General features: G+C 40.0%; 4 protein-coding genes across 7 annotated transcripts; 3 read left to right on the top strand and 1 right to left on the bottom strand.

Annotated features, from left to right (window-relative positions):
- Nucleotides 1-37,194: 37,194 nt before the first annotated feature.
- Nucleotides 37,195-76,930, top strand: plxnb2b (plexin b2b). The gene is made up of 35 exons (XM_053318505.1): nucleotides 37,195-38,325; nucleotides 38,702-38,890; nucleotides 39,031-39,156; nucleotides 40,240-40,340; nucleotides 41,701-41,827; nucleotides 42,402-42,561; nucleotides 43,938-44,049; nucleotides 44,574-44,682; nucleotides 45,051-45,152; nucleotides 45,283-45,378; nucleotides 46,002-46,089; nucleotides 46,481-46,665; nucleotides 48,157-48,305; nucleotides 50,363-50,474; nucleotides 51,165-51,301; nucleotides 51,749-51,931; nucleotides 53,442-53,535; nucleotides 56,121-56,318; nucleotides 57,955-58,134; nucleotides 58,705-58,841; nucleotides 60,992-61,092; nucleotides 61,464-61,693; nucleotides 63,568-63,749; nucleotides 67,408-67,474; nucleotides 67,792-67,938; nucleotides 69,034-69,190; nucleotides 70,104-70,204; nucleotides 72,418-72,502; nucleotides 72,888-73,039; nucleotides 73,817-73,977; nucleotides 75,293-75,440; nucleotides 75,641-75,705; nucleotides 75,850-75,925; nucleotides 76,151-76,225; nucleotides 76,765-76,930. Exons 1-35 carry the CDS (start codon nucleotides 37,195-37,197, stop codon nucleotides 76,867-76,869), a joined length of 5,568 nt encoding a protein of 1,855 aa, XP_053174480.1. The 3' UTR covers nucleotides 76,870-76,930.
- A 5,638-nt stretch (nucleotides 76,931-82,568) lies between these two features.
- Nucleotides 82,569-105,788, top strand: tubgcp6 (tubulin, gamma complex associated protein 6). 3 transcript variants are annotated; one of them, XM_053318790.1, is made up of 25 exons: nucleotides 82,569-82,682; nucleotides 83,237-84,036; nucleotides 84,120-84,283; nucleotides 84,492-84,705; nucleotides 85,592-85,750; nucleotides 86,148-86,269; nucleotides 86,434-86,497; nucleotides 86,599-86,708; nucleotides 86,876-86,967; nucleotides 88,518-88,657; nucleotides 90,557-90,706; nucleotides 91,286-91,367; nucleotides 91,899-91,987; nucleotides 92,304-92,419; nucleotides 94,405-94,543; nucleotides 94,661-94,747; nucleotides 94,856-96,566; nucleotides 96,891-97,052; nucleotides 98,461-98,629; nucleotides 99,405-99,546; nucleotides 100,799-100,993; nucleotides 101,651-101,783; nucleotides 102,794-103,007; nucleotides 103,895-104,088; nucleotides 105,274-105,788. In XM_053318790.1, exons 2-25 carry the CDS (start codon nucleotides 83,257-83,259, stop codon nucleotides 105,363-105,365), a joined length of 5,520 nt encoding a protein of 1,839 aa, XP_053174765.1. In that variant the 5' UTR covers nucleotides 82,569-82,682; nucleotides 83,237-83,256; the 3' UTR covers nucleotides 105,366-105,788. The 3 variants fall into 3 exon arrangements, with proteins under 3 accessions (XP_053174765.1, XP_053174764.1, XP_053174763.1); XM_053318789.1 differs by having other exon boundaries at nucleotides 82,569-82,819; XM_053318788.1 differs by having other exon boundaries at nucleotides 82,569-82,824.
- A 147-nt stretch (nucleotides 105,789-105,935) lies between these two features.
- On the bottom strand, nucleotides 105,936-123,303 carry appl2 (adaptor protein, phosphotyrosine interaction, PH domain and leucine zipper containing 2). 2 transcript variants are annotated; one of them, XM_053319565.1, is made up of 21 exons: nucleotides 123,186-123,303; nucleotides 121,044-121,142; nucleotides 119,271-119,330; nucleotides 118,548-118,619; nucleotides 116,567-116,654; nucleotides 116,225-116,266; nucleotides 116,069-116,127; nucleotides 115,505-115,651; nucleotides 115,173-115,255; nucleotides 114,801-114,965; nucleotides 112,968-113,156; nucleotides 112,833-112,875; nucleotides 112,507-112,563; nucleotides 111,298-111,392; nucleotides 110,445-110,600; nucleotides 110,177-110,229; nucleotides 109,838-110,012; nucleotides 109,327-109,363; nucleotides 109,050-109,205; nucleotides 108,888-108,935; nucleotides 105,936-108,124 (listed from the first exon to the last, which is right to left on the bottom strand). In XM_053319565.1, exons 1-21 carry the CDS (start codon nucleotides 123,240-123,242, stop codon nucleotides 107,993-107,995), a joined length of 2,013 nt encoding a protein of 670 aa, XP_053175540.1. In that variant the 5' UTR covers nucleotides 123,243-123,303; the 3' UTR covers nucleotides 105,936-107,992. The 2 variants fall into 2 exon arrangements, with proteins under 2 accessions (XP_053175540.1, XP_053175541.1); XM_053319566.1 differs by having other exon boundaries at nucleotides 114,801-114,953.
- Nucleotides 123,304-128,623: 5,320 nt separating this feature from the next.
- On the top strand, nucleotides 128,624-137,331 carry LOC128359391 (overexpressed in colon carcinoma 1 protein homolog). The gene is made up of 5 exons (XM_053319884.1): nucleotides 128,624-128,666; nucleotides 134,127-134,151; nucleotides 135,598-135,633; nucleotides 136,426-136,505; nucleotides 137,327-137,331. The coding sequence occupies exons 1-5, from the start codon at nucleotides 128,624-128,626 to the stop codon at nucleotides 137,329-137,331; spliced, it is 189 nt and encodes a 62-aa protein (XP_053175859.1).
- The last annotated feature ends 6,848 nt before the right edge of the window (nucleotides 137,332-144,179 follow it).

The raw sequence follows: 144,179 nt of genomic DNA, 5'->3' as shown, positions 1-144,179 counted from the left end.
GTCCCCAGGCTTTACCCCCTGCTCTGTTTATTTTAATATGAGTCCTGCTTACAGATAATGAGAAAGTGTGATCAAAGACCTGGCCTCTCTGCCTCCCAATAGAGCAGGCATGTTGATATGTTATGAGGTACAAAATCAATTCTAAAGGAATTTGATGCCTCTATGATAGTAAATCATTTTTTAGCCCTTTTTTATGAAAGAACTCAATAAACAGCAGGTGTTGACCTTTTAAAATGAACCTCTCAGATTACGAATGGATCCCAGTCATAAGAATAGGCTTACATTGATATTTGCCACACAGAAAAGCATCAGTACGGGCATACTAATGCTGCTGTACGATTAAGTGCTTTATGAGAGAATTAGTCAACACAATGTTGTTTTGTATAATTACATCCTTATCTGATAGAAGGCATCTTTTAAAGCCAGAGCCACTGTGCTTTAGCCTAGAGGCGTGTGGAATAATGTTAATCATTAAATCGGTTCGCCAGATAACTACTGACGTTAATGGGTTAACCAGACAGAATGATCTGTATTAGTGAATTTTAAAAAGGCAATAAACGCATCACTTGCCATAGTAGAAAAAGATTACGTGATTTCTATCCAGCTGTGTTTTCCCATTTGCCGGTCTAAAACCTCTTCCATTTCAGGCTGCCAGTTTCATAAAGGTGCCTCTCCCAAGTTACCCCACCTACATTGACATAGAGGCAGTCAAAACCTGGCAGCACATGGCCCCAGTCCTGCCCACCCATGCTCATATGAGTCAGGTCAACCGAAATTTCCAAACAATCTGATTTTCTCAGTTGCATTGCATGGGTTCTAGCCATGCACATATTTTGTTTTTTTATGTATTCAGGTTTTGAGATATACACCTCCTAAGATTTCTGCTGCCACCCCAAAACAGTGGTGATGGAGGCAATTTTGCTTGTGGTGCTCACAGCAGTGAAAAATTACATTAAAAAAATTCAATAGGAGCTTGTCTTTCCAGGAACACTGTCTCCATTACTCTGGATAATCCACAGACCTCACTGTGAACAGCTTTCATTTGAACTATTTTCTACCAAAGAAGTAGTCCCTATAGCCCCTTTCAGTTGAGATTTATATCACTAGGGGAGATGGGAGGATTTCTGTATTACCTGTGGTGAAACAGTGATATGTCGCCAACTTAGTACAGCCCTAATTACCTACTTTTTCTTTTGGCAAACTTGCTGGTCATCCTGTCATTTAGTCCCTGTCCAGAGAGACACGATGCATTCTAAAATTGTGATTGAGTTTTCATTCATGGAGCTACTTTTAGCATTCCTGAGTTTTGTCAGCTCAATGCACATTGTGACAGCTTAAAGACCGTGTAAAGTGAATTCAGACATTTTCTTCTAAACACATTAAATAGGTCATGAATGTATTTCTAAAAAAAGGTGGAAAAAGCATTTCAACCATTTAGATTTGAATTGTGGAGCTAGGCTTCACAAACTGTGAAGATGTCTGTGTTCAGGATTAGTGGGCGGGACTGAAAATCAGTGATTGGCATAAACCCGCCCCTGCTGCTGTAGAGGTATAAATACATTCAGCGCACACTACTACTACTACAGTCTACAGTTAGCCAGTTAGCTGAGTTAGCCGCCGACTTAGCAGCCGAGCTAACAGCTGAGTTAGCAGCAGAAAGCTCTCAGACATAGCGTCCATGTTTCGGGTAGATGTGGTGACTTTGATTGGAAGGTGAAACTTGGTAGGAGCCGGGGTTTCAGCGAACTCCATGGGCACTCCCACAGCGTTTGGGAGCAGAGAAAGAGGCTGATTTTTACACAACAAATTTCATATATTTGACGATTTTTGTAATCACTCACATTTGGCAGGGTGGTTAATACACTTTTCTGTGGTATGTCAAACTCAGAACACATATTTATTCTTACTTTACACGGACTTTAAGAACCAGAAAAGGATTTTGCTAACATGTTATATCACTTTTTAATAGCAGTGAACAACTGAATGAACAACTCAAGATACATTTTATAAGACCCAAGCTCATTAAAAAAAAGTTTTTGTAAGGTCATGTTGCAGCAGATTCTATTTTATGATCTACCTTTGTGTAGTCAAACTGATGTTATGTATTGTGAGCTAAAAGAATTTAACACTGTTGCAAATAACAATCCCTTGCATACGCAGAAAGCCTGAACAACATTCAGAATGAGACATTTAAGTAGTTTGGAACCGTCTGTGTTATATAGTAATTAAACAATTACCGTAACAGTTTGCCATTTAGCTAAGATGCTCTCTGACAACCCACCTCGGCCTGTAATATTAATCCTATCCAGGTTTATGAAAAGGCATAAATCACAGAGAAAAAACTATTTACATGACTATACCTCTAAAGTTAAATGAGAAAACATATTTTTTATGATTTGGATAAAAAAACAAACATTTTAACAGTTTTAGTTTGAGGCACGTGGCAGACCACTCACAACCCTGACAGGGTGCATATCCCTCTATCCCAGCCTCTGCCCACCGCTCCATCCTCTCGTCGATCCAGCATTGATCCAGGCTCTTATCTCCACTCTGATCCCTGTGTTATTTCGGGAGCATAGGGATTGCTTAATGATCTATTGACCTGATCTATCGATCTGTACAGTCAACCACAATGGACCATCTACTAAAGAGGAGCCTGTAGGGCACGAACTCCTCTCTTACGCACTCCTACTCAACTCGCTCCCTCCCATCTCTTCTGCAACCAATCTCAGTGCTCTTTGCCTTCCTGTGTATCTCCAGAGAGATTTGGACTTAATGTGCTTCAAGCATATGTCTGTAAAGTGGTCTATGTGTTGATCTATGTATCTAACGGGGCTGTGCCTAAGATGGCTGCTGATGTTAAATCCTGTCCCTGTGTTTTCATTTAACTTAACATTTGCATGTGCATCTGACATGCTGACACTGACTTGTTCAGTCACACATGTCTGCTTTGTTTGAAGCAAGTTTGCCTAATTTGAACTGTGACTTTTATGATCCCTGCAACAGACTTGTTCCTCGATTTAATCAAAAACAAGGAACCAGAATGATTTGAACTTAAAATTGAGCTGCATGATATGGAGACTGATCCAGTTTTGTTTGCCTGTATTTGACATTAAATTTTAGTTGGTTAACCTATGAAAAACAGAAGTTGAAAAGAGCCTATTTATAGAGATCCTGTTTCGTATACAGGTATATGTAGAGTCTAGCAAAAAAAAGAAGACACTTAAACACCCTCAACACATTTGATTGGATCTTGCCCTGTCTCTCGTTTGCAATGTGGCACCTTCAAGCACGACTGCGGTTGTTGTGACATGTTGAGCTTGTCATGGGTGAGATCCTCAGGGATTTGCAAGACACAAATAAATGACTCAACTGTGTTTAGTGCATTTGTAGTGTTTTGCTTGGGATTCTGTGATCGTTTTTGTCACGCTGGCAGTGCAGCATAAGAAAAACAATCACGGTGAGGGTGGTTGGTCAGTTTGCCTGCCTGTCCATGACAGCTTCTGTCCAGATTTCCATTAAATTTGGTATGGATTTTCACAGTCCCAAGAGAATGATTTATAATATTTTTTGTTAACCTTTCATGCAGTGCCACCATCTGGTCTAAATTTCTGTTTAACCACCACTTAAGGTGATGGCAAGACATTTCAAAAAGCTGGGTTTTCTTTAAAATTTGTAGTGGGTGAGCAATTTTATTGTTTTTATTTATATAGTTTTTACACAAGTCTGCGCAAGTTTGTGGTCTAGTGAAACTAGTTTCTTACTGGTGGTGGCATTTATTGTCTGCTACTTATGTTTTTGTTTTATCACTTTGTCTTCCGTGTCCTGCTGTGGTTGAGAAGTGCTCATGGGATTTTGTGTGATGCGGTTCAAAATAAACAGTGAAGGATTGTGGGCAGTCTAAATCGGCTGTTTGGGTTCAATAATCTCACTGTTCTCCTAATTTGTGTGCAAGAAATATTAATATTAATATGCACAATTTATTAATTTGTGTGCTCATTCGTGAGAACAAATTAGCAAATGTTTTACTCCTGTTCTCCAATATAGGACGTATCAGTGGACTAAAAAATGCCTGAAGAATAAAGCGGCTCGTTTTGTCAAGTGGGAAGAAAAGCTATGAAATCCACGGTGAGAATAGTGAAGTGCTCAGTATTTTTGTTATTTTTGTCCATTGCTCCCCTATTTTACAAACATTAGCCTCTCATGTTTTTTTAATATGACCTAAAACTGTTACTGTCATAGCCATTAACAGTAAAAGGAAGGTTTTTGCACCTTTAAACCACAGAACTTCAGGTCATTTCACTGTGATGAACAACATTACTCTGAACAACAGATATTCTAAATTAAATTGAATCCTTAAGGATTATGAATATAACAATATTTCAGAGTTAATAAATGTGTAAACTAAAACCACAGTATATTTTATACACCATCTCTTCCCTGACATTACAGGCACATGCATCATGGTCATGGCAGTCAATGCAGGTCACGAGCAGTGGCATCTGCGGGCATGACCGGGCGTACAGATTCCATGATGTGATTGCAAATAGTGACACACTGTATGTGGCGTTATGAAATTAATGTGGCTGCGATCGATATCGGACAACTTTCAAGCAGCTCAATTTTACACTTGCTGCAGGGAACAGATGGTGCTCACTGATAATGTTGCAGGAGGTGGATCCATGGCAGAGAAGATACAGCGGGAAGACCAGATCATCTGGAGCACAGGAGAGGGGAGAAAAGAGGTTAAGGCGCTGTGTGATACTTATTCGCCTAACCTGCATGGATGAATAATATAATATTATATATAATATAATGAATACTTAATTGCACATCAGCTCCGACTGTCTGTATACACAACACATGACCCCCTCCCAAGCTCCAGATTCATTTAAACACAAACCACACCAGCACAGTTCCAGTGTAAATGATTTCTGTACTCTTGTGCTGTTATCATTAACATCAATGCTTTATGTAGCTGGAGGGCATAAATTTATGTTCACACTGTGTTTTGAAGGAAAACATTCCAGTGGCACTCAAATATTAAAATACACCCACAGGCACACTAATGCCTCAGCAGCAGAGAGTATTACATTGTATTCCTGCTTTCAAGGGCTGAGAGGGGATACCTGTTGAAGAATTTTCGGGGTTGCAGAAACCTGTCTGGTCTATAATTGATAGGCCTTGGCATTGCATTGATAGGGCCAGGTATCTATGTGAAAATGGGCTTCTATCTACACCTCGTAAATCTCTCAGTCATGTCAGGTTGAATCTCCTCAAACTACATATCCTGGGGGAATGGGCGAATGAGACAAGCGCCCCGGTGTTGAAAAGCATGTTATTGGAGCCCATTCCTGCTCTGGGATTCCTTTTGGGCCCCCGTGATTACATTGCTTCGACCAGGCCATGTTTGTGTGCATGCCTGTCACCGTGTGTGTGTGTGTGTGTGTGTGTGTGTGTGTGTGTGTGTGTGTGTGTGTGTGTGTGTGTGTGTGTGTGTGTGTGTGTGTGTGTGTGTGTGTGTGTGTGTGTGTGTATTTCTGACTGTGCTCTACCAAGTTGGTTTGTGTTCACTGTTACTCATATGACTTGCTCAGAGCTGAAAGCAAGGCCGAGTGAGAGATCAGAGTTCTTAAAGCAAGTCTGGGCACATCTGGTTGTGATTGGCAGGAGAAAAAAGGGTCCTTGTGTTCTGAGAACTGGCAGCAAAAGCCTGACCCAACCCAGTATAACCCAGCCCAGTACAGTACAGAACCAGCCAACATGGGGGAAAAAAACACCAACAGCAGGACTGTTTCCTTTCACCCCTCCCTACTTATCCCGACTCTTGGCCAATTCTCATAATCCCACAGCAAAGCCCCTGGCAGTGCTTTTTTTAAAAATATAAAAAACAGTGTTCAGAGCTCTCCCATTGAGAAATGGGAAGGCTATTTCAATACAAGAAAGTAGGGACTGCCATGACACAGGTAGACCCTGAGCCCCCATTACTTTTGGCTGCAAGTCTTGTGTCTGGGATAATAATGCCCTGCGGTGTTAGTGTGTGCCTGAATGTCTGTTTGTTCATCTTGCCAACTTAGTCGAAGTTGGGGGAGGTAAATCTGCTATGGGAAGGCGGTATTCTGAAAGGCAAAACATTCTGAAAGGCTAAAAATTCTTCCATCTGTTTGATTTTCAAGTTTAAGGTGGGGAGGTCTCAACATAGTTTGTGTTTAAAGGATGGCACAGCACAGATTGAATACGACAGAAAAGACCTATCCACCCCCCTTCAACCAAGCGTAACTGAGAACAGTGGCAATTAAAAAGTGATGCCAGCGTTTACAGCGGCTGCCTGAAGCCATTGTTTGCCCTGCCTACTCTCATCGCTCTCATTATTTGGTCCAACGTTTTACCTGTGGCACGTCAATGTGGTCCTGGTTTAGGAGATAGCCTGGTCGGCATCTCCCCGGTGGCTGCAGCTGAAAACGAGCCCTGTCACCTCAGTAAATCCAGCTCTAATTCAAATGGAGCATGTGCATTTAGCCCTCTGAACCTTCAGCCCTCTGCTTGGACACAGAGACAGTTAGACTCCAGCTAAAGCTACAGAGAGAATATCACAGCTTCTGTTATTGTGCCTTTAGTGCTGCAGGGACTATTTGCCATCCTTATTAAGCAGGCTGACTGGTGACTGGGCAACAAGCCTGGGTGTGTGGGTATTCTGTCTGTACGTGACACTGCTCAGTTTGGGAGGTGCATGTGTGTCTGTGTGTGTGGAGGCAGGGAGGCAGGATGCCTGAGGCGGAGCACTGAAGCCAGAGCACTACTGGTGTTTCCACACATGCCACAGATCCAGTGACCCTCACCAGCATAATGACTGTGGGGTTAATTCCCCGGGAGTGGCCTGGCGCTCAGAGGGAAGAGATGAGAAGAAGTGTGCCGAGGAGGGCAATACAGCAGGCCACAGCTATACAATGTGCTGCAGCTCTTATTCTTCCATGTAATACAGAGTGATCTGTTTCTACCCCATCCTTTCTGATGGGATTTTACAAGCTGCCAATAATCCACTGGCATTGCAAGGAGCATCTCTCTCCCTCCCTCTTGCTGTCTCTCTGCCTCTCATTCTCATGGATTTCTAAAGCTAAAAATAATTTCGTCACAAATGGGTAAAAAGCTAAGAGGAAGAGCGCTTGTTTTTCTTTTTTTTCTTATCCCTAAATCATGGCTGAAACATTTGAGGGAGGGTTTGGCAGGCAGGGAGCAAGAAGTGAAATTACACAGTGACAATCTCCTACTCCATCTCTGAGGCACTGTAAGACGAGGCAGAAATGCCCATTTCCCCGCTGCATTAAGTGATTTGCAGGGCAGCATTTGAGTACGATTGTTCAGGAGGAGCACATGAGAAATCATCCATTTGCATGACATTTTCCTTCTCAAGATGGAGAGAGATGTTAAGTGCCGTTACGGTTTCCCTCTAGACACCGTCAGGGAAATTGTTCTCATAAATAATGTTTTCAAATGAAACGGTGTACACAGAAATGTCCCTGAATAATACTTCCAAGGCCTGTTGGCCCTGCTTGTATCTTAGCGTATTTACTTTTCCTAGCTGTAAATCATTAGTGCTGCATGGCTGTGCGAACCCTTTCCATTAGTATTCAAAGGGCGTTGTAATGAGATGGAAAAACTAGGAATTTAAGGCGGCGTGAAAACTCTCCGTTGGATTTGGCCCTTTTGATTTTTAGCAACTCTCTCCAAATCCCAATTCCTATCTTCCACGGCTTCAGTTTGTGTTTTGTATTTGTGTTGTAAATTGATGAGAAGGCTGCCAGTTCGACTGTTATCTGGAGGGAAGGCGAGTGTGTTTGTGCACGTGTAAGTATGTGTGTGTAGAAAGCAATGGGCGCACTCGCCGTTGTTACATAATGATGAGATATTGAGTGTGCGACCTGGTACCACTTTATCTCGCCCTGCACAGATTGCATTCCATAATCTAATGAGACAGATATTCTTTAATGGAAATCCTGGACAGGGTCATGATTGCCATGATAAAACTTAAGGTCACACTTCACATTATACAAGGCTGACTCGCATACATGCGTAATAAGCAAGGTTATTATTGCTATGGAGAACACACGGTAATCATATGTCTCATCATATTTCTTTGCTTATTAAACAAGCTGAAATTGTTGATGCTGACTTTTGCGCAATTGTGGTGCAATGACACAAAGCCTGTCACTTAGTAATTGCCCATAAATCAGTGCATTATGAGTAGGTAGAGGACATTGAGGCCCGGATCAGCTCCAAAAGCGCAAACAAGTAAAATATGCAGAAAGTGGTGCATGTGGCTGCTGTAAAATGAGAGTCTAATTTATTAAAACTGGTCATACAAATTAGGTCAGCTCAATTTCGGGCACTGCCTAGGTTCTACCTCTTGAATATGTGCTTCAAATAATTCAGAAATCAAGTAAACATAGAAAGCAAGCTGTGCTTATACACTGTGCACAACACTGGACGTGCAGAAACAACCTCAGATTAAAAGCATTATTGCCATAAGTGCTGGATATTTGGCTTGGATCTTTGCTAGCTTTGGCACCATGTACGTTTTTCTACTCCCTTTAAAAAAAAAAAAGGAAAAGAAAAGATGAAGCAAATAATTTTTGTTGTCTGTTTTGTGTCTAAAATTCTTTGTCTGCTGGTAATTCTTACATGAACATTCTTCCTACATCAAAAGCATGTGTGGGAAACCTTTCTTTCAGTTTCACTTTTATGTTTCTTGCATTGTTTGACTGAGCAGCTCTGCTACTGCTAAATTTTTGAAGAGGTTTGTTGACAGCAGAATAAAAGTGTCGCTTGCAGAGCAGAGATGAACATGACTGGAGAGCGGAGGCAAACAACATTGTAAGTAAATGTCAGCACAAACTGCTGCATCAGTTGACAATAAATTTCTCCGAACTATCAACAGTGAGACAGAGATGCTGCAACAACACTACCATCAAGTGAAAAAGTCTTCCCGCCAGACGGTGAATCATCTTAATTGACGATCAACAATATAAACAGTCAGCCTTAATTATGCCTGAATGAAAATAGATGGAGACAAACTGTGTAAGCTATACAGTTGGAGAAAGACAAGAATAATGATTGCAGGGGTAGAATTACCATGGAGATTCGCCTTGCATTCCTCTGGCACTTTCACCATTGGTGGGCTGTTTTTGGTTGCTGTCCAACGTGGTCAACACCGAGGAGGAGAGAAAGTTTTGGTTTCAGTATCTTGAGCGAGAAGCCTTGCATAACCTCAATTTTACTCTGTTTCTGTCTTAATCTGACTGGCTCCCTCTCTATTTTCCTCTGCATTTCTCTCTCAGTCCCTGACTCACATATCTGTATTTGCTGGAGGGTTTGTATGCTTCACGCCATAGAGGGAACCCAGCTGCACAGATGTGTTGCCTGGCTTGCAGTTTTTAGCATTTGCCTGAAGCAGCCACCCCTCCAGGACCACCGGCCCTGATGAAGAGCTGTAGAGGCTCCATTTGGCAGCTTCTTATTCGACATGGGGTTTCTGTCCCTAGACATCTCTCACCCCCTCCTACTCCCTCTCTCATCCTGAGTGCTCCTTTGAAACAAGGGAAGCTGCCAGGAGGGGGAATCCATCATCGCTTTGGCCCAGGGCGCTACGTTTAACGTTAGCGCCCAAATGGAAAAACGTGCACAGCACATCAAGAGCAGGGTGATGTAGGGACCTTCTCTTCCCCCCGCCATCCATTCAAAAAGTAGGAGAGGAGTACTCAGCCCACCCTTTCGTTCTGATTATCCATCACCCTGCAGCTTGTTGAAAAATCATTTACTGTACATGAAGGTGATTGACGACACAAAAACGGAGTCTGCGTGCCTGTCTCATCAGTCCACCCCCACAGACATAATACTCTGCCTCAGAGGACAAATGTATACACACACACAAACACATTCCCAACACAATCTCAAATTGTTTCTGGAGAGGTAACACTTAAAGTTCAAAAGAGGCTTGAGGGCTGTTGTAGGCAGAAAACATCACAGTTTTCAATAGTTAACACCCCTGGAGAAATGTTTGTCTTGTCACTCTTTGTCATGGATTTGTTCAAAAACCCTAACAGTGGAAGAGTTGACCTGCTTGGTTCAGTGCAGCAGCATCCATCAAATGAAAAGCAATGAGACCAAAGCCAAAGATAAATGGTCTCTTTTTCCTGTTTTTGTGAAGTGAAAGCCATACTGACCAACACTGTGGACCCAATACTGCGGAGTAATTTAGTCCAAGGCAAAGGAACTGCTGTCTGTTGTAGTGGGGAACCTGAGTGTGCAGCATGTAGTCTAATCTGACCTTGGAAGTGAGTTTTCTGTAACGTTTACTGGTGGTTTTATACTGTAGACTGTTATGGGGATTAAGTAGGAACTTCTGGAGAATCCTTTCTAATCCACCGTTCCTCCTGATCAAAGGGAGCCAGATAGCTCTGAGTTGAACTTACTTTTCTTCCACACTGTTTCTTTTTCCATCACTTTAGATTCTTTCAAATATGCACTTTGCCCCGGCCTTGTCTGATGGCTTAAATATATCGTTCTGAGAAAGACGGTTCTAAGATAGGGCGAGAGAAATTGGACTGGGAATATCTTTTGTGTGGTGGGGGCGCTTTGCCTGCGAGTGTAATTGGTTGGAATGGTGAATTGAAAGAGCCCATGGTCAGGCGTGTGTGGGTTAGAAATGTGCAGGTCAATTGACTTCAAGACTTTCTATATCTGTTCCCTCACTGTGATGATGTCTTCTAAATTGCCCAGAACTATTGTTTTTTCTCTACTCATTAAGCACAGATACCCAATTTGCTATAATTTGCAAAGAATTACCAATTATTCCAGCTAATCTTACTCTCACGACTGGTAATTTGTGGTTGCTGTTTGAGCCTCTACAGATGTGTTTATTAGAATCTGGGATTTGGTCCAATGGTCAAACTTGATGTGAACCAGATTTCATTAACAAGGTATTTGAAAAGCAGTGTTTGGTAAGTGACTTAGTACAAGTACAAATTTGTGTCCTTTTGTTTTTTTACTTAATAGTTAGAGGTAAATATTATACTCCTTTACTTCCCTATATTTATTTGACATATAGCTACAAGTTACTGTTCAGGTTAAAAATGTACAATGTAAGAAAACAACGTGTCACTATTGTGCAACTCTTATATTAACTGTATTTGTGGAGAATGTATCAAGTTAATTTCTGTATTAACTTAGCTCTGTGAGAAAAAGCAACCACTTTGGTACTTGTTTCAACTCAGTACTCGCTCTCCCTGCCCTGAACTCAAGGTCTAACTCGGGCTGCATGAATCACTCACTCAGCCACAAGTTCCACAGTCAGTAACCGTCCATGAATATTAATTTGTCCTTTTTTTAGCAGCTCAAATCAGCCTATTAATTCAAGTATTGAACCATCAAACACCTCTAATCACCAACATTCTCCAAGGGAAATATTTTATGAGATTTATTTATTTGTACTTGTCAGGGCCCAGTGTTATAGGCTGTAATCAGTGGACAAGTGTCGGTTCAACAATTGGGCCTCAGGCTATGGGTGACTGACTCTGAGACTCGACTTGAAAACGTGACTCCAGTAAATGACTCATAAGCACTTGAGTCAATAAAAAGAGTTTTCACCTCCACATTTCTAAACACCAATAATCATCTTACAAACGTTCAGATTTATCTTGTGACCCAGGAGGGACCCGACCCCCCAGGTTGGGAACCTCTGGACTAAACTAACTCTATACAAAGTTGGTGAAACTAGCTCTACCTCAATCAGCTATCTAATAACATAATATGCTGAGTGGGTACTTTTACTTTTCATACTATAAGTGTACTTTGCTGATAATACTTAATTAGAATTTCAAATGCAGAACTAACTTGTAATGCAGTGTTGGTGCTTTTGCTACTAAAGGATCTGAGTACTTCTTCTTCTATCACTGATGATAAGGTTTAATTAAAAAGTCCATGTTTGTTTTCATTTTCTGGAACCACGAACAAAGCCAAACAATAAACAGTCCCAAGGAAAATAAAACAAATCCAAGCCTTTTGAAGTGGTGATATGTTGCTAGCTGGCCTACCATCTGTTTGAGCTGATCAAAAAACAATTGACATATGCATTTTTACTGTGATGTTTTAGTTAGAGGGCCCTCAGTCTCGGCGGATTGCGTAAGCAGAAGGCGCTGTGCTGCAATCAACGTTCTCAAAAAGCTCAGACTTGCTTGATGCAAACTTGGAATGCTCTACTCTGTCACTGCCAGCGAGACAGAAAAACAACAACAGTAGTATCTGTTGTGGATGAGGGAGGCCCCACAGCCCACTCATTGTGATATGCTATCTTAGATGTGATATGACGCTTTATTGAGTCTGTGTGGAAGCTCTCCAGAAAAACAAGACACAAGTCTATGCAGTATTTGGTTAGAAGGACTGGAAGAGAGAGATTAAAAAAAGTAATCTCCGAGAAATGAAGATGCCTTTTTAGTCGTTTTATTTTAAATAAGGATGCCACAGAGGATTTTGAAAGCATTTAAGTGTGAGGTGAATCAGCTGTTGACACCTGGAAAGTAATAAGAGATTCTTTTGAGGGAAATTGTTGAATTTGTGTCACTGCCTGGCTCCTTTGTTTTGATGACTGCCTTTACAGAAATATTGTAAACATAACATTATGTAAATATGTCTCTTCCACCAAAACCATCTTTAGTCTCCCTAGAACAGCTCTAAATACATATTTGATGATATTAACCTAATGGCTAATATTTTACCTTAAAACACTGCCTGCCTTTACAAGTCACAGGAGACAGGAAGTGATTGATATGGATTTTAATTTTCCAGTGCCATCCTCTTAACATGCATTAAAAGTGCTGGAGTGGAATGGTCTATGGAAGCTGTCATTGCCTTTTTCACAGTGATGACAGTGCGTTTGGGTCTGGTGGACAATTTATTTGCCCTATAAGAGAATTTCCTCTTCGCTGTCTGCTCTAGCGGGTCAGCTGGTCAACATATTAAACGATAGTGAAGTAGACCACTGCTGAATATTGATGCAGGGCTTCTTTTTTAAGCATTGTCTGTCTGGAGTGATCAGTTTGAAAGAGAAATCAGGGTCTGTATCCGCTCATCTGTAAAAACCCCTCCTTCTTGAGCTTGAGGCGATTAATTCCACTTGAGTTTTGCCTATAACCTTCAAATTTCTGACCTTAAATTTGTTTGTGTTTTGCTCCTCTGAGGACCATTTGCTGCTTTTACTCTCAGTCATTGAATAACATGAGGAAGCCCCGTACTAAGCCCTGTGGAGATCCCAAAAAATACAACATTCAGTAAGCAAACAAAGTCAGCCTTTTGAAGTGGTGATATGTTCCTTATTCTATCCACAATGCTCCTCTGACATTGATTATTCCTCAGCTTTTGCTTGTCTCTAAATTGAAGTCCAATGAACTTTTCCTCAGTTGTTGTCCAGCAGGAAGTATACTTGTCTGTCTTGGGTTATCACTCCCCCTCAACCCACTTCACCCCTATCCCAGCCTTCACACCCATCCGACTCTGCAGGACAATGACTTGAAACCCCTGGCGGGAGAGGAGCTGTCTGGCTCACTGTCAACTGTCCTCCCCCACGGAGACTTCAGAGTTCAGATGTTAGAAGGGGTGATTGAAAATAAAACCAAACTCAAACAGAGGGATGCTGCTCTTCTTCTGTGCGCACGGGCTGTTAATATAAGTGAGTGTCTGTCATGCATTTTGTTAGCATCAACACTTTTCTTTGGGCAGCCCTGCGGAGAGGGATTGCTGTCGCAGGGAGGAGATAGTTGTCAGGGCTGTGTTCCTGCCCTAAGGATGGAGACTAGCAGGAGCCTTTCTGCCTGCCAGCCTCATTTCTAAAAGATGCAGGAAGGCGTGGGGGGGTGGGGAGGGGGGAGAGTAGTTTCTCAAGCGAACTGGTTCCTGCAGATCCGAGCGGCGAAGTGGAAAAAAGGCACTTTTTATCAAAGCTTCACCTCAGACAGCACTTGGCGACTAGTCATTTTTACAGAGGACCCCGTGGCCTGGCCAGGGAAAAGTGGCCACATCAATGTTCAGGGGGCAGAAGAGTTAACGGGCCAGACAGGAGAAGGGGGGGAAGCGAAGTCCATCAATACCTGAGGAGATGTCTTTGTTAACAGGTGCAACTAAGTGGGACTTTTTTGTCTGATGGGAAACATGTAACATAATCACTCAATGCAAAGATTAAATAACAATTAGGACATTATAGACCAGAATGTAGATACTTCACACCCATCACTCTTTATCTTGCTCTTAAAGAGTAACTAAACACTTTTTGAGTTAGTTAATGATATGTACAATCAGTTGATACATTTGATAGTGTTCATTACAACAAAATGTATTTCCTTTGACAAGGGAATATCCAGTCAATCAGTCTGTCCTCAATAACCTCAAAAACTTCACCTCATTACACCCCTGAGCTATCCTGCCGCCCCTATACAGAAATTTGATTTGAAATCATTTTTTTGAGTCTGCCCAAGCTAAAATGCAATGTAAAAGACTTGTAAGCACTGTAAGATATGCTAGAAACTAACTATTTTGTATGATGTGTCATCCAACCTGGCCATTATCCAAGTAGGATAATGGCATGGTTGCATGGTGTTGTAGAAAAAAGTGACAGAAATAACCGTGTAAAGAATGGAAAAAGAAAGAGAAGAAGGAGAAGTTCAAACCCTGTTGTTTCACCACCACACACCATGTCAATCTTTTTGTGGACAGGGCACAATTTTCTGATTCTTGGTTTGTTAAAGAAACCCCCTCCCTAAATTCTGATACTGGTGCTGGAGTTTAAGATGCTGTTCAACCGTTTGAAAAGCACTTCAGTTTAAACATACTGACATCTTTAATCTTTCTTAGCCTCTATCCCCAGTTTTCTCTAATTGTCTCGGAAACCAGTCTCTCGTCTTGCCTCTTAATTTTACATATTTCTGTCTTGCCGCCCCTTCCTGTCCTGTCTTCATCCCCTGCTTGCATGCTGCTCCTCCCCATTTTTATCTCTTTTCCCTGCCTCATTCCCCCGGGCCCCATCTGTCTGAACTCTGTCCATTTCCGCTGGTGACCTCATAAAGACGAAAGTAAGAGGATTCCACTCTCTACGGTGTCAAACAAAATCATGCTGCAGCCCTATATAGGATAAAGAGCTTAGATATTAAACATATTACGGCTTCAAAAAAAGAAATTACTGTATGTGATGTCCACCCATGTGGTTGTAATCTTTTTCTTGATTTACAGTGTGCTTTCCTCTATAGTGTCAATGTGACTCTCATCTCGAAAACACATCACCATGGAGCCTGTCAGATCATTTATTCAGTCATGCAGAAGTGCAGCATTATAGATAGAATTTTAAAAAACCTTCACATGGATAAATGTGTGTTCTGCAAATGTATGAGTGAGATGGGTTTTTCTGCCGTTTTGTTTTTTTGTTTTTTTTGTTTTGCTTTGTTTTCCGATACAGCAGTTAAATGAAAAACTCAAAGACCAAACCAGTAATCCCTGGCAACAGCCACGCAATCCCCGATTTGTGATGTTGAGCATGCTGCATTGTAAACAAATCCAGACAGCACCAAGGCAGCAAACATTGAAAAGATCTATTAAGCTGTACAAGGTCATTGCCCTTGAGAACACAGAGGTTTTTTTCCCTACTCACACAGACTGACTGTCCATTTAAAAGCAAATGAAATGAATAGAGGAGTAATTTCTGTTTAGTTTGAGAAGGTAAATTTGATAAGGGAGGAGAGTATTAACACAAGTGATTTTTTTCCCCCCTTCCCTCGTTTTATATAAACGTTTCTTTTGGCCAGAGCGCAAGCATTATTCTGGCACTTTCCCTGCTGTCAAGAAGTTATCGTCGCAGCTCTGGATTGGATTTAACTGAAAACAATTCATCTCTGCTACCGTGACCCTTGGGCGAACTGTGTCTGCAGAGAAAAACGCATCTTCACCCAAAGTGCACGGTGCAGATTATTTTCCTCAGCTGTGTCGTTAGGGGTTCGGTTTGATTTGTTTTGTTAATGTTCACCTCGGCCAAGGAAACGTGAGCCAGCCCCCATTTGTCTCTGCGTGTTAAAGACAGAGAGTGTATGTGTCCCGCCTGAGAAGGCCCAGTGTGTCTGTTAGTGGTCTGACACTCTGACTCAGTGAGAATGTGATACCCCTAAAGGAATGACTGTGGTTACCCTGTCTAGCTTCCTGCCACACACATACACTCAGTCTTCTCATACTCTCTCTCTTACGCCCTCTTTTACATATAACTCCCTATCAATCTCCTTTATATTTATTTGCACTCTTCCCATCATACATCAACCCCATCTTCCTGCGCACTTTAATTTTAACACCCCTCCCTCAGCGTTTAGCATTTGTAATCAATGTTATTTATTGTGATAGAGATTAACTTGGCCTAATCGACACAACCCACCCACCCAGAGAGAAACTCTAAACGTGCCTGTCTCTATTAAGTGCCTCCTAATGAAAATTCAGTGTGTTAGTTGATGAGTGGAGCGACCCAATGGGCATACCACAGTGAAATGATGAGGTTTTTTAAAGCAGGCTGGCATTGATTTGATGCAGGATGCATGGTTGCATAACTGAGAAGCCGCTGTTGGTGCACACACAAGTTATTGATTGGAAAATAAGAAAACATGGGCACTGTTGGGTTATTGTGCTACCAGCTCAACCTGGTTTTGTTCATTCAACATAGATGATCTCTTGTTAGAATCACACATCCTGCATTCTTGTAATGTTTTTTCTTTCTTTCTTCTAAAAGTAAGAACCCACAAGGGACCAGTGAGAGAAGATTGTCACTCATGAGAAAGCTGGTAGGTAGGATTTTAGGATTTCGCTGCCAGTTGGAAGCTTAGGCCAGATGAGTTTCCCAGGAAGATTGGAACACACATGCACACACACACACACGTACACACAAAACGCATAAATACACATGTGTGCACAGACCACTTGAGCTGCCGGCTGACAGCGATTATAAACCTTGGGAATATCTCCCACGTGTGGCCTCACGCAGCTATCAAGAGTTGCACGCCACGCCATCCAACCTCCTGATTCTTTGCCTACTATTGCCATGGTAACAATCAGAAGTTGCCCCCCACCCACCCACCTACCCCCACTTCATCCCTCCTTCCACTCAGATACGACTTGTCAGGGACTATTCGGGATGTGGATTGCCAGGCCATAAGCCCAGCATGTCTCCTGGAGAGGTAGAATACAACCAATCAAGGAAATGGACCAGCTCCACCACATGCCACTTATTATTAGGGTTACCTCCTTTGCACTGCAGCATGCGCATCTATACAGCTACTTATTAATTTGTACCACTTGATAACAGCATACATAACCTTGCTTCAAGGCACAAGAAGTCAGACAAGTTGTGTCACCCTGTGTCTGATAGATATGTGAAAATATTGCTAGCTAGGTATACTTTCAGGCTGTAATCATGGCTGGAGAAAAACACTACAGGAGTCCATTTAATCGCACAGCTAATTCTGTGATGCACTCTAGTTGCTTCCAATTGACTGATGGCAGTGATTGTAGAGTACAGTAGACCTACACAGTTGTTAACAGCTAACAGGGGAACATGCAGAGATGAAACGCTACACGCTCTGAAATATCTCCCTCTGACTTTGCCGTAGTGTTGCCCCAGGAGACCATTATGTGCTCTCTGAAATGCAGTAAATTCGCACAAGAGAGGAGAGAAAAGCTTGCCGGTATCGAATGTTCAAGTTTTTGCAAGAACCTGCAAGAGATGTGGAAGTTTTTCGGGATTGGTCGCCCCAATGTGGAGGAAGCAGCTGTTCTTTTGGGGATGCAGAAAAGGCTTTGATGTGGTTGTATTTTCAAAGATCTGCTGTTTCTGTTTCACTCATTGTTCGGCACGTCATTAGGGAAATCGTTTGTAGATGTTCTCGAATAATTTTAGCTCCCAGCTCCCATGTCAGATGCTTCTTGCAAGGCTATATCTTATCTCCCCTGAGGGCCTGCTTAACAATTAGTAACCATTAGTTATCAAGAGCAGCACCCACAAGACTCCTATATTAAAATATTGTTGAATATCATCTGCTCTTTACAGGAAAAGCTGTTTTTTGCTTCAGACAGCCAGTCTTTTCTTGTAATGTTCTTTATGAGAGCCAGTTAATGGATCTGACTCTCAAGGCTGTAGTTTTTCCAGTGTTAATCCACACACTGTTGCTTGAGTGCCACAATACCAAACAGTGTTGTTTAACCTGACTCATCACACAAATAATTCTTCCACTCAAGTGTTCATCATCACCAGTTGAGACAAAGAGATGGAAACACTGACAAGTTAGACAAGCCACCTGATTTTAGCACTCACATGAAGGAATGTGTTTAATTAGTTTAAAGATAGTGATGATGATCCTGACATCAGCAAGTTGAGAAGTTAAGCACCGTCTTTACTTTATTCTGTTATATGATGAATACTGTGGAAGAACAAAGAGCCACCCCCCGTCTGACTGTACCATCCTTTTGATTTGGGTGTAATTGGGTGCATGTTAGCCTCTGGTACAACAGATATAACTAATTAGGCTCTTGTGCATGTAATTAAAACAATGTACCATGGCCAAGCTTCCAGCAGGGTATGTGTTTAACAAAAGCAATTAAGGAATTTATCACCTGGAAAGATCCTTTATCCATTTTTATCGGAACATCAGGCCTGTCTTTTGTTTGTTTTTTGAACACAAAGGCAAGTCTCTCCTTTGTCACCGTCTTCTCCGTCTGAAAGGGACTCTGTGGTGGCGTTGAAGGTGTGGAGAATTAGGTTTGATCCTGGGAGGCTGGCACTTATCAGGAGTGTTGTGATACGAGGGGCTCAGTAACCTCCTCGGAGATTCCTCTCCCTTTCCCTGACTCTCTTTATATTCTCTACTCCTCCCTTCTTCCCTCCCTCACTATTAAGCCCTGTATTAAAGATTCATATGGCACCTACAGTGTATTCAGAATACACTACGCCCCTCCTGCTGCTCTACTCTTCCTTCTTGTTCATTCTGCCCTCTACCTTCTCCTCTCACCCATTACCCACCCCCCCCTCCCCCATATCAGTGAATTCCCTCTAATAAGGATACTTAGAGTAAATCCTCCCAACTCCTCTTTCCATAGCGGATTAGCGTTCTCACCCTCGGTGAAGAGAACAATCGGTTGAGAGGGGCAAAACAAAAGGCCCCCTTGTTGGTGATGTGCTGTTTTGGATCCTGGAGCTTGTTTTCTGTCTTTCTCACTCTTTTCTTCTCTCATCTGGCTGAGCCAGACAGTAACTTATCCTCTCTGTCTCCCTTACCTCTTATGCTGCTTTTCCTCACTGTCTTGCACGTTCTCTCCCTCAGCCCTGAGATCTCATTTCTCATTTCCAGATATCCATCCATGCACATATGCCCTTCTGACCACTTATGGATTTGTTTTCCTGACTGAAGCTCATACCGTCCTTCAGACCAAACTCAAGCTAACAACTGATACCAGTAATTTCTGCTGAAGTAAATACAAGTTCCCTGGGGACCAAGTATCCTTCTCCGTCACTTTCCTCATGTATCCCCCTCAATAAAACCAATAGGAGAGACAACAAAGTTCATATAATTGATAGAGTTGATGCAGTTTATCCCTCTCACTCTATCACGTGTAGAAACGAGGCAGCTCACACTAGCCCCACCGGAGTCTTCTAGCAATTAGGCAAGTGCCAGAAAAACACATTAATCTAGCTATTATATCTAGCCTTGTTAATTTATAGTTGGGTTGGAGAAGCTCACTCATTAATTGGCTGTGTTGGATGACACACAGCGAAATTACATTTGCATAGATCATTTTTAAATTGCTACCCAACATCCAGCTGGGAGCAATGCTGAGAATAAACCCTTTGGTTTTAAGTGTTTGCTTGTTTGACGGCAGTTCAGTGATGAGAGAGAGCCGGCATGAAGGAAAGGTGTGTGAGGGAAGTCAGTGGGAGCTGCAGGGCAGTTTTAAGCTGTGCTTTGCCGTAGCCACCTCGCCCACGTCTCCATACAAGCGGAGAAATTGGCTGTACTCAGCAGACCAGGACGGAGATAGCGAGTAGCGTGGGGCAGAGGTGGTGGCAGAACGGGCACCCAAGCAGCAGGAGAGGGGAGGGTAGTGGGGGGGAGTCAATTCCAAAAGGACTCTTGAGTTTCATTCCAAAAATTGAATCGTCAATTTCCATTCAGCCGACCACTCTGCAGGATTGGAAATGAATGAGTGTCAAGGCGCTGGTTGTCCTGGAAATAGAGGTTAGCCCTGGAGTGAAATTCAGCGGCGACCATGTGGGTGGGCTAGGAGGGAGGAGTGGATAAGTGGTAGAGGAGAAAGAAAGGTGGACTGGAATCAAAAGTGAAATTGAACACAGGGCCTGACCTTGGCATGCTCCGTTTTGCGATGGCCCTGGCGATAATTCCTCTGGCTTGAGCTGCGTGGACTGGCAGCTTTGGTGTGACTCCGGCCGAGAGAGGGGACGGCTGTAATTATCAGCAGAAGGCTCAGGAGATAAAGAGACTGAAATGTAGGCTTCACTGGCAGACATCAGCACTATCTCACACTCAAACTTAAGGCTAGTCACTGTTCAGGGATGCTGCATGTGCGTGCGTGCACGAGTGTGTCCGTGTCTTTTTACAGGAGCGTGCTGTGTGCGTCTGTGTTAGCCCCCTGCCAACATAAACCTTGACTTTGATGTTTGGCCCCCTCCACCCCATCACATCTGAAGTCTGGATGTGACAGAATGTCAACGCACTCACCTGACATGAAAGACACAGTGGCACCTTTAGAGACGAGATGCAGATGCTATCGCTGACACGCCTCAGCTACGCCACACGACCAGCCCCTAATACCACCCTGCTGCTTATCAAGCCATCTGCAACCTGATTAAAGCAGCTTATTTTTAGGCAATGGGGGCTAATTCCCTCTGACCTTTGTGTGTTTGCATTTGATTAGAAACGGTAATCACATGAGGACTGAGCTATTAATCAAAAGGGAATCATAAATAAAATGTAATCTTAGCCATTCATCAGATGAGGCATGCAAGTGTAGGTATGCATCATATCCTACTTGTATCTCACGCGCAGCCTGTCAGCATTAAAGGTTTTGATACTGGGCCTAGGGAATAATATCCCTTACCCTCTGAGTGTAGTACAGATAGATTTAATGTGTTTGTGTGTATGACTGTGTGAAATGGCTCCTGCCTTTTAAGCGTCTCACTAATACGTAGAGTCCATTTTTCCAGGATTACAGGTGGTGAGACGAGGGTGGGGGTGCTCTACGTGCTGCTCATGCCAATAGGCATCCATCAACAATCATTGCAGCGCCAGCTCCTTACATCAGCCTCCTGGGGAACAGAGCAATCATGGCCAAGAAAGGGCTGTAGTCTGGACGGGATTTAGGGAATCTAATTTTTATAAATTTCCCACACTGCTCATTTGGGCCTGAGTGTGTGTATGTTTGTGTGTCTTGATGAGATTGAGGGAATGAAGTGTGAATGCATGCGTCCATATATTGTGTAGATTAGAGTGTATGAAGAGCAATATGCATGTGTGTTTGTGCATACCCACACTTGGGCTGCAACTAAACCGTTTTAATATCAATGAATCCTGAAATCTTTCTTTAACAACTAATTCCTTATAAAATGTTTTGTCAATTTCCTTTCAAATTAATTCATCATCTAATAGCTTGAGCGCCAACCCATACTTGCGTGACACATCCTTTTTTAGTCTCTGGTCCCTTTCAGAATCACATACAAAATAACACATTCTTTCTGTCCTGCTTATGCTCACAAACACCTCTCTACCTGTCAGACAGACTGAACGCTTTGGTAGTAGCAGGGACGCAGCGGTGGAGGGAGGCTGGCAGGCTGAGTGGCAGCACCGCTGATCATCTCCCTGATTTCAAACTTAATTAACCGGGGCGTCACGCAACACATCCTCCGGCCCGTCAGTGGTGTGCCGGTTCACTATCTCCTCTGAGATCTACGGTGGTGATGGGAGGAGGACAAAGAAGAAAGAGGGTAGAGGAGACAGATGGGAACTTGTTCCACCCAATAGCGGTGTGAGCAGGGGAGGGGGAGACTGCCCCAGGCCCATAGCTCTCTCTCCTGTTGCAAAAAAAACCCCTTGGGCTCAATCTGCCTGACTGAAGATGCGTTTTTGTTGTTAAGTTTAATATTTTCAATGAAGTTTGTTTGTTAGTCTTGTGGCAAAAAATAAAATGTCAGACTCCAACCAGAACAGAGACGAGCCCCAACCACAGTCACAACAGGTGACTGAACCACTTATAAATGACTGTGTGGTTTGAGAATGAGCCTGGGCAGAAGCTCTTGTGGCTTGTGAAGATGCGTTCATGCATTTCGAAAACAAGATTGAGTATGTCGTGTACTTGATACTTGCAGTGATACTTTTTAACATAAACAAAAACTCATTACATAAACTAAGTGTACGTTTCTGAGCGTTGTTTTCTTTAGGATGAGAACATAAATAATGTAATGCGGTTTATTGTATAACACCACTATGAAACACTTGGAATGTGTTAACGTTTGATAAAATGACATGTTATTCTACTTTACCTTATTTCTTTGTAATGTCTTGTCTGACTTGGCTCCTCTACTCCTATTATAATTGCTCTGTTTCAGACTTAATTTAGCTAACCTTGTTAAATGTGTGGGGTCATAAGATGATAAAAAGTATGAAGCAGAAAAAAGTGAGCAATTTCTGTTAACTTTTTCAGATGTTTCTCTAATTGCACTTCTTGGCAAATACTTTGTGTCTTCACCTTTTCAGGCCTCAAAGTTGCAAACATGCATAATTAGCCTTTATTAACTTCAATTTTGGTTATGAAGAAATCGGTCTGATTAATGTTGCTTAACTCTGTTTACTGCATCTTGGCACCTGTCTGTGTCACTGCCTGTGGTGTTGTAGACTGAGTGCTTTGTATTTCAGTAGGCCATGCAGCGCTGTATACCACTGTGTCTATTTTATGTTTGAATAGGCTTTGTTGTGTTGTAAACCGCTGTGTCTGTTTTACGTTTGAATAGGCTTTGTAGTGTTCTAAACCACTGTGTCTATTTCATGTTTATGTTATTCCCTTATAAGAAAGACTTGGTATGGAGACAGTGCACCTGGCCTGTCACTGTCAATCGGTCGTGATGCTGAACCGTTTGTCAATCGATGCACGTAAAGTGCCACATGCTGCCCTCTGCGCAGAACCATTTAAACGCGACTGGCAACCTCTTTTCTCTTTTGGTTCTTCAGTCTGACAAAGTGGCTTCACTGTATTCTTCTTAGACACACAATAGGCTTGCTTGGCTCAATAAGTGACAACTTGTGTTCATGGATAGGATAGGGTCGAATAGAATATATGTTATTTTACAGTTGTGAATTTTATAAACATTTTATCAGATGGGCCCCACAAGAATGCTTTGCCCCCACTATGCTGAGAGTATTGCACATATATTGCATAACTTGACGTGCTATTAAAGGATAATTCCAAGTGTTGTTCACTCAGGTTTAATAACAAATAGCTGCTGAGATCAGCAACAAGGAGTTCTAGCGGTCAGACAAACAGAAAGGTTGTAAACATGTAACATCAAAACTGCTGATTGTAAAACCAAGAGTGTGCAAACCTGAGGTGTCAATAATCTCTCAATGCATAGGAAAACTGTGTGCACACTATAGTCGTTCAAAACTAGACCAGTAAGTTTGTCTCTGAAGTGTTATTAATGCTTATAAGGGACAGATTATGTCATGAGCTTACCTTTTCCCTTTGTTGTCAACCTGTGGTTTGTTTAAAACCTTGATTGTCTGACTATTTGTGCTACTTGTCCTACTGTACTTTTTAGTGATGTTGCAAGAAATTAGTATTTTCTGCCAATTATTCATCCAATTGTTTCCTAGATTAAGAGATTGTTTGGTCCATGAGATGTCCGAAAACAGTGAAAAAGGTCCATCACAAATGTCTAGTTTTGTGCAGCCAACAAATCCACAGATACTCTGGTTTGCTATCAGGGCACAGAAAACTACTAAATACACAGATGTGAGTGGCTGGAATAAATTAGTTTTTCATTGTTGTTTCAAAAAAAGACAGAAGAAGAAATTTATTATCAAGTTGATGATTATTTTGTTAATTGCTTCAGCTGTAATAATTTCCAACAATTAACCTGGTGAGTACAAATGTGTTACTTACAGGAATAGGACTCAAGCTGTAATAAACTGAAAATATAATTCAGAAGTTGAACTGGAATCTAAACTGCCTATGTGCATCTTTCCAGTGTTTAGATGGACTCAAACTCTTTGAATCTAATTCAAAAAGAAACTATGAATATCATTTGGCTGCTAACTAACCGTGCTCTCAGCAGTTAGCAGCGCAACAAACCCGCAAACAAAGCTCTGTTGCCCCCTGCTCAATCCCCTCCCCAGAGGCCTGACTCAGACTGTCTGCCTTTCTGTGTGTCTGAGCTCTGAGAACGCGGAAGTGCAGACTCAACCATCTCGCTAGTTGGAGGGGAAGGTTTGTGTACCCACAAGGGCTTGTGCTGAATTTCCACAACCAACACGGAATTTAAAAATATCTCTACTGGAGACTGGAGGATTGATTGGTGACAGTTTTCTTTCTTTCTTTCAGTCTCTCTCCATCCATCCAAATTGAAGTTATTTCCTCATTTGACGTTTTCCTGCAGCCTACTGTAAAAATCCCCTCTGCTTCTCACACGTTGTCATCTCTCATCTTCTATACCTTCTTCAGTCTCCTCCTTCCACTGTTCTCTCTTCCTATGTCCTCCTGTCTGTCTGGCCATCTCAATTAAGTCAGTGACATTTGATGTGAAGTGGCGTGGGCCTGAGAGCTCACAGCCACTGACTCATAAAAACACACATGCGCATGGAGGACTTGATGTGGAGAGAAAGGTCAGGTCTACTCTCAAAGGGCCTAATCACCCACTCTCATTGAGTGGCTTGCTCACTCAGTCACACTTGATTGAGTGTGTGTGTGTGTGTGTGTGTGTGTGTGTGTACGTATGCGTGTGAAAAATCTGATCACAGGTGTGACTTGGTTGGTGCATATAAGCAAGCAAGCGTTAGAGGGATAGATTGCTCCTTGAGAGTGGTGATTGGTGTGTGAAAATGTGTTTATCAGAAAATGCGCATTGCTGACTTGTGAACGTACGATTAGCAGATGACCGCTTTGGGTCAGGTGACACATACAAATGTGCATGCAAACACACACATACCCAATCCTCTTGCTCGAACATGTGGTGTAATCAGTGGCCTTATCAGGGGAACTGTAGGGCTGTAACAGGCTCATTAACTTCTCCCTGAGCCTTTTTTAGAGAGGGAATTGGCCAAGACGAGTGGGCCACACTTCTCTCTTCCCCCTTTTTAATACAGTCTATTCTCAACTCACTTTTTGTGGTGATTCTGCACGTGTGTACTTGTATGAGTGACCTCAAACCTCCTCCTCCCATGTTTCCGCACTTATTCCCTCATTAGTGGACCTTCAGTGCTGCCCATCCTAGCTTAGTTTGGAGCAGTCACTAACAGAGCACGGCAGCAGGGATTAAGTATTAAAGAGCCTCAGCTGCTCTGGGGCTCCTGTAGCTCAGCGTTCGGCCACCGAGGCCTGATAATGGTGTTTGTTTAGCCATTAGTCAGGCCCTGCTTAGCAGCTCTCTCCCCTCCGGCTGCAGCAACACAGATAGCTGATGGATGAAGATTGCGAGGGTCGACGAATGGAGGGATGAGTGGAGCCGAGTGGTTTTTGATAGCATCAAGAACATTTGGTGGAAGTATGGAGGTTGTCTAAGCAAATGTATTTATTCATTAAAATGTGTGAGAGAGGGTGCGCAGGTGGTCAAGTGGTTAGAGCAGCGCATGCCACATACACAGCTGACCCCAGTTCAAATCCCGGCCGGAGGTCCAATGCTACATGTCACACCCCTTCTCTCTCCTGTTTCCTGTTTGTCTACTGTTTAATTAAGGTGTCTGTGCCGAAAAAAATCTTTAAAAAAAAAATATGCGTGAGAGAAGGAGGAGGTTATGAGGCAAGGTTGTGTTTTGAGGCATATACACATATTTTATCGGTTTAGCTTTCTTGTGATTATCACCGGACTAATTCAAAAGTTTCCTTTTGCATGACCAGCGGAAGTACTCCTTCTCTCTGAAAGCAATTTAGTTTTATGAGGTATTTTTTGCAGCTAATTTAGCCATTACCTTTTAAGCTTCAAATGTGACCTTTTCTCCATATGCTGAGGAGAGCTGGCTAATCTTTGGGCCATTACCTGATACAATAGCTGTTAGTCATTACAGAAAGCTGGAATCTTTCTGGGCTTCAGTCGACGCTTATATCCCCAGCATCACAATCCTCAGTCACCATCCGCACTCTGACTCATCTTGACAAGTGACAGGCACCTGCCAGCTCGCACAAAGGAGCTATTGAGACTCAGTCAGTAATGTGTGTGTGCGATTGCCCCCCCTCTGTTTCTGTCTCTCTGTGACTCTAACGTCTCTCATCCCTCCTGTCTTCTTTCCTAAGGTTACTTCACTCGCTGATTCAGCTCTCACAAGTCTGGATAGAACGAAAAGATATCCCATCTCTCACAGCTGGACATACTGAGCCATAGTACATGTCCATACACTGCTCTAGGGTACTTGAGTTTTAAAGGAATAGTTTGTCCTTTTGGAAATGTGCTTTTTATTTTATTTAATGTTTACTTATATAGGGACAATAAAGCATGAACTAATTCTATTTATACCATAAACGAGATTACAATGCCCCTCTCTATATGTGACTTTTAAATAATTAAAACTCAAAACAAAACATATTTGCTTTCTTTCTCTGAGTGAGATGAGAAAATTGAATAGTTTCATGGCTGTTGTGTGAAGTAAGAGCCTGGCTCTCTCCAAAGTGAAAAAATAAAACTGTAAACACATCTATAGCTCACTAATTCACTTTTTCCCCTTATGAGTTTAACCTGTATGTAAACAGAAGTGTAGCAGTGTTTTTGCTATTTCATTGTGAGCAACAGCAGCACAGTGATTAACCAAAGTCTTTTCTTCCCAGTGAGGCAGTGAGGTTGCCGGATTTAGTCATGCCTCTAGAGAGATCAAATCCAACCCCAGTGCTCATCAACCAAATCTGGCAATCCAACATGTAGCCTAACTCCCATTAAAATGACAAATTATTGTTATTACACTTGTTTATATTGATTTAAACAAACAATACACAATATGTTAATTAGTGTTAGTATGTACTCACAATTACCCTCCTCTCTAAAATATGTTTTGCTTAATTGTTTCTTCAATCGGATGAACTTAATTGTGCATAATGATGCAGCTGCAGAGTTTTCATTTTTCAGTTAAACTTAAAAATATTATATCTTCATAGATTCTGACTTTGAGAAGAAGTTGGTGTCAGATTTGTTTTACTTTTTTATGGAAAAACAATATCAGAAATACAGTATATTATGAATCTTGAATATTTTGATATATAACATGTCTGCAGGGGATCTTTAAAAACTGAAGGCATGACGGGCTGCCATTTATTGTGAATAAATCTGGAAATAATATCCTGGCACTGCCCACTGTGATTCAAGGGGAGTCTGAAGTTGGACAGCGTTGCAACTTGGAGCTGAAAGGTTTAACTTTATGCAAATGTCCTCTGACGCACAGGATTGCCTACCTGGAGACAACCAGTTGCACTTATTTTGATTCCCTCGAGACACAGTTGCACAGCTGTTCTCTACTCCACTCAATTATGTGCTTCAAACAACATGAAGGAAAAGCTGATCATCACGGTCAATGGCTTCCTGATGCAATTTGAAAAAACTTAAAGGAGCTTCCGGTATTTGAACAAGAAAAACGATAAGTGGAAATACATAACCCTGGAAATAACTTCTCAGTCAGAGCTGAATATGTAAATTATGTGCTAAATGCAAAAAATGTCACCACTTTGAGTGTGCAAACAGGGTGTTAGTGATGGTAGTAGGTCTGTTTTGTGCTAAACACATCCTAATTCAGCTGCATATTTAATGGGCCAACATGAGATAAATATCAATCATCTCATCTCCATCTTGCTCGTCTTGAAAGAAATGACTATATCCCACCTTGTTGATCTATTCCATTAATGCCAGAGCCACCATAAACACATTTACATCTCCATGTCCCCTTTTTACAGAGTTTTCTTGTGAGTTCCTATAAGAGGGCAAGTAATCAGTCACCATAAGATCAGTATTCCCCTTGAAACCAAATGAAAGCTGGGCTCTGAGACTAAACCACATTACAAGATACCTTCATGGCTCATTGGCGTTTATGCTGGTGAAGTGAAATCATTATAACCAATAAGGTGTGTAATGGATTCCTTCCCAGCAGTCAGTCAGTCTGCCTGCCTGACTTCTTAATTGTGGCTGCATGTGTGTTGGAACGTGAGTGCATGCTGTATGTAAGTGGTGGCTGAGTGTGCATCGGGAGAAATGGATCACCGCAGGGTAGTATGGCGATCAGAGAAGCTGCCCTCCAACCTAAGGAAGGAATGATTTCAAGTCTCTGTGTGTGAGCAAGCAGCCAACCTGCTTGTTGGCTGCTTGCTCCTGCAAGCAGTCCCTGAGTAAGGCACAGAATCATTACCTGTTCTTAAAAAAAGAGTTTGACCTCTAAGGGAAGCATTTAAAAGCAAATATTCCCTGCAGATATCACAAAAAATTGAGTTTTGAAGAATGTTGAAACTGTTGTCAACTAATTGATTGAGAGAAGATGAAATTAACAATTTTAATAATCATGCTTGTAATTCTAGTAAAATGCCAAACATTTGCTAGTTTTAGGTTTTCAAGTATGAAGATGTGCTGCTTCTGTGTTAGTAAACTGAACATCTGTCGCTATTAGGCTTTTGGTCAGACAAAAAAAAATAATATTAATGTGTCCAAAAAATGATCAGCAGATGACAATCATCTTCATTTGCAGCCCAAATTGTGGGTGTGCATTTTACATGTGCAGTTATTGTGTTGGATCTCAGATGCGTAACTGTGAGTGAGTCGGATTGATTGGTGAGCTAGTGTATGCATGCCTGCCCCTACAACTGTTTGTGTGTATTAGCAGCCGTCTGGATGTGGCAACGATGTCGGAGGAGCCATTGGCTCCTGAAAGTAGCTCTTCTCCGCCAGGCCAGGCCATTTAATCAGGTTCCCCACATCCGCCAGCTGTGTCCACACAGCAAACAGCCACTCTGTCCCGCTGGAGAGCTGCAACATCCAGCTGGGGGTGGGGAGGCCAGTTAGCATTGGGAGATTAGCCCAAGCTGCTGCTGCCCAGACAGAGAGAGGTTGCATTTGTGTGTTTGTTTGAGAGACAAACAGAGATTGAGAGATTACGAAAGACATTGAGGTCGGTTGCTGAGAAAGGTATGAGGCAGAGAAGTCTAGTATTGAGTGTGTATCTCTGCACGCACATTTAAATGTGTACTCTGCTTGAGTAGTTTGTGTGTATGTGGTTTTGCGCTCTCGCTGCTCAAGTGTCCAGCTGGCAGAGGGGAGATAGCAGGAGCCTTGAAAATGGTGACGGAGTGGTAAACAGACACACAAACAGCCTATCAGTCCTAATGAAGAAAAGTGCTGTGCCTAAAAGGATGGTGAGTGTGTGCGCGTTATGCTAGCACCCCTGACTCATGGTCATACATCAGAACAGACAAACATACACTGGAGGGCAGACACATGTAGACACACAAGAGAAACAAGCACACAGGCGTGAGAATTGGGACACAGACACACAGACACGGTATAATAGAAGTGCAAAGTGTGATTCATATACTTCTCAGGTCACGGGCCAACTTTAAAGGTGTTAGCATATTTAGGCCAGAGCAGCTGGATCCAACTGAAATGGACCAGGCCCATCAATCCCCCACCCATGCCTGGTGTCCTGAATACAATGGCTGGGATGGCTGCTTTGGTGAGCGTGGTTCTCCCAGTCAGTCAAATTGAAATAAATGAACTGCCAACCCTGACGGCAGGGTAATTGTTCATATGGAAATTGGATTGCCGTCGTCACACCAGCCTCCCATTGCTGCTTGTGAAACAATTTCACTGTAAGGATGGGACAAGAGCATTTGCATGTCAAAAAAAAAAAAAAAAAAAGCACGAAGGGAGACATGCAGAGAAAGAGAATTCTCCCCACTCTCCCACTTGATGTTTCATCTTTAACAATGCCACTTGTTCTTCCAATCCTTCCCTGGATGGCAGAGGGAATATAAAGGACAAGGATCCGCCTCTCGTTTCCGGCAGCGGCTCCTTGTATGGCTCCTAACCCACGTTGTCATGTTGCCTTGTACACACTTTATCAGGCCTTTTCAGCACCCTACACACTGCGACAGACATGGCAAGATTTGCTTTAGAGCATTAACCCCTCGCTCACCTCTTCTCCGCTCATCCCAGAGGCCTCTGGGGACAGGCATCTAATTTAATGGCAGTTCACTTTTATCAGTGTATAACACAGAAACCGGCTTCAATGTGAAGACACCCCCCACATCAATGTCAGACCCTGGCATCTGTCAAAGCCCGCACTCCGATAAAGAAAGTGCTGAATATGAATGATCGCAGTATGGGGTGATATTCTATTATGTTTCGGGGTAGGGTGTCTGTTTTTTATTTATTATCAGTTTCCTTTCCGTATCAGTTTTAATGAGTGAAAGGAGCACTCACGCTGTTTCAAAACTTGCCAGGTCAGCAGTTACGGAAGTGTTTGCGTGTGTGATCTAATCATTACACACACATTCCTCCTCTTGTTTCACCCGCTCTCCTTCCTGATCAGGCATGCACGCTTCCTCCTGGTGGGTGTTGTCCTAGAAAGGGAGATGTGCGGCGAGAGGATTGGCCGAGAGGTGCGCGAACTACCATGCTGGGTTTTAGTGCCCCCATGTCAAAGGAACACAGTGTGGTAGTTTGAAGAGAAGAGTGTCTCTGTGTGGTCGGAATGGGATTACCTTGTCAGCACTTCAAACTGCGCTGGTGCACATATTGGTGCGTGTATCTCTAAGCCTATGAATCTGTGTGTGTGTGTGGCTGTGTGCACACCTGCCATTTTTCAATTATCTTTCATTTTCCTCTGCTGAGAGCTGCTTTTCCTGTCCAGACATGTCTTAAACTTGTCGAGGGAGGGTGACAGAGATTACCTATAGTTGTCAACAAAAGGACTGTGTGCATGTGTGTGCTGACTAGGGAGCTGGCAAATAGACACACCTGCATGTACTATTCAAGTCTGTGCATGTAGTAGCTCGCGTCTTTTTTCCCTCCAACTATAGAAATAAACTACAGGTATCAGTTACATATCACTTAAGCAAATAAAATTGTCAATGTGAGTGAGTAATAATTTTTTGTAAATGGTTTTGTAAATGATCGTCACTGCTCAGATGCACTTCAATAAGTGAACACGTCACCGTTCATACCACCAGCATTGATTCTGATCTACTGACAGTTGTGTAGCATGTTCAGTATGTTGCTGGTTCACGTTGTTACATTCAATACAAAACTAGACCTGTACAAGTACTATTTTTAAGATGTTTCGGTTGGTTTGTTGGCAACCTTCTCATATTTATGAATAAATACATTTATAGTACACTTTGTCTGCAAACAGTAAAGTCCCGGAATTCCAAGCTTCACCAACACAGACAGACGGACGAAAAAAAAGAAAAAAACAACTCGAAAACTAAACACATTGAGCAAACATTATTAATACTTGTTGAATTCTGATGTACTTTAAGACTTGAAATAGTAATAGAAAAGGCAAAACCAAACACACTGACAGCAACATTGAATTTTAAATTACAGCTTTTGTTTTTAGTTTAGTTTTTCTGATACACAAGTCTGTCCTCCTGTGAGATGACCTAGCTTGGTCGATGTAGATCTACGCTTGCCTCACTGATAATGGAGGATGGAAGGCCATCTTCAGCTCTGTCTCTCTATAGTAAGACTGACCTCGCTCAGCACAACATTAATATCCAGCTCAGCTACAGAGAGCCACTCTCTCCCACAAATCTGCAATAAATGTGGGCATTGTCATTGTTACTTGAGCATGTTGCATTTGTCTCTCGGTGATGTTGCTTTGTGCACTGTAACATCAGAAAGAGCAGGTTTTATTTGAGTGTGTTGCTCAACTCCTTGTACTCTCCACTGGCTCTCTGTTATTTGAAGGCACTAATCCTCACTTACAGAGAGGCCACTGGCATGGCACCTCTACTACCTGAACTCTCAGTCTCAGGTTTATGCTCCCTCTTGTTCTCTATGACCTTTTACATGTACTACAGCTAGTACTACCATCACTGCGAGTCAGGAAATCTCAATCCTAACTCTTCTCCTTACCAAACTGAATTTGGTAAATCTCTACCCAGAGTGCTTAGTCTGATTCCACCAGGCACGACTGTGTCACATTCCGGCTGCAGCATGGCCGCTGGAGCTTATTGCGGCCAACGGTGTCCCAGAAGCGGCTCTCTGCTCTACTCCACTAAAAATATGCACCTAGCCAATTTTTGAAGCCGCATCAAGCTGGACAGAGCAGGTCAAGCTGGGCCTGATGTCAGACTCAGGAATGGCAATAGAGCATTCAATCAATGTTAAAGATAAAACACCCGGTGCAGACTCACGATCATATATCACATCACTTCATCAACATTACATCATAACTGGTGGCACCAAGCCAGCCATCAACCGGTCAGAGTATATTTGTCACCACTGGCAACCAGAGGTTTATCTTGGGAGTGGAAATTCACAAGATTTTATGACACCACTGCTGTCATGACTGCCCTGGTCCCTGGATTCCTCTCCAGGTGTGTGGGGGTGGCTCTCTACTTGCGCTGCTGGAGCAAATGCCCCGTTTTTGAAACGCTCAGGTTGTATCTGCGACCTTGTGGCATTTGTGTCATGTGGAACATGGAACTGAGTAACACTTATTCTCATTGGATTGTATCTCATTTGTATGTTGTTTTGGACAAAAGCATCAGCCAGATGAATCATTTTATTTTTTATGTGATAGCCAGTAATAGAAAAAAACATTTTTTTTAAAGTGTATAAATAAACTGAAAAGTGTGCAGCTAAATAGGCAGACAATTCTGATTTTAGGTCAATTCATTGTCTGCTATCAACCACTCTCAATTCAACAATTGTGTTTTTCAAAGGATCACATTTTTCAGATGTGCCAGCTTCATTAGCACATGATGTGTTTCATTATTATTTATCTCAGGCCATTGGAGGCTTCATTAGCTGCAGGCTGATGCAGCACACGGCCTCTAAATTTAGCAGCTTTTTATTTATTCAGAAGAGCCACGTGTTGGATGGTATGCCCACTTGCCATGTTCTTTCACAGCAGCTAAGGGACATGTCGAGAAAAGAGAGTTGGGATGGTCTGAGGAGAAGTGGGCCTCATTCCACCTGTGTCACCCCAACCAGACGTCTGCCTCTCTTCAGCTCTTTGAAGCCTCTTTAATTCCAGCGTTCAGGATTAAGCCCATGAAAAAAGGATGAAAAGTGATAGAGTGACAGAAGGAGACATCCTAGGAGAGAACAGACTCCTTTGAAATATGTCAAGAATTTCGTTTGCACTGACCCACAATGCAGCATCTGAGGGAAATTTGTGTGACACTTTTTTTTTCTGATCGTGGGCTGGCTATAGGATTTACATGAATAGGAAAAGGATTCTTTGAAGTCATGGATGTAAGTGAAGCTGGAGTTTTCTGTAACCTAAATGAGCGCCTTGAGACAATTGTCCTCACATTGTACATTACAAGGTGAGGAAAGTTGCTTTGTCACAGCATGTTTGATTAGAAGCCAAAGAAATCAAGTAATTTTCTGTCACAGACATCGACATAATCCACCTTTTGTGGAGCCCCCCTATGCGGTCTGTTTCATGACTGAGTGAATTGATGGAAATATGGATATTACAGTCTTTAGTGGACGGCACACAATGAAAATATATTCAGAGAGGCAGTCATGCTTCAACTACTGTTCATATTTACAATTGCACCCAATATTTACACAGTATGGTCTTCTCTGTTGTGTATAAAAACAGAAAAAGCAGAGTAGCAATCTGCAAACTGCTATTGTTTCATTTCAGACATTACAATGCACTGAGATAGTTTACGTTGAATGATTTTCTACTTGTGAAAGAACAAAACAATGAATGTTCCTGCCAAGAGTTGCCACAAAAAAAGCACATTAAAGGTCATGTGGCATGTCAGACTACCTGACTCTGTCTACTCAAAACTGTTTAACCATCAACAGACTAAAAAACATAGCAGTTTGTTGTGAGGAAACTAAATCTTGCTGTTCAGGTCAGGGACTTAGAAAATGTAATAGAATGTATTAGTAATTATAAGTATCTGCATTTAAATACAGTTGTACCTTTTCAATACTTAACAAAATAAGTAAAGAATTTGCAAACATTGAAACATAGAAAAATGAAAGAGTTAAGTGTAGAAGATCAAGAATTTGACACAATAATGAATGTAGGAAATATAAGTTTGCAGTGAAAGTCAATGCTCCTGACACCTCTAAGCTCAAATCCTCACTTTCGAAACATCGTATTAGGAGCATTAAATGACACACGTGATTTATCCCAAGTGTTCGCTTAATTGTGACTTGGATTGATTTTTCTGGGATTTTGTCGTTAGTGGCTTCACCAGAAGACCATCTGTGTTCTGGATCTAACGTCTTACAAGTTGTTGCCAAATGGGAGCCCTGCCCTAAACACACCCTAAGTACAGCTTTGTGTGGCTCACTTTTACAGAGGAAACTTTATTACACCGGGACTGCATCATAGAGTTTTCATTTAATCCTGTGATCATTTTAAAAGCCATTTTCTGCGTCTCTCTGTGAATGTCGTGCAATTTTCCAACACTCTTTGTCAGGGCAGCTTGACTGTGTTTTGCTTATGTTGTCAACATTTTTGAGGCAGCAAAAGCTTTTTGCAGCTTATGCAATTTTTGTGATGCTTCCTCGAACATAAAAGTGGCTGTGCTGTCTTTTAAAGCTGACACATATTGGTAATTGTCATTCAACATTGCTAGATGAGCTGTCCTTTGTAATTGAAGTTTTTGTTATTTTAGAGCTGAATTTCAATCTAGTTTGCTGAAGTAAGCTAATGTTTTTCAGTCATGACATGGGTAAATATTGAGAATACAGTTAGTTCCTCTTGGTTACAGCAGTAGAAGCTAACTATACAGATGAGGTTTTTATTGCACCATTTCGTTGTTAATGGAAATATTTAAGGTTATGAATTGAAAAGGGCATGATACATTAACACACTAAAATGGGTTGGTGGGGCTAAGAGAGGGAGAGAGAGAAGGGACAGAAGGGCAGTAAATGGGAAGAAAAATAAAATCTTCAAATCAAGTGGTGGCCACTTAAATGCAAATGGGAAATTGCCATTGAAATTAACAGGTCCCCCCTGGGCAAATGTCTAATCAGTGGTCCTACTTAGTCCATTGAGGTAAGGCGGGTTAACATAATAAAACACAGCTTTGGATGACGACAACCCAGAAGTTTCATCAGGGGTTTTTAATTTGACAATTGAGCCTCAGGACTCGACTGACAGGGTGACACGAGAAATAGGACACTATTGAGAGAGTGCAAGCTTGAAAACCACATGCAAACAAGGATGCACATTTGCTGTGTGGGCAATAGCTGCTTCAAAGCCACCTGCAGTTCCATATTTACCACAGCTTGGGCAAACAGCAGTAAATGAGGACTCCACAGGCACCTGCTGTTAGCCCTGTACATGATGCTGTCTGTATTTTACAGGGATATTGTGTGATCATGTTTCCTGAGACAAAACAGTGTACTTCCTGAGCTTGGAGGTGTTGCGGTGGGTTGGGGGGGAGAAGCAAAGTGCAAATGAAGTTGGAACAAATCCAAGGTTTTTAAATAGGCTTTATTGTGTTTTGGTTTGAGATCTAGCTCTCGGTCTTAATCTTTCTTTACCCCCACAAATCGCAGTTTCATTTTTTCAGCAGTGATCATTTCTGATATTAAGTCAATTAAATCCAAAATAACACAGCCTTTGTAGAACTGGAGCAGGGAGTTGAGTCATACACAAACAGCTATGCTACGCACTGTTAGCTTGAGGCAGTCTTTTAGTATTTGTATCCCAATAACCTAAATCTATATCCTGATTCATTCTTCATGTTGTACTTTTAAAGGGTAATTTCACCCAAATAATTAAAAACAAAATCTCTTTGCTCACATTAGTTTGTATACATGCTAATATTTTATAATATTTTGGTTTTATTGAATCATTTTTTTTATCTGTGTCTGCAGTTTCAGCCTCTCACACAGTACAGTGTGTGAATAGTTTGCATTGAAAATTTACATTTTAAAAATTCAAAAGCACTTTTTTTCAGAAAACAATTCTTTGGATAATCCACATACCCTACTTTGAACAGTTTTCACAAAAGAAAGAAAAAAAAACAATGCTTCACAGCTTTAAGCATCATAAAATATGTGTGGCAGCAGAACACTCAAAACTCAACAGATATCTCAAACCCTGGCCACATAAAACCAAATTATCTGCATGTCTAGACACATCCTAAGAAAACATGTTTTGTTGTTAAACTGGTGAACCAACCCTTGACATTTTTAGAAACCACTCGCATATTTATAGCACATATGGAGAAGAGGCCAGGAGCTGGTTAGCACAGGAATATATAAACACTGGAAACAGCTAGTTAGCTTGGCTCTGTCAAATGTAAAAGAAATTTGCCTACCAGCAAGGTCACTATTAAATACCTTTTATTCTAATTTGTTTAACCTGCATCAAAAACCCAATTAATAAAAAGCTAGGCTAAGCTAAACTAACTACATTTAGTGTATGGACATGAGAGCGGTATTGATCTTCTCATCTAACTCTGGGCAAGAAAGACTTAATTTGATTTTGAATGGAATTGTCTAAATGTCAGACTATTGCTTGAAACCTTGTGTCTGACTTGAGAGACTGCACACACATGACCATTTAATTGCATTTGTTAATATGTGTGTGTATGTACAGTGATGCATGTTACCCACATACCTACTCTATGTTGTAGTCTTGTGTTTTTAATAGTTATGTGCATTAACGTTCATTTCATTCAACGTTCATTTTACAACATTAATAATGACTTACCTTTATTTTCTCTCCAGAGATGGCAAGCTGGGTCTCCCTCCTCCTCTTCCTCGTCTGCCAGTCAACCTCAAAAGCTCAAGAGGAGAGCAGCAACAACATCCCCATTCTGGAGTTCACTTCGGAGACCCCCATCAACAATGTGGTGCAGGACCCCAATACCGGTCGCATCTACCTGGGTGCAGTCAACACCATCTTTCAGCTGGGGCCGTCACTCCACAAGGAGGCCCAAGCAGAAACTGGCCCCAAACAGGATGCTCGGACATGTACGCCTCCTGCTTCAGCCTGCCAGGACACAAAACTCATGCCCAACCTCAACAAGCTCCTGATAGTGCATCCGTCCAACGGGACCCTCATTGTCTGCGGCAGCCGCTACCGAGGCATCTGCTCCCTCCTGAACCTGACCAACGTGGGACAGCAGCTGTATTACAGTGACAGTAAAGGAGAGAGGACTTATGTGGCTAGCATAGAGGACAATGTGAACGTGGTGGGCGTCATGTCCACCTTCTCGAAAGATGGACATACCTTCAGTGTGTTTCTTGTTGGGAAGGGCTACGGAAGCCTGGACAGTACAAAACTTATCAGCACACGAATCCTTCAGGACTTTCGTGATTGGGTTGTGTTTGAGAGCATCATTGAGGCATCTACGGTACAGACTACACCATTTGTTCCCAAGTACCTGCATGACTTCCGTCATGCCTTCAAAGAAGATGGTTTTGTTTATTTCCTCTTTTCACGGACACTTGACGGTACGGATAACAAAAACCTGACTTTTGTATCTCGTCTTTGTGAAGAAGACCCCCACTACTATTCCCACACGGAGCTTCAGTTGAACTGTGGTCCAAATAACCGATACAACAAAGTGCAAGCTGCGTATGTGGCTTCTCCAGGAAAAGAGCTGGCTCGGGTCATGACTGAATCAGGTACGTACGGGAAGGTCTTCTCCTGGAATAAAGTTCTGTTCATGGTGGCAACTCCAGATGATGATGACAACGACTCGGCTCTCTGCATGTATCCACTCAACGCCATCAATGAGCGGCTAGTGGATATCATCAGCGCCTGCTATAGTGACTCTGGGAAAATTTCCGGGTTTCCTGCTGTGGATATCCCCTACTCATCTAAAACTGATGAATTCTGCACGTCAAAAATTTCGGTAAGTGCTTTTTTTGTGTCTGCTGATTGAAGATTTAAAAGCCTGTTTGAGAAAAACAAGAGTGAATTTTTTTTTTTTGAAGAATTCCCTTTTGCCTAATCAATCAAGCACAGATGTGTCACTCATTACTTTAATGTTTCAGTATTTACTTTGTTCTGCATATTCTTTGTATTGCAGATTCTCTCTCTCGAATTTTCATTTCCTTCATATTTCTTTTTCCCAATTCCCTAAACTCATCCAAAATATCCCATATATTAGTAGACCACCTACACCACTGCTTGGAAGTTTGATTCCCACATTTATCACTTATATTGCTTTAAATAAAAGGACACGGGAATGTGTCTTCATTCTTCTGCTCTTCATTTTCCCTTTACAGAAGGACACCTTGAAAAACTTCAAGTGTGGTGCGGACTTTCTGCCTTCACCCCTGGCCAGCAAGCCAAGATTCGCCTTAAAGGCAGATGCAGTATTGACCAGGCCAGGCCTACTGACTGCTGTGGCTATAGCTATGGAGAATGATCACACCATCGCTTTCCTGGGAAACAGCCAGGGAGAGGTCTTCAAGGTGGGGTTGTCTTCAGTTCACTACTGTTGTGTTGTTCTTCACTTTTTTCCCAGTGGAGCTTTTAGTTTTACCCGAGGGAGGCATAATGGAGGAACTGAAGACCTCATGGCTGACAGTGTTGCCTTTTGTTTTCTGTCTAGGTACACCTGACCACAGAACCATATGTGTACAGCAAAACTCCTGGTGACACAATAGGAGAGAAGGTCAACAAGAACCTTTTCTTTGACCTCAGCCAAAGCCACCTCTACATTACAACTGAGAAAAAGGTGTGTATGTCAGAGCTCTTGTCTAAAACAACCTATACTCATTGTTTGTCTGTATTAAAATAAACTGTTTTATGATTTGAGCCTTTACAGTTACTCTCTGTTACTGAGTGTTGTTTCTCTATGACACAAGAAGAGAGAATTAGTGTGTCTGGCTAGTCTTGACCATAAAGAAAGTTGCCTTGCAAGAGAGAGTTTACATTGTTTTCATAGAAAAGGCACCAGGTTACTTAAGTCTAACAAGTAATTACTAAGTGTTACTTTGTTATCTATATTTATCCCAAGTGTAACCATCTATGAATATTGTAAACTCATAATTTGACAAATATATTTTTCACAGTTGATCTACTGTATATTATACAGGGTGCAGCCCTTCAGTCTCAGACTTGTGGACCCTACTGTATATATTGCATTATTCTTACTGATGCATTAAAATGTACCTTTAAGCAGTCTTATATTGTAGCTGCACCCTTTTTTGTACACAAGAGTGGCAATAATGTACCCAAAATAAGAAGGTTATTGTTCTTCAACCCTTTTGATTACAACTATAACCCTGCTCTCATTTATATGATATTTTACAACCAAACAGTCAGAGTGAATGCATATAAGTGATCCTGAAAATGATGCCACCAAGGTGACGGTGTTGCTTTACAGGTTAAAAATTATACAAAAAGGGATAAAAGCATGAGTTACACAAGTTTTTGCCTCCCTAATTGAATATAGGTAGCAAACACTTTGGTACAGTCTTCCATAAATATTCAATGTGTTGCACTCAGTTGTACTCATAAATAGTTGTCAAGAATGAATAAAAAGATAATCATTACATCACTGTTCAATGATCCAACAAGCACTCGTTTGATGTGTAGCGATACCTTCCCCAAGTAAATGTACTTTCCTACACTGGGTCCAATAAACATTCAACATTTGGACTGAAGGTATTGGTTCACTAATTGAACATAGGAAGCAAACATGACAGACCATGTGTTGTGACAAGACCTGCAACAACCCAATAAATGCTTTACATTCTGTGCAGTTTCTCCCCGAAGGTATTTTTGTTTGAACGTATTTCATGTTGTAATGCTGCAGATCACCAAGGTGCCGGTGCAGACGTGCCTCCAAAAGACAGACTGCCAATCATGTGTGGAAATGATGGACCCTTACTGTGGTTGGTGTGTCCTGGAGGGCAGGTGAGAATGTCACACACACACTCATGTATGCACTTATAAATGCACACACACACTGACAGACTAACAGAAACACACACACAATTCCATCTGTAAAACACAGCGGGGTATTTGTTCTGTGTTTTATGGCAGACACTTTTAGTATCCCTCTGTGTTTATATTCCATCTCCTGTTGTCCGTAGAGCCGTAAGGAATTAAAGCTGTTTGTCAGCCACATGCAGTGAAGGCAGTCTGTGCAATTTACTCTCATCATCACCCTATATTATCATGGTCTGGAGGTGTAGAAAGGGTGGCATGTATTATGTCTTTTACAAGAATGAGACCAAGAACAAGACAAAATCAGGGGAAAAAAGTGTCCCTCTGGAAGTAGCTCAAAGCACTGCATGCACTTTACATAGTTTTGGGGTTGCTTTTAATTAATCAATAAATTAGAACATCAACAGAACTATTTTGATGGTCAAGTTGTTTCCTAGCAAATATGCCAAATATTTAATACTGTCAGCTTTTTAAATATGATATATCTGCTGTTTTTCTTTGTCCTACATCATAGTAAACTGATATATTTTGGTTTTGGACTCTTGCTTGGATAAACAAGACATTTGATAGCACCTAGGAAACTGTGATAGACGTTTTTCAGTTTTCTGACATTTTAATTGGGAAAATAAATTTCAGGTCAATCGATAATATTCATTAGTTTCAGCCCTACTTGTTTTCCTTTCTCTCTTAATTTTTATGTCTTGAAAACAACTGAGCCCATGTTATATTTCACTGATATCTAATGCTGCGTTATGTTGTGTGTTTCTGTTCATAAGCATGTTATTAAGACATGTCTGGTGTTTTATGTAAGTGTAAGTGTATTTTAGTTTTTATGTTTTACCTGATTGACGATTGTGTTTTCATTATATGTTCTATTTTTCTCCCTTTCCTCTGCAATATAGTGTAATTGTGAAAGCGTATTGCATGATGACAATACATCAGAGCACATTACAGATTGTCAAATGTTGAATTGTTGGGCTGCAATGATTATTATTATTATTTTTGATGATTTTTTCAATCAATACATGTATCATTAATATCTAGAATGTAAAAATCGTTATGGTCACATAAGAGAAAGAAAAGGGGCAAATCCTCACAGTTGAAACCAGGGAGCATTTGACATTTTTGCTCAAAAATATCAAAACAGTTGCCAGTGATTTATCCAAAACTTTGTTTTAAAAATCTGCACAGATCCTGCTTGATGTCACTTGGGCATTGGTTGTTATTCTTCAAAGCACATAAGAAACCTGTTTTTTAAAGCCTTATGAAAGTGTTTTAGGGGATGTGGAGCAAAGGCTGATGGGAGTTGTTCTTCCTCCGTCTGAAGGTGTACCAGAAGGTCTGAGTGCCGACGGGCAGAGGAGAAGAATGGCTGGCTGTGGAGCCCAAGGCAGCAGTGTGTCAAGATTGTCTCCTTCTTTCCCCCGAACCTTTCCTGTAAAAAGACTCAGAAGGTACAACGGTGCTTTTATTTTTTCACTCTCTTTCTTTGTTCTGTGCACTTCTTTCTATCTCTGTCGCTCTGCAGTACACAAATCCCACTTACATGCACGTCACACAAACACGCACATTCTGAGTAATAAACTGTTTCCATTGTGAATCAGAGAACCTGGGCTCTAGGTATTCCTGCTTGGTATTGATCCATCCAGAAAACTCCAAACTGGCTTATAATAACCACCCTGGTTGATTGTGCTCACAAGCTGAAGATGGAGAGGCTCTCCAGTGTGCATTCTTTCTCAAGTTGTTTTTTCATTTTCTGCTTTCTGACTACTTTTCTTTTCCTCCTTCTCTGACTCATTCTTGTATGTCCGTCAACACTAACCCTGTCTTTCTCCTTCTCCATTTTTATAAAGAAACAGTATATTTATTCTGTTCAGCGTTACATTAAGGTGTTTGAATACACCAAGCAAAGAAATTAATTAACCTAAATATTCGAACTTGTTGCACTAATGCACTCTGTGAAAAAAAAAATCTGTTTTTGAGCTGCTTACAATGTTGTGAATCCTCTGCATATTTTATTCTGTCCAGGTTAAGATCAACATCCCCTCCCTTCCTAGCATCGGGCCCTCTGACCGTCTGCACTGCACCATTGACTCTTTCCAGTGTGAAGGCACCATGTCTGACTCTGGTCAGGTCTCCTGTGACCTTCCTCGCCCCTCACTTATACCACAAACACCTGAGGACCAAGGTGGGTCCTTTATAATTAACCTGCTCTGTCTTTATGCATCTTTTTTCAAGGCAGATGTTTGTTGTCCTCTATTATAATCAAGGCCTTACACGGAAAACACCTGGAGCCCACAACACAGAGAGGCCTAAAAAGACCAAGGTCCACTGCATGTTAGATGCTTTTGGTAATTTAATTAACTGTAAATTTGTTAAGGAATTTACACCATTCAAGTTTTATCATCAACTGAGATAAATAATGTATTATTAAAAGACTGTTTCAAATACACTTTTCTTGAAGGTGCAGTGTGTAAGGGTTAGCTCTAACAGAACAGACTTGGCAGAAATGGAATATTCATAGGTATTTTTAAATTAATATATAATCACCTGAAAATAAGAATCATGTTTTTGTTACCTCAGAATGGGCTCATAGCTACACAGTGAGTGGGTCCTCTTCCATAGAGCCCACCATTGTGCACCAACGTGTTTCTACAGTAGCCCAGAACAGACAAACCAAGCACTGGCTCTAGAGAGGGCCATTACTGGTTCTCCTACATGCTTAGCAGGGGAGAGGGAGGGGTATTCAGTTTGTTACAATCTACAACCTCACTGCTAGTTTCAACTAAATCCCACACACTGCACCTTTAAATAAAACATGACTCTTAGGGAAAAAAGTGCAGGTGTTCTTTTCTATAACAAATGCTGCACATTCACTGAGAGAGGCTATGGTTTAGGCTGTCAAATAATAACTAAATTGATCATCAGAAGAGATTTATCAGGATCAGTGTGGTTTAAACAATTTCCTTAGGGAAACCCTGGGAGCAGTGGTTGTCCTGGACTTAATGGTTACCTGGAGCTGACAGAATATGAATACATTGCACAGTAGGTGGGGGGGGTTATCAGGGGCACAACAGCAACCTTTTGCTCCAAGGTCCCTGAAATAGGCCCACTCTGATCTGATTGGTCAGCTCCCTGCCCTTCATGGTCTGCCTCTGACTTAAGGCAGGCTAAGAAAGCAAATGGTGGTAATCAGATTACATTTATTTTTCTCATTTATTACTCAAAATGGAAACTTCTTAGTTACATCTGTACATATTGGGTACTGAAACCAAAATATTCAAGTGGACAATACTCACTTGATTGCGGGTGAATCCCTCCCCCTTTTATATACCTTTACCTTGTCACCAAGTCTTGGACCTGACATGTCCCCTTTAAATTAATACATTTAGACATAATTAATATAGAGGAATATGAAATCATACTCTGTGTGTCAAAATGATTAAATGAGATCTAATCTTCAACTGGATCTTTCATTTCTTTAGTTTTCACAGTCTTTCACAAAGATCTTCAATTGTAAATACATGTGTAAAACTCATATCCCCCCCTGTGCTGCGCCCTCAGACTTTGTGGCTGTGGCAGTCAAGATCTTCGTCAACGAGACGGTGCAGCTAGCCACGCGGGAGTTCAAGTTCTACAACTGTGCCGCCACAGTGAGGAAATCTGAAAACACACCGTGAGTCAGACTCTTAATGTATCAGTTCTGCTCTGTCACTCACCGAAAATACACAGTGACACTGAACACAGCATCAACTGACAACCTTGATGTAAATGTATCACCATGCATGAACAGATGAGAGATCAAGGCTCTGTTTGTAAATTGTGATGCATGGTAGTTTTGAATGCACCTCTTGCATTTTCTCTCCCCCTTTTATTACCAAGCTGAGGAAATTGCCTGAGTTTCCTTTTCATTAATCAAAAAATGAAAGTCGATCTACCCCATTTTTTCCCCTCATTTTTTTCTTCATTTCTTTCATGCTGAGGAATGTATGATGAACGAGCTTTGCTTATGTGAAGTTGCAGAGATCCATTTCGTTGTCAGCAACATGGATTTTTGTGCCGGACACTCTTTGATGAGCTTGCATGTTTAAATTTTGTTTGTGTGAGCTTTTATGTGTGTGTGTGCTCCTATCTAATATTGTGTGTGTGAATGCACTTTATATTTGGTATTTATGTGTCTATATTCCTGTTTGTTTTCAGGTGTATGTCATGTGTGGCCAGTTCATGGGGTTGCCAGTGGAACACACGTGACCACACCTGCAGCGACATGGATGACGTGATTGGTCCTAACATCATCAAGCACCGTCAGGTACAGTAAGTCATGTCAAGTGTTCACACATCACGACTCCTATCTCTGATAAGAGATAAGGGAGAGAGATGCTGCCAAAAGTGTAACAGAAGTTTCTAAAGGCACGTCTAATCACCACATGTGATTCAGCGCCTGAGTGATCCAAATGCCTTCTGAAAATTAATAAAAAACTCAAATCCCGGTATCAGCTGCCACCATCTTGCGTGACAAATAGTGAAGGGTAGAGGATATCAATTTACAAGTCAGCAGATGTTTCAGCGATACACTTATCTGTCGCTGCAGATGAGAGTGTCCGTTAAGTGGTTGGCACATTTAAAATGTAAATGATTGAAAGTGGAAATATCTGGTTTGTTTTGATGCCTTCTCAGGGAGCAAAGTGTCCTCAGTTTGAGAATCCAGATCCTGTGCTCATCCCTGTGGGCTACAAGACACGGATCAGCTTTGAGGGGATAAATTTGGACCTTTACCAGGTAAAGTGCGACGGATACAGAATTTGAAGCATTTGTGTAAAACTTGTCATCTCATTTACACCCTTCTTGAGTAGCACCACAGTGAACCAGTTTACCTTTATCCTTGTTTTCATTATTTCCGGTTCTCCAGGGCCGTATTTTCACCATTGGCACTGAACTGATGAGAAATGTGGAAGAAGAGGTCAACTTTGAGGACGGGCCTTTCTACACTTTCAGTGGCTTCAATGTGAGTGTGTCTGTTTGCTAGTTGCTTGATACTGGTCTTGATTTGAAACTGAGCACTGAAGTACTGATTTCATTTCTTTACTAAGATGCTCAGATGGCTTCTGGCCAATTTGCTCCCCTCTCAAACCAGGTTCCTTAACTTTTGCTGATTTTTGGACCAGTTGATCAAAATACAATTTGGAACAGCTCTGACACAGAGTGAATATACAGTAAAACTTGGTTGTACTTTTTCTGTACTGAAAAAAATTATATGCAAACTTTATATATATTCACAGCTTACTTTATCATTCAAATCACCCTTTTAGCTGGCTTTCACAGCCCCTTTGATATTCTCTAGCTCCCTCTAATGGACAGACTCTTCTCACTAGAGTTATTTTAGCTCTGTCTTCACATTGTGAATTCTGTGATTGTGAAGCTCAAACAGTGCCTAGCCCCCAGCTATGTTCTCTTCCAACATTGATTTCTTCAGCTGAAAATCTGCCAGACTTGGTGTGATTTTTTTTTTTCTTTCTTTTTTTTCCCCTGGCATGGGGGAGCGGCAGCCCACATGTTTGCCGAGAAGAGCTTAAGTGCCATTAATCACTGGGTTCTGTATTAATAATTAATTTTCTTCCAATTTCTTAGTTTTCCTACAATAAGTCACCGGAGACCAATGTTCTTTTCTACGTGAAAGACAAGGAGTCAGGGAAGAAGATGGACAGCACACTGAACGGTACGCACTCACATTTTAATGTGGAGATCTTATTTGTAATGCCCTGTGTGTACACTGCCAGTCCCATTGTGGGGCCTCCATTAGATTTGAGGAGGCTACCTTTTAATCTTGAATTGAAAATGAGTCAGAAAATTAATTGGTAACGACTGTATCATCAGACACATTTTGACAGAATATGAAGGATTGAGATGTCTCTTTAACAAGTGATAGTGAGGCCTGTTATACATTTTTCTTATCATGCAAATTAAAACTGTTATCAGATTTACACACTGACTTATTCATTCAGAATACACACACACATCCTCACACTATGGTATAAACTATTTCAATGTAAAAAAAAAATGGTTTTAATGTAAAATATGTTTTTTCTCCCTCACTACTTCCCATCCAGTCACCCTGTACAACTGCTCCATGGGAAGGGAGGACTGTAGTCTCTGTAAAAATGCCGACCAAAAGTACAAGTGTGTGTGGTGTGCCAAGCAGAAGGCATGCGTGTACGAGAAACTGTGCAGTCCTGACCAACATGGGTCCGAGGATCCCAACAACACAGAGTGCCCCGACCCCAAGATCACTGATGTGAGTTGTTACAATGTCGACACCACATTATGTTTGACCCTTGAACTAAAAACAGTACAAGCTTTAAAGACTTGTGATTGACAGTAAAAAAGGCGTCGACTTTGATGATTAGATTATTGATTGGAGCAGTTTATCGACTGTGTATTCATCATTCCGAAGATTGAGAAGTCGAAAGTCTGTTTCTCCTTGAGGGTGTGTTGTGCTGACCTGCAGCACATCTAGACTGGATCAATTCTTTATTTGCTCACTTAATTGTTGGTGCCTTATTGTCATTGACAAAAATCCATCAGTAATTGTGTTGATGCCAATGTGACAGAGGTTATGACCATGGTTACCAGAGCCTGACTGATAGACTGAGAAGCCAATAACATCAGCAGAGTACTGTACATATATCATAAATAAACTAGATGTTAGAAGATTTTGTTGGAAGAAAAAATTGCAGAGCAGTAAACTACAATAATAAATGTTTTATTGGTAGTATTTCCATGTACATTTATGTAGTGCATTATTTTTTTATATTTATGTGTTCTTGACACAAAGTCTAATATTGTTTTATGCTTTTTTGTTTTTGTATACATTTATTATGAGAAATAATTCAAATTTCAGGGATGTTTTAATGTTCAAAATTGTTTTGTTATTTTAATTTATAGTAACTGTCATCTTTATTCTTCACCTGCAAAATATCTATCCTGAGGCTTACAGTTTCTGTCCTGTGAAAACCATGTATCCATAATGAAAATTTTTCATGAGCTAAGAAAAACACCTCTGTTTTCATCTTTGTGACAACAGATAATCCAGCGGGGTTTGAAATGGTTTATTTATCTTAAAGCCCCCTCCACTAAAAAAGTGTTTGGTTTATTATTACTTCATTTGGATGTTTCACTCTGCAGTGTGATGTACGTGCAAAGTTTGATATTAGAAGGTCGTTTTCACTTTCATTTGCTGAACATGGAACGTTTCTCTGTGCTCATCTTAGATCTGAGTTTAAGGTGTGGACCTACAAGTACGATTTGTGACATCACAACTAGTTTGAGCCAACAGTGGTGCAGTATGAAACTGACACAAATGTGAAGTAGAACCTTGAAGCCTCCAGTGCAACTAAACTTATGGACTCATAAAAAAACATTCATTTGTTATCCTTCAGTTTCACGGTGCAGTAACATTATGCTATGGTATTTTAGAAACACCACTCTATCTATTTAATCAGGTGTTTAATATTCTTGAGTATCTGTCAGTGTCTTATCAGTATCAGCCTTGTCAGGCTCTTGTACATACACACATACATGCAAACATCACTCATACAGTATGGATATAATTCTCCACTGTGGCATAGAATATTAAATACTTTAACTGCAACTATTCAGCAGAGTTAAACAGATTGTATAAATCTCTTGTATGTTCTTATTGCACAACTAATCTGGTTAAATCCATTTCAAATCCCTTCTTCCAACAAACACCCACCCCACCCCCTCACTGTATCTCCTCATCCAGATCATCCCTCTATTCGGTCCCATGCGGGGAGGCATCTCCATCACCATCCGTGGCTCGAACCTAGGCATCCACAAGGACGACATTAAAAGCATCACTGTGGTCGGGGAGCCCTGTATTCATCAGAAAGAGAAGTACTCTGTCTCCACTAGGTAATAACTACACACATTCATGCAAATGCACAAGCACATGCTGTCGTCTGTTGAATGCTTGTATGAGCAGGTTTTATTCACAGTCTCTTTTTTGTAAACTTTGAAAACATTATCAGCTAAGGAATGCTTTGCCTTTGGTTTAGGTAACTTGGGTGGTTATTTGAAATAGTTCATTATGTGACTCTATTGATCTGAAGTCTTCAGAAGCAGGTTGACTCAGAAACCGTATCACTCTTCTGAAAGGGAAATGTTATTATTCCTATCCTTTTTATGTAAAACTACCAATAAAGCACTGTGAAGATACTGCATTATAAGTTAATGTGCTACAGTCAAATCCTACTCAAGTAAGTATAGCAAGTACAGAAGTATTATCAGCAAAATATACTTGGAAAATGGCCCCAGTAACTGATATATTATATAAAATTAATTGAGTAACACAGATGCAGTAATGTGTAAGTAGCATTTTTCTGTTGTACTGTAGCTGGTTTAGCAGCAGCTACTTTTAACTACTTTAGGTACAGTTTGAGGTTTAGAGATTATCAATATAGTTGTACAGGCTAGTTTTTGCTTTTTTGTGAATTATTGGACATTTTACATCTCTGGGCCTAAAAGAGTTATTTAAATGAGACCGTCTGAGAGAGGAAATAACTCTGGGGTGGAGCTGCAAACAACTCAGACAACTGAAACAGGTGTTAGGTAAAGCAGCAAAGTACATTTTATCCCTCCAAAATGTTGTTGTGAAGTAGAAGTATAAAGTGTCAGAAAATGGAAATACTCAGGTAAAGTACCTCAAAATTGAGAAGCATAATGCTTGGTTGAATGTCAGTCTTTATAAAACTGTCTGTGGCAACTCATTCTTTTATGACTGGTGATGGATATGACCCTCCAGAGCAGCCTGAAATTCCTTCACATATAGATTCACTCTTGAAATACACCACACTGATTTGATAGCATCGCATACATCATTTGCCACAATCTTTTCATGCTGCAGACATTCTGTTCCACCTCATCTCAAAAAGGCCTTTAATGGCCTGAGTGGTGCAAAAGCTGCTGGTAAAACTGAATTCTTGGAAATGTACTTCAGTCACAGTGATGTTTAAAAAATGTTGGATTTGCACGAATGTCCCATGAAAAAGAAAACAGCCATGATTGCTCCACAGCCACTAGCCAGAACTGTTGACACCATGCAGGATGAATCCACATTTATGACAAAATTATTGCCCCACCATCTGCATGATAAGGTTTAAACCAGGATTTATAAGACCAGATGGAATGTTTTCCACTCCTAAATCATCCAGTTTTGGTGCTTACATTCCTTCTCTTATCTTCATCTCATTTTAACTCTTGAGATTTTTACAAGTTTTCCATTACGTTATTTTATTTCTTCACATCACTGTTGTAGCTGTTAATTACATACTTGTGGCCCACCTGTTCAACGATATAAGGCTTGCCACTTTATGCTGACCTCTTTCATCAGCAACACATTTTCCCTCAGGACTGCAGGCGACTTGGATGTGTTTGGTTTATCACAGAATTGCCAGAAAACTCCAGACATTGCAGTGTGCAAAAAATCCCAGAGGGTTCAATTTTGTGAGACGCTCAAGCAAGCCAATCTGGCTTCAGAAATCATACTACGTTCATAGCTGCTTAGTCACCAACATGAATCAATCCCCAGCTGCACCTGTTTAACATGTCTGCCCACTTAATAATAAAAAGTGAACAAAATTATTTAAAAAAAAGTTATTTTCACTACTTTTGTCTGCCAATGCACAGTATGTGTCTTGCAAAAGTAGCTCATTTGAATGTGTGAATTTAAACAAAGATTGTATGAAGCCAATCATTGTTGTTTTCAGTGGATCAGCTCCCAGCTTGAAGTCCAAGTAGTGCTGACATCAATTTGATTTGATTTGAGTGGTTTAAATTCAGAAATGCTTCCCAGACTTTTCCTGGAATAGCTGTTTTCACAAATTAGGTGAAGTTAGGAACACAAATCACACATTTTACATATCTGTTGTTAAATCCTATTTAATTTTTTTTTTTTCTCTTGTCCTGTCCAGCGTGGTGTGTGAGATTGGCCCTCGTGATCGTATGAAATCCCTCTGGGGCCAGGTGGAAGTGGAAGTGAAGGGAGGAAAGAGAGGAACCTCCTCCATGTACTTCACCTACAGGGTAAATACTCTTACCCACACCCCCCCCACACTTTGTCCTCAGCTGCAGTTCGAGTATCGAGGCATAGAACATTTGACCCAGAAAATAAACACGTCCAAAAGCTTTCAACTGATCTAGATGTTTTATGGTCTCTATTATGTTTTCCACTTCCTAACTGCAGAAAGTCCCCTTATCAGAACATACAAAGGCCATGTCATTTAAGTTGAATGTACATACATATACAGCATCCTAATGTATTGTAAATTTAGTGACTAGATGCTGTCACATTACAATTGTAATACACTGTATGATAAGCCAGAATGTGTATGCATTCCTCTTTAACCAGATGCTGTGCAGTAGGCCGCTTTTCTCTCTAATACTTTAACAGGCTACAGCGTAGCTATTTAACTGGCTTTTCATATCTCTGGCTCCGCTAAAGCTTCCCACAGGGGAGTGCTCCGCCTAACTGTTTGCTCAGCGAATTGAGAGGGGGTGTGTGTGTGTGTGTGTGTGTGTGTGTTGGGGGATCAAAGAGGGTGAGAGCAGGAAATGTGTGGGTCCATGACATTGTTCTGTATCTATGTGTGTTGTTCTTGTGTCTATGTTTGCTTGTGTGTTATAGAGTGTGTGTGCATGCTTTAAAATCCTTGCAGTGGAAAAATGGCTATATATTCATGCTTTATTTTCTGACCCCCACCCTCCTCTCACCAGGACCCTATTCCCGAGGAGGTGAAACCAGCTAGAGGTCCCATAGCCGGCGGCACCCTCATTACAATTTCTGGACAATTTCTGGACACAGGCAGTAAAGATGATGTCCAGGTTACTATTGGAGTGGTGGACTGCACTGTGTAAGGATTTCTTTTCTTAATAATTGTCATTCACGCCAAAGACCAATTCTGTTTCACTTCAGTCTCTTCAGTTGATAAGTGCTACTTGTTATTCAGACATTGTATTCTATGCAAATTCTACTGTACGCACACTTTGAAGCCCTTAAATTGATTTTTTCTTTCTACATTCCTGAGGCAAAAATGGAATTGACCTTAACTGTGGTGTCACAAGCAAGGTTTTTTCCCCTTTACCATTTGCCTTCACTGTTGTGACCTGCGAGTGTTCTGTCGACACCAGTCCATGGTGACATTTTAGGTAGAGGTAACGGAAAAATAACGAGCTAGAGAATCAGCAAAGCCAGGACTTAACAAGCTGTCAGGCTGCTGCCATGTTGGCCTCCACTGCATAGTGACCTTGTGTGACCCTTCCCTTCCAGCCAGTACTGAGTTATGTCCTTGTCTCAACAGGGAGCAGTTTGGACAAAAAATCACCTGCAGGACAGGAGAATACCGAGCAGATAAGGTGCCCTCCGAGCTTCTCACAGTCACAGTGAAGTACGGAAAGAGTACCATAACAACCATCCCAAGTGCCTTCCAGTTCTTGGAAAACCCCATCGTGCTGGACCACCAGCCTAAAGGAAGCTTTGTCTGGTCAGTTTAAAGTAGCAGCGAGTTTAGAATATTAATTGGTCTCGATTAATATTTTTAATGTATTGCCTTCATTTACCACCTCACCTGGAAAAACATATTTACTGGATTAAAGTTTAAAGGAAATTGTGATATTTGTCAGGCTGGGTGCCATTCTGTGGTTGTTATATCATTCTACAATGATCCCTTTTGAAATGTTTTACATTTTAAGAAGGAAACACATTAGTAAAACATTTAAAGGGAGCTTTCTATAGTGTTGTGTGTCCTTGGGAAGCAGAAATAACAGTACATTTTTTGTACTTGATGTGTGTAAAGCACGATAACATTTTATGCATCACTTCTGTTAATTGGAAAGTTTGCTACCTCATCTATGGGGATTTCCAGGCGGCTACTTCATGTTTTTCTTATTTTCAGTTGAATTCAAAGGGTTTTACATTTTTAGCCCTACTTGCGGCGCAGTGACTGAAATGTTGGATGGTTTGACAGAATTTTTTTTACAGACATTCATAGTTCTCAGAAGATTAATCCTGATTTAGGTGATCCCCTGACTTCTCCTATACCAATGGCATACAGTGGATATTTTTCTTTGGAGCAAATGTTAGCATGCAGACATACTAAACTAAGATGGTGAACATGGTAAACATATATGTTCCTGAACATTGCATGATAGTATTATCATGTAGGCATGTTAGTATGTTGATGTTGGCATTTAGCTCAAAGCACTGTTATGTCTAAGTGCAGCCCCACAGAGCTGATAGTGTGTCTGTATATTGTATTTGGTAAGCTGCAACATTCTCACTCTCCTAAATCTCTAAAACAGAGTAAAATGTTAACAGGACAAATACTTATTATAGAGGAAATGAATAGGAGAATAAGACCCAGGCTGACAAATATTGCAATTTCCCCTTTGCATACCTCACACTGATGTTTTGTAAAATAGAAAGGCAAAAGAAAAGAAAGGAAAAAGAAAAGTTGACATTGACGACAAGGACATTGAATAGGAGAGTTCTGCATATGGAAAATTGAATTCTTGTCTGAAACCTCTGAAAAGATTGTCACTGCCAAACACCTTTTTGTTTTTTTAAAGTGTGATTTGTCCCTCAAGAGTTGCTGTGTGTGTGTGTGTGTGTGTGTGTGTGTGTGTGTGTGTGTGTGTGTGTGTGTGTGTGTGTGTGTGTGTGTGTGTGTGCGTGTGCGCGTGCGTGTGTGTGTGTGAGACAAATGCTAGTCTTTGATGTTGTAACAAACTGCTTGTTGATTGCTGAAAATGGATGGATTAGACGGTTACCTTGCTCTCTTTTTGTGCAATTCAAAGCACTATGGCAGGGGTGATTAGGCATACAGGCTGGAACAACAGACAGGGTGCTCGCAGGCTAAACTAATTTGTTTTCATCTCTAGTGAAAATTACCCTAGGTGCAATTTAAGAACTGTGTCTGTCTACCCATGAGCTTGTCTCGGATGTGTGTATCTATGCTGATTTTGTGTTTTTGCCCGTGTGTATGTGTGTTTTAGTGGAGGAAGGAACATTGTGGTGACTGGTTCAGGCTTTGACTTAATCCAGACGGCCATCATGAAGGTCCAGGGAGACAACGCGGCAGCTTTTGAGGTGTGTGTGTGTGTGTGTGTCTTCCTCTTCTTTTCCTGTTCCTTTTAATTATCTGCACTCTCCTGCCCATTGTTCCTTCAGTCTGTTGATTACCCATCTCTCACCCAGATATCATTTTACGATCTCTTCTTCACTCCGTCTCTTAACTGTGTCTTTCCAACTACTCTTTGTCTCAGAGAATTTCTACTTCTTTATCTGTTCCCTCCTCACGGTAGCAGTACCGTCCATTGATCACCCCACATTTCATGAGCCCACGACTACAGCTGTGATTCATTCAAACTCCGTGAGGCATTTTCACTGTTCGAGCATGCACACACACGCACACACACACTAACAAACACATACATATCTCCACTCCTCCTTGCTGCCACTGATCAGTGAGATTTCATAAGCCAGTATTACTTCATCTCACTTCTTAGACCATAAATCCATAAACCTGTAGGATTGCAGATAGCAGCATCACTGTTTCACCCCCACCAAAAATAACTATGTTCCTTGTCCAGCTTAATCAAGTAGGATTGACTCTGCCAGGGAACTTAAAGGAGTTGCACACAGCTTGTCGGTGCCTGCCCTCCAGTGTACTGGGCAGTGTTAAGCAGTAAAAAATTTGTTCATTTCATTTAAAGGGATAAATTTAATACCGGCATTAAGGTTGCAGAAGATTATGCCGCTCTCCACCACTTTACTCCTGGCCAAGTCCCTGGTAGCTGCTACCCAGGGACCAGGGAGAGATTTGAAGACTTCTGGCTGCCACAAACTAGCAGCGGATGTAAAATATTATCTCAAAGGCCTTGGCTGGTCAACTTCATAAGCTTCTCTTGGTTTAAGTCTATCCACTGAACTAGACCCAAATATTTTCACTCATTATGGCAGCTGGCCTGTGGTAAAAACATGTTGATTACATTGTTGGTCAGGTTAGCGTCTCAAAGCACTGATGTATTTTTGCTGTAAAGACCCTCCAGCGCTTTGTTGTGATTTTAAACAAAAGGCTTCTGGAGTTGGCTGCACCACCTGTTCATAATTTTAAAATGAGCCTAATTGTAACAAGTCTTTACTAAGTGAGAGATTTGTGTATCACCACACAATCTACATCTTACATAGAGAGTAGTTGTTACTAAATAGTAAAACATGCTACGTGCCAGGTGTAACTGTTGCATCGCTGACTGAACAGGTGTACCTTTCTTATTGCCTGCAATAGTACTCTCTATGGAATGCGATACATTTGTCCAACATGTTGGTAAATCTTCTCTCGTTCAGTCCCAGTTTTTGTTTCACCAAGATGGTAGCATACACTGTAATGGAAAATCCGATAAGTACACATATGAGCATTAGAGGTAAAATGGACTATGTTAAACACATGTGATATGACACTAGAGTAAAATGCTGTTTAAACTGGGAAGATTTCAAAATACATTTCACAGAAATGAAACATTATACCCCAAATTAACCCCAAAATGTTATGCAAAGTTAATTACAAAATAACATTGCTGAAGTTACAAACAAAACTTCATAAATACTATCTGTGACAACACAACACGCATACTGTATATTTGCTAGTTAAGTTAAACATATTGCATGTCTGCTAAAATAGTTATTTTAAGAGGTTACGTCACAGATTCAGAATCTGTAAATTGTAGAACAGCAAATTGTTGTTTTTGCACTTGGGTGAAAGTGAGATGTAATGTGTTAATTAGTGAGCTTTTGAGGTGTTGGTAGCTGGACTTTTTTTTTACCTTTAGACAGGGCAAAGCTAGCTGTTTCCCTGTTTCTAGTCTTTGTGCTGAGTAAGGCTAACAAGCTGCTGCCTATAGTGAACAGATAGATGAGAGTGGTGTCAGTCTTCTCTGCTAGGAAAAGATTCCCAAATTATCAAAATAGTCCATTAACACTGAACAATTCATGGTCAGAAGTGTTTAGAGTATAGGTTCACGGTTTAAAGCAGTGTGATGGGGAAAAAAAACGTTTTCACTAAATATCGCAAGACTCAAAATTTATAGTAGGCCTTCTTTTTTGAAAAGATAATAAATGTATCTTACGCCTTTCAACCCCCCCCCCCCCCAAAAAAAACAAAAACAAAACTTGACTGCATATAGGACTGTGGGGTTTATTTGTCATGCACAGTATTATCAGCCATGCATCGAAACAGTCAGAGAGTGACAGAAATATCACCATCTGTCCAGTTAACCAAAAACAAATAAACAAAGCCAGAGGAAGAATGACTCAACGCGAGTTGTGATTCATCAGAGGCAGCAATTCTACGACGGAAGATTGGGATTTTAGTAGAATGAGTGAAAAGAGACACATACTTTAATTTTACCTTCCCTATTGTGCCAAACTAGGTCTTTTTCCTCCAGCACCCCACAACTGAAACTGTCTTCCCTCATACAACAAAAACATTAATTCACTTCAAAAAACGCCCTCAACGCCCACTGTTTGTCTTTTAATTTTAATCCTTCCCCATATTTTCAGTGTTTTAATACCATTTTTATGTACTTCTTCGTGTCTGGTTTTGTTATAGAATGTAACACCTCATAACTAACTATAACTGCTCTTACTACATTTTACTCTCCGTTCAACACATTCAGGATGCCCAGGAGAAGAACGACACAGTCATCCAGTTTAAATCCCCAACAGTTAACAATTCCCTGTACCATCACTGTAAAACATACATCAAGCTGGACAACTGGGAGAAGGAACTGAAGCCCTTCGACTACCACCCTGACCCTACCTTCAACGAGCTGACTAAGAAGACCTTCACAGAGACCGGCATCATCATTGTCACTGTGAGTACAGAGAAGTCTTTGTGCGAAGGAATTAAGACAAATGGTGCTATTATATGACTTGAGGATAAAAATAGAAAAGATGCTGAATTGCTGTTACTGTGTGGCATATTTTCACTCTTTAGCTACTTATATTCTGTGTGGGTTTCATTGCATAATAGTAGCAATATTTTAGCTCAAGGGACTGATTGTTTTGGAAGTCAAATGAACTGAAGCAAATGCACATTATCAGTTACAATTAGCAAACATTTATTTATTTTAACCTTTATAAACTGATTATAAAATGAAGCTGTGTATATCCATTGCTCCAAAACAGGAGTCATAAGATACATCTGGGGGGTCGTAACATGATTAATAGAATATGTTAGCAGAGAAAAACAATGGTTTAGGCTGTTTGTGTGAATTACTGGATGATTTGACCTCCTTAGGTCTTGAACAGTCTACAATACATTGTACACAGTACACAGTACAAGAATTAAGAATATCTTTTTGGCTGAACGCAGGCAATCTGTGATGAATAATAACAAGTAAACATTGTTTTGTTATAATTGAAAATGGTTGGTAATCACTGATCACTGGTAATCACTTGTAAGGTATAGATTATACTGTATATACCTTGTGCATTAAAATACTCTTTTGCTAGTGTTGTGTAGGATAAATGATTATCACAGTTCAAGTTTGGATTAATTTCTCAAGTGATTGGTAAAGAAAAATATAAATTAAAAAGCTTTTGTCTTCATTCATCAAAATATTGGAGTTAATGGGTAATTATATATGTGTGTTTTTCTTTTCATGCTTAGTTTGAATTAATTAACTAGCTGTATGATTTATGGATGCAGATTGTTTTGTATTAATTGTTTATTGTCTCTAAACTGTCAGAAAATAGTGGAAAATGCCCATGCCCAAGTTGTTTATTTTGTCTTCCCAACACAACTCCAAAATGTATTTATTTTACCATCAGATAACAAAGTGAAATGCAGCCATTCACCACAAATTAGAAGCTTGAACTCAGTAATTGTATATAAATTCTCTGTCAGTGTACTAATTGATTAATTGACAAATAATTTAAACTCCTCTAGGTTATTACTGCGGTGTGTCAGATCCGTAGCTCCATTGTATTCCCTCTTCCACTTTCTTTGGGTAAACACACTTAAGGTAAATTAGACAGGAAAGGCATTTGCAAAAAAGGTCTGAGGCCTTTTCAATTACTCAGACCCCTGGTTTACTTAAGCTAATTTCAACTTGCTTAGATTCCAGACGAAATTAGGATAATTGAAAGCATGCCTGTAGATATAGAAGTGTATTACAGAATCTCAAGTGTGTAATGCGCTGCCAGGACTGTAGGATTGACTGGAGCTGTGCCTAAAGTGTCTTAAGTAAGAAATGTCTAAGAAATGTGCATACAATTAATATAATCTTAATCTTTCTAATTACTGTTGGCACTCACTCGGTGGAACAATCTACAAAATACACAGAAGAGCTGATTAAAACTTTCGATCTAGTCCAAATGACAATGCTTACAATAATGTTGTTAATACTCTAAGTATGATGCATCTGCTTGATGGTGTATAGAGGAAGTAATTAATTTTTCTCTCATATGGAAGAAACTTTTAGCTTTAGTGTCTGTCTACCTTTGCAGGGTCGAGGATTCTCCAAAGCGATGACAGCCAAAGAGGCACAAGCGTTTGTGGGCGATGTTCCCTGTCTGGTTAACACTCTTCAGGATGACAAGCTGTTCCTGGACCCACCTTCCACCCCGCCCCGCGCTCGCTCCAGACGGCACCGTCGGGACACTCGGCCTGAGCTGCTCGATTTAACGGTCAGATCAGACAAAGACCGACATGCAGACTTGCAGATGAGAGCATTCATGCATCATAAATCATGATACAGTACTTCTCTAGGCATGTCCCCTGTACATCTTGAGTGCCCATTCTTTCTATGGTTGAACAATTTTCATGTAGCTACAGGCCCTTAATTACATTTAATTATGGTTCAGCCACAATTGTGATGAATACTGTAACCTCTCCTCTGGGTAATTCTTCTAAGTGAGCTATTGTTTCATTTCTGTGGCCGTGTGCTTCATAAAGAAGTCAATAGTACAGGATAGCAGCATAGAAAAAGTACTTGATTATAAAGTGTCAGACACAATTCATATATGCATTTGTTCAGTTAATGAGCACAGCAACTTGCAGGTAGCTCCAGCACTTAAATATGTAGTCCTGTAGCTGCTTAGCAGAACTGAACAATTACTATGTAGATTTTTCTATCTCCATTTCCTCTCAAACACTGTTGAATCTTTTACCGTTGACCCATAACTGAATACATCTCTGGCAAAAAATGTGGAGAGCTTATGCAGATAATAAGATTCACTCTACTTGTTTATCCACAGATCAAGTTTGGGAAAGGGGAGTGGGTGGTCGGCTCAGTGCGGTACGAGCAGAGGAATGATTTGTCACTCTACATCATCATCCCTGCTGTCATTGTGCCCATGCTGCTCATCATTGCTATCTCTGTCTACTGCTACAGGTAAATAAAACTATTTTAGGTAACTTCACATTTACATATATAATAGTAAGCCAACTACCTGCAATTGCTTTTTTTAACAGTAAATGTGCTGTAAGAAACCTCTTTTACTTAAACTTGTTGATCCCAGACATATCGACAGACAGTTAAATAGCCTCATAATACTCTATATAGTCGCTGTGGGTACTATTCAAGCCTATTTTTTTAGTATTATTCTTTTACGCCGCTTTCTTAGAGACTTACATTTTTCTCACAATAGAAGTTTTTTGGCAGCTTAACCGATGATTTACAAGCCTGCAATTTTTTTTATGCCAAGGGCTCTCTGTCTGCTTGGCTTGTGACCTCTAAAAATGAAGAAAAGTTCTCTTGTGAATGATCCCTCGTGACAGGTTATGGCTGAAGTGCGGATGTGTTGTGATCAGTTCAGCAGGAGTTATGTTTACTTCTCAGATTATTTTATTCGAAGGATTTTTAGAGGCCTGAAGAGAATCCAAACTCTCTTTTAAGACCTCTGAGGAAAACCTTTCAAGCAAACTGAAGGACAAACTTGGATTTTGTATAGAAACAAGTCATGGTTCTCTTCAGTTAGACCGAAGAGCATTGTATAATTTACAGCTATGTACAATTGATGGAGGGGGTATTGTAGCATCCTTGTCCTTCCACCTTGAAGTCTGTGCTTCGCAGTGTGCTGCATTTCATCACAGGTGATGAATTCTCCTCTCAACTTTGCATCTTATAGAGCTGCAATGAGAAATTAGAAAATTAATCTGCAACTATTTTGATAATGGATTCATCATTTTGAATAATTTTATCAAAGAAAAAATGCCCCAATTCTTTGGTTCCAGCTTCTTAAATGTAAATATTGTATTTAATCCTTTGTAATAGTAAAAATTTATATTTTTGGGTTGTGGACGTTTGGTCGGGACAAAAACAAGTCATTTGGTTACATCTTGAGCTGTGGAAAACAGAAATCAACATTTTCTGACATTTTGTAGACCAAACAGTTAATAGATTAATAGAGAAAATAATTGACAGATTAACCCAAAATGGAAAAATATAAATTAGTTGCATCCCTAGTTCACTTTATGAGTAGTAAAGCACTGGAAGTTTTTGACGTCATTTTCTGTTTTGTGTTATAATATATCCAGGAATCTCAACCTTGCAATCTCTTTTGAAAGCGGTTTAAAATGTTAGAGTATTCAAAAGATCAGCTCACAACAGCCCACATGAAAAAAATGAGCTGTGGTGGGATGTCTGTGTGTTATCTATGGGCTATAACCTACTGATGAACCTTCATCATATAATGTTTTTTTCAGATCAGTTAAGTTTTTAGTCCACCAAAGCTTCGTTGATTTGAATCACCAGAGGGACAGCTTAATAGCAGAGTCTCTATTATTAGGGTTGCATTATCTATCCGGTGATTAAAGGAAGAGGTCATTAGAGGAGAGCCTAAATGAATAGACTAATCTTGGTAAATAAACATTGTAGCCTGCTGGGTCAGTGGTGTGCGTCCACAACGAGTATTAGGCTAAGAGGAAAATGGTATTAACAAGCTTTGTAAGATTTATAAGAAAATATTTTATACCCTTCTACTTTTGACATGCAAAGAAAGCAAAGAATCCCACACCACTTTATTCACCACATTTCAATCCTCAGACCTTCATCGGGCAAAGTTCATACAATATACACAAACACTAAATACCATGCATATGAAGGCTATAGGCTCTCTCCTGGGAAAAAGGGGCCAATCAGAGGACGCCAGCAACACTTCCTGGTATGCATACAAATAAAGGTCAATGAGTTCTTCAAATATTAAGCCCTTCCAATTGCAAACAAACATAATACATTTACAAATATTATTAATGGATAGATACTACCATCCTACTATAAATTTCTTTACACTCAATTTCAAGCCAGTATAAAATTCCCCCAGTAAGTTATTGCATGGTAAAACATACACATGATGTTTCTCTGTAACCCCCCCTCCCCTCAAACCATTGCATGGAGTCTGTCATCAACAATTTGATGTATGAAATTATTTTTAAACTCATTTATTCAAACAGATTTTCAACAAAATAACTTAAAATTCTTTCCTTCTGCAAATATTTGCTTTCATGATACCTGTATTGTGTTTTCTTCTACCATCTGTGCAGGAGAAAGAGTCAGCAGGCAGAGAGGGAATATGAGAAGGTGAAACACCAACTAGAGAACCTGGAAGAGAGCGTTCGAGACCGCTGCAAGAAAGAATTCACAGGTATTATCCGTGCTGCTGTGCACATACTCTGCAATATTGCTAATGCCCCTCAAAGGATCCATGTTTCTCAGAAGCTATAAAGTAATGAAGTGCTTCATAGCTCTGATTACATTTCTTTGATGTATTGTGCTGCAGTGAATTAAATAAATTCCCTCGCTTAACATCATGTTATAATCATTATGAGGAGCAGTTTTGCAGTAACAGTAATAGAAAACAATCTTTCACTGCTGAAATTATTTTCCCTGCAATGCTCCCTTTTCCCTCCTCTGCCTCTCACAATTTAAAGATTGAGACAGAGGAGCAATGCACAAATGACAAAAGCTACTTATTAAAGAGGAATGAGCTGGATTTTTTTTTATTCTGTCATGCAGACTTGATGATTGAAATGGAGGACCACACCAATGACCTGAGCGAGGGAAGAATCCCCTTCCTAGACTACAAGACCTACACAGACCGCGTCTTCTTCCTGCCCTCTAAGGATGGTGCCAATGATGTGATGATCACAGGGAAGCTGGACATCCCAGAGGCTCGACGGGCCACAGTGACCCAGGCACTCAACCAGTTCTCCAACCTCCTGAACTCCAAGACCTTCCTCATTAATGTAATTATACTGAACATGGTTATGTATCACTAAATGTCAGCTGTGGTCACAGACTGATACAGATGTCTGCACACACACAATTTACAGCAATGTATGATCTGGGAGCTTTACAAGGCAAATGATGCGTGATACTTTTAAAACACATTTAGATTTCCTAATTTTTCTTTTTAGCCACAGAAGTTGCTGGCTGTTAGGGATGTCAGTATTATTCAGTCCACCACTTTGGTCCAGACTGAGATGGCTCAGCAAAGATTGCCACACAATTAATTTGTGGTTCTCAGACATCCTAATGATCCCTAAGACTTTGCTGATGCCCTGACTTTTGATAGAGGTTAATTTTTGTTTCATGAGTTCATAGAACTTTGTTCCTGAACTCTACCGGTTTCTTTTTATATGCTATTATAAAACTAGAACCCAGGCTTTCTGTTTTTGAAGCTTACCAGGGGTTACATCTTGAGGTGAATCCTCCTGAGGTTGTGATAATGAAGTCTTCTCTTGATTATTGACATAGAAACAGTCACAAAGAGCTTTTTCTTCATCATGCAAGTAACTGCCCAGTCATCCACAAGACTTGTGCTTCTCTGTCCATCAGGTCATTTTCCATTTTCTAGCTTTCCCGCTTTTTAAAAATATTTTAGAACCCAACTATTGATTTTGGCAAAGCAATTTTTTCTTTTGTCTTTTTTTTTAGCCTCATTATTATCTTCTTCACTTCACCTCTTTACGCCTCATATTGAGAGACAATTCTACGTCAGTCTAAATGGCAACTCTCAACTCTAAACCATATGTGAGCTCTTTCGTACATGAACTGACATTTAAATGACACACAGCTTCCTGAGAAACATTTAGTAGCTAAGTGTCCAATTACCTTTGAACCCCTAAACTTTCGAGCACTATGTATTAAAAGGGCTATATTTCCCACACAGTTCTTTCAATATTGATTTAAACCTACTCAAATTTAAAGGTGAGATGTGGCTCTTTAATTTAATTTCCATTCTTTTATTTCAAATTGAGACTGACAGAGACTGAAGAACAAATATATTTGTTACCCTCCAAATACTTACTTAACTTTAAGCAGAGCCTCAGAAAACATGACTGTAGAGTCTTGAATCTCCTGAGTTCATAAAACATCGCCCTGATTAGGAATGAAAAAGAATTTGAAAATACAGTTGAGGAGTTTCTTGTTAATTGCAATGATGGAAAAGCTCACCTAGTTTAAAATATGACTCTTTCATGTGATTCATTATTGTTTGGATGACAGTGGATTTCTATGGCATGGAGCCATAGACTGTATCAGGTGATGGCTATGTGTCTTCCAAAAATGTGTCAGTATGGTTGTGTTTGGTCTCTTCAGAAGATTTGTTGATTGTAAATTAGTTTAGTAACTTATTTAAAAAATCACAGTCTCCTACATCTCTGTGAGCTTTCAAAATATACCATAACCACAATCCGTTATCAGAGTCTATTTTAAATTCAGGTTCTCATCCCTTGAACTGAGTAGCGTTTTAGTTAGTGGAGTACAGTATTTGAGGTGTGAAACAGAAGATATAGCAGAGGATGACTTGTGAAGATTCCTAATAATCCAATTCTGCTGGCACAGAAACGGCCTCTGAGGTGTTAACCACATATGTGTGGGTGATTCCTCTACCGCTAATTGGTATCTTTTCTAAGCCACAATATTTTACAGGGCAGAACTAAATTTACCTTGATAATTATTGTTTTCGCCAGCATTAGTCTTTTGATTATTTAAATGCATATTATGTTTGATTAGCTTGTGTGTGTGGCTCTGTGCATGTGTGTGTGCGGGTATCATCAGGATGATTAATATAGCTTGTCATTTGCCTGTTTCTGTGTGTGTGGTAATGTATTTGCAGTTTATCCGTACCCTGGAGCGCAGTCATGACTTCAATGCCAGGGCCAAGGTATATTTTGCCTCCCTGCTGACAGTGGCTCTGCACGGGAAACTGGAATACTACACTGATATCATGAGAACACTGTTGCTGGAGCTGATGGAGGAATACGTCAACAGCAAGAACCCCAAGCTCATGCTGCGCAGGTGAGTGAGAAGCAACCCAGTGGTGCTGTTCTGTAAATACTGATGCAATGACAATGCCAAAATTTCCAAGTATCAGGTTTAATATCAATAAATTTAGTCCTGCAAAGAGATTTCGGCAACTTGGAGGCAGTTTAGAGCTACTCCAGCAGTCTAGTCAGTTAGTCGATCCAGACTGAAATATCACTACTTGATGGATGCGATTAAATTTTATACAGGGTCTCCATAGGATGAAGCTCACTGAATTTGGTGTCTTTTCCTCTAGTGTCAACAGCAGTTTTCGTTTATCCAGTTAAATATCTCAAGATGTTTTGTCACAACATACACATCCTCCGACTTTTCCACTTGTGCTGCCAGCAGGTTGACATTTGTTGTTTTGAATTAAAATCATTGGTTGAAATACCATTAAAATCAGGATAAATAGACCCTTAGACAGTTTGACTTGTCAAAGCAGGTAAAGTACAAGTGGAATTCATACCATTAATTAATCACAGCTGTATTGTATGTAGGTGAGCCAGCTCCAGGAGTCTGACATTATGCATGCTCACCCACTGTCATGGTTTACTGGAACAGTTAATGGAATAGAGCCATAGTTACTTTTTTTTTTTTTCTTTTTTCTTTTTTACAACTGTGCCTGATCAAATATCTGAGAAATAATGACATTCCCAGAGCCTTGTACATTTTGTTTAGTGCTAATTAAGACAGTGACACCTGCAAATCATCAGCATGTTAACATTGCCATTGTGAGCATTAGTATGCTGACATTAGCATTCAGCTCAGAGCACTGTTGTGCCGCGGTACAATACAACCTCACAGAGCGCTAACGTGGCTGTAGATTATAAGTCTTGTCTAACAATTTTTGCTCTGAGACTGTGAAATGTCTTTTCTTTCTCAGCTCTATTACCACAATCCCTCCATATCTAAACACTGGCAGCAGTATTATCAGCCAGTTTAGGAGAGCTGGGATTCAGTTCAAGATGTAGTGGACTGTTTCATTCTGTTGCCATGTTTTCTGTTGAATTTTGCACCGACTACTGTAGTCCACTATGAAGAACAGACTGCTGCTTGATCTATTCCAGTCCTCCTCCTTCTGCTTCTCCTTCTGTTTTTTTCCCTCTGAGTCCAAGCACAAAGTGTTTGATGAATTTTCTTTTGCTGTTCCTCTTCATCTTCTACTACCTCATCGTATTATTGCCAAAAGCTAAGATGAAAAAAAGTTTATGGTTGCTCTGAATACATGTGTCAAACTTCCTTTATGCAACTTGTTTCCTCCAAGTTAGTTCAGTTTAGTCCTCTGTCAGGATGATTTTTCCCTTTTTTATCACACTGTTTTTATTTTTACTTTGATCATACAAGATTTCCTTATCCTCTTTATCTTCCCTCCTTCCACTTTCCCCAACCCACCTTTCCCCACCACCTTGCTCAGGGAGACGGTATAATATACTATTCAAAGTGTAAAAGTGCAAATCAGGAATCCTAGAGTTCCAATCATTGAAGTAAAAGTTCTCTCACAGCTTTGATTGAATCTGTCCATATTTGTGTAGTCCTTGGTTGAGGAAGGCAGCTCCAGATATAAAATATCCACTAGACCTCATACCACTCTTTAGGTAGTAAATCATGTAGAGATTTTTAGTGCTGAACTAAAATCTTCTTGGCTGCAGTCAAACCTGCAAGCCACATTTTACGCATCCTTATTGAAATGGAAGCTTTAGGCTTATCATTGAGCAAATGTAGGACAATTTGTAATTTATGCTACTGTTGGGTGTTTTTTACAGTATAAATAAACCCCTGCTTTCAACCTTGATCAGAACAATGCTCCTCAATTGAGTTCTAAATCACCTACTCTACTTAAACCAATTTCTATCTTAATAATTATCCTTTTCGAGAGCAGAGCTAAACTGTTATCTTACAAAAATTATCTGTGCACCATTAAGAAATATGACACGTATTAAAAAAATATGTGTGACTGAAATGAAATTAGACCTCAAAATTGTTTATTGTTCAATTAATTGGTTATTTTAGGAACTTGCCAAATCCTGTGGATGTTTTTCTCTGATACTACCTAATATTAATTGCTCAGTGTTTTCTCCCTTGGCGGTATCTCACAATGTCTTTGTAGTACCGGTGTCTGTAAACATTCAGCTGACTAATTTGATTGAAGTAAATAGCCTTCAGACAAAACCTCTAACTTTAGCGTTCTTTGTTCTTTACCCTTTTTCTCCCTGTAATGATCATGTCAAGGTCAAATCACACACCGACAGCCGCCTCCCCTCCCTCAGCAGGACCCACATGTCTGACAGTACAGTCACTCATCACTGCTGGGAGGGGGTTATGTGATCTGAACTGTCTGCTGTGCCTAGGCACGCTGTGACTGGCTGTTATGCAAGTACACATCTTAATTATCCCCCAATGGAGAGGCTCATTATGCTGATTAGGCCATTTTGCCAACACAGGCACCCTTATATACAAGACATTTAATTAGGCAGGCTAACAGCTAACAATGGGCGCCACCAGTGGATATCTGACATTAGAGCGGGTGATCCGTCAAGTGACCACTGACAGGAGTTTGAATTAAAATTTCCTGACACTGCTGTGCAGAGATTTCCCTTGTTGACATTTTATAGAAACACGGTCTTAAATGTATAGCAGACCGGCTTCACCACATCCAATCCATCTACAAACCAAATTATTATTTTTTTAGTTTTTGTGCTGAGCACTCGCAGAATATCAATACACAAATCAACTCAACAACCCAAAAAATTACAAGACAAGTACATAGAGCTTTGGTCATTAGGGGCTCGTCTCAATAAGATATGCACTCACTAAGCACTTAATTAGGAACACCTGTGCAATCTAATCCAATACAACAGCTCTGCCATAAATTCTACTTTTACGAAGGTTATGAATTTTCAGTTTTTGTTGACATTGTCAGAAATATATTGTCCTAATATTTTGCACCTCTCATGAATGTTAATGGTGTGGATAAAATATTAGGAACACTTTTTTAGGTAATCCACTGGCAGTACGCCACCACCACCAATTACAAGTAGAATATCACCTCTCTGGTAATGTCAACAAACACTGAAAATGTACAGTATACGCTTCATGAGAATTTAATTTATGGCAAAGCTGTTTGCATTCGATTGCATTAGATTGCACAGGTGTTCCAGTGTTGTTGTTCATGTGCTTGGTGAGTGTATAGCTTATGCCACGTTGTGTGTGTGTGTGTGTGTATTTTGCTTTAACAACCTGCCCTAATATTGAAGAAATGTGATTGTAAATGAGTTTTCTGTAACTTTCTAGGGGATGCAACAAAAATAGCCTAAAAAACACACAAACATGCAAACAACTACATACACGTACTTATATTAAGGCAGGACCTACACACACACACACACAGCATTTTACACACACTATACATTATTTACATGTATATTATTGATATTTTTATTGAATTGAATTTTTAACACTATTTTCACTGCTGTTTCTATTGTTTCTACATTTTATGTAAGTAGGGTAATATTCACATTTTGATTTCTTGAACACAATCATAAAATATTATGTTTGCTCTATTTCTTAACATACAGTTTTCCCTCACCAAACATATTCAAAGTTTTTCTGAAAGTTAAGTTAAAAGCTGCTCATCTAATGTGTTATCCAGGTCAGAGACGGTTGTGGAGAGGATGCTATGCAACTGGATGTCTATCTGCCTTTACCAGTTTTTGAAGGTATTGAGAAAGTATAACTTTCAGAACTCTAACACAGTCTCATATTATCTTAATAAATCCACTAATTGACTAAAGCAGTAATTTGTCTTTCATACTTAATGTATTTTTGCACTAATACAGAAAATGTGTTCAAAGAAAACTACAGGCTCAGTTTATGGATTTTTTCATTTCTTTCATTAGTTCTTTGTACTGTATTGATACTGTGCATTTATCTGTCTTCTAAACTGCTAATCACAACAATTAGCTTCTTGACAACATCTGTGACAAATTCTAAATGGCTTTGTGTGCTCGTGTGTGTGTGTGTGTGTGTGTACCAGGACTCTGCAGGCGAACCCTTGTACAAACTGTTCCGAGCTATCAAGCACCAGATCGAGAAAGGGCCAGTGGATGCCAGAGTGAAGAAAGCCAAATACACCCTCAACGACACAGGCCTGTTGGGCGACGACGTAGAGTACTCTGTCCTGGTGAGATGGATAGACATGCACGCGCACATACACACACACACACACACACACACACACACACACACACACACACACACACACATACACTCCAGGCAAAAAAAACCTGCACACACTGCTCTGAGATTGCACAGTGTTTTGTGCCTGGTGAACAACACACATAAACACACACACACACACTCACAGTGCAGTTGCCATGGTAACCACCAAAAAACCCCCAGGCGACTGCCTGCTTTTGTGTGACATCCATTTTCAGTGTCAATGTTCTCAGCTCGAAAACGACACAGGCAACACATTCCAATATAGCAGTGAAAAGCATGGCTTAGGTGAAAGTACTACAAGTCGGTACAAGTATAGAGTACAAGTCACCTCCACAGCCCCTTCTCGACCTTCCAGCCTGCACCTGCCCTGTATCCATTTGGGTACTACATGATTTTCAGCCCTTGCGTTTCACTTGGTATCGTGTTTCAATAATGGAAGTTAATGTGAACACAGCTGTTTTCTGTTAAAGTCAGCACAAATAAAAAGACCCATGAGTAATGTCGTTGTCGAGGACAATTATCAAATTAGCCTGAATTACATGTCTCACACCATGATGGATCGCCTTCTGTGATTGAATTACAGAGAGAGAAAAAATGCGATGAGCTAGATTTCACAGGCAGACAGAGTGTGTCCTATTCGCTTCAATTCACAGCATGCTCTTCCCATTCTCTTCAAATGCACAGCTGCTTTATGAGGCTGCTATTGCAATTGGATTGCCTGACTCCTGCTTGAATCTGTTGAGTGGTCAGTTCGTTATTTCTGACAGAGTGACTGAGTGTGGGAGGTGAGGTGGGTCAGAGTTTGCTCCTGCTGTGCCCTGGTCATTAGCTGGCCAAGGTGACAGGAGTCCTGTCAGGTGTCATCGCAATATGTGTGTGCTTACAGAGCATGGTTGCCATGACGACAACATCATGACAGAGGGGACTTGGTGTGTGGGTTTATGGGTGGGTGGCTGGGTGCTCTGACCATGTTTGAATATTTCTGCATATTTGTCATTTATACTGCACAAGTGTACCCCATGTGTCCTTAATATGTGTTTCTGTGTGTGTTTGCCAGACCCTGCAAGTGCTGGTGCATGGCGAGGGCCCAGATGTGACGCCCGTCAAGGTGTTGAACTGTGACACCATCTCACAGGTGAAAGAGAAGATCATAGAGCAGGTGTACAGGAACCTCCCGTACTCCCTGCGGCCCAAGGTCGACTGTGTCACGCTGGGTGAGTAAATGAGGACCACCTCAGTAGAGGATGAGATGAAGCAGAAAACATCTAATAATGATGAATAATGTAAATGCCACAGAGAATGGTGAGGATGTCAAAATTGAAAAGTTATTTTAGTCCTGACTAAAATGCATTTTTAATTGAATCAGAATGCATTTATTAAATATTGAAGTGATTATTTAATTTTCAGTTCATTTAACAGATCATTTTCTTCTTGCCTTTGTGTGCAGAATGTAAAAAAAAGGTTGAGAAGTTATTCATTGTCAGCAGCATGAAGAGAAAGCCTTCATCCCTAAACAAAGTTTTGCTTGTAACTATAGTCAGAAACCTTGGGGACTCACTTGAAAGGCTAAAGCTCTATAGACATTCTCAAACATCAAAGCCATTTTTTATTCCCACGCATGCTGTAGATCTCATTCCTTTATACATTTTAGATAAGCAGAGATCCGTCTTCTTTCATGGTGAATCAGAAAGATAACCCCCTTATATTTGGTGTTACTTGTAAATGAATCATATGTAGCAGATGGCGTTGAGCTCAGGTTTGCAGTAGTGTCTGATTTTTCTAAATTGAAAATGCTTAGGTGCAAATGGCAGTTTAGAATTAGATTAAAAATATTCAGAAAATCTTGATCTGCCACTTCCTCACCCAAATAAGCTCAAGTGTGTCACTAAATTCAAGGAGAAAGCCAGAGAGACAGGTGAATGATTAATTGGATTTACATAAGACCCCATTATTACAGGTTAATAATGAATAACAATAACACGTGATGAAATGTGTATTGAAAAAGGACAACAAAAAAACAAACCCCCACAAGCGTACGGTTAAAATTTGCTTAACACTGCAGTACATGTCTACTCACCACGGTAGTATAAGAGATTATTTAAATTTCTGTGCCTGCCTTTACCACAGAGTGGCGCCCGGGCTCAACAGGGCAGATTTTGTCAGATCTGGACTTGACCTCCCAGAAAGAGGGGAGGTGGAAACGCATCAACACTCTGGCACACTACAATGTGAGTACTGACAAAACGAAATATCTTGATACAGTATATGTACAAAAAAGAAAAAATAATCATGTCTGAAAAAGCAGGGACTGTGAAGAGGCAGTGGGGAAGTAAATAGCAGTATGTGGGCGTGTGGATATGAATGGGGTTGCCTATTTTCACACCATTTCAGTCACAGGCTGAGCTGTACATCTTGTGTCTTAATGGTGTGTATGAAATCCATGTCTGTTGTGCATTTTCAGACTCAAGTTCACCAGCGCACATGTGTCTTTTTACTGTCTTTTTACTGTCACCTCAAAACTGTTAAATGTTTGTTTCCTTACTATTTACCACAAGGAGAAGATACATGTGTGTAAAAACATGTTGGTGACAATAACATGCCAAATTTTACTAAAGGAATCTGGCAGTGTATTTGGAGAGCCTGGGTGAACTAAAGCGTGCTGACTGTGCAATCCCAATGTCCCTGCGTTGAGTCCATCAGGTTTCACGTCAACACATGTCAAACTCTTCCCGTGATTCCTGTCAGCTCTTAACTGCCCACCAAAGGCATAAAATATGCAAACATACATTTTAAAATTCACTAACTGTCGCTGGTAGGAAGGCATCAACCCCACACCCAGAACCTTAAAACTGAAAAAGTGGAAAATGAAACTATCTTTAGTGTGACTGAAACTGTGATTAAAAGTCCAAAAATGTTGTGTAGTTTAATAATGTACATTGTAAGTCCATACACAACATAGTAATTTAATGTATAAATCAATAACAATATACATACATAATTGATAATACAAGTTTATGTATAATAGAACATGTATAACAGAAACAATAGTGAACATTTTTTGAAGTGGTCCTTTGAAACATCTTTGAGCTTCTTTATCTGCAGTCCATTAAACGGCTTTTTAACAAAAGTCTTCACCTTTTAGGAATGGACTTCTCTCTGTGTGCTGGCTTCAATAAGCAGACCATTTAAAGTGCTGCTTGCTGATTATATATTTTTTTCCATACAAACTTTTATTATCATTTTCAACAAAAATATTACAAATAGAAAATATACTACATCGTCTATTCACCCGTCTTACCCTGCAACCTCTCATTGAAAAACTCTTGGACATAAGAGCTTGACAAAAACTTTAGAGTACATTAATGAATAGATGAATAAGTCATTTAAAACACTAGGAATGATTTGCAGCATCAGACAACTATGACCTTCTGTTTGGAGTTTGCATGTTCTCCTCGTGCCTGTGTGGGTTCTCTCTGGGTACTGGGTACTCTGGCTTCTTCCCACAGACCAAAAACATGCAGGTTAGATTACCGTACTTGGGGACTATGTGGACTGAATGTGAGTGTGAATGGTTTTGGTCTCCATATGTTAGCCCTGTGATGGACTGGCAACCTGTCCAGGGCGTACCCTGCCTCTGACCCAATGACAGCTTGGATTCGCTGCAGCCCCCCTGCAACCCTATGTAGGATAAGTGGTTTGGAAAATGAATGAATGAAAGTGGCTTCTGTATTGTGTAAAAAGGTTTTAGTCAAATATTATATTTTATAATATACCTAGAATATACCTGCACATGCATCCTGTGTGAGTTATGGAACAAACATATGTTTATACAAAGAACAACCTGTTTGTTTTCACAAATCAAATATTCAAGAAGGTACCATCTAAATGGTTTCAATCACGGTTTGTCTTCATCAGCTCAGCAGCCATGCCTAAAATTTTAACTTTTCTCCACCAGGCACTTGCAATCTTGTCAGCTCTCAATGGCAACATAATGCTACTCAATCTTCTTGGTACCTTATTGATCCTCGGATGATAAAGGTCACTCACAAATATCCCCTTTTTGTCCTGCTTTTCACCCATTTGAATCCCCCTCTTTCTAATGTGCTCAGCTTCCTTTCATCCTACCTGCTGATGTGTCACAGTTGCTCTTAGCGGACCATCTTGTTGCCATAGATTAATTGGCTGTGTCAGAGTAGTGCTAATCACAGTATTTGTGGGGTCAATAATGGGTTGACGCTTAAGAAAATGGCCGGTAAATACTCCAATAAAGACCCACTGTTGCTGTCCACTCAATTGAATTGATTATGAATTAGTTCTGGTGCACTAAAAGAGACTGCTGACCTCAGTCACAGTACCAATTAAATTCAAGGTGTGTGAAGAAAGGGTGTGCTTTTGTTGTGTGTGTTTTTGGTTCAACAGAAGCATGTTTTGTGCTTTTCAGGTGCGAGATAATGCCACATTAGTCTTGTCCAGAGCGCCTCACCCTCCGCAGAATTATGACCAGAACCAGGAAAACCACGAGGAGCGTGAGTGTCTCTTTAAACACACATGTTGAACCACAATGAACAAATATCAGACGTACTGTATACTTGAGAATATAATGTTTGCCTTTGTTACTTTTCCCCAGGGCTTTTGTCAACACCCCCACTCTCATTTAACATGCTAATAAATGTTGTTTTATGTAAAGCACACTGAGATTATTTTGAAATAATATGCACTTTTATCTTCAGGCTTTTATGTACAGTTCAGAACAGAGGATTGTTTCTAGTTGAATATTCTCTCTGCATTCAAATTCAGTTGACAAACACCCTCCCCTTTTTACTGTCTGAATATGTTCTGTAAGAATGTGGATGAATAAATTAGGAGTAAAACTGTTCAAGGAAAGTTTAAAGTCTTGTTTTTCTCCACCAGGGAATGCTCTGTTGGATGATGACAAGGTGTTTCACTTGGTGAGGCCAGCAGACGAACTGGATGAGATCAAGTCTAAACGGGGCAGCATAAAGGACAAGTCAATGACCAAAGCCATTACAGAGATCTATCTGACACGACTCCTTTCTGTCAAGGTACAAAGAGAGAATCATTAATGCAACTGCAATATTTGTTGAAGTGGCCCTCCACTTTAAAATGTGTCCTGCCTCTTGTTATTTCACCTGAATGTTTAAGCATCACTGTGCTTAATGATGTTATGTGCAGAGTTTGAGACCATAAGGCTTTTTTTACACTCATCTGCTGAAGAGTGAACATTTCTTCATACTCACCAGATATCTGAGTTCACAGCATATTCTCATACAAGCGTGATTTGTGACATTGCAAGTAGTTTGGACCAATGGTTGTCCAGTATGCAACTTACACAAGCTTGATGTTTAAATTTGAAACTTCCAGTGGACAAACACTGAGAATGTACTTCACAGCGAATTAGGAGACATCTTATGTCCAGCAGTTAAATGTGGAATATTTGTAGTATTCATTGATTTTTCAATGAGAGAGATGCAATAGATGTAATTTTAAAGATTTTAACCAGGCAAATGATCATTATTTGTGTGGATAAACCACATTAGACTCAAGTTATTATCCAAAGGAGATTATTTTTACGTCTTAAAACATAACTTGAGGGGATCTTTAAGTAGTTACCCAATTGTCTGACTCTGGCAACTGGCATTTTTGCTTTTCTGGTGAAGGTTTTCAGTTGAAAAGCCTACTTAGTACCTACCTAATATCAGAAAATGCACTCTTGTGTTGAATATCTACCTTTGCATTGCGTGCAAAAAGCTTCGTCCTGATTGATTTCGGTGCTGCTCTGTGTCTCTGCCCTGTCTCACATTATTTGTGGCCCCTTTCAGGGAACACTGCAGCAGTTTGTGGATGACTTCTTCCGCAGCGTGCTGTGCTCTGGGGCAGTAGTGCCACCGGCTGTCAAATATTTCTTTGACTTCCTGGATGAGCAGGCGCTGAAACACAACAATGTGGATGAGGAGACCATCCATATCTGGAAGACTAATAGGTAAAAAAAGTACTGCATGCCTGCCTACACTGATAGTCACTCTCAAAGTTTGTGTGAACTGTAATTGAGAAAATCTCCACTAACATGCTCATGAAGATACACTAATACACAGCTTGAGTCTGACCAACATTCAGATCGCACCACCTGAGATACAGTAACTCTCCAAGAAATAAAACTTGTTTATCCAAGAAAGAGCTGAATACAAATGCACAATTTCAGCTCACTTAGTTTGCATTTGCAGTCCTCCTGCTCCCATGTGACATTTAAGTGCATAAATTAGTGTCACGTCGGCTAAGGCTCGAGCATACAAGACGACGTGTTGCATGTAGATGCCAGTGATTGACGTAAGGCTGGCAAGAGAGCACCCACACAAGGACAGGAGATGAGCGATTTAATTACTTACTACACTCCACACCACATTCTGCATCCACCCGTTCTGTTTATCAAATCAACTGAGGGCCATGTATTAAATATGAATGTGTGTATGAGGCATAACAACAAACAAACATGGTAATTATGTCCCAAGCTAATTTAATTCTGTGATTATAGCAACACTGCTATTTTTATGCTTCTATTGTATTCTCACTGCAGCCTTCCCCGGAGATATTACCAAACCAGTATGAATTTTACACGGTGTGCATTTCATGTCTCAGATGGCGGGGCATGTGCTCCGATCAGGGGGGAGACTTTTTTTGGAAACTGCTGTATTTTGGGGCGTTTTGGGGGATTCACAAGCCGACATGAGTTTGGAAAGAAGTGAAAAGGAGCTTGTGTTCTCATGTTCTGGAGGGAAATCAGCGAGCGTACTTGAGCATTACATTATGTAGTCAGTGTTTTAAGTTATTAAGCTGCACGAGACTTGAAAGGTCAAAGTTTTGCTGTAGTTTTAGCACTTCTAATCACTATGCGTTAGGCAAGGCAAGCATCCTTGACTGTTCCTCAGTGCAGATCCCTTTTTATTATTCTTGTCTTTGTAAAGGAAAAAAGAGTTTATTTTTTTTCATTTTCATTTTCTTTGAACAGTAATAATTCTCAGAGGTCAGTATCATATGAAATAGTAATATAAACTGACAGTTGAGCGTATTGTTCTGAATAAACTGACACCTACAAGAAAGGCTTCTCTCCATCCCTGTTATTATCTTGTACTGCACTCAATTGCACCTCAGGCAAGTGCTCTCACACATGAAATGCCTTCCTGACTCAAACGAATTCATCGATGTAATGCAGTTGATGAGATTTTCCCCATTCTGAGGCAATAATAATGATAACAACCGTGATGATAGACTGCTTTCCTGCCCTTTCCCCCCCTGTGCAGTCTGCCTCTGCGCTTCTGGGTGAACATCCTCAAGAATCCCCACTTCATCTTTGACGTCCATGTGTCTGAAGTGGTGGATGCCTCGCTCTCTGTCATCGCCCAGACTTTCATGGATGCCTGCACTAAGAGTGAGCACAAACTCAGCCGGGTAAGTGGAGACAGAGAGGAGAAGGAGGAGGAGAAGGGGAATAAGGTTAAAGAGCAAGAGGAAAGATGGGAGAATAGATGAACATGAGGAGAACAAAGTGGTTTACATTAGAAGTAAAGAGGAGTGAAAAGAGGAATGTCAGCATTTAATCTGTCTAAAGTGCTATTGTTTTCACTGTTGTGTCCACTTTTTGTCTCTAGGACTCTCCAAGTAACAAACTACTCTATGCAAAGGAGATCTCCACCTATAAAAAGATGGTGGATGAGTAAGTCCTGTCAGAACTTTACAATTCACTTTTGAGAAGTTGTTTGTTTTTATGCCTCTAAATTGTATATGTGTGTGTGTGTGTGTGTGTGTGTGTGTGTGTGTGTGTGTGTGTGTGTGTGTGTGTGTGTGTGTGTGTGTGTAGTTACTACAAGGGCATCAGGCAGATGGTATCCGTCAGTGACCAGGACATGAACACCCACCTGGCAGAGGTGTCACGGGTAAGAAGCACAGCTGTCATTTTCTGTGCCATTAATGTCTGATGTTAAATAATAATAGAAAGTCTCTTTGTAAAGGTTGTTTGTTTATGTCAATTTAATTAAAAAGAAAGTTATTTAAAAGTTATTTTTCAAAGCTGGTAACAAAAGTAGATAACTCATTCAACTCTTTTTGTGGTTTATTTCCATTTCTTCTGTAATCTGTAAATTGTCCTTTGTGTCCTCCAGTCTCACACAGACAAACTGAACACACAAGTGTCTCTCCATCAGCTTTACCAGTACGCCAGCAAATACTATGATGGGGTAAGAGGACCTTCTTTTTCCTATCACACCCAAAGGAGGCTATTCCACTCAATGCACTACTGCCCACTATATTATTGCTTTTCCTTTTTTTCCCCCTTCACTCTTGATATGCCAGAAGAGTGATTGTATGAAATTTTAATTGAAAGCATTTCTGTGGGATGTGAATTGGAAAATTGCTCTGGGAATTGATTTTTAAGCGTCCATTGTGCATTGCCACTCGAGGTCATGAAAAGGGGATAAACAAAACCTAATGAACAAGTTGGATAAACAAATGGGGCTGTCAGTCTCCGTAAGTGGGGCTCAAAAACAATAACAGTGTATATGACGCGACTGTTGATGTCAAATAACACCATCCTCTCCTCCCACTCTCTACCCTTTCTCTTCTCTTTGTTCTCTCTGTTTCCCTACTTCTACTTTCTTTGCTTCTTCCGACATTACCCCTTTTCCCTCCTCTTCCTCTTTCCTTCTCTTCTCTATTATTTTTGACCTCTTCCTCATCCCCCTCCATTTCTGTCTCTCATCTGTCATGCCCCTTTCAGATTGTGGCATCCCTAGACGAGGACCCAGCTGCACAGAATAAACAGCTGACCATGCGGCTCCAGCAGATAGCAGCCGCCCTGGAAAACAAAGTGACTGATCTCTAACCCACTGAATGGCGGGAATGGGTGGGGGGGTTGGGGGGTGATAGGATACCGCCAGTGACTACAGGGGCTTATTTCTTCTTTTTAGAGGATAAAATATGGAAATATGAAAAGGTGAGAGGGGACTCATTTGGGTATGTGCATTGTACAACTTGGCCCTGGGACAATTTTCTGTACAGGGACTAATGAGATGCAGATAGAGAGCAAAAGGGGGAAGAAAATGATGGGTTACACTGTCATAGGTACGCCTTAAAGCTCACTTGCCAAACCTTAAAGGTCTGCATGCTCACTTATACTTCACTGAATATTGTTCCCACAAAGCTGTGCAGGAGACCTCTTTGAGAATTAAGCCCCTCTGTGGAGTACTGGCACAGGAGATAATCAATGAGATGTTCAATTTCTTTCTGTGTAGAAAACGTTTTAAGAATTGTATTATATATTTTTTTTATCGTGCAGTCTTTATGCGGAAAGCTTTATAAGGAAAAAAAATTATCTTTTTAAATGGATCACCTTGTGGTGCGGATAGTGTTTTTATTAGCCTGTGTGTGCGTAGATGTCCGTGTGAAGTACAATATGTGAACAAGAGTGTGTGTTGCTAATCTAGAGTGTGTGTTCGCTTGTGTAGTTTGTGAGTGTGTGATTGAATGCGTGGGAATGTGTGTGCACACACAGGATGCCTAATGTCAGGCGTGAGGGCGAAGGGACGCCTGCTTTCTGTCATTTTAATCCCCCATACCCAGTGATACACTGGAGCCTGCGCTCTAACCGAGCTTTTTGACAGCGACCAAAGGGTCCTCACAAGGACACTGGTTAATCTAGCAATGTACAGGCTCATATGAATGACAGCTCACCAGTCCTTTCATGAATATTTGAGTTCAATTTTCTTTTACTTTTGACTCAGATTTGCTTCAAGCTGGATTGCCATTTGTGCTTGTGGAAATCAATAACAGCACAGTCTGTCTCCCTTTATTGTACAGTGCCATGATACATTCCACTTCAATTAAAGCACAGAAGGACATTTAAGATGTTTTTTAAGACATTTCAGTTAAAGACTGTTTTCAGATATTTTTTTCTTTGCTGTAAAAGTTTTTCTTTTTTAACTCTCAGCAAGAAGCAACTATATTCTGTCATGGAGCTATGTCACTCATATTAGCCCTGCAATAATGTCAGAATACCATGAGCCACAATCAACAGTCACATTAGCTTACAAAATGTATTCACATACAGTAGCATTTCAGCAATATGTTAGAAACGTTTCCAAATTCATTACTGCATTGTTAGTGTTATGATTTTTAGTGTCATTTTTTAGTATTACCTTTGTAATATTTCAGATAATCATCAAGCATACTGCCTCTAAAGCTATGAAATAGCCTATTGCTGATATTAATAATCTGCCACAGATGCAGTTGGTACTTAATTGTTTTGAACAAATTACAGTGGTTTTAGCCTTTGTATGATGTTGGGAAGCTTGGGTTCAATCGTGTACATAATTGTTACAGTAATTGGAATATTGATATGTCAGTGTCAGAGCCGAGGGTCGGCAGGGTAGGAATGAGGGTTTGATATTTCTTGGGCCATTAAACACCACCACATTTCATCTCTAAATTGTAGGTTTTGCTGTTGATAGATGATTTAATTGTACTCCCTGTATCAGATCATGGATGTGTAAAGTTGACAGAGCATAACAAGCTCCAGAGACCCCAGAATGTTAACGATTCCTGCCTTGGCTAGAGAGGTTTGCACAGACCTCATGCCTGCCTATCTGCCTGCTGTCTCAGCATGGCACCCTGGCATCCCGACCTACAGCACTTGGCACTGCCCACTCAGCGCAGTGCAGAGTGGCACTCTGTATAATGGAATCAGCAGGGGAGGCTTTTGATCTTAATTGCATGCAGACTGCAGACTCCATCCTTGTCTCCGTTGTTGTTTACTGCTGACTCCTCTCACTGACAGAGTTGATGCAAGAAGCTTCTTTCAGAGCCTTTCTTTAACCAAAAATGTGCCTTATTCAATAGGATGATACATATATGTTTCTAAATTATTCTATTGGTAACCTAGGTGATTATGATGATGATAGTGCTATAGACACAGCAATGTATTTGGACTTGTGATATTATGTGTGCTGTCTAAAATGCTAGATGCCCTGCTGCAGCCATTTGCGTGCCAATAGGCTGAAGACATTTCAGTATGATTTATATTACTGTTGCAGTTTTGATGTGTGCATTTCTTTTGGGTGTCTGTGGCGTGTGCTTAGTAGGACTTTGGTGGCTAAAGGCAAAAAGCCAAAATGAATAAATGTAAAACAGTGGCCAATGTGATTTGGGTTTCCCATTAAAAATGTCTGGCATTCCTAAATTAGTCTGAAGTCAAAAGGGTATCCTTATGTAGATTGAATATAGCGCAAAATTGTTCCAATTGTGTTAATTTTTTGCCCTGTGTTTCAAAGTTATTCGACAGTGTGTACGATAAATGACTATCTATACTCGACAAATTACCTTTCTTACTGCTGTGCAGTTATTTTTATTTCTTGTTTCCTATACCATATAAATCTTTGTAAAACATGTTGAAATACTGTATTCTAACTGTATAATCCTATGCATTGAGTCCTGGGACAAAAGAAAAAAAACGAAAAAAAAACTGTTTGTGCAGTTGTCGAGACTTTTTCCATTTTGAAACTTGTGAATGTGCTGTATTGATAAAAGAATCTAGGACACTGCATTTTCAGAACAGGACCATTATTGAAAGCCAACGTTTTCCTCCCCATCCAAGGCAGCTCAGAAGATTCTCGATCTTGTACCTGATCTGGTTGTACTGGATGAACATAATTTTACAAAGGCTGTGTGTGGACGGAGAAGTTACCCACAGGTTTCATCATACACTCCTCCATGAATAAACTCAGAGACATATACACCCTTCATATCTGCTGTGTTTCTTTCACTTTTAGAATATTGATTTTCTTCAATTGAACACTCACCTCGCATGCATATTGTATGAGTTGCAATCACCTTGGGTGATAGAGTAACACTTGCCACAGGTCACCAATTTCTTTTTGAAGTGTACCAGTATTTATACAGCTCATTTCCTCTACCTTGGTCTTGCACTGAAGAGCTTACACACAGACAGGAATAATGGGTGGATTCATGAAAGTGATCTCTTATTCTAACCAACCAATCACTTTATGGATGAGAGGGCCCAGTGCTTGAACTTGACAGGTTTTTTCCACATATATTCTCGCGTATTATGACCACATATTACATCCCGTGATGGCATCAGTCTTAATGTGCAGCATACCCTATGATGGCTGACACTTTCCCCCCAAATGCCACATCAGGTTCCTGTCACAAGGCTCAGAATACAAACGAGAAGGCAGCGTCTGGCTTCATGAAACAAGTTGATAATGTAAATAGCTGCACACCATCTCTGTCATCTGCAGTGAAGGTTGAAAAATTGCTGCAAAAATATTTATTAAGTACTGACAGCTAAGAATGAAATGGGAGGGAAAAAAAGAAAGATGAAAGGCAAATTGCCTCATCTGACTGCTTAACAAACCCTGACACAGGGGTGGCGGTATCAAAGACAAGAGACCTGTGCAGTCCATCTTCTAACTTAACAGATCATCGATGCACCAAAAGATAGTGCATTATCAAGGGCTGCTGCCAAAGCAAGAGTGATTGCACTTAATTATTGCAAGCATTGCATCTTATACACTATCCTTGATCATTAGTGGAAAATCAAAGGCAATACTGTACTGTACTTTATTTCTATTAAGAGATGCAGCTTACATCATTTTGGGAGTCAACATGACTGACTGTGTTGTGCACTTCTGATAAGATTTTAAATAACTATTCCCTTCACTGTCTATAAATCAATAATATTCCACGCCAGGAATAATTATTTAAGTCGGCCTTGTTGCAGGATTTCTCACAAGAAATTGGGTTAAAATCTGCATGTTGCTGGCTCCTGTTCTTCTGCCTGGGATGCTTCACACATATCAGCCAGTCTCCTTCAGCAGGAGATGGCTGTGTTTACCAGCAGGTTGTGTTTCACCTCCACATGTTTCAAACCTCCTAATGAGATTTGGATTTGATTTCCCCTGCCTTAGGAGAAGAAGAGAAGGAGGAGGAGAACTTGGTGCAAATAAAAACAATCATTGTGTGGTGTCATTTTAAACAGTTGTTCTGATGAATAATTTAAAAATCTGACAACTGATTCTAGGGCTGTCTAAAGCTCAGGAATAACCTGAGAGCAACTGATATTATCATGTAAGGTAAGTAAAGGATTGCATTTGAGAAGACCTATATTTGAATTTAAAGTCCTTAAAGTCAGAGCAACCCACACTTTATAATCCCATGGTTAAATCAGCTATATCCTCTCTCTAAATAGTTCAGTTTAATTGGCCAGAAGGGGAGTCTGGGCTGAGTAATCTTCAGAAAACTGCTGTCTGGGTGGTGCAGAGTTACAGGCCACAAATACAGAAACCTAATATTAAGATGAAAAGCCTGTCTGTGTATGAGGTGAAGTTATTTTCAAAGACAATATATCTGTGCACATCTGCTAACTTTAAATGGTCTCCATTTTAAGTCTTCTGTATATTTTCATTTGTTTAATCATATATTATATATTATATTTTAATTAATTATTTTAATACGAACAGTATATGCATCTAGACAAACAGGAGGTCTCAAGAGAGTAAATAGGCTAGTTATATATTTTAAAATTTCTATCAAACCTCAATTTGAACATGCAGCAGAAATTAAAATGTTTTGTGTGTTACTGTAATGGGTATTTGTATGCACTACCACTGTGACCATATTCCCCATATAAATAATGGGTTGAGATTTAGAGTTATTTTTTTTTTTTTTACATTTTGTGGCAGAGGAGGACGCATCCAAAGGACCTCTCTCATACCTCAAACGATTCTATGGAAAAAAGCAGCATGCCAACTCGTGTATCAAAGGCTACAATTACTTATTATTTATTAAACCAGTGCGTAATTACGCTAAACGCATAACAATAGACTGCATAGAGTTCACATCATCCTTGCTCCTGCATGATGGATTATGAACAGAAGAGTCATGTCCCATATTTACTACCCAGTGTTTTTGAAAGTATTGCTGCGTTCACAGGCTATGGGGGTAAATACATAGACTGTAAATAACATATAGCGAAAATGATCAATAAAGTAATAATAAAGAAGCATCGAAAGTTCTCTAAATTATGTCTAGTTTTGATAGTTGGTTTTCTGATCCACCGCAAAAACGTTGTGAGTGATGCATTTATTTCAAATTTCCAAGACAGCTGAGCTACCGACCACTACATGTAAAATAATACTTGCAAACTACAAATGAACTTTAAAAAAAATCATTCATTTACTTGAAAATATAACAGTATTATTGTTTTAAACTTTCATCCCTCACCTTTAATTACACGGACAATATGTTGTTATTTGATACAAAACTACAGCACAAGGGAAAACTGTCGGAATATGTCATATACATGTTTCCTTTTATCACCTGAACGCATCAACGCCAAAGCGCGGTGGCTATCATAAGTGATTGACTAACATAATTGACCAATCAGCGTGGCCTCTGAAACAATATTAGCGAATCATCGGAGGCGAGTGATTCTATTGTCCAATCACATTCAAGGGGGCAGATTCCAAATTTGTTGTGGGCTCCTGGCGGAAGATGGAAGATGAATGAAGCGTCTAGCTAGCTATTAGCTGGCACAATCGCCACAGCATATAAACTAGTATTAAGATGCAGGAAAAATATAATACAGAATAATAAAGACCCATTTGGAGCCGAGTCTGCCTGGTGGGTTCTGTTTGCTGGGCACATAAGCTAAGCCGGAGTTGATTCGGGAGTAGCTTGCTAACAACAAACGTTAGCATGCACTGGAGGTGGATGCTGCACTGAAACTGACAGCAGTAGAACTGACAACACACAACATCGTGAGGTTAAGTAATATGAAGAAACATATTTTCAGTTGCGAACGTAATTGGGTTGGCTAATCGGACACGCATTTATGATATAGAAACGTTAGCGACTTTGGCTAAATGCTGAATGTTGCCTTAGCTAGTAATCAGCTGGCTCTGCTGCAAGATTTACTTATTGACTTATGTTAGTTATTTTTTTTTAGTGTGTAAGAACTAATGATGTGCTCCAAAAGGTTAACTCTGTCTTAGAAATATTGGTTAATCTGTAAATTTGCCTGGTTTCTGTAAGGTTATTGGTAATTGCCATCTAGCTGCACATTTACTATGACACTAGCCTTGCACTGTTCGTCCCAGTTCCTAAAATATGTTGTTTATTTAAGTGATGAAGAAGGATATCATGCTTCAACCCATTTTGTTTTGTCCCTCATCCAGGCTGAGGCAACAGTGTCACCATGTATTCAAGCCCCAACATAAAGCCCAGCTGCAACAGCAGCAGCATCACTGAACTACTGGGTGCCCTGTGTGAATGCAGCCTCTCTGGGGTGTCATGGAAGCGCCGTGCCCTGGGAGGAGTCTCCAGAGAGAGTTTCCGCAGAGCTCTAAAGAAGCGTGCCTATGGTGCCCTGCTTTCTAAGCTATTTCAAGATGGCACCAAAGCGTCTGCCTCAGGGCCAAGTGCCATGGCTAATACACCACCCAGAAACAAAGTCCTGATGATATGTTTTGACTTGCGGGTGGCAGGGTGCCGAGAGGAAGCAGAAAGGCTGGAAGAGCAGCTGGAGAAGCTGACAGAGGGAGCATCTTCTGGTCTGAAGGAGGTAGACTCAGTCCTGGAGCTCCTGGTGCATCTAGCTGGCTCTGCACCTCCACCCCCGACCTCTTTCAGCAGGGACTACATGAGACGAGATAGGCCTGTGCTGCGCCGGCCTCAACCCTGGAGCTACCAGAGTGAGGAGCTGCAGAGGCTAGAGGCGCGGGCATGGGGACTAGTGTGCGGGGAGGAATGGGGGACTTTGGAGAGTCTGTGTGGAACTCAAAGATTGATGGATGGCCCTCCAGGCACAGGGCTACTCACTCTGAGGACTAAAATGGATGTGGAAGAAAGATTTGAGAAGGAGACCAGGCTGACACTGTTTGGAGCACTGCAGCACACTCGTACCTCAGACATAGACATAAGACTGGACCTGCCTCCTGTTCCTAGTAATATTGATGTAACTGGGCTGGCTATCAGGGTATGAGGCTATCGCTTAGTCTAGTTTCAATCATTTAGTTTATTTTGACTTGTTTCATCATCATGCTGGTTGTTTCTGTGCAGGTCCCTAACTCTTTAGATCAGTCTGAGGATGAGGGTTTCCAGTCATCGTCCAATCTGACCCCAGACTCTCAGTCAGAGCCCAGCCCCAGTCCAGAGCTTGATTTATGGGAGGCCCTCCGGACGTTTGAGCCTGGAAAGCGGCGCTGCTGGGAGTCTGTTGGATGGTATGTCACATGTCGGTTGTTCTGTAGAAAGATTGAAATCATGAAATGAATGTTTTACCTTGAACTGACATATAATTGGACATTCTTGTTTTAAAACTTGTCCACAGTGTAACAATATATTGGAGGAGCCTGCTTATATTTATGTTTTCAGGTTTACGCCATCTTTGTGTTAATACAGCACCAAATTCCACTCTGCTTCTCCCATTAGCCCACCAGGGAAAAGAGAGTCTCTCTATCTAACAGAAGGAGGCAGGGAGGCATTTGACAAGCTTTATCAACTATGGGAGGGGGAGATTAGGGTGGTCAGCACTTGTACACCCTCTCCTGTCCTCCCACTGCCCCTAGACTCTCAGACACAACTAGTCTCTGACCTCCTCAACATGTTGATCGGAGTGGCATCCACGACCTTCCCTCTCAACCAGGTGCGTTTCATCTGTAAATTGATTTGTTTTTTTAGGGGTCTGTCAGACTAAGGTGATAAAAGCACTGTGGCAGCATACAATTATTTAAAAAGCACACAGAGAGAAGAATCAATTTATTATTTGTGTGATTATAAAAAACCCAGTAGACTGATAAAAGTATATTCCTACAAAAAAGTGACAGTGTCAAGGAAACAAAACATTTGCCTGACCTTGTACATAAAAACATTAGAAAATAAATTATATTATTCCTAATGCTGAAAACAAAACCACAGGAGAGCTTTTCTGTTGGTTTATTGGTTCCTATTAAGTTTTTATATCTGCAGAAGATTAGAGTTATTTTTTACAATGTAAATTGAATCCTAATTATCTTGTTTACTCTCTTAGCCCCTTATGTTCTTGGTCTAACTGACTTTTATCATGACATGTCAGCTGATACAGGAGATTAACACAACCTTGAACACCTGTACAGTCTAATATAAACTAGTACTTTTATACTTTTCTGAAGCTTATAATGTGAGACTCTCTTGAAGGTATTTTTTGAATATATGGTTTGTGGTGGTATTTCACTAAATTGCAAAAATATTGTTTATGTTATTGTTGTGCCTCTCCCAAATGAGTGCTGTCCAGGAACACTGTATCTCATAAAACAGCCATAGGAAGGCTAACATAACAAACACCTGACTATGTAATGCAATCTAATCTAATAACACCACAAACCATACTTTCATAAGTCACCATGGAGGTGACTCTATGACAGTCTCAACAAAATTCAATATTACAAGCTTTATAGCTGCAGGGCTATTTTATTGGAATTGGATGTTATTAGTCTGTACTGTTATACGTTGTATTTTGCCCACCATGTGTAAATATGTAATCTCCTTCCCAGAGTGTTCAGTTTGATGTCAGACCTGGTGTTTGCGTGTCAGGAGCCTCTGCAGAGAGTGTGTCTCGTCTCTTGGGAGAGCTGGCCCAATATGGCACCTACTACTTGAGGCTTAGTCGCTTTTCTTTACAGAATGCTGACAAGAAGGGTCTGGTCTTCCAGGTACGTTTTTATAATCATCATTAATTCCATTTAGGCTGCACAATTTGCCTCTCCCTTTGCCATTTGTATTCTATGTGGGACAGTTATTGTTTTTACCAATTTTGTTGCCGTCAGTTCAATTTAATTCAATTTCTCAAGGGCCAATTTGAAGCAAATGAGTTTGCAAAGACAAAAACACATAAATAATCCATTCAAACATAAAAAACTTAAAAAATGAAAATTTAAATATAATGTAAGAGATGAAATACACATGGCTAAAAGGCAGTGGCTGACAATATCAGAGGCACATCATTTCAAAAAGTGCATTTAGGAATCTATAAACAAGGAACACTGACTATTTCATTGGCTTTATATAAACATACATAATGAGATTAAATATATTGTTTGCCTCATTAAGGCTTTTACAGGTGGTCTGAGGAAGTACCTGCATTACTACAGAGCTTGTGTTCTCAGCACGCCACATACCCTCAGCCTCCTGACTATCGGCTTCCTCCTCCGCAAAGTGGGCCGGCAGCTCAGGTGAGGTTGAACTCATTTCCTGGGGGCGTTGGCTGACATCTAGTATTCATTTTACTCTTTGAAACCTCACACTTACCTTTTTGACACAACAGTCTTGTTTCATCAGAGAGGACCCTAATGCAAATATCATCAGATCAAAAATCATTGCTTTCTTTTAATCTAAGGTACCTGTCAGAACTCTGCTGTGTAGATGGGCCTCTGGGTGCAGGCCAGGCTACCTTCCCTGTGGTGAGTACTCTTTCATCTGCAAACTGCAATATGTCATCAATCATGGCTGTGTTTAGCCTATCAGATGGGATGTCAGCTCTGTGCCATGTGGCTCTCCTCAGGGTGTTAAATTGCTGTCCTACCTGTACAACGAAGCACAGAATAACTGCAGCAACGAGAACTATCCGGTCCTGCTGTCGCTGCTGAAGAGCAGCTGTGAACCCTATACACGGTCAGTTACTGCACTCTTTATACAGACGTGTGTTCAATACATGATGATATAACCCAAGGACATGACTTTAGTTCACAGATATGTAGTGCTTTCTCTATTGATTTTTTTTCTCCAGGGGTCTGTCATGTCAGGATTGTGCCTGACTGTTTTTATTGCGCTTCACTTAGGTTTGTGTCTGACTGGGTGTATAGCGGTGTTTTTCGGGATGTTTATGGAGAATTCATGATACAAGTAAATGAAGATTACCTCAGCTTCAGAGGTGAGATGACACACACGCACACAAATATCATGCTGTTCCATAAACACTTTGGTTTCAGTCAGCAGGTTCTGAAAATGAAAACCCTGCCAGACAGATTGTCTAGCAGAAAAAAATAGATTTCATTACAGCCTTTATTGCCTAGTTGGATTTGTCCTTGTGTCTATAAAGGATGTCATGAAGTTATTGGATGATAATCAGCAGGAAACAGAATCAGCTACTGTACCACAGCTGTGGGGACCTGAGCCATCTCTGCTCAGTGAGCCACAGGGACAAACACAAATGAATAATATTTCATCTTTGCAGTTGCTACACCGTGCTGGCTAAAACGAAACTTTTTTTAAAAAAAATGTATCAAATGTTTCTTACAAATTCCCTTGTAATTGCCCATGACAAATCTGGACTAGCTGAATAAATTAGTTTAAGTCCAATTAATGAGTTGGCTCCTAAAGGAGAGCAGAAGAGTGGAGTCGAGGCAGAGGAGACGAGGCTAGCACGGCAGATTAATACACAGGGCTCCACAGGAACCGGTTGATTCACTTTGTGTATGTTGCTTATGTTGCTTTGCTCATGCTGCTCTTCAATGCCATGTCCTATTTTATCTCTATAATAGTTTGTTATTGTCAAGACAAGATTGTAGAATTCTTATGACTACAGTTTGATATAAATTCAGTTAGGAAATATAAAAATGAGGTCCGAGTCCTGTGAAGAAAAATAAAATACAGCTGGCTGAATCAGCGGTGCACAGGTGCATGACATGACAATAGGATAATAGTTTAATTTTCTACTTATAAAATCAATTACATTTTAGATCTTGTGTTTGGATTGTTGTTTAGAAATGAAGAAAATAAGATGTGCATGAATTAGGAAATTGCTTATAAATCAGTTATTTTGGATTAAATTGCTATAGAGTCGTCTTGGTGACATCTTATCCCCTAAACGAGTATACACGATAACCACTTCATTTTGACAGCACTCCATAAATATGGTTTTATATGAATCATTATAGCCTGTCCAAATATTGTATGTCATGCAACACCCCATTCAAGGTCAGACCATCACCTCGGCTTTGTCTGGCTGAGAGGTTCATTTGCTCATCGGCTACACCTCATCAACTCCTGCGCTGAACCTATGCACTTCTCGCTCCTGCTTTTTGGAGGACACACAAATGTCATTGTTCTCCTCGAAGTCCGTCGGCCAGGAAAGCAATCAGTAGCTCTGCTTTCTTGGCAAGCCGCAGGCTTTCTGTAAAGAGCTCTGGAAGCTCAGTGCATTCATGTTCTCTTTTGCTTTTTGCTTAGGATCACTGAGCTAAGCGCTAACAATTTCCAAGTGTTAATTCAAGCAGCCAGAGTTTTGCTATGCCCTGTAAGTCATACTAATAAGGAAAAGTTTTTATGCCCAATGCAGGCTGAGTATTATTCTGCCACTATTACTTTCTGTACTGTAGTTATGAGAGTGTTGTCCTGTTATCAGAGGAATAATGGACATGTATAACTGCTTGGTCTAAATTGTATGACAGCATGTAATGGGACTCTTTGATTTTTTTTCAGACAAACACTTCTGGGTTCAAGGCTACACTCTACACACAAAAGATGTGGAGGATTGTGTGCCCATCTTCCTGAGACACATCGCCAATGACGTGTATGTCTGCGGAAAGACCATCAACCTCCTCAAAATCTGCTGCCCACAGGTTTGTTTTGCACATTTAACAAATCCATAGATGCATATAGGATAGGGGATTTATGCAGCTGAACGTAGAATAAAATATTGCTACATATAACCTAAATTGTATTCTTAATTTATTCAGTACAAAGATAATTTTGACTGTTGTTTGCAGTGAATACATTTAAGCATATAAAATGTTAATCCTTAAGATTACCCTACCATATTAGATTTCTTTTTCCTGCTGTTAAGATCCATTAAATGTATTTGCTTTAGTGATGCACTGATCAGCTCTGACATCCGCAAAATCCACAATTATCCACCTGCCAACTACTTCACTGCAATGATTCTATCCATTTGGAAATCCATACTACCCGCAAGGGATTGGACAAATAATCAATATTCAGACATATAGGGACACAGTCTCCTGCAAAACATTATCAATACATCATTTATTGCAGACATTTGAACTCTGAGCATTTCTGCTTTCTGTCACTTCAAACTTTCCAATTTTCAAATATATTTATCAAGATATATTATAGATCTTGCGGTACATTTTATATCTCAGAATTGCCTGTATAATGATGGCATTGGTATTTTGCGCTGAATAATGTCATATTGTTCTCATGAGTTACCATGTGAGTCTCAGCTCTACCTCCTCCCCAGCAACTGTATAAAGTGCTATGAATATAAGAGTAATTTTTGATTGTGAATGGACCCTGAACCAGCATGATGGCAGTTAACTCTGCATGCCAGGTCAATGCTCAGCTTCAGCGTTGCAAGTTTTTAAATAATGAAATTATAATTTTCTCATTCTCTGTAGTTCGCCTGCCAATGCACGTGCACATTATGTTTTTCATGACTCGACCTCACTGACCTAAACCACAGGGCTCATGCACCTAACTAATTGGTATTCTGTAACTACTGTGTGTCTGTACTCATTTCCATTTGTGGTCTCTTAAACTGCAAGGTGTCTGTGAACACATGGGAAATTATGAGTTGAAAAAATGTAAATTTGAAGAGATGATTGCTAATAATAACTAATAAGTAACTGCTTTCAAGTCAGTTTGATATAGCTAGTGTGACAGCCCAAAAAATAAGTGAAATACATTAATGCTTTACTATACTGGTTTATTTTTTGATGTAGCTGTACAAATGAGTTACACTTATTAAGTGTATGATCCTAAACTGATCTGGTATATGGACTCATTTAATATGCTACGTGGAATCAACAGCTACTTTGTTATACTCATGGGCAACACCTCCATGGTAATGCAGCAAAGTGTTTTTTTTCTGTGTGAGCAGTTATCTCTGGAATAATCTACCTATGAACAGGAACTGTGCTGCATACAGTATTTTAAATCAAACCTAAATAATGGTTAAAATCTACTCAGACATGTTCTTGTGAAATATGTTTTTTTTTACTTGAGGAACTCTAAGTCATTTATAGTGTTTATCTGTTCATGATTGTTAGGACAAAGGCTTTTTTTCCTTTCTTTGATTGTAATTCTGCTGTGTATGAAGTGTTTTATCCATTTGTCAATTTGAAGTTGAGTTGGGAGTACGGGTGCAAATTAGCTGCTGAGGTAACCCCGGCACATGTACAATGATGTTATTAAACTGTCAGTGTTGATTAATGTGCAATGTCCCCTACAAATAAACAAATAAATAAAATAAATAATACATTTCTGGCAGACTAGACACTGCAAGCAACATTGCTCTTCTCCACGGGTGACTGTGCATGTTTTGCTATGAAAGGAACTTCAGGGTCTATGTTAAAACACTTGATGTCACCCAAAAGAGACAGTAATTTGGATTATCGGGATTATGGAATTAAATTGCATTGTATGCGGTATTAAAAAGTCTTAAATTTAACTCTGCAGAAACCCTGCTCTGGTAATAATTTTGTAATGAACTGTTTTCACAGCACTACATCTGTTGGTCGGAGCTGCCGATGCCTCGCATTGCTGTCACCTTCTCTCTGCAGGAGGTGGAGGAGATTGAGAGGGACTGTGCAGTGTACCGTGGACGCATGGAGAGGATTGCTAAGCATAGCGCCATCAGCAGGGAGGAGCAAGTATGGAGACACTTACACACTAATACTGTTCCAAGTAATGGCATCTTACATTTCTGTAATGTATCTTTCATTATTTTTTCATGAATTTATTTCTGACAAGAGCATTGGTCAAATGAACATGAAGATATGAGAATGTGTTGCATATGGAGCTAATGTGTGTAGACGTGGCAGTCAACATGGTGTATTACCTTAATAAAGACACTGTTATGTTTCTGCTAGCTGACCGTAATGGATTTTTAGAAATCAAGGTACTTTAGGGAGACCTGAAATTTTACAGTATGATGAGTCATTTCACAGGTATTTCCCTTAAGATATAGAGATCATGTTTTACATAACATGATCGATGATTGTGACGCTGCACCTCAAGTACTGAGAATTTCAGCAGCAAGTCATTTAAAATGATGAAGGTGAAGTCTGAAGCTTGCAGGCTGCATGATTCAGTGTAACACCCTGCTTTGTATGGCCCATATCGTGTGCGCTGCTGGCTATAGCGACTGTACAGGTGGGGGAGGAAAGGTGAGCTACAGGGCAGACGGATAGATCTTTGTTAATGATGGTTTCTTGTCTGTCTATTGTTAGGCCCTGAGAACAGAGCAGGCACGCCAGGAGCTGATCAATCAGGTCAGAGAGTCAGCAGCCAAAACCCTGGAGAGCATCCGCGGTTAGTGTTGCACTCAAACACACACACTTACACACTGCAAGTATAATTTTATGTGCTCGATATACATGCACATCCACCATCCCACTGAGTATACCCTTAACAAATGGCTCAGCTTTATGTATAACCTACACTCGCTTGTTGACTCTTGACTACAAGCGTTTCCTTCAGCCCCATTGATTCCTCTCAGGAGAGCAGCAGAGATGCACAGGGGCAATTGCAGTGAGGAATGCTTTGAACGACTTGAGTACTACGGCTTCTGCAATCTAATCATTGCTCGCACAGTTTAGCAAACTCCTCATATAATTTATTACTTCAAACATCTGTGGTAAAGTTTGGGGTTGGGGGCTAGGAGGTGTGTCTGTCCCGATGCTTTCTCTGCTCCTCTGTGTTTTCATATTCAAGCATGTTTGTGCGAGGCAGATGGTGATGGTGTTTTGTGTGTGAGTGCCTGTGTGAAAGAGACAGAGCTGTTAGGTACTTTTCGGTGTAGGGGGTTAAGCAGCCTACTGTTATCTCCCTTGCCTCCTGTAGGGCGCCAGGTGTCACAACGTCTGGCTGAGGAGGCCAAGAAGAGGGAGCGTTTTGACGAGCTGAAGCAGCACCTGGAGCAGGAGCAAGAGGTAGTGTGTGTGTCTGTGTGTGTCTGTGTGTGTGTGTGTGTGTGTGTGTGTGTGTGTTAAACAAACTTGTGTGTAAGTAATAGATTTAAAACTGTACTTGAGTGAGAATGTAAGATGATGAGTAAATGAATATAAAAGAGTATAAAAAGATGGTGTGTTAGAGGAAAAGAGAATAAAAAAATGTTTCTTATATTTTGATAGTAATCATTTAAGAAATGTATGATAGAAAGAAGTAAATACTTCACTCATTGCCTGTGTGACCAGTTTTTGAAGGCTATCCAATTGTGTGTGTGTGTGTGTGTGTGTGTGGCACCAGTGGCGAAGTGCAGCCAAGAAGAAGCAGGAGGAGGATGACTTCAGCTTTGCCAGAGAGCTGAGGGACAGAGAGAAGAGACTACAAGCCCTGGAAGAGCAACTGGAACAGAGAGCCAGGTCTGGCTGCTGTTATAGCCACTAATAGAGATGTTAATGTTTTATTGATAATTAATTATTTATATTAACTGACTATGGGACATCAGTTCAGTGGAGATAAATGTAGCATAGCAGCATGAACAAATGTAATGCAAGCATGGTGTAAAGGGTTCTCCGTATGATGACCAAAACTTATTGTAGCTTGATGATATGTTCAGGTCAAAGTTCATCAAAGCTGAAGTAAGGACCCAACCAGTTCACCTTGGCTTCTTGTAATATTCCCCCTTGCTGTATTACCCTTTGCAAAGATTTAGATATCTAATTATTTCAAATGTGCTGTCATTCGTGAAAATTAGGCTTTCATTGAGAAAAACAAGGATTTCATATTTTACAGCCCTCGACTGATTAATCAGTTATGCATGATAAACATTGATGGAGACTGGCTAAGAAATTTGTTCAGAAGCCTGAAAGCACATATACACACAGAGGCATATGGCAGGCCAATACGCTTATCAGTCCTCCATAAGCTCATGCACTTGAAAGCACAAGTATGAAGAACATTGATTGCTGGATGATTTGTACTCGCATTTAAATATAAATTATTCAGTATTTAAATAAGCCATACTATTTGTAGTATGTCATCGAATATCAGACTTGACTGCTAAAATTGTATCAGTCATACAATGCGTTTAGGAAGATAAGCAGCGTGTTGGAATATTTTGCCATCCTTATCTTTGTATATATTAATTAATATTAATTTGAAGCTAATTAGAGTTAAGCTACCCAGTGGCTGAATGGCCTGGTGGACAAAGGGACAATCTCATTATTAAGAGATGCAGGGTATTCCACAAGGATATGGAGTAGCCAGCCAATGGGAAAAAGTATGTTGGCCGTAAAAGCCCAATTTGGTAGCCTCTGGCACATTCTAATGACACTACTCCATCATATACACTGATCGTAATTATTGCATATTTTAATGAATTTGCCTGCCTGATTGTAAACATGTAGTGAATTATTGTAAAGAAGAATTAAGCTTCTTGTGCTTTCTAGCCCACGCAAACTTAAATAACTATCGATTTTTAAATCCACACCTATTCCTGACTGATCAGTACTTTTGTACTTAAGAATCATAAGACCATATTTATTATTTCACTGAACAGTTCATCAAGAGATGCCACAATGATGGTTAATGTATTGTTCCGGTCTTATTCAACAAAAATAAACGTTATTTAAGGGGCAACATGTTTTTAATCCTGTGATTTATCTAGTAAATGTATTCATTTTAAATTAGATTACTTATAAAATAAACCTATGCCTAAACTCTAAAACAAAGCACACGGTCACTTGACTCAAATAATGTGTGTGAGTGTACAGAATCCACTCTAGTCAACTTCTGGTCACCTTCGTCTTCATTATATTTAATTATATATTGCAGAGAGGTCTGTAAAATTGATCAGTGGCAAAATATAAAAAGGCGTTCTTGGACATTCTGAACTGTGAAATTACAGTTATGGTGTGAAGCTGAGGCATAGCCTATATTTTCCTTATATCTTCCTAACGTAGCCTGTTACTTTGTCACCATTGCATGTTTTAGTGTTTTTTTCAATGCATATTAGAGAAGGCTCTGCTGTATAATGCGCACTGTAAATGACGATAATTCATTCATTAAGCCTTTAAATGTTTGAGTGGTGTATATGGAAAACACTTTCAGTTGACTTTTTACTGTGCAATCAAGTTGCTGGCACCAGTGTTTCCTGAAGTAGCCTGTCATGAATATTATAAAGTAGCTGGCTGGACTTAAATGAGTAGTCAGCTGTCTGGATGGCAGCCAGTGCCTATAGAAACCACAGGGGTGTGGTACATTAGATTCTTAATGGCTATATCTTCAGTCTGTACATGCATTGCACTTAACTCTTTGTCAGTTGCACATTGTTACTTGTAAGTTTCTTTAGATAAAAACCCACCGCTAAATTACTGACCCATGTGTTACTACACTCAAATTGTAGGAAGGAGCTGATCGCTCAGTACAGCCATCTGTCAGAGGAAGCAGCTCGCAGAGAGAGACGGGCCATGTGGAGGGTGCAGCGAATGAGACTGGATGATGCTCGTGCTCAGTTCTTCAAACATGACATGCAGCAGATGCAGGTTTGTAATAAATGATATAAGAATACACACAGAGGACAAGGTAAATATGAATGTTTATTATTTTGGTTGGTTGGTTGTAAGGTTTTTTTAACCAAAGCTGTTGTGATTTCTTATCAGGCAATATTAGAGAAATACCCCTGTGGCCAGAAGAGACCTCCCATTGACATATTGCCAACACAACAGGCTGCACTACAATCAACAGCGGTATGACAGCACACTGGTTCTTGAAAATAAATCCCCATTTTTCCATTTAATTATATACTTCTAAAGTCTGTGCCTACACATATTCAAATTAGTAACTTCTCTTAACAGGAAACTCTCATTCAGGGGTCGTCTGAACAGCAGCCAGCGGAGACTCAAGAATGTGAAGCTGCATCACCACCACATGACCCGTCTTCCCCTACCCTCAACCCCCTTGCTGTAGACCCCGCATTAATTTCTGAAGACATTGACATCAACGACTTCCTCGCCAAGTCACCGAATCCTGACAGTCAGCACATGGACGCAGCCCTACAAGAGATTGGCTCTGACCTACCTGAGGCCTGTCTGTCAACACAGCTTGTAGACTATGACTTCAGTGCCCCCTTTAGTCCACTTGAAGGTATCACTGGTCAAGCCTCAGTTCAGCCCAGACCACGCTGGGGACTTGCAGTTCAGCCTGACTTGATCCAAAACCATCCGTCTTTTTCTCACATCCCCATTGGAGAGAATATGTCTCAAATCCAGGAGAGTTTCCCAAAGGCCAGCCTCTTTGGTCAAGCTTCCAAATCCAGCTTTTCTCTAGGCCAGTACATCCCAGACGAACCCCAAAAAACATTGAAAGCCAGTGTTAATGGACAGCCCTCTCAAGCCTCAGTTCCAGTAGTAGACGGGAGTGGCTCGAAGACAGAAACAGGGATTTTGGAGAGTAAAGTAGAGGCAAATATGGATAAGAATAAACCTGCTGAGCCTATAAAAGAACATGTTCCTTCTACCACACCAGAGCAAGGCGACATGGGTGATGGTGCTCACAAAGTAGTGACAGATCTTTCTGACGGTGGTGGGGTTGAAACACTAATGGTAAACACTCAAGACCACAACTTAGATGCTCAAGCTAAAGTTGAGATTGTTTCTTCATCCATTAATGTTGGACAGTATGTACCAGAGGCACCACTACCAACCTCTAACATCCACGATCACGTGTCAGATTCACACATCAAGATTGGAGAATATGTTTCAGAAGTTGATGCTCCTCTACCTTCCACCAGTGTTCACGGTCACTCGTCTGATGCTCACATTAAAGTTGGAGAAAACGTTTCAGAATTTGTTGCTCCTCTTCCAACTCAGAATGTCCATGGTCATGCCTCAGATTCCCACATTAAAATTGGTGAAAATGTTTCAGATATTGTTGCCCTTCTACCCTCCCCCAGCATTCATGGTCACACATCAGATGCCCACATCAAAGTAGGGGAAAATGTTTCCGATGTTGTTGTACAACTTCCTGTTCCCAGTATCCACGGTCACTCCTCTGATGCTAATATAAAACTGGGCGAGTTTGTGTCCAACATACCTGAAGCAAAACTTCGCTGGAGTAAGCATGGGCATGCCTCAGATTGCATTCTTCAACTAGGGTGTGTGGTGTCAGGAACTGAACCAGCTTTGGCCCCTTTACCTGGAAGCTCTTATGGTCATTCCTCAGACTCTAAGTTAGGTGTTGGATGTGTGGTTTCAGGACAGGAATTGAAGCATTCTCCTCTTCCCGGCAGCACCCATGGCCATTCCTCAGACTCAAGTTTAGGCGTTGGATGTGTAGTGTCCAAAACCGATCTACTTCCATCACCGCTACCAGGCAGCATCTACGGCCACTCTTCTGATTCAACACTGGGGGTGGGATGTGTGGTGTTGGGGATGGAGCCACAACAAACTGCGCTGCTAGGCGGCGGTTACGGCCACTCATCAGATTCTTCACTTGGAGTTGGATGTGTGGTGAAGGGGATAAGCAAAGGAGATCAACATAAAACAGAGGACAGTGAAGCAAGTAAAGGTAATGAACAATATTAATTAACTCACAAATACAGAGAGCAGTTGTGAGGCACTATGCAGTACCGTTTAGTAAGCTCAAAATCCTGTAAGATGTCGTTGTCTTTGATGCGAATGTAGTCCAAGTCAGTAAACAATCTTAACATGATATTTGCATGTACACTTACCACTGTTTTGTTGTGCAGTAGTGTACTGAGTGTGCTTTGGATTAAATTATAGATTTTGAAAGATTGATATGGTAGCTTTTTGATCTGACCTATTAGTGTTAAGAATAGTGCCTAACAAATTAAGGTGTCACCTGAAAAGTAATTGTTCTACATCTCTCCAGGTCCCAAGTCCGAGAGCACTGGTGAGCAGCTAGTTGAGGCCACAGGGTCCTGGGCAGCTGGCTTTGGTTTGTCCCCTGGAGAAAAGTCAGAGCAGGAGTATCTATATGCTTTGTCTTGCCAGTACCAGGTGGAACACTATGAAGACTGCTACAACCTTATGGGTCAGTTGACAGCATGTTGAGTGCTAAGAGTAATGTTTTGTGGGTTTTTTTTTGTTTAGCACATACTGTGTATATATATGTGGGCAATGTAATGTTCAATATAGAAGCATTTTTAAATAAGGACACAACTCAACAATGGTGGCTAGATGGATTTTTTTGTGTCATTTCACAGGCATCTACACTTCATGATAAGGGGTTTCCACTAGCATAACAATAATAACAGACATGACTACTAATCAGTACTAAAACAGAGCCCTAGGTTTAAAAAATAGGAGACCCAAAAGAAAACCTTGAGGAACTCCAAATTTAAATTCTGATTTAAAAGGACGGATACATATATATGAAGCTGTATGTTAATTATTGACAACTCATTTCACAGTACAGCCAAACCAAAATTGTGTTTGAATCAAAAATGAAATAAATAAAAATCATTTGAACATAAATTGAATTAAGTGGAAAAATGTAATCTCTCAAAATTGATGCTGTTGTTCCCGCCCTGTATGTCATTATTAAACAAAAATAAGAATTCTTCTGCTTTTTCTGGATTTTGGCAGAGAACCAAAAGCAGAGCTTAACCTCTTTATTCATATTTATAAAACAAGCTGTAATAAAACAGGCTTATGGGCCTGATCCTCTGACAGCAGACTCCAGTTTCATTTTTGTTTTAATGACGAATAGGAGCATAAGTGGTCAGGGGTGAGGGTTGTACAGTATATGCAGCCTGTTTGATCCTTCATGCCTCTGAAATGACTTCATTAGAAAGGAAATGTCTTCTGAAACACACCAAATCACCAAATCCAATTGTAAAGAAATGCAAATGCTACACCACATGTTCGGGATGATGCATATACAGAGGCTGTTAAAATGTACTTCCTCAGCAGGCTGGGAGGTTGCATTAAAAGCAGTGATATTTCATAAGGGTAATAAGTCTGGTTTATGTTTGGGGGGGATGCATCATGGCTCGTTGAAATAATATCCTGTCTTCCTCACTCTGTGTTTGCACTTCAGTCATGCTACTATTATTCATGCCTTCTTCCAGGGTCTCCATGAAATCAAACAGAATCTATTCAGCTGAGAACAACTACCACACCACTGTTCAAAGTCAGGAGCCCTGATTATGTATGGGGCGTTACTATAAATACAGAGGGTGGACAAAATAACTGGAACAGCTTATAATACGATGCTGCTTGATTCAATCATAACATTTTCTTCATAGTTTCTTCATCCCCATCTATGTATAATTACTCTTAAAATAAATCTTTCTAATTGTTTTGCATTATCCATTCTAGCAAAAATATTACATTGATATACCACACCTACCATTGTTTCTTTGCACCATCTATACTATACATTTTCTAGAAGTGTGATATGTATTCAGTGACACATCTATCATCTTCATTTGACACAGCTTCGTCTCCAGAGTGTCAGCTGCTGAAGCAGGTAACTCGTGGCCCCTGGGGCCTTCCTATGGACCCCACACTGCGCAGACCCACAGACACCACTGCTGTCCAGCTCAGCGAGATGGTTTCACTGCCAGTTCTGATAAAAAACTCTGTCACTACGCCGCTCATCACACAGTGAGTATCTGACTAAAGGAAAGCTGTGAGAGGGAAGGTTTGTTTTGTCACATTTTGAAGCATATTAGTCATCTGCGACATGAAGCCAAATAATACATTTAGGAGAAATTGCAGGTGTGAGGTTTTCCACTGATCTCTAGTAATTTTTTTCTTCTATTTCAGGCCACTTAAATTGTAGTTGAGTTCATATTGTACTCTGGGGGAATAATTTAAATTCTTATTACCTTCCATCTTTGTGGGATGATTTTTTTTGTTTGAACTTCCATCAGAACTCTAGACAAACTTGTCAGTCTTTACCTACAATGTTTTTGCACACTATGCAGTTTAGCCTTTGTGTGTAAAGAAATGGCTTTCTCATCCCTTTCTGCACACGGAGGGGGTGCAGTATATGTGGCGCTGGAATTCATAGCTCAAAATTTTTATTAACACATTTTTATCCCATGCTTAGACAGCGCAGTGGAGTTTGCCAAAGAGTTTCAACTCTATTTTTATCTCTTCGCTGCTGACTTTTCAGTTAAAGAGAACCTTCCCTAAATCCCACTGTTATATAAACGTGAATTGCTCAGGAATAATTTAAGGTAATGGAATGGAGGTAGTCGTCCAAAAAGTGAAAAAAAACACCAGTATATTTCCCCAAGCTTTCTCCAGAGCGAATGTCTATCATCCCTGGAACCTGTTTGAAACTTGCAAGTCAGCATCATATTCAGTCCTGATTCTTGCGTCAAAACTTTTCTCTCCTTATCTTGGTCACTCTCCTCCACCTTCTCATCCACAGTGTATCCTTGGTGAATAAGGCAGTGGTGGACTACTTCTTTGTGGAGCTAGGGGTGGAAAGACACTTTGAGGCACTGCGCCACTTCCTGCTGATGGAGGATGGCGAGTTCGCACAGTCCCTCAGCGATCTATTGTTTGAAAAGGTGACGCTCTTTCTTTAGTTTTAGCATTCTCAGGGAAGATAAATGAGGAGATTTTGGAACAAATGCCCCCTATCTCCCCTTAAATTAAATACTTTTCAAACAATATCTTTTTTTTCTGATGCATTCAGTGTATTTATTTGGTATTGAGCTTTTAGCATGTGCAGCCCATCTGAGATCAAGTACGCTTAACCTTATAAACTCATTGTATAAATATCGGTGTGTCCTGGGTATACAGAGGTAGTTTTAAAATGCATGTGCACCATTTGGAGGAGTGCAGATTTCAATAGAAAGTCATGCAAATCTCATGCCCTTTGTAAGGGTTCACATTTTCTTCTGCAGAATGTAATTTAGTATTCCAGAGCCTGTGTGCATTCTGGTTATATCTTTCATAGATTCTCACAAAAGGACTGCTGCTCTGACATGTACAAGCAAAGCGTATTTAGCGTATTTAAATCTACTATAAACAATATGTTATATGTCTGATGCGAGAGGTCTTAGACGTTCTGACAAACCCGCTTTCGACTATCAGTCTGACTCTGCAGTCCCTCTCATCTCTGTGAGCATGTACTGTAAGTGCATTTTAAGTTATTGACTGGTTTTACGCCCTGCATTTTAATTGCTTATACCCAACTTGCACTGCGTTTTTTAGTCAAAACACTGAAAAATACTGTTTGCTATCAGCACCAAATGGCACACAGACAAGGTCAGTGACTAGCTGGTCAGTCAGATATTTCCCTCAGGAGATGGTGGAGAGAAAAACAGAGCTAAAAGCAGAGTGAATGTTCGATTTAGTTTGTCAGGTAGATACTAACAGAATCTAAATCAGTGCTGATGTTGCTCTGTATCTGCTGGATGTGTAAAGAACCAATCGCTGTATCATAACATTCACCCATCAACTTTATACATGATAATATGTTATTGTGATGTACAGCTTGTTGTGCTGTCTCCAAATGGTAAAAAAAAGTCACCTAATGCAGATTTAGGTATATTCAACACACTAAAAGTATTTTAAATCTGATTTCTCCATGTGGCTGTTTTGATGTGTCATTTTCAGCTTCCTAGACTGTTTATCATGTCAAACCCAAGCTTCTCAATGTGAAATAATCACTTATTAGCACACCTTCATCAGGAAAGGGAAGTAATGAGCAACCTGTAGTGTTTATTTGGAATGAAAAACTAAAAAGGCAACTACAGGTGTGGAGGTACAGGAAGGCTGTGTTATCCATTTTTAACCCATGTCTCATCCATGCAGCTGGGCAGTGGCCAGACTCCCGGTGAGCTGCTGACCCCTCTGGTCCTGAACTCCATCCTCAGTAAAGCCCTGCAGTACAGCTTACATGGGGACACCCCCTTGGCTGGCAACTTCACCTTCGCCCTGCGCTTCCTGCCAGAGACTTTCCATCCTCACGCCCCCGATTCTCTCAACTGTCTGGAGCTACGATACAAGGTGAGTCAGTGTGTTTTACTGGAGTGAGTAACAGAGTGTATGAGCTTGCACAGGTGTGCTTGTCAAACAGTGAGTGGCAGCTTGAATGTGACAACCTGTCATGTTTTGACAAACTGCTCTGGCGGTTCAAAATGAGCTTATCACACACTTAAAAGGTTGAACATCGTAGATTGATTGGAGTTGAGCCTTTCGGATGACATGCATGGAGACTAATGCTGCACACATTGTCCTCTCCTCTTGTTCCCTCCTGTGTTCTTCGTGACTCTTCCCTTTCCTGCTGAATCTCCATCTTGTACCCTTCTTCAATCTCCCCTCTCCTTCTGCCCCATCTTTATCTTTCTCTCCCCATATATCTTTTCTCTGTTCCTCTTCCGTTTCTACCCCCCCCACCTCTCACCACTCTGTCTTCCCTTTGCAATCCTCTCACCTCCTTTATCAACGCCTCTGCACTCACACCTTACTCCCTTCCCCTCCCATTGCCTCATCCGTCACTCTCCTTTTACCTGTTTTTCCCAACTCTTGTTCCACTTCCCTTCGCCCTCTTTTCACACTCATTCTCACACGCTTACACACTGGTGTTTCTTTTACTTTTCTTTCTTTTCTTTTTTTCTTTTTTCTTTGCTTTGGTGTCTCCTTCCATGTTGTGTCATCTCCCAGGTGGACTGGCCGTTGAACATCATCATCACAGACAGCTGCATGAACAAGTACAACCGTCTGTTCTCGTTCCTGTTGCAACTCAAACACATGGTGTGGAGCCTCCGTGATGTCTGGTTCCACCTCAAGAGAACAGGTGAAAAGACTCTGACTCCACCTTCCCTCACTGTTTATAAAATATTCATAGAGGGGAATGTTGCGATTCCTTTATGTTTTATTTATACAAAGCACATCTTGTGCCAGTGGGATGTGTTGTGCTTCAGAGGGTTAGATAGTATTGATCAGTGCAAGCATGTGGGCAGACTACATAAATGGATATCCTGATGAGAGAAAAAACAGTATTAAAGGGATAGTTCAGATTTTTTTGAATTACACCACAGATCAACTGTTTGGGTCAGAAAGTAAGTGTTTGGCTGGTGTAGGAGGTTCTATGGTTCAGAAAATGTAGTGCTAAAGAAAAGGTCTGTTGAGAATATTCAAACCCTTGACCTGATATTGATTTTTTTTTTTTTAAAGCAAACTTTTATTTTGGTTGCTAAAATATTTTTTGCTGCTGGCCCCGTCCACAGCAGTACAGTGCTGCTTAGCTTCTGTGCTGGTACCTCTGCCTGCTTCTCCAAATTGGAAGTGTGCCGACCCCCATCCACTATAATACACTGACTATGGATAAGTACCTCATACAACCCGGTTTTGAAAAATATGCTCTATCCCTTTAAGGTATTAGAAGGATGTAAAATTTGGTGATTCTATTATTAATATGGAAATGTGTACGGTTACTTAACACAGGAGTCAGTATGCTTTTGTTGGATTATAAGCAGGACTAACACGACTCTACTCAAAGTAAATAACAAAACTTTACCAATGTCTGCCCGAATAACTGTTGCTTCAACTACCTGTCATTTTCAGTAATGATTCATGTGCATTGAGTTTTGTCTAAAAATACATTTTAAAAAGCCTGTCAGAATTTCCCAGGGCCTCAAAATTGAGCTCCAGTTTTTTTTGTTTTTTTTTGTCAGACCAATAAAAAAAATGAAGCCCAAGTTATTGATTTAACTGTCCGATAATACAGAGAAGCAGCAGATCCTCTGATTTGACAGAGGCAGATGTTTGCATACTGATTAGTGTTCACATGTTTGTTCCTCTTAGCGCTGGTGAAAGGTGCAGGTCGCTCGGTGCAGTTCCATCAGCTGCAGCTCTACCGGCACGAGATGCAGCACTTTGTCAAGGTAATACAGGGATACATCGCCAATCAGATCCTGCAAGTGTCCTGGAGTGAATTCACAGCCAAGCTTGCGACCGCCAGCGACCTGGATGCCATCCACCGAACACACGCAGACTACCTCAACAGAGCCATCTTCAGGTGAGGGCTGGAACTAAATATAAAAAAAACACTACAGCATTTCATTTAAATATTCACCTTCCTAACTGAATTTGTTGGTGAATTTGGTGAATTAAAATGCAATAAATTAAAATTGTGTGACTGTTCTCTATGAACATATATTATAATCCATATTTTATCCAGTTTTTAAAATAAAATTATCTGCATGTAGGAAATCTGTTCTGACACATGCAGAAGCTCCACTTTTTCGTGTCTATGTTGAACTGAAACCACAGCATCTGAACAAAAAATGTCTAGTTAACATATCCCATTTCCTTTGGGTTCATTCAGGCTCAGTTACAGTTTTTAGGTTTGTGTTGGACTAAAACTCTCAAACCCCTCATACAAATAGATGAAACTCAGCTTTTCCCACCTGTTAAAAAGACAGATGTGCTTTCGTCCAATCAGCAATGATCCTTGTCATAGCAGGTTCCGTTAGGAGTTAATGTCGTTGTGTTTTTATTAATGTCGTTGTTTTTCTTTTTGCCGTGGTCGTTTGCCCTTCAGGGCCACCGTAGTATATAGATTGCCAAAATCTCAGTTAAACAATCAGGATTTCCACCAAAATGTGGAAAAATATTTGGGAGCAAAGTCATTTCTTCAGACTCTGCACGGCCACAGCAAGTTGAAGTGGCCCATTCTGCACCCATAATTTCATATAAAATTAATCCTACCTCCTCGTAACAAGTTAATTTAAATTCCAGCTGAATCTGAGACTACATTTGAACCCGATGAATGATTTAGTCTCATTAGGAGAAGATGTCAGTATCACACTTTTCTGTGTAGAATTTCAGCTCGTCTGAAGTCACTTCAAGGTTCCTTGTCATTATTCTTTAACTTTACACTCTCCTGCACTCTCGCCTCCCCAGGGGTTTGCTGACAGAGAAAGCGGCTCCGGTCATGAACATCATCCACAGCATCTTCAGCCTGATCCTGAAGTTCCGTGCCCAGCTGATCGCACAGCCCTGGGACAGCCATCAGGGGGAGGCAGTGCACCCCAGCTTCATTGCCATGCAGCAGTCGTACAATACCTTCAAGTATTACTCTCACTTCCTTTTCAAAGGTGAGGACTTAAAGTAGGGTTTCACGTCCAATATAATGAGAAGTCACAGTTTGGCCACATTCATCTACATTTAAATTCTGTGAAGCCGTTCAGATCCTTACTCAGATTTTTACTGTTTGATACACAGATAAAAATGACTCAGTTGTCGCTAAGTTTAACAATTATAAAGGCAAAGTAGGTGTGATAAGAGATACCACTTAACTTTCAATCATTAAGTGAAAAACAAAGCAACAGTAATAACAATATAAATTGCAGGAATAAAAAGAAAAAGGCAATGAAGAGCCTAGATAATCCGACACTTTCACTGAAGTTCTTGTATATTTTTCACTCATTTTTATGAAACTACTGCCAAATATTACAAAGGTTTAAAATGTAGGGATCGATTTTTTTTTTCTTGTTTCTGTTTAAACATATCAAATCTGTAATTGTAAGGTTTTTTATTTAGTGGTTGTGGCAGATTCTTAGAAATAAATTGAGAGAGAAAAGAAAGGATATCCGTGCTGAACTTTATGTGAGGTTCACTGAAAAGTAAAGGATCTGGTTATAGAGTAGAGGTAATGACTTCAGAAAAAAGTCAAAAATGCTAGACTTACCATCCAGGTGGAGAAATATTATGCTAAGTGGGCAAATTACATCGTCTTCATTAAAGCACCGTGAGACCTCTGCATATATGATGAGACATCAGCTCAAATCCCTGAGAACACGTGACACTCAATAACCCCCTCATCTGCCACTGGAGTATTTTCTCTACGTGCCGTGTTTACTAACTTACTTATTTATCATTCATTTGAATTTTGTTTTTGTCAGTCTCAGTGGCGTCGCACTCCTCAGCCATATAATTGTGTGACCTTGTTTCTATCCCACGTGCCCTGTCTCTTCCAGCTCTTACACTGTCATATGATGCATCTGATGTGTTGTTGTGCTCTGTTTGAAAGAAAAACAAATACTACTGAGACTACTACTGAAAAGAAAATGGTCAAGAATGTTAAACCAAAAAGGATAGATTTTAAAACACATGAAAAAGTCTGGTTCTGAGGATTTTCATCAGTGTTTACTGTTTGAAGATTATAGATATATTATTAGATGAACAATGTTGAACTTGTTTCTATATGTCAGTATTGTTTTTTATTTGCTTGAGTGGGGGGAAACAAAGAATTAACAAATGTCTCCCTTTTCTTCTCTCAGTGGTGACCAAGCTGGTGAACAGAGGCTACCAGCCTCATTTAGAGGATTTCCTTCTTCGCATCAACTTCAACAACTACTACAAAGACTCCTGAGCTGCTGTGTGTAGTGTGTGTGAGCTAAGTGTCATGATTTCCCAGGTGTCCCATGAACCATAGTATATCACCTTTATGTGTTTACAAGGCAGGAGGCAGATGGTCAGACATACATAATAATAAACCAGTCTACATGTCAATGTCCAAAATCCATTTCAAACTCCACCTGTGCTTTATTTAGGGGATGTCATCTTGCATCAGTGTGCAGGATATAAACTACAGCTGTGGTCTTGGTTCAAGAGACTCTGCCTCTAAAATTGTATGCTGCCAAAGTTCGTGATTGAGATGAAGCCAATGCCTGAAGTTATGTCTCCCATGCTCAGGTGTGCCTCCAACCATGTAGATTTTAAGCGCTAGCCCATGGGTTGCATAAAAATGAAGTGTTAAATATCTGTAAATATAAGAGGAAGATGCTTTGCTTAATAAATGTTTAAATGAAATGCTTGACCTCAAAGTTATTGAGTTTTTTTTGCTGTAAAGAAAACACAACATTTACATGAGTAAGAAAGAAATGACTGATATTTATTAAACATTGCATGTTAACATTGGATTTTAGAAAATTAGGACACAATTAGGATTAAGTGCAAAGCCTTGTGGGTAGTGGATTCTTGGATCTTTATTAGTGAAACATATTTTCAACATCTTGAGTTGTTGGGTTTTATGTGACGGTGCATTACTTAAAAAGCTAAAGTATATCAAGACTATGCAGCACAGCTGTAAGAAGTATAACAGGCTGCAGCAGCCACGTGAAAGGATTTGGTTCTTTTTAGCAACAGAGCCATCAATCAAAGCAACACAGGTATCTGCTGTATCAGTAACATGACATTATTTAGGCTAGTGTATTGAGCATGTTTGTGTACTTTATTTAGTCCGATTGATGGTGTGATTGACACCAGAGGAAGAGGATCCGAGTCTATTGACATTATTTTCTTTATAGCATCAGAAGACCTGCCAATATGCATTTACATCAAGCAATAAAAAGAGAAATGGTTATAATAATCCAACATGATCATTACTTCAATTATTCCACCTGTAGAAATATCCACACTTTGTCTTTGATGTAGTGTATAACAAGCAAGGAGACACAATGGTCCACACAAAGTAACTTTCAACATCAAGTTAGCGGCTTTGACCTCATCAGTATAACACAGTACAAAACACGTCACATTCACACAGTCCGTCACGGGTCTTCACTGTCCTTTTGAGATTAGTGTTAAAGCTCAAATGGGCTGAAACTAAACAAATCTGCACGAGGATCTCATGGGAAGGATAGAATTTCATGGATCAATCGTTTTTCCTTTCGTTCTTCTGTTTTGATTAGCGTTCGTATGCATGAGCAAAGGACAAATTGCTTTTCAACGAAGTACATAATACCTCACTGTGGCCTGGCTTCATGTGTTACTGTACCATTGCAGTGGATTTTCTTTTTAGTGTTACAGCTCAGTGCTCAGTGTTGAGGTTTTAATCTTCTGCAAATGGAATGAGAGAGAACACCATTATTTAATCATGCACCGCATCAGTCCTAGCATATTGACTCTGAAAGCTTTTAATGCAGCTGACTGATTAAACATCATATAGACACTGGAACAGACCTTATTTACATAGGCTTTTAAGATACTGAGTGCAAAGTAGTTTTTAATTTCACTACAGAATATTTGGGCTGCTTATAGAGGACCTGACATACAGATCATCTTAAGAAACAAAGTAGCAAAGAATTATGTTAACTATGACATTAATTCAGTATCGTGACAATGTTTAAGATAGTCAGAATGTTAAATGTGTGCAACAGCTCTGCAGAGAGAGGAAAAATGTTTCGCCTAATCACTCATGCCAAGTGTGTCCACTGCTTCAAGACACATTGGCTCACATAGAGTAACGATAATAAGCTATGCAGCACTCACCATCCCTCAGATGAAAAATAAGCTGACATGATTATTTACTTATTTTTGTATGTCCTTCATAGCCTTTAGAGTGTTAAATCATTTAAGTTTCTCAATTACTTCATTCTGTAGCCATCAAATGTTATTAAACAGATATTAACCTCGGAAAGTGCAATATGTACATGAATAATTCAGAAAATAACGCCAAAGTAGTTGCATACAGAGCCTTACATACAAGTTAACATGTAAAACAAGGTAAAGGAATAAACTTCAAACTATGTAAACCAAAAAACGAATATAAACCTAATCTGAAGCTAATGATTCATCAACATCTGTTAAACTGCCAGGGAAATTAGAAGACAATGAAACATGATCAGTACCTATATGGTGTCCCTTTTTATGTGTAAGAAAAAGACAAAACTCAGTACCAAATCCACAGACCCATGCTACAATGTGACCTTGGAAAAGCAGATCTAATGGGAGTTCCCAAGAGATGTGCTTTTTGGTCGAGGCAACCCCCCTGCCAGAGTTCTCTGCTTTCTTTCACTACAGCAGCAAAACTGAAGCTGCAATAAATCAGGGTTGGTGAAAGTTAACTACACTTTCTAATATGGGTGTTACCAGTACCAGAGTTACAGCTAGGGGTCATGATGAGACGTTTATCCCGGGAAAGCCTCCTCTCCTGGGCAAAAGTCGGAACGTGGCCCTGGTCTTGGTTGTGGGTTTTTTGTTGTTTTTTGACAGGGGCTAGGCCTCAGACTCCAGGTCTTCTTGTCCGCCTCCGTCACTAGTGTCGCTGGTCTCAGGCTCCAGCAGAAGGAATTTACCATCGTTGGTTAGAGGCATGTTCTTCATCAGCTGAGCCAGAGCCTCAGGGTCCTTGTTAAAGGAAAAAAGGAAATAAAAACGTGTAAATTGATCAGTCTGTCCCTAATATGTGGACTTGCTAATTGGCAGGGAAAATGTAGACCAACTCCGTCTAGCAGTTGTGTCCCTACTTATCTTCAATAATATCTCTATCTATCTCTATCTTAATTATCGAGAATTTGGTTTTCACTGTGACATGAAAAAATTGTAATTCAGTGTTGTAAAACCTAAAAAGTACTTAAGACTCAGATTTAGTATTTAATACACATTGTATCTCCACAAAGATTAAAGCCTAAAATGAAGTAGTGTCAGTAACTTAAAGGGGATTTAGTATTGTACTTACATGGAACTTGTCAAAGATTTTAAAAAGCATGGTCAAGCAGCAGAGGCACAGATATTTCCTATTTTCAATCTCTAGAGTCGAGCTCCACACTGGATCTTACAATTCCTGTAACGCATCTCACTGACATCTGCCATTTATCTCCCCCTCCCTCTCTGTGGTCAATGTACTCATTTTTTTAACTCTATGACCCCATTTGTAACACAGTCTGTCAAAAAATTGGAAGGCTCTGCCATAAAACTTTTCAGGGCGGAGTAATCCTCAGCGTGATGAATAAACATTCACCCATAAAGAAGAAATCACTTACGTCACATTAACGCTACGAAAAACAGGTCCTTATTATTTATGCTAATAAAATCAGCTGCTGTATCATAAAGCCTTGAGGGTTTTAATTTAAAAGCAACAGTTTTCAATATGTTTCTATGATGATGTTACCTTCTTGGCTTCTGTAATATCCTTTGCCAAGCTTATGGTGTAGCATATCTGTGAATAAATAAACAAAGAATCAACTTTAAAGATCATTCAGTGTACACTTGGAATCAGTTATGTTAATATGTTGCCCGTTTCTGACAAAGTGCCAGTGTTCTGTGTATAGACCTTTTCTCCCTCTGTGTTGCTCTCAAAGACGAAGGCGCTGAACGAGGGCTCTCCCTCTTCATCTACTTCACTCCAATCACTGCCCTCAACCACGAATCCCATCAGCCTCCCATTCTCTTGGTGGGCCGCAAACTGACACACCTCTCCAAGCTGGAACTGAAACACAAAGAGTAGTGAGAGGTGTGAGGGGGGGGTTAAAAAGGGTTGAATTACAGAAAATATGACTGACATCTTGATAGAAACAAATAGAAAAAACTCATACGTATGTGATACTTACACTTATTCTTGTAACTTGAGTCTGAGGGTCAATCAACCTATAAAAGATATAACAAAGACTTTTACAGGAATAATAAAAACACCACAGAGCTACTTCAGCCTTGACCGAGCCGAAAGGCAAGAGGGCGAGGAGTCCACGACGGCCCGACGTGGGCAAGGATGCGAGGTCCCGCCCAATGCTGCTTGCAGCTTGAATTTTTATTCTGTTTTTGTTAGCAAGCTTTTACATATCTACAAATGTGAACGTCAATCACTGGTTATACAGGCATCACTTGTTTTCACTGGATGACCGAAGCGGAATCACAGTTGCTTTGATGACACCTCAGAAGGTTTTTGCTCTTTATAGTACTCTATTGTGCAGGTGGGACACTTGTAACTGGATGCATCACCAAATACCAGTCAACATTAATTGAAGTCTACGATACGCTGGTGCTCACTCAGTCGCTTCTAAATGTCATCCTGTCCTTTAAGGTGACATATGTAACACTTCATAAATATGTTATAAAGTTTACCTGAGGCTACTGCTGGTGACCATGAGGTGGGACTCTGTAGTCTTGAAGATGTTGTGGATGGCTCGAGCAGCCAGCACCTGCCTCATGGCCTCATAGATCACTTCCTGATTGTTGCCACAGCGCACCGCCATGGAACCCAGGAAGCGCACAGCAAATACCTGCTGTAGGAGGGAGTCTGCAGAAGTACACAAACATCACCCACATAGGCACACGTCAGCAGCATTAACACACAAAGAGAGTCATGCAGGAGAGTACACAAACTTAGTCAAAACGTTAAGCTGAAATCAAATAGTGCGTGAGAGAGCCATTAAATTGCAGTAGGATGAGGAAAATGATTACCGTCACTTTCTGTGGAACAATCATCGTCCGTTTCTCCAAATGGATTTGTGCGTCTGTCAGGAAGGGAGCACACACGCACACAAGGAAAAAAAACAATTAAACCCTTGCATTGAGTCATTAAGACGCATTCCGCTTCCTGGAAATTATATAATAAATTATATAATTAATCAACATGAGGCCAACTTTCAGGAAATTAGCATCAGGACTTGATCCTTGTTTCTCAGAAACATGCACCCACACAAACTTCCTGCCCCACTTGTCCTCTCACCTCCCCCCGCCCCTGTTCTGGTCCTGAAACTCAGAGGCTGGCAGCATGATGTCAAACTGAATTGGCGTGCCGGGGGCTATCAGGTCCTCTGGTTCCGGAGCAGCCCCTGTCTTCTGGGAACCGCTGCCAGCAGCATGTATACCTCCTGGCTTTGCTCTATAGGGATGAGACAAACAACATGAAGATGAGTTTCAAGGAATTAACGTAAACCCAAAAACATCCACTACTGAGCACAATTTCTTTGACATATTTTTCAAGTCTATCTAAGGATAAAATCTACAGTCCAGCAGTGGACATTTGTACTGAAAATACATACTAGAATACTAGAAAGATGTTTCAGAAGATACCTACTTAATTAAACTTAAATGGTCATTTTAGTAAGACAACAATAAGAAAGATTAGAAGAAGCTGTTGGCATTAGGAATCAGCAGAGTACCAGAGTTTATAAAGGCCACCGAGTACAATACACTCTGCTTGAACTAACTTTGTAGTATTTTAAATGATCTGCAGCCAAATGTGAGTTTGAACTGGACAAACTTGTATAATATGACACGACCACCTGAAATAGTAACAGGAATATAGCCGGCTATTTCAACATATTTTGCATTCATAAATCAACAGATTACATAGTATAGTTTAGTAGATGAATCATAAGAAAAGAGCACTGAAGTAAACAAGCTACCAATGGTATGTTGATCATCACATTAAAGATGAGCTGGTAGGTACTTTACAATAAATACTGGCATAATTAGCTAAAAAACACATTGCATACAGATCAAAATGACTCAATGGCTCAAGCTTTGTAAATGATTAACTTTACATCTTAAACTGTCATGAACACAACATGTCTGACCTGTCAGGGTTAGGTGAGCCTTCTTGTCTCTTCTCAAAGCTGGTGATGGGGGTGACTGCCTGGATGGCGGTTTGGTTGAGTCGGATGGCCACAGCCTGACAACAAAAACATGCAAAATCTCTGCATCAGTGTATGACTCATGATAAAACTACAGACTCTGTTAACATGCCTAAAACATTTAAAACATCAAGCTTTAACCTCATCTCCTGACTCTCAGCGGTTCCATGTGTTATCTCAACCTCGTGTTTTCTTCTGTGTACAATAAACAGTGTCTGATCACCAGCATTAATCTCTCAAAAGCAGCTGCAGTTTTCCTTATTTACAAGGACATAAGGAAGTTAGTGAAGTCTGAGGTCCAAAATGGGTCTTTCTGTGTTGCTTAAATCTAATTAGTGGTAACAACATCATGGACGATCAATTCTTGTTTAAATAAAATAATTAACAACTAATTAAGAGGAGAATTGGAACAAATGAGGGTGAATCCATGCAGCTTTGCACCCTTAAGAGATAAAATAAAGAAAAAATCTGTCATCACAACCATTTCCCTGCCTGAAATAGTTCTGTTCTTACTATTTACTCCACTATATTTGCAATAACCTTTTTTATGAGTGTCTGAATCCTGTGCAGCACTCTCAATAATTCTCAAAATGGCCTGAACATAACTGCATGTACAAGTATGCACCTTTCTGTTAACCATCCCACACTCCTCCAATGATTGATGCATAATTTACAGTTGCGTGACACTACACTCATCAGTGGCAGTGACACAAAATAATGATAGGTGATGAAATCTGTAATTATTTGCTCTACAGTACACTGCTGAGTGGTTATCATGTAGGGAAAATAAATAAGTGAAAGCATGAATGGTTTCAGACACAGAAACTGTCTGTTTGTAACACAAAGCTGGCGAGGAATCGGGCTTAGCTCTGGAGAATAAACATTTTCTTAGAGCCAGGATTCTAGGATTGTAAAGAGGTAAACGCAACAACAGCTGTGAGGCAGTTCACTGAAAAACACTTCAGAGAAAGCAGGAGTTCCATAATAAGTGCCCCTTATTAAACATGAGTGAAGGTTTAAAAACCAAGATCTATATGTTTCCAATTTAGAGTTTGGCTTTCTTAAAATTTAATTTGTACTGTAGATGTCTAGTTTAGTTGTTGTCTTTGGTGTGTGTGTGCGTGTGTGTGTGTGTGTGTGTGTGTGTGTTACCTCTGGGTTGTCGGTCAGGTAGATCTGTCTGGAGATGTTGTTCACCGTGCAAATCCACTGAGAAAGAAATACAGAGATCTACATTAGGACTACCTCTCGCTCAGACACGAACCGGCTGACATCAATTGACTGATACCAGCTGTGACAGGCCAGTCAGATGTGTCCAAGCACAAAACCAGATATAAAAACCACACAAATGAGTCTTGACAGCTCCTCCTTTGTTCTATGACTGATACTAGTACCAGCAGATATCTTTGGGTATGAAGATGTAAAGCAATAAAGAAGATTAAAACACATCGGCTTCAATGGCTGCTTTTAACACTTACTTCTTCATATTCCTTTTTGCTCTCAGCTTGTAGAATCATTGACCTGGAATTAATCAGTGAAAACAAAGAAAGTTAACAGTAAAGTCTCACTTATGTTATTGTGTATTAGTTTCATATGTAGTGAAGTGGACATACGTTTTTCCTGAGGGGGAGGTTATCTGAAAACAGTAACGTCTGTCCTCGCACTCCACGGCCATGACAGAGCTGTTGTCCAAGTCCAGCACCATGCCCCCCGCCACCGCCCCCCGTGGCTGACACATGAGGTTTCCTCCCTGGGTGAAGAAGTACAGTCGGTCCCAGGCTGTGGTCACTAGGCCTGTTTTACTGGAGCACAGACAAGAATGGGCAGACAGTGTAAGTAAGGTAAGTGTTGCAGTGAGATTTTAATAACCAGAGTGATAGCTTCTCCTGCCACCAATGGAATAATGGAACATTTTAATAGGCGAGGAGGGCAACGTGAAGAATAAGAATGTCAAACATTTAAGGCTGGATGTGTCAGGACTGCATGACTACCATCTGGCTTACAAATGAATTCAGCCAAAATCAGGATATGCAAGAAGTTTATTATAAGAAGTTCTTGTCCTCTAACAAGTTTAGTAATAGAGAATATTGGAACAAAAACACATAAACATACCATAAAGAGAAAACAGGTCCATTGTCATTGTATTTATTATGTATTTATTCTTTACCAGTGATGATAGTCTTGACAGGAAATATCATACTCAGTCAATTTGTTCAAAACTCACATCATATGTGTTTCAGAATCCTTTTTTTTGGTAACTTAAAATTAGTGTTGCGTATTTATATCTTGTTTATGGTAATATTGCTTGGAGATTCACATTTCCCACACCTGTTCATTTTCATTTACCAAAAAAAAAAAAAAAAATACTGAAAAAATGAATAAAAATAAATCAGTCACATCAGTCATGATCTTTCCAAACCTACATCCCCTATTTTCAATTTTTTTTCACACAAATCTCTTTCACAAGTATGTGATTAAGTAGCCATCAATCCCTTTTCGGTCTGTTTTTTTTTTTAGCTCTCTCCATGCACAGCTGTTTTGTCTTGGCTATAATGGTTTCTGTGTAAAAAAAAAAAAGTAAACTCTACATGAACTAAAATGCTATTTAGCTGAGTCACTTCTCTAGGAAACAAAGCTACATGTGTATAACTCATTTGAACTGCTCATCTGTGAGCCTTCAGCTTTCTGTTTAAAAAAAAGGGTTAAGGTTCCCAAATGAATTTACTTTGATTAATATTGAAGTGTATATCTCATGCTGCTGTGGGTGATTCAGACCGTTATGTTGAGAGAGTATTCGAAATAGCAAATGTTCTCTGGACTCAGCTCCATTTGACAAGCGTTTGAGGCTGCTCGCAGTGTGTCATTAAACAGAATGGCATACTGTGGAAACCTTTTCTCTGGTGTCATAGACATTTGTCAAAGACTTTGGATGTATATATGAGGGAGAGACACGAGTTTGGCAGCTCTGACATTTCACTAAATCACATTGCTGGCTACGCTGCAGTTCTACCCCACCCAAAACCATTAAGGAAGTTTCACTTCTCATACATCCAATCTGCAATAAGCTGACAGCGCACACTGTCAATGTGTCACCTGACCCACCTCGTCTCCTGTGACAGACTCATTGTTTACTGTGCTCATGCATATTTTGAGCAGCTTAAGCAAGAGGAGCAAAATGCTTTTCTCAATTGCATTTGGTCATTTGTAGACATTCAGAATCTACTGTTATTGCCATATATTGATTACTTCATCGACCACATTAGATTCCCAAACAAACCAAACACTGAAATGTCACATATGTAAAATGAGGACGGATTCAAAGCTTGCTCCTCAATTGTTCAATCTATTTTCTTCAATGACATCTCTTACCATATCAACAAGCTAGGAACACAAAGGAAGTGTCCTTGTATTCAACATAGGGCAGTAATGAGTGTAATTAATCTTACTTTCTAATGTTGAGGTAGCCGGCCTTCTGGATAAGCGTGCGATTGACGGGCTCACTGTCCTTATCGGGCATATAGACAGTGTCCTCCACTGACAGAAACTCCCTCTGGGACACACGCATGACCTCCGCCTCTGCATCTAGCTGGGCCTGGATACTAGACAGAACACTTAATACAGGCAAGGTCCATCAAAAATGAATTTCAGAAACAGAAACATATTGAGCATGAAAATAAAGGATTCACAGCAATGGATGCTTAAAATGAAACAGTAATCTGTAACATCATAGAAAGGCTGACCAAAAATATGAAATCGTAGAAAATGAATGAGGTTATTCACATTAAGGATCATATGAATAATTATAAGATGGTCTTTACCTTTGTGTCATGTTGGACACAGAGGAGAGAAAGTTATCCATCTTCTTTGACACCAGCTCAATGCCTTTCTTGAAGAAGCTGATCTAAGAGAGAAGAGATTATAGTGGCTCATTGATATACAGTAGTATCTTATTTCATTGTTACAGTTGGCATTTTTAAGTAATAAACATTTCTAGAAACTGAAAATAGTCATTTCATGTGTTTACTGGCTCAGGCCTTTGGATACAAGAATACATTGTTTCATACTTGTGTACAGTACTCAGTTCAATTTGAATATGATAATGATGTTTGACCAGTTTGTAGGTCAGCAGTACAGTAGCTGCAGTAAGTACCTGTGCCTGTGTGTAGCCTAGCATGGGTTCGAGCATAGCTACTCTCTTACGATACTGCAGGGCGTTGAGGGCGCAGTAGTACTGAAGTGAGGCCTGGTGCTGCTTCCTTCTGGTGTACGCCACCTCCTTCACCAAGTCTGACTTCAGCTGTCCAGACAGGAGAGGGTTAAACATGTCCGGCATAAACTCGCTATCAAGGTCTGCACACACACTCATAAATATGTAAATATTTGTTCTACTCTCACCAACATACAAATAAGCAACACAGTCGCATTATCTTCTACGTCCAAGCAGACATGCAGACACATTCAACAGAAACAAATAACAGAGGAATCTTATCTTTGCAGCCATTATAGTGCACATTGTTGCAACAATCTTACTACAACAGCAGAGCCTGCCAGTAGATGAATATTTAATACCACTTATTTGTGTTTCAAATTCCTATAAAACACTCCCATTGCCAGAGCACTACTGCACAATAAGGCCTTTTACAGCCTGTGATCGATGGGGAAAAAAGCTCCATCAGTTGAAGTGACAAAGCACTTTACAGTAACTCTGCTGTACCTTCTCGTTCTCTTTCTTCTTGGGCAATCTGCTGTACTTGACCATAGCTGCCTCGTGCTCTGCAGGCAAGTAGAGGGTAGACATGAGGACCAGAGAGTAACTACAAAACCTAATTTGTGTGATCCAATTCTGAACTTTGTTAAGATATGTACTTACCATCAGTGGCGATGCCAAATATTTCTTTCAGTGTGCTTATCTCTGCGAAATTCAACATATGGTAAATTGTTATGATACCTACAATAAATCCACGTCTTAGAAAATACAATATTGATTTTTTAAATGTTGTACAGACTGAATCCACTATATTTTAGAGTTGGCTGATGAACACAAAATCCTGTTTTGTATATTTTGGAAAAATATAAAATCAATATACTTAATACAATTATAGCACACAGACTGATAATTATCTGCAATATTACAATAAAAAAATGATCTATGATACTGAGTTTTTGTAGTGTGACAGAGTGTGTTCATGTGTGTGTATGTGTATATCCCTACCTGTGAGGTCTTTCTCTCGGAACTGGATCAAGGGGAAGACCATGCTGTCAGCCATCTGGTTGGCTAGCTCAGAGTGGAGCGAGTTCAGCTGGACGACACAGAGACACAAAACAGATTACACAAATATATCAAGCACTGCAGAAGGACACAAACAGAAGATGTATCCTAGCCAAACATCTTGAGGGATTTCAGTTCATTTTAATATGTACAGTGACATTTGCTGCCAGATTTTCCCTGCAGCAAGCAGGAAAGTAACATTTTCAGGGAAATGTGTGTAGAACTGCAGACTATGGCTCCCCAACATCATATAAAGCTCATATTGTAGAACAATACTTTTCAATAATAAACCCTGCTGTTAAATCTGATATTGGAAACGCGACTGCATATCAGAATCATCTTTATTGGCCAAGTATGTTTACACATACAAGGAATTCTGGCTTATTAAATAGTAGTTAAAAAAAAGTTTATTAATCAATTTATATACATACTCTGTAGTAGGTGGTAATGTACAGCATACAGCTTATTCACAGTTAAAGTAGATGGTGCAAAGTATTGTACATTTTGTATTTTAGACCAAAATACAAATTGTGTAATTTGTGGGTACAGTGGGTTTTAACGTGGTCCAGAGTAATTACACAGTGCCATAGTGAGTTAAGTGTTCATAAGTGTGACAGGGAGGGGGAAGGAACTTCCTGTGCCTGGTGGTTTTGGTGTGCAGTGTTCTGTATCAGAGGGAGGAAGTTGGAACAGTTTATGAAGGATCTGCTGTGATTTCCCTGTCTGTTTCCTGACTCTGGGGGTTTAAAAATCCTGGATGGTGAGCAGGTCGGTACTAATAATCTTTTCTGCAGACCTGACCTTCTGTTGTAGTCTGTTTGTGTCCTGTTGGATGGCTGATCCAAACCAGAAGATGATGGAAGTGCAGAGAACAGATTTGAACTGGATCAGCAGCGCCTGAGTAAAGGTTGTGTTTCCTGAGCTGACGCAGGACACAGATCCTCAGCTGGGCCTTTTGGATGACTCTGTCGATGCTGGACTCCCACTTCAGGTCCTTGGAGATTGTAGATCCCAGAAATCTGAAGGATTCCACAGCCAACAGAGTGCTGGGAGTATGGTGAAAGGGAGCAGTGATGGGGTCTCCTCCTGGAGTCCACTATTATCGCCACAGTTTTGAGTATGTTCAGTTCCAGGTTGTTGTGACTGCACCAGCTGTTCAACCTCCTGTCTGCCTGTATGCAGGCTCCTCTCCTTCTCGGACAAGGCCAAGGACTGTTATGTTGTTTACACATTTCAGGAGTTGAACAGATAGGTCTCCTGAGGTGCAGTACATATATTGTATATACAAGCAAAGCCTGCAATACTTCTTAATGCGCATTAACAAGCTACACTCCATCATTTTACAAGCTGACAACCATTTTAATCGGAGCGATTTAGCAAGTGCTAAAGTTCACAGGATTAGGTGTGCTAGCAGACCTAATTCTAGCTGTGAAATGAGTTCTGTACACGATAAGGTAAGGTCAAACAAACAATCAACCTGTGTCCTCTGAGCATATGTGTGTGTGCAAGTGTGTGTTATGAATCCTGTTGAGTGCTGACTGGGCAGACCTGTGAACCCCCATGGCTGAAAGTGACAGGCCCATCTGTTTTGTCTATATACTTGAGCCTACACAGCCCTCCTTCATCCATCCATTCTTCCTCCCACTGCTGCCTTCCTCCATCCATTCATCCGGTGTGATAGGCATCATATCCACATCACTGGTCCCCTCTTAGCCCCATAGAATCGGTTCCAGTCTTACAGGGAGGATAATACTCAAGTCTTTCATTCGAGGTCATTTTTGCCATTGTGCTAGGGGAGTGCAGGTGCAATATGCTTTGTAACATGAAAAAAAACTAACTACTGACTGAACAGTAGTTTATCATCCTTCTCCTCTGCTCTGAGTGCACATACTGAAAACAAGAAAATTGCAAACACAAGCCTCACCTCCCCTACAGTTTTGGCAAAGTTCTGCAGCGTGGTGATAACCTCTTCATCGCCTTTTCCAAGGGCAAAATTCTAGACAGAAAAAAAGGGAATGGAGACTAGTTTAAACCACAAAACTGCATAATGTAGTATAGACTGGAGCCATGAATTTAAAAATACCCTGTTCTGCCAGCAATTCTGGCACATCTCTTTGTGAAATGGTGCCAATGATGCTAATACACCACATGCAAAGATGTTAAGCTTTAGGCTTTGTTTTGTTTGTCATTAAAACTATACACAGGGCAAGTGCATCCATTACAGTACACTGAAGTTTTTTCCAATCCAACATCTACTCTAATCAACATGTTCCAACGAAGGCAGCTGACCCATAGATCCTACATCATGATTTAATAGACTTGCTGTGGGGACCTTAGGATCTTCTTTTTTTTGTTTAAACTTTTTGTTCGCTACATAAAACAAGCCACTACTGCATGATAGGTTACCAGCAGGGAGGCACTTCTACTACAAGGTTCTTTTAATGCAGAGATTTCACAGAACGCACTTGCAATTATAAGGTGTGGTAGACAAATGCACACTTCGAAAAATATCTGATAAGTAGGCTAATAATTAGCTGAGCAGCGCCTCACAAGCTATTTAGCAAAGTGACCTGAGATATTCACCCAAATTAACGATGCATGTACATGAGGCATTAAGTCACCATCATGACACCCATACTGTACTTACTTTCTTCTCATAATCCAGAAGTTGCTGTGAGAGCTGCTCTGTTGCCAATCCCATCTCACTCTGTAAGGGAAAAGATAGAGGGGAAAAAGTTAGAAAGTTAATAAACTGGATTACTGAAGCATCTCTGTAAATCATTCTCTCTTCAAGGAAGTGAAGAAATATCAGGTGAATCAGGGTTCACATTCCTCCAAAAAGCACAAGGTGATAGGTCATATAAATGCCAACTCTACTGTACAAGTGGATTATAATTGACTCAGAAAATATTTCCTGTCTTTGTTCAAGACTGTGGTCTTTTAATTTCAGAGTATGATCTATTAATTTCACATTCGGATTTTGTAATTATTTCCCTTAAAGCTACTCTTACCTTTCTTGCATTTCACACAGCACTTTGAAAAAACTTGAACAGCAACAACCCCTCCTCCCTCCTATGTCCCACCCCCGCACTCCCTTCCCCTCCACCACCTCCGTGAACGTGCACTACTGATATAGTTTTCTTTTTCCCCGTGGGAGCGGCTGGAGGTGGAAGTCGTGGCCCGCTTTCGTCGGCCATTGTCAGTCGCTACTGTCTGTTTACTGGTATCTCTGTGGATCATGGATGTATTATAATGCTGTAGACCTACAACAGGCTCTCTTCCGGGTGGGGTTATATCATTCGGTCCGAATGATATGATTGGTCAGAGTTTTCACAGAACCATATGAGAATGGAATAATGATGACTTTCTATGCCTCTAACATTTTAGAGTGCCATTAACTTAATAATAGCATTTTAACCTAAACAAAAAAATGTGTAAAAATGTAACAAAGGTAAGGGTAGCTTTAAAACCATGCCCTTGCACTTAAATAGCCCCTGTTTGCATTCAGATTTGTTCGGCTTCTGTTCAAACTGTATGCTTGTGCTAAGATGTGTTGTTGCTTGCATAGAAATCCTGCTCCAGCTTCAGCCCTTCTCCTCACACTCAGTTAGTTAGCTAGTTTGTGAAACACGATTAATTGTCCTTTTATCCAAAAAGCATAAAGAAAGCAAGTGAAGTACATTTAATAAAGCTCTGGAGGGCGGGAGTGGATGAACCCCCCAAAGTTGGAAGACCAGAATAAAAATCTGAGGAAAGTTTCACAAGCACACAGAATCAGCCTGTTTGCAAGTAGAAAGTAAACGTAGGAAATACTTGAGTTTGAGGCCAAGGGTTTGAGGGAACAAATTACACAATCTTAAAAAAATCAATAAATCATGCTCTCAAATTGAAAGACCACAGTCTTGAATAAAGACAGGAAAAAGTTTTATTGCAAAAGGTTTTAAGGTAAAGTTACGTGAGTCTTCAGGAGAACATCAGAAACATACTGTACACCATGACTGCAACATTTGAACATGATGCTCATTGAGCTGTCATCCTCCACACAGAAAATCACACTTTTCAAATCCATACCCACACAATAAGTAAATAACAGAGCATAGTATTAAGGCACCTTTTAAGTTGCAAAACTCGTTAACAAAAGATTCTCAGCTCACTAATTGGACCTTTGAGCTTAGATTACTTTGCCACACACACACACACACACACACACACAAACAGGTCAAGACTGAATTTCCAAATACAATTATGATTCAGTAATGAAATGATGCATAAAATATTTCTCATTGTGTTCTCAGCTTGAGCGGACATGGCTGCTTGACAGACCTTCACACAGCTTTGGGAAGAGAGAGAGAGAGAGAGAGAGAGAGAGAGAGAGTGTGTGTGTGTGTGTGTGTGTGTGTGTGTGTGTGTAGTTTGGTACCTGAGCTCCAAACACACGCTGCATGGATTGTAGCAGCTGGTTGGTGTAGTCTGTGAGCATACCAACATCTTCCTCAAACACACTGAGCAAGGAACGAGTCTGTAGGACAAAACATTTACACACTTATTATGAATACAATTAAGAAAGACAATAGTTAGGTCATTGTAAATAGAGATTAAATAATTAGTCAATCAATTAATCAACATAAAACTATTATTAAATTATTATTAATTATCGATTTAAAGCTGCAACAATTACAGTACTTGATTAATCAGGTAGTTGTCAACTATTACTATTTTGATAGTTGCTGATTCGTTCGTTCGAGTAGTTTTTTAAGCAACTAGACTGCTTCATTATTGTATGCCTGGACACAACAAGACATTTGAGGATGTCACCTTGGGAACTGGGAACCTGTGTTTCACCACTTTCTGACATTGATGAAAACATCTGTTAGTTGCAGCTCTAAATTGAGCAATCATTTCAATAATTTCTCAAGCAAAACATTCTCTGGTTCTACTTTCACCAATATGAGGATTTGTTATATGTTAGTAAACTGAATATTTGTGAGATTTAGGACTGTTGATCAGACAAAGCAAGCAATTCAAAGACAAATTATCAGATAATAAGAGTGAATTATTGAATCACTAATGAAATGTAAGTTAATCATTAGCAACCCTAATCATAAATACTGCTCTTCAAAAGAGTTTTGTCATTTAATGTAATCATAAGTGATAAGCAAGTGGGTGTGTTTATTGGGTCACTAGGACAATTCAGGTGGAGCTGGGCATGTTGTGATTATTGTGTTTAATGTTCCTGTTATCTGTTACCTGTTTTACTGACAACAATATACTACACAAGTATAGTGCCTATGCTAAAAAGAAACATCATTTGAATCAGATTTGGTTGGCACCTGTAACCTGAGACCTATAGGAACATTGCTGCAAGTGGAGAGAGTGAGAGGAAGAAATCAGAGTAGCTTCAGGACTCAGAGACATATTGACATGCTGTTATAAAGTGAAACTAAATACATAATGATTTTACTGCAGGCTGGAAATCCTGTTTGGGTGTAGTTTTTTTCTCCCTTAAACAGGTGCAGCAAGGCAGGGCAGATACATACTGACCTAGCTAATAGGAACACACCCATCTGCTAAAGTCTGTTGTCAATTCACTCCAGTTGACTTTTGCCACAGAGGGATTAAGACGGAAAATAAATGATCATATATAATGCTGGACCCTCCCTAGAATAAAGCTGTGTTGACATTTTGCTATAAGACCAGACCTATTTCTTGAATAAACACAACTGCATTTTTGGAAAGCCACAAATGTAAATAGAAAAAAGAGCCTCCAGCACGGGTTGCACTTACACACAACCATCAAAGAGGTCAGCCCTGTTTAGATAAAGGGTGATGCAACCGACTATAGAGACTATATTAGATGTGCATAATAACAAAGACTCCTCACTGTCTTGCATTTCACATCACCATCATGCATGAGGCCTAGGGCTGGGTAAACAACTTCCATACTGTTTTATAGACACGTAAGCATCAAACAATATGGTATATTAACCACTGACAGCTACCACTGCTGCCCTGTTGGAGCCTATTGACTAATTCCAGTGGAGTCCGATAATGGAAACCCCTCCTACATCCTGTGGATCAGGCCCAGTATGGCTCCAGAAAAAGGGTCCAACTTCATGCGACATGATGTAAATAAACAAGTCACAGACAGCAGAGTGACTCTGTTTGAGCTATATGATCGTAATATCCTCAAAATGACTGTGAATGTGAGATTACACCAGAATATTACCTCTAGCAGAGAGAGAGAGAGAGAGAGAGAGAGAGAGAGAGGAAAGCCCTGTGACTAGCAATAGCAATTAAACTACAACATATACGCACTAACGCCGATCATTAGGACCAGTAATTTACACTTGAACATTGTTTACAGCAGGAGGGTGTAGCCACTCCAGACACAGCATTTAATTCCCACAACGATGTGACAATTGAGAGCTGTCATCGACCAGTGGAAACAGCCTACAACGGGAACAGGATCCTGTCTGGGCTTCGACGCCAACTTCACAGCTCCTAACGCCTTTTTATGTGGCAATTGTGTCTTTAAATGTGATAAAAACCCGCACAGGCCTACCTGAGGACTGTCCTGTAAGGCGTCCTCCAGAAGCAGTTTGTGATGTACGGCCGGCATCTTGTTAGCGGTGGAGGAGAAGGGGAATGGGAGCTTGAATTATTTAGTGCTTGGACTCAGTTTCCCAGAGGTCTGTGCGCGACTGAATGGTACACGAAGGAGTTGGAGGCGGGCCGAGGTTGATCTCATCCATTTAGCGTTAAGATCAACTAGTGACAAGGTCAGAGCACAATGAAAAACAACAGTTTAAATCTCAACTAGCTAATTTATGAGTTTGTATTTAGTTAGCTTCTGTTTTTGATATGTTATGTGTTAAATATCAAGGCCTCGACAGACAGTTAGTGATACATGACAGTCTACGTTTACCGTTTTACCATTTTAGTGTAAACACTGACCCCATGTGGTCACAAGAAGAATTACAGAGTTCAAAATGAAATAATTGCCACTTAACTTATATCCAGGGTTGGGAAGGTTACTTTGGAAATGTAATAGGTTAAAGATTACTAGTTACCCTATTTAAAATGTAATAAGTAATATAACTATTTCAATTAATTAATCAAAGTAATTAGATTACTTTTTTAAACATTTCCTACAAATATGTTCAGCTGTTAGTAAGTGTAAGTGTACCCATTAAGACACAAACATCTAAGTTCAGGTGTTTTTCATGGATACTGATTTATAAGGTAGATAATTTCTTTTAAAGCAAGATTTACCTCTCATTTGAAAATGTGTTCATTAGTTTATGTAGATTTTGGAATATAAAATAAAGATATTTTATGAAAAAAGTCAAAAGTCTGGCATGGGCTAAATTGGTACTGTGACACAATTTAAGCCCAAATAGTTAAAAAGCAGCAATATGTGTATTAAATATTTTTTTTAAATGAGGAAAAAACCCTCCTCCTGAGCAAAATCTTAAAGGTCTAGTTAGTCCCCAGTATTATCAGTAAATTGTACCTAATGTACCAAAGAGAAAAATCCTGACTTTGGAGGCAGGTTGGCTCAAGCTATTGTCATATTATATATAATTAGTTTAAAAATGCAGTTGGATCATGTATAAAGTTATGCACCATATTCATACATTTATTGTATATTTTATGTGTAAAATGTTAACCTGCGAAAGAAAACAACACTGAACATACTAGCTGTCAAATAAACTTATGGGGTAAAAGGACAATACTTGCAATACCTCTGAAACAGATATGAAGTATGAAGTAGCATCAAATGGAAAAACACAAGTAAACTACTTGAATAAAAGTCCCACCTCTGTATTTCAGTGACAGCTTGACATAATAGCATTTGAAATATCTTCAAATGTTCGATGGTGAGCTTTGTCTGAAAATGGAGCTTGTAAAATACCAGTAATTCTAAAATGACACATACTTGACAAAGAGACACTCTTTCTAAAAGAACTGTCATAATAAAAGGAGCATCCATCATGGGTTACAATATATATCTTACATTTAACATTCATCTCGTAACACCTGTTCCTTACCAAATAATGTGATATTAACTAGGTGCTTTTGTTTTCAACTCATGACCATGTCATTTTATTTGGCAACCAATGTAGACTAATACATACATTTAGGGATGCAACCACTGTTGATCTTTTGTTTTTCAGTAGTTTGACCACCAGCCCAAAAATATTCACTTAACCTGACATAAAATTGAGAAAAGCCGGAAATGCACAATGAATGATGATTATAAATATGTTTATTATAAGCCAGGAATTATTTGGAATTTAAACAGATATAATACACACAGTTGACAAGCACCTCATGTCTAGAGATTAGATCTACTTTGTAAGTCCTGGAAGTAATCATCCTCCAGCCCACATTGCCTCAGTCATAATTGCCAAGTTACAAGCAGAGCATGTGATGTACTCTCAGAGCTACTGGCTCTCCAAATATTCCACATTTCCTGCAGAGGGTGCAAACATCCAGAAAAAACAAAAGTCCCTTCCTCAACTGATCCTTTCCTGGATGATAAAGTCAGTCACCATGCTGTCATGCTCTCAAAACGTCAGATATCCTGACTGACCACACTGTCTGGTGTCATGTTTCCTCCTTTATTTTCATGTAAATACAGTAGATCTAATTTACACATACTCTACTATCGCCACACTGTATGCCTTGAACCTGTGGTTATAGTATGACCATGTATCTGCCAAGACACATAAAACATAACAGAATGCAGAGAGGTATGTAACAGAGTGTAGAAATTAAATTAAAGTGTATTAAAGAATACCTACAGTGTACTGTTACCATGAAACTTTTTGCCTTAAGAAAATATCCACATACTGTCTCAATGTTTTTGAAAAGAATAGGTGCTACAACACCGACATAAACCTGTAACTTGATCACTCTCTACTCTTATAGTATTTCTAACATCATCTTGGTGTAAAAGCTAGTATGTAAGCAATCTGTTAGTATCAGATTATGTTTAAGTCTTTGGTCTTCTAGCTCTGGGAACATTTTCAAAAATAGAGTCCTTTGTGGTGATATAAAATGTGGGCTGAGTTGTGGGCAGCATTTTTAAGGTTTCACATCTGCAATTAAGTTGTATGAGTTGATGACGTTCAATTTTAAAAATAAGCAAATAGACCAAAAAATCACAAAAGGCTGAATTAAAAAATAATATGGTCTTTGGTATGGAAAGCATATTGTCTGACCTGTTCACTGGAATGGATAGGACTGTTTCATTGTGTGCTCATATTTCTAGGCAATTGTAGAGTACTGGAATGATACTTGCATTAGATCACAGTACTACATTGAAATCTACCTTGCCATTTCGGTCAAAATCTTCATGGCTTTTACATCATCTCACTGGTCCAGTTTCCATTGAGGAATAAAGTATAAAGGTTTGAAAGTTACTGATACAATGGGGTAAATCCAAAGTCATCAAAAAACTCTATCCTAACATGTTCTTTAATCCAATTTTGAGTTTTATAATGTTTTACTAAAAACATTTCAGGACTCAATAATAGTCTAATTAACTGCTTTGTTCATCTGTTGTATTCTTATTTAATTTTAATCCATTTTATTGGTTTTATTACATTTTTGTCTTTGTTTGTGTGCATTAGTTTAATTAAGAACTTGTCAGTCGTGGGTAAAGCATTGAATTGCACCAATCTATATGGTAGGTGCTATACAAAAGTCTAATTGATTGAAGATGGTCATATCTTGCTGTGTATAGCTTGATAAAGTAGGCAAGCCATGACAAGCAGCACCTCCTCATCAAGCTCCAAGGCAGCCTGAGCAGGAGCACATCTTTTCCTCCCCTGTGGACCTGTGTGCTTTAATTGGTAAAGTTGTGGCGGTAAATCAGACAAGGCATTGCAGTACTGACTGATAATTAATTGTGTTTGCCTACTCAGCTAAGTCTGGCCTATAAAAATAGATAGCTTAATGCCAGTGGAACTACCTGAGTTGAACAAAGCTCTGATTCAACTGAACAAGGACTCTCATGAGAAACAGGGGTTTTACCTTTTAGACGAGAAAAGCTTGTGACTAGAACGCACTGTTCTATTAAGTATATTAAATTACCCTTTTTTCCCTGAGGAGCTCATCGTACACTTACAATTTGTACTTTCAAAAAGTAGGGTCAAAATGAAGCTTTAAATGAAACATAAAACATCAATATTGAAAATACTGAATGCTAAAACATTACAAGACTATAATTCTACAGCCACACTCAGGCTGCAGTTTACTTTACACAGCTGTGTTTTAAGGTAATTGGCATGCTAACATGTTCATATTTATAATGTTAAAATGTTGATGTTTAGCAGAAAGAATTTACTATTTTTATGATGGCATTAGTTTTGCAGATCACTAGAAGAAGATTCAAAACCCTGTACTCACTTATAAAAGTAGATGGAGCCTTGTTTTCTGACACCCGTGCCTGACATCAGGCGGGATCCTGTCCTCCGTTTGTTGGAGTTGAACTTTCCCTGACTTTTTCTGCAGACCCCCACCGGTGGTTAACCTTCAGTCAAGACCCAGGGTGTCAGTCAGCGAGCATCCATCCTGTTTGTGACGCCAAATTGTAGTAGAAATTTATTTGAAGAATCACAGAGGACAGAGTGATGAATCTTTCTCTTTAGTCATTACATGCCAGCACGGTGAAGGACATACAGTCGTTCTGCCGAACAACAAACAGTTTCAGCTTTTATACTGTAACATAATGTAATAAAGCACATAAACCAACCATTTAACACTGCTGCTGCTGACTTCATAACAAATTAATTGTACAGATGTCCATAGGCATTTTACAGACCTTAAGGCACACACGACACAATAAATCCCTCACAACTACTTTTGTATAAGACATTCCAAGATTTTTTGTGGAATGTCATGATTATAAAAACTGCACTTTGTCCTATGAGACCCTGTATGAAACCTGTGGAAACTGTTATTGGCCTGTCTAGCACAAACATGCAGAGGAGAAATATCTGATATCAGGAAGCTTTATTAAAGCATTTGTCACTGTAAACTTCTCATTATAATGTTAGAAAAACCTTGACTCTCAGCCACACAGACACCATAACATCATAAGATAACACCGCTAACTGAATGTGAGAATTAATTTGACTGATGGTGGGTGCTAATGTAATGCATCGTGGCGTCTAAACTCTACTCACATGACTGTACTCGTCTAGTCGGAGCACACAATAGCGTGATTGGAAAGAGGAAAAGAGATGAGATTTATTGGGGCTATGACTGACCTAAGTGTGACCCTTGTGGTTTCATGAAAAGACTTTTCAAGGCTTTTCCAGCGTCTCACTCTCATTGATTGTCAAGCGCTCAAACAAGTCGGCTGTGTCTGTGTGAGTGTGATGAATAAGGTCCTCTATGTTTTAGCACACAAAGACAATTTGGGAATTTTACAGGATGTCACACAGTAGGCTGATATATTGATGCCCCTTAAAAGCATTTAATTCCCCCCCCTCATCGTTATATGAAAAGGAAGCTCCCCATTGGTTGAGTGTCACCCCACCCTCCGCCTCCTTTCCCCTGGTTTCCCGGGCAACTATGTCAGGGTGGAGGAAAAGAGCAAATCAAGTGAGGGCATAGCATCTTTCTCTCTCTCTCTCTCTCTCTCTCTCTCTCTCTCTCTCTCTCTCTCTCTGAGTGTGCATGTGTGTGTATAAAAACCTCTCTCTCCATGCTTTCACTTCACTCTCAGCTCTCCATTGCATTGCAGAGAGGATAGACGCAAGATTGAGGGGAGGGGGAAACACGACCAAAGGAGATCCCTGTGCAACAGTGGGATACATTTCATTGACCTTCCCTCTTTTTCTCTTTCTCTCTTTCTTTCATCTCTCACTCACTCACATTTATCCTCCTCTTCCAAAGTATTTGTGGTCTCCCTTCCTTCCTTCCTCCTCTCTCTTCTACTTATTAAGCGTCTCCGCTGTGCTTGGACGGTGGCTGCATCGATGCAAAATGGGTTGTGGCAATTCCTCAGCCACCAGCACCTCAGGAGGAGGTGAGTGTTCTAGGAATATCTGTGTGTGTGTGTGTGTGTGTGTGTGTGTGTGTGTGTGTGTGTGTATGTGTGTGTGTGTTTATGTAAGAGTGTAAGAGTGTGTGGAGGATATACAGTTGTCACAATATCTGCACCAAGGGGAGAAGGTGTTTTGAATGTAAATGAGGTGTGTCAGGGTTACCCTTGCATTCAGTGTATGTCCTCAGATGTGTGTATCATCTTTCCCCCTGTCTTCTCTCTCTCTCTCTTTCTCTCTTTCTCTCTCTCTCTCTCTGTGTGTGTGAGAGAGAGTGTGTGTGTGTGTGTGTTTGTGTGTGTGTATGTTCGTTATAGGAGCTCTCAGTGTTTTGATTTCAGTCATGTATACATAGACAGCAGAGTATAATTATTCGTGTCTCAAAATGACTGCAAATATAATCATTTTTTTCCGTAATGTTTAGCATTTTATGGTGTATGTGCTCCCTCTCTGTGGTGTGTTTGTGTACATGCATGTGGTCTCCTAAATCTATGGGTGGCGGGTCGATCATGGAGGGTCTCCCATATTCCACTCTGACCGGCAGCAGAGTCACCAGAGTAGCCTGAGGAATGCACCAACTCCAAGCTTTGACAATGACTCTGATACTGTTATTATAATGTTAATGTATACAATGATACAAAAGCGAGCTTTCCCAAGGACACTATTGCTTTTCGTTTTTACAGTATGTATTTTTTCCCTCCTCTTGGTTGTGTTGCTCTGGTTTCCATGGATTTTGAGGATGAAAGACAAGCATTTTCAGTGACATTCACATGTCTTTGTCTTCCTACTTGACTGATGGCTGGTTAAGTCTGTTAATAGAAGGCTTTGAAATAATCAATGGCCAGGTTTAATTCATAAAGTCTGGACATTTGAATGGAGAAAATGCTGTATCTTGTTGTTTGTACTAACATTCGTCCAGATATTCTGCTTCATTGTGGTTTGTCTCTCTGTGTGTAGGCAGATACAATACCTGTTTTAAATTATACCAAGCAAATCTCTTGGCACCACAATCAAATTGAGGTAATAATTATATTGAAGTATCTGCAGGATTACCTCACTGCCACTGCCTATTAAAGCGTGTGTGTTTTTGCTTGTGTAAATGTGTGTGTATGTGCTTGCAGGTACCTAATCAGCGTTTGCCAGGCATGTTCCTTGTTTAACAGAATCACAGACAGCTACTGGCAAAGCCAACCAATGTTATCTTTGCTCTGAATTTGATCCACTTTGGGGTTACTGTGACTACTAACAATATCAGTGGTGTCTGAGTTTACTGAGGTTTGTTTATTTCTGGGCGGCAGGCCTTATCCATTTTCCTGCTCTGTCTTAGAGGTCAGCGTTCACCTCAATGTCAAGGACATGTGACATCTTGTCACACTGACAAATGTGGACTAGTGGCTGTACTCATTTATCCATAACAACTGACACCAGGCTAGAGTCAGAGGACACAGTTTCCCATTGTGTTATTTACTGTACAGTTTAGATAGCAGCACTCTCTGGATGTCTCTACACATTTGTAGTTTCATGTCAAAGTTTTTATTTTTAACGTGTTTGCTTTCTGGCAATCCCCAAATCATAACCATAACCATAATAATTGAGGAACTGAGTTTACTTCATTTATATAGCACTATAAAAAAAGGCTGACAGGTTTTGCACCAATATGCTTCACAAAGACAGACATGCAGCAGGTTATTACAGAGCTGAGGAGCCGCTGCAGAAAAATCCCTCTCAATGGCCTTTTTTTTTCCATGAACGGAGCACAGCCAACATGTCACCGGGGAGGATCTGAGGGGTCTGGTGTTGCTTTGAGGAGTGAGAAGTTCTGAGATATACTAGGGTGAGACCATGAAGAGGTTTGTAGGCAATTATAAGGATTTTGAAGTTTGTCCTGAAATGATCGGGGAGCCAGTGTTAGGATGCAAGGATAGAGGTGATGTGGTTTTGTGTTTTAGACCTTGTTAAATAACATCAGTGTTTTAAATTAGTTGTAAATGGGAAATGGTAGCCTGAGAGATGCCTAGGTAAAAGGAGTTACAGTAGTCCAGCCCGTATGATATTATGTGTGAATTACTCTTTTTAGGCCAGAGGGTGATATGAATTGCCTGAATTTGGAAATGGGGGCTGCATTGTAGGAAGCTGGACCTAACAATGAAATCGACCTGCCTGAAACCAGTTGAAACTTAGATTGCCATCAAGTTATTATTATTATTAGCATGTGGTCTGATACAAGTGGAAAGGCGAATGAAGCTCTGGGCTGTAACAGTAGTATAATGCGGGGGGCCAAAGAATAGGATCTCTGTCTTGTTGTCATTTAACTGAAGGAAATTATGAGCCAACCAGTTTTTAATATCTTGGAGACAGTTTTGTAATCAAGTTAAATTGGCCCTATTTTGAGAATTGAGGGGGAGGTAGATCTGAGTATCATCTTCTTCGTATCATCATCAGCTCTGTGGTTGAGTCACGCAAGTACTTTTTAATTTCATACTGTGGTCTGTACCAAACTCAAGTGACTGCCTCAGTGCACTCTATATCACATTGCTCATCACTAGTCTTATGCACACAAATGTGCAGCCTTGGATATGAATGAGCTTTTGTCAGGCCAATGAATAGGCCCCTAGTGTCAAGTCAGCAGACTCACACATTCAGTTTAAACAGCCCTCACTTTCTTAACGGTAGAAATTTCTCTGTAATGTTGTAACAATGACTCAGCTGCAATTAATTCTCCAGGAGGAGAGCGTTATGCCTATTTTAAAGTCTTTACATTGGTTACTTGTTGGGTTTTGCATTTTACAATTCCTTTTTTAGTTTATAAGGCACTACATAGCCTTGCTCCAGACTACCTCTCAGAAATGCTTTTGGTGTATGAGCCAGGAAGGCCCCTCTGATCCTCCGGTTCTTCTCTTTTAGCTTTTCCACAAAGCAGAACAAAAACCTTCTCTAATGCTCCTTCCACCCGTTTCGCTCCGAGCCGCTGGAACAGCCTTAAGAGGATCTGAGAGGAGCAGAAAATATTAGTATTTTTATATGTAAACCAAAAAAAAAACCCCATCATTTTATGGTTTTATCATTTATTACTTGTTTTATTCATTATCATTATTTTATTTTTGTTAATCAACATTTTACTGTTGATCATTATGTATTTTATGTAGTATTTCACAACTTTAGTTTTTTGTTTAGTTTTTTTACTGATTGTATTCATTTTTATTATGTTATTATCTTAACTACATATCGCTTATTGCTGTCTTATTCAATAAACCCTTTTTTCTTTTTTTAATTGCTTTGGTGTGCGTCAGTCTTTAAATCCATTGTGTGTTTTGTCAGTGGCTAAAAAGCATTCTGAATTGCGTTTTATTTGTTTGAAAGGTGCACTATAAGTTAAGTTTGATAGATGGATAGATTTTCTTTGACTACATGTTGTTCTTGTGGCCTTTCTTTCTGGGTATGGCGTGAAAACCAATTTAGGAGCAGAATGTAGCTATATTCCATCTGTTGTTGGAAGTTAGATTATCCTCCAACTGAATATATTATGATCTCATTTTGATTTAAATCTAGTTCAGTGGTTCGGCAGAGAATGAGCTGTTGGGATGAGTTCAATGGGTGTCATTCGGTGTCAAGGCATTTCACACTGTATGCCTTATGTCGGTTTACAAAATGTCTTCTGTTTTCCTTCAGAGGCAAGTTGTGATTAATGAAAGAGTCAATTGTTTAAGGAGTGTGTGTAACCATCAGTGAATACACTCCAAACTCAAGCACTCAAAATACCTTTAATAAATGGGGCAATACCCCAGAATTTGACACAAACACACTGTATAAATCCTGCATTTACAATAATCTGCACAAAATGAGTAAAAAATCATAAACTGCCATTTTATCCCCAATTTTTCTTTCACACTCCACATTTGAACCACCCTCATAGCAATGGACAGTTCATGGTGTTTTCTCACAATATATTTTTAGGTCAAGTGTAGGACAACACATGAAATGAAGGAAGAAAGCAGAGTGTTAGCATACTGAAATGTAGCTAAAAAAAGAAAGAAAGAAAGGGCAATGCATTTGGACCCACCAGGCCTGCATCAGGAAAAATGCTGCCCTTTTTAGTCAGTAATACAAAGACTTAAAACTGGGAGCTACAACCCAGTGTGTGGACACTCTTTCCTAATTTAAACTGTAGCCATACACTATATTTTAAGTCTTAATATCTGCAAAATACAAAGTCATTGGTATCAGATAAAAGTTGTGGAGTAAAATTTTAAATATTTCCCTCTGAAATGTAGTGAAGGAAAAACAGAACATTTCAAAATGTAAAGTGGCAGTAATGCAAAACTACACTGGAGTAAATATATTTAATGACTTCTTACTTTTACATCTACACATATGAGTCTTGTATCCGAGTTACTAAAAGGTGCGCGGTATTTGGCCCACCCTTTTGCCAGTATTTGTTCTGACAGTTGGCACCAATGCTCTAAGTGGATGGAGGGTTGAAAGAGCAAAGGACTTCGACATTAACAATAGGTCTTGTGTCAGAGTCTGTTTCCCCACTCGAATAGTGTTTCCCTCCTGTTAGTATTGTTGTGTTTCCCACAATGCCACCTCCAAGGATGGGGTTAGGTAAGGGTTAGGCATAGCAATGATAACTGGTTCAGACTGAACAGGTAAAATACATATCAATAGGGAAACAGACTTCAACACACATGTGAATGGGTGTGTGTCTAGGTTTTAGGCAGCAAAAGCACTTTGGTTCAGGTTAGGGAAAGATGGCTTCAGTTAAATAAATTATGAATACAGTTCAACCATAAAAAACATTAATGATGATTTAGTTTACGTGAGTGTGTATTATAAGGAAAAGTAATGAAATATGCACAGTACATTCATTAAAAACATTTAATCATTATGCTAATGAACAGAAACATAATTTATGCCCTATTACATTTCTTTCAAAAATAGATTTGCTGTTAAAAATGAATCGTATATAAACATAAAACTGAACACACACATACATGAAAAAGGTTTTGTCATTCCTGGTGGGTACACATACAGCCTCAACAAATACTGATGTCCTGATCAGACCCAGAAGGGGGGTATGTGGAAATCTGCTTGGTGGTCTCATGAAGAGTTTGCAAAGTTTGCCACCTCGATATCAAAATTGATGCCAGTCGAGGGTCCACATCTTCAGTCTGAGCAATTGATACTGTGTTCCCAGCAATATTTGAAGTGCTGAGCATTAACTAATTGATTTCTGTGACATGTTCTGAAATAGTGGACAGACATTCAGATATGAGGTGGGTTGAGGTGTGAAGTATTATATAAGGGGGGGGGGGGGGGGGGGGTTGTTATGTGATTGTATGTTCCATGCGTTTCTATAAACACACTGGGATTAATTGTTTGTAAGGAACATACCTTTTTTCAACAGTTTAATAAAGATACATTGTCTTGTCCTCTGTTTTCAGGGCCAGCAGAAGCCTCCAAAGATGTGTAAGTACATCCGTCATTTTCAAGCTATGTAAAGTATTCATGAAGCTCATCATTTGTTGCCTCCAGGCTTCACACATTCAGATCACGTAGGGTGCCTTATAAAAAGAGCTTTATGTAACTGCACACAGAGCATACACACAGGATGTGTTTCTACTGTGTATTTATTTCCACACCGGCTGCAGTGATGTTATACAAGTGAAAATATGATTTTTTTTTTTTTTTACTTATCTAAAAGCATTTTAGTTAAAGGTTACAGTCTGCAATCAAAATCAAAATTCAAAATACAAAATACAGGGTTCAAACCTGCCAAACGCTTTCACGTTTTAGTACACAAACTAAAATTAGACAATGATAAAAATCTCTGCTGTTATTCACTTTTGCTGTCAATGTTGTTTTTACATCAGTCATGGCTGGAAACAAATAAAATGGACATATATTTTGTTATATTTTTAGTAATAATAAGTTGACCATCAGAAAAAGACAAGCTCATCACGTTTTACAAGTATAGTATTAGGCTCAAACTCATGTTCTTTTTCATTTCTGTAATGCCAACTAATTCTTAAATACTTAATACTGTATGTACTCAGAAAAAACAAAAATAACTATTATGTTTCTACATTTTATCCTAATAAAGGGATATTTTTCTCTTCTCCGAGTCACTGGCTAATTTATGTCTTATATCTGAACTGCGAACTCAGTCAGATTTTTTTGTTCTTTCCCATCTTGACCTGCACTGCAAATTCTGTCAAAAATAGCTCTTCACATTTGTGAAGTGTCACATAGAGGACAGGTTGTTCTTTGCCATCTAAGGTTAGCATTTATCAAAGTTTAGGCAGGGGTAATATTTCCAAAGCATTTCCTGGCATCAGTTTTTGTGCACGTATACTGTATGTGTGTGTGCTCCTTGATAACCATCTGAGCAGCCAGCACAGGACCCATGAGAGCTGACAGCAGCACACTGACTCAGTTAAGCTAAACTAATCACAGCTTCCGAAGACTGTACTACACAGCAAAATCACACACACACACACACACACACACACACACACACACACACACACACACACACACAAATTACTAGATTGAGGGAGTGAAATTTATGTAATTATTTTGCTTGCCATGCTAAAATGCAGGGAATTACATGTAAGTGTTACAGCTTCAAATTAGCCCTTCAGACCTTCAGACTTCAGACCTACAGACAAAAAACAACACAAAACCAATCTGAGGTCATTGGGAGCTTGCTTAGTAGCTTGGTTCCAGGCCTGAAATGGCTGATCAGTCTGATCATCAGGCAAGTTGTTTAGAAATCCCATAGGGAAGAATTCCCAAAAGGGCTAATGCAGCATATCACTTATGTACTGCCTCTCATTAGTGTGTATGAGTGCCTGTTTGCTGTCATGTATGCTCCCAAGAGCTGATCTGACCAGTGCTTTATCTCTCAATCAGGACAGAAGATCCCTTGGCAGAAGATGAGAAAAGAAGGTATTTTTTTGCTAATGTTCTCTACATTATTGTCTACTTTCATTTCTTACATTTGAGTTTAGTTTGGGTGAATTTGAATACATTTCAATCAACACACTCTTGCAGTATGTGGTTGAAAAATACTGTTCTTTTCTTTGTGGTATATAGATGATGACCTGAATACTACAAAAACATTTTGACATATCACAGTATAAAGCACAGGTGTAAGTAGTAAATTGGATGATAGCTTAATTCCATTTAGCTGCTTTGGTTTCAGGGTTCTGGTATTGTGCATGCTAGCTCATTGTCACACTGTCACACTGCCATTGCTTATTGAGACACTAACAGAACAGAAACATTGTTAATCATATTAGTAACGCCTGCATGTTTCCTACTATGACAAGTCAAAAACAAAAGGTTTTATTGGTTATTTTAAAATAATATTGGCAGATTTAGCAAAGATTCTAATTGGAAGCAAGTTGCAATAAAACATTGCAGTTCTAACATGAATGACTATATAAACATCAAATCCTCATGCTTTTAAAAATGTACACACATTTTTTGTCATCTATATATATATATATATGCATTCCAATGTAACAGTTGTTGGGCATCTGTGTTAACATGTTGAATGCAGTGTAGCATAGGGCCTTTCACTTTGTCTATAGATTGTATCTGAATCTTCCTTTCTTTATCCATAGATATCATGTTAAAACTATAGACTGCATAATTATAATGCTTTTTTTAAATGAGAAAATACTTGCTCTTTAAATTGTTCCGAATAAAAATAAATGTTCCCTCCTTCCCTCTCAGGAACTATGGTGGCGTATATGTAGGTCTGCCAGCGGACCTGACCATTGTCGCTGAGAGTCAGTCCAAGTCCACACATAAAGGTAAACATCTACAGCACTGCAGATCCCATATTCTTGGAAATAAATGTCATGTGAAAATGAAGGACAGTGTGTGTGTGTGTGTGTGTGTGTGTGTGTGTGTAAAACTGTAGGCTATAATAAGGTGGTTCCTCTGACACTGATGAGCATCTTGCATTCAAGCAGCTCAGGGCATAGAGAAAAATAATCCCTAATGGCCAAGCATCCACCCCATGACGCCACATGTCGCCTAAAGCATCTCTGGTTTTATTTGACCTTTATTTTTTACTGAATGTTAATGAGAAGCATTCCCTTTACACTAAAACATGTTCGCACTCATAGCTGTACAGATAAATATAGTTCACAGAGGAAAAAAAGCAGTAAAAAAATGTAATTGTTTCATGGTTACAGATGTCTACCTCAGCTTTATTTATTCTCTCATTCAGTCTTGTTTATAGTTTTTATTTATTTATTATGTATTTATTTACTTACTTATTACAGCAATGGCAATAGTAAACCAATATCAGTGTCATTACATAAATTGATATGATTATGGATGTTGGTAAGAATAGAGTGAAAAAACTGTGACCTCGCTGTGGTATTTAGCAGCTCCAAAGGCTTTCCACCTGTCATGTTTGTCCTTGTGTCATAAAGGTTAAACAGAAAAGTGATTGGTTTTTGTATCCTCTGGCACAACAATTAACTCTTTTTTCCAAGAAGGTCTCCGAGTGCAAACTGCTGGGTAGAGTGTGGGTGTTGACATTGAGACAGAAACACAAGAACTATAAAACTGTTAAATAACTGTGCTATAAATATCTGATTCAAGTTTTTTCTCCTTCTTGCAGACTAGCAGCTATTGAGGGCAACATAACACAGGTACTCTTAAGAAATGACACCATTTGATCTGCATTCTTATTTCACATCACATGATGCTTTCCTCTCTCAAAATGAATGGAAGCTGGTACAAAATGAAAGCCAATGACTTTATTCTTTGTCTCGGCAGGATCCTGCATATTCAGACACTCACATTAAAAGCAGAAAGCATGTGCTCACCATACACTGAATAACATCTTGCAGAGGCTCTGAGGACACTGCCTACGGAGTCATAGGTGGCACAGTGATACAGGGACGCACCGCGGAGATCTGCTTACGGCATCCATAATCATAATAATAACCCTTCACTTTGCAAAAGAAGAAAGAAAGGAAGATGGCAATCACAGCAGACAGCACCCACCTTGGGACTGACAGCCATGGGCAGTGGTAGCGGTGAGCATTGTGACAGCCATCTTGGCTTCTCTGCCATGTTACTGAAACGTTCTCTTTCTCAGGAAGAGACAGGGGACCCAGTCAACTAACAAACTGTCTGGGACTCACATACATTCCCAATAGCCCTCTGCAATAACAACCACTGTTCAGTTATTCCTTTAAGATGCCATCAATGATTCACGGTGTGGGGGAGAGGGCGAGTCAGAAAGAAATCAAAGGTCCCCTATAGCAAACACATTCCTGTTAATACACATAGAGCATCTCAGTTATTGAAAAAAGCGTTGATTTCAATCAGGGACCTGCTGCTGCCACATAACTGTCTGAAAACGACAATGATTTTAATGATGGGTCTAAATGCTGAGAACGACCATGAGTTGTTGTAATTGACATCCAGCAATGTCCTGGGTGCATCAGCCAGGTTGTATCTGGTGTTGTCACTTAACTTCTGCCCCAGACTGATGATGTAACATCATATGACTCATGATACATAGAGGATCTCTCTCTCTCTCGGTCAGCCTGACTCACTCTCTTTCTTACTCGTGTTCTCTCTGCAGCATGATGTTTTTCCCCTGAAGAGCTCAGACTCTAGTGCTTCTGGGTAATTCACATTGCTTTTTCAGTCTCTCTCAAGGTTTCAAAAATGCAGAACTGTCAACACAGTCTGTTCAATGGAGTTCACATATTGCAACATGAATGTGATTGAGTATAATGGCAAAAAAAAGTCACTGAATTATATTCAGTTGCAAAAAAATTGCGAGGGAAGAAGAGAGACAGAAGCAGTGAGCTGGCTTTCCCTTCCCTTGTTTTCCCTTCCGTTTACTGACACCTGCACTGATTTTATAACAATATTTTATACTTCATGTACCACACTTAATTGTGAATGTTGTTCTATTGTATGTAATCTTCACAGGAAAAGGCTTGTGTTATTCTGTATTTTTTCTCATTGTCAAACAATCCCATGAAGATGCCAAAACAAACCAGTTTCAGGGATGGTTTGGTTGTCACATGACCTAAGTCTGGCATTCTGATAATGTAGTAACAAGTGGTTGTTAATGAAACACCCTCAATGTACTTTTATTATCTAGTGTGTTATAAACTATTTATTAAATGTTTATGTCCTGCTGATAAATGCTAAATAAGGGGAATTACAACAAGCTCAACATTTTTTTGTTTGTGGCAGTCAGCCTAAAAACCCATTTAATCATACTGAAGATGTAAATCTTTAAAAACAATGATTGCTCTAGTGAGTATTTAACGCAACAGGACACAATTTCTGTGTGATTTACTCAAAATTCAAGAATTTAAGCTACATTGCCTGTCTATTATAGTGGAGGGATGTGCTCAGTGATCATTGGAGTGTTTTAAATCTTTTTTTTTGTACTACACTGAAGCTATATGCCACAGTAGAATAAGTTATAACACGCTCTGGCTACACAGATGACGAAGAAGAATATAGAAAATCACCAGCTTTATCTTGTAACAAAAAAACTCCAACACTACAGTGTCCCCAGACAAAAAAAGAAGAAGAAGAAAAAAAAAAACACACTACAGCTGGGTGGGCATTAGGGGCCAAGGTCATTTGTCAGCCAGGCTCTTGACAGTTCTCTCCTCTAATGAATGTACAACATCCTCCACTCACCAGGACCCTGGAGGAGGGTGGAAACAGGCCAACTTTAAACACTTGAGATTCAAGAGATGCTCTTTCCGCGCTATACAAAAAGCTTTCTATGCCTGTGTGTGTAGCCTCGACCACTGCCTCGCCTGACCAGTCGCATAAAAACAGGGACTTCACCACACCTAAACACAAGCTCACTGTTTACTGTCTATGTTCTTGCGGGTGCGACTCAGAATGATGCCCACTAGCTGCCAATCTGTGTCGCTGATTATCAGTCACATTGATACCAAGGGATTTTGTGTAGTGTCTTTAATTGCGAGCCATTCGTCAGCTCACATTGTTGCAGCGTTTACAGTGTTCACCTGTGGTAGAGAGTATAATATACTGCAGATTCAAAGAGCTGCTTCATTTAATGTGTATATTTTACAGCATATTACAAAAAGAGCTGCAGTGTGCCTACAGCCCCACAACACTGATTTGATCAGAATATCAGAATCATTTTGGTGTCCCCTCTCCTTGATGTCTACATTTCCTCCCCGCTACTGCCTCAGTATCCCTGCGTCAGTGCCTACCAGAGGCCTTTGGCTTTTACAGCGTGTCGTGCCGCCTGTCTCTCCCTCTTTTATCAGCCTCACTTTGCCCTTTATAGTTGTTCTCCCTGTATATGATGAATGTCATTGCCTTTGCCCTATTCAATTAATCTAACAGAGACAAAGGGGCAGAATGTGGATGTGAATAACAGTCTAAAGTTAAGTCCTCTCTATTAAAATGTCGCTGTGGCACACAGTAGGATAGCTGTAAAGCTGTGCAGCACAGCATGTTGTTTGAATGTAGTAGGGGGTGGAGTGTGCATGGAGAAGTGACATAATCTGTTAAATGTTTGGAAATGTGACATCCTTCAGGTTTTGTGGCACATTAATGTTAAAGATTTTGGGAACCACTTGAGGTCAAAGCCGCTGTGAATTGTTTTAAATATTTACATGCCTACTTACAAACTGGAAAAGGCTTGGAAAGGTCATTAAAAAACACCACTGTCTCGTTATGTTGTCAACTGCTGTATGATGTTATAATTAAACAGGCAACGACGGAGATGATTGGGCTGTTCAGTGATGTTCTGCACTGTAAATAATATTTTTCTTTCTTTCTTTCTTTCTTTCTTTCTTTCTTTCTTTCACACACTTTTCATCACTTTTCCACATTCACTAATTCATCAACAATGGTGACATGAGGAGGGGAAAAAACTTGACTCTTGACTTGCCTCTGTGTAACTCATTCATAATCACTGGATTCAATTATTTATGATTAAAGACTTTTATATTGTCTGCACACAGCTGTGGTTATTGATTGTGGTCTTTTTTTAAAGAATGTATCTACCCTTTGTAATCAATATGCTTGAGACTTGAGGGATTACATGTGTTCTCAGTAGTGCTACAGACAAGCTGCTTGACAAAATCAAGTGAGGATCGCTGAGGAAACATTTGTCATTATTGAACCGAGGGCCTGCAACATGATCAATCACAGCTCCATCTCAGTAATTGTCTGCGGTAGGAGAGGGAAGGAGGAGTAGGAGGTGGTAGAGAGATGTTGAGTTAACTCTGTCCTCTCTCTCATTGCACAGCAGCTGTTTTGAGTCTCTCCAGTGATTGTCCATCATATTATGCAGTAGGTATGGTAACTAAGGACACAAAAATATAATGTGTTCATGTCATAATGTGCAAGATAAAACAGAGTTTCTTTAATAAGTCACCAAGGGGCAGTCAACTTTAGAGAATGGACTTATATTACAGGTTATACAGTACATGCACATAGCATTTAAAAATCTGGATGTGACTATACCTACATACATCTGTGTGATATGTATCTCAAACTCACAGCACAAGCTCAGTTACCCCTATCTCAACCACCATTTGTCATGACCACCACCAAAACCTGACCTCAACTATAACACAGTTATTGTAAAGAAACAGTGTGCCACTGGCAGTGCTGCCTTTGTTATTGCACATACATTTGTGCAGTGATTGGGTTTCCACCCCAATACAATAGAATTACTCTGGATGAACCAACTAAAACTGTAAAGTTTTATGTGGAACTACTTTATACTGCACGTAAACTACTGAGTGTGTATTATCAAGTACAAGGAATGTGTGGGGAAAAAAACAACAAAAAACAAAACTCCTCACCTCCATTTTATGAGAGGTGACCAAGGGTGTGATGACCCTTCAGTTAGACAGATTTTCCAACAGATTGTGAAAGCATATACGTCTTGAAAATATCCATGTTTTGATCAACAATAAGACAAAATCGGATGTGGCAATTTTGTACCATCAATGTACATTAAAAGAACCACTTTTCCACTGACAGGCTCAGATTGTTATTATAAATGTCTGACAACATTACATATAGTTTTTCTTTACCTTTTGTTCAATCCAGTCTCTATGTAATTCTGTCTAAACAAGTCTGGCTCATGGATAGACAAAGCTGGGAAAATAGGGTCCAGTTTATACCAAAGTTTCTCTTTAATTAAACAGCTCCTTTGGTCAGGGTTCATGCTTTTGTTTGTGTTTTTATTGATAAACAATTCACAGCACATATTAAGGTGTGATTTGAATCATGTTAGCTGATGGCCCAAATGCTAGAAATATTAATTTACATGTACCTGCTGTTAACTGAAAACACTAAGGGTTTTATTTGTATGGCAATCCATTGCTCCTCAATGACTGCCTGCCCCCTATTTAAATTGTTTCAAAGCAGACATTTGAGATATCTCAAAATCTGAGCATTTAAAACCAAAAGAAAATATATGTATTTATATATTCCTTGTTTGTACTGTGTAGCTACATGACATATATTATATTTTGACTTTTTATTTGTTTACTCATGCAAAATATACAAATTGACACATAAACAACACATATTATGAAGTATTGTATTACAGAAGAAGATATTACACTGGTAAAGTGAACTTGAGTGGTGCCTTTTGCATTGTGTACCGATATAGATCTGTCTGTGTGCGAACTGTAAGAGCTACGTGATCGAGAGCATGTCCTTAATCACATCATCTGTGCATCTGGCCCACCAAGACATCACAGCTGCGCTTTCTCTTGCTGAAAGTCAACACTGACAATTCCCCTGATCTGCTCCTCTCTGTTGATGTATCTGCCTCACCTCAATAAGAGGGGACCCCCCCTCCAAAAAATAAAAAAAAATAAAGAGTCAGATTTTGACCAAAAACCTTTTAACAACTTTTTTGTTGTTGTGATTTTGCTTTTCAAATGCACATTATGGATCACACACTATGCAGCTGCCTGATGCAAACAGACCTGTGCTGTGTCCCACCTCGATACTAGCCTACATATCATATTCTTTAATAAAATAAAGTTTTTCAATTTGTATACAAGAGATAAATACACTTTACACTTGAAGGGAATGATACTTGTACTGATGCTACCAATTACACTTCACAAAGGCATAGCAAAATATTTTTTGTTATCTGAGATTTTCAAACTGTTTTAACACCAGCAGCAGTGTAACATCATGGTGATAGGCCCCCACCCCCGAAGCTCCATATCAACACTTATCTATCCGCCTGCCCTGACCTGAACTCAAACTACCACAGCCTGATAATGTCTCCAAACTATCAAACATTCAAATATAGCCGACACTAACAAAGCTACACACAGATATCTTGCACAGTATGTCCATTAGCATAACCATCAAGAAAAACACAGCTCACTATATGCCTTACAAAATCACAGCATTAATGAATTGATGTGGCACCTATATCACACAATTGTTTTTCCAACATATGAGGTTACAAGTACATTGCCATAGATTTAAATCCCACTAATTCCACTTCATAACAAAGAGAAGCTGTACTCATTCATTAGAAGCTCATCTTACGGGCCTTGCGCTCAGCAAAGTCATTTACGACGTTGCTCAGGTCCAAAGTCCTCTCTGCTGTTCTCAATAGAGAGTATAGCCAGTCCACTGAGTCTGGAGAAGCGGGACGAGGCAGTAGGGTCAATGCCGCTTCATTTATGGAGCTAGCTAGCAAGCTACCGCTAGCCTCCAGCGGTACGCTAGCTTTTGCTTGGGTTGCCTGGGTTTGAGTAAAAAACGTGTCTAATTTGGTCATTTTAGCTTTACCCTCATCCTGCTTCTCTTTTGTTTGGGCTTGCTAAACATGCTAAACTACCTTTTCTAGTCAACTTTCATCCACTTGCTTTTTTTTCCTGCTGAAAGGAGGAACAACTACGTCATGTCATCGCGACTCATCATGACTGACAGCTATCAAGGTGTGTCGCTACCCAATTTGAGTCTGACATTGAATATGATGCTGCTGGATTAAATTTTCTTGATTTTACTACTCTTAATAATACATTCAAAATTAATTGGATTAAACAGTTTCTAAATAACCCTATATCAATATGGAACTTCATACCGAACTTTGTTTTCTCAATGTTTGGAGGGCTTCAATATGTTCTTCTTTGTGATTATAAAATAGAAAAGCTTCCACAAAATGTATCTAAATTCCATAAGCAGATGCTTTTAGCATGGTCACTAATCTATAAACATAACTTTTCACCACACAGGTGTTACATCTGGAATAATGGTCACATTACATTTAAAAACAAATCACTATTTCGTTTATATAATTGAATTAAATTGTACATGATTTCATTTTATATTTTCACAAATTAAAAAGCTGATGTATTGTGTTCTACAGTATTCCTGTTTTTCTTCAGAAAATAAAAATATTTTGTCACCGGGCCCAGCACAGAAGATATTACTTAACAGCAGCTGTAGGCCACATTTTA

Source organism: Scomber japonicus, chromosome 5 (genome assembly GCF_027409825.1).
Source record: "Scomber japonicus isolate fScoJap1 chromosome 5, fScoJap1.pri, whole genome shotgun sequence".
In the NCBI taxonomy this organism is placed as follows: domain Eukaryota; kingdom Metazoa; phylum Chordata; class Actinopteri; order Scombriformes; family Scombridae; genus Scomber; species Scomber japonicus.
Note: the sequence above shows the minus strand (reverse complement) of the source record. Positions and strands in the feature narration are given on the sequence as shown.

Excerpts from the sequence above, each read along its gene's own strand:
- plxnb2b (XM_053318505.1), top strand. The coding sequence starts at position 37,195 with ATGGCAAGCTGGGTCTCCCTCCTCCTCTTCCTCGTCTGCCAGTCAACC. Across the intron at positions 61,093-61,463 it reads CTGCAAGAAAGAATTCACAG|ACTTGATGATTGAAATGGAG; the intron begins GTATTATCCGTG and ends TCTGTCATGCAG. Across the intron at positions 73,978-75,292 it reads CATATCTGGAAGACTAATAG|TCTGCCTCTGCGCTTCTGGG; the intron begins GTAAAAAAAGTA and ends CCCCCTGTGCAG.
- tubgcp6 (XM_053318790.1), top strand. The coding sequence starts at position 83,257 with ATGTATTCAAGCCCCAACATAAAGCCCAGCTGCAACAGCAGCAGCATC. Across the intron at positions 90,707-91,285 it reads CCATCAGCAGGGAGGAGCAA|GCCCTGAGAACAGAGCAGGC; the intron begins GTATGGAGACAC and ends GTCTATTGTTAG. Across the intron at positions 92,420-94,404 it reads CAACTGGAACAGAGAGCCAG|GAAGGAGCTGATCGCTCAGT; the intron begins GTCTGGCTGCTG and ends CTCAAATTGTAG.
- appl2 (XM_053319565.1), bottom strand. The coding sequence starts at position 123,242 with ATGCCGGCCGTACATCACAAACTGCTTCTGGAGGACGCCTTACAGGAC. Across the intron at positions 110,230-110,444 it reads CAGAACAGGGGCGGGGGGAG|ACGCACAAATCCATTTGGAG; the intron begins GTGAGAGGACAA and ends CCTTCCTGACAG. Across the intron at positions 108,125-108,887 it reads ATATTACAGAAGCCAAGAAG|GACCCTGAGGCTCTGGCTCA; the intron begins GTAACATCATCA and ends TCCTTTAACAAG.
- LOC128359391 (XM_053319884.1), top strand. The coding sequence starts at position 128,624 with ATGGGTTGTGGCAATTCCTCAGCCACCAGCACCTCAGGAGGAG. Across the intron at positions 134,152-135,597 it reads GCAGAAGCCTCCAAAGATGT|GACAGAAGATCCCTTGGCAG; the intron begins GTAAGTACATCC and ends TCTCTCAATCAG. Across the intron at positions 135,634-136,425 it reads GCAGAAGATGAGAAAAGAAG|GAACTATGGTGGCGTATATG; the intron begins GTATTTTTTTGC and ends CTTCCCTCTCAG.